This window comes from Sprattus sprattus (genome assembly GCF_963457725.1).
Source record: "Sprattus sprattus genome assembly, chromosome: 18".
In the NCBI taxonomy this organism is placed as follows: Eukaryota; Metazoa; Chordata; class Actinopteri; order Clupeiformes; family Clupeidae; genus Sprattus; species Sprattus sprattus.
Window position 1 is genome coordinate 18,425,756 of NC_137916.1, and position 112,169 is coordinate 18,537,924.

General features: G+C 40.9%; 9 protein-coding genes across 10 annotated transcripts; 4 read left to right on the forward strand and 5 right to left on the reverse strand.

Moving 5' to 3' along the window:
• Positions 1–10,679: 10,679 nt before the first annotated feature.
• LOC308379142 (E3 ISG15--protein ligase HERC5-like) lies at positions 10,680–31,555 on the reverse strand (the record flags this gene model as incomplete). The annotated part of the gene is made up of 24 exons (XM_080856197.1): positions 10,680–10,891; positions 11,057–11,159; positions 11,486–11,669; positions 11,813–11,883; positions 11,965–12,031; positions 12,154–12,320; positions 12,415–12,555; positions 12,672–12,848; positions 14,535–14,633; positions 14,720–14,851; positions 15,860–16,011; positions 18,653–18,845; positions 19,054–19,159; positions 20,325–20,455; positions 20,561–20,652; positions 21,085–21,306; positions 23,021–23,150; positions 24,254–24,457; positions 29,211–29,596; positions 29,828–29,936; positions 30,120–30,896; positions 31,090–31,126; positions 31,250–31,338; positions 31,508–31,555. 24 exons carry the CDS (start codon positions 31,553–31,555, stop codon positions 10,680–10,682), a joined length of 4,029 nt encoding a protein of 1,342 aa, XP_080712323.1.
• A 3,281-nt stretch (positions 31,556–34,836) lies between these two features.
• wipf2b (WAS/WASL interacting protein family, member 2b) lies at positions 34,837–50,246 on the forward strand. The gene is made up of 8 exons (XM_080856396.1): positions 34,837–34,894; positions 35,950–36,062; positions 44,565–44,697; positions 45,092–45,199; positions 45,581–46,309; positions 46,593–46,796; positions 47,687–47,788; positions 49,710–50,246. Exons 2-8 carry the CDS (start codon positions 36,000–36,002, stop codon positions 49,748–49,750), a joined length of 1,380 nt encoding a protein of 459 aa, XP_080712522.1. The 5' UTR covers positions 34,837–34,894; positions 35,950–35,999; the 3' UTR covers positions 49,751–50,246.
• A 3,936-nt stretch (positions 50,247–54,182) lies between these two features.
• On the reverse strand, positions 54,183–73,177 carry nprl3 (NPR3-like, GATOR1 complex subunit). Of its 2 annotated transcripts, none has more exons than XM_080855995.1 (13): positions 72,547–73,177; positions 72,281–72,350; positions 69,483–69,615; positions 64,721–64,795; positions 62,584–62,737; positions 62,232–62,313; positions 60,495–60,632; positions 60,040–60,196; positions 58,913–59,019; positions 57,935–58,064; positions 56,921–57,107; positions 56,154–56,346; positions 54,183–54,737 (listed from the first exon to the last, which is right to left on the reverse strand). In XM_080855995.1, the coding sequence occupies exons 1-13, from the start codon at positions 72,764–72,766 to the stop codon at positions 54,572–54,574; spliced, it is 1,812 nt and encodes a 603-aa protein (XP_080712121.1). In that variant the 5' UTR covers positions 72,767–73,177; the 3' UTR covers positions 54,183–54,571. The 2 variants fall into 2 exon arrangements, with proteins under 2 accessions (XP_080712121.1, XP_080712120.1); XM_080855994.1 differs by having other exon boundaries at positions 56,921–57,113.
• A 10,086-nt stretch (positions 73,178–83,263) lies between these two features.
• Positions 83,264–84,152, reverse strand: hbba2 (hemoglobin, beta adult 2). Its single transcript, XM_080857032.1, has 3 exons — positions 84,022–84,152; positions 83,682–83,904; positions 83,264–83,477 (listed from the first exon to the last, which is right to left on the reverse strand). The coding sequence occupies exons 1-3, from the start codon at positions 84,111–84,113 to the stop codon at positions 83,349–83,351; spliced, it is 444 nt and encodes a 147-aa protein (XP_080713158.1). The 5' UTR covers positions 84,114–84,152; the 3' UTR covers positions 83,264–83,348.
• Positions 84,153–86,315: 2,163 nt separating this feature from the next.
• On the forward strand, positions 86,316–87,140 carry LOC308379776 (hemoglobin subunit alpha-like). Its single transcript, XM_080857035.1, has 3 exons — positions 86,316–86,443; positions 86,626–86,833; positions 86,936–87,140. The coding sequence occupies exons 1-3, from the start codon at positions 86,349–86,351 to the stop codon at positions 87,062–87,064; spliced, it is 432 nt and encodes a 143-aa protein (XP_080713161.1). The 5' UTR covers positions 86,316–86,348; the 3' UTR covers positions 87,065–87,140.
• Positions 87,141–91,677: 4,537 nt separating this feature from the next.
• On the reverse strand, positions 91,678–92,496 carry LOC308379771 (hemoglobin subunit beta-like). Its single transcript, XM_080857030.1, has 3 exons — positions 92,337–92,496; positions 92,016–92,238; positions 91,678–91,911 (listed from the first exon to the last, which is right to left on the reverse strand). Exons 1-3 carry the CDS (start codon positions 92,426–92,428, stop codon positions 91,780–91,782), a joined length of 447 nt encoding a protein of 148 aa, XP_080713156.1. The 5' UTR covers positions 92,429–92,496; the 3' UTR covers positions 91,678–91,779.
• An 894-nt stretch (positions 92,497–93,390) lies between these two features.
• On the forward strand, positions 93,391–94,309 carry LOC308379774 (hemoglobin subunit alpha-like). Its single transcript, XM_080857033.1, has 3 exons — positions 93,391–93,525; positions 93,787–93,994; positions 94,085–94,309. The coding sequence occupies exons 1-3, from the start codon at positions 93,431–93,433 to the stop codon at positions 94,211–94,213; spliced, it is 432 nt and encodes a 143-aa protein (XP_080713159.1). The 5' UTR covers positions 93,391–93,430; the 3' UTR covers positions 94,214–94,309.
• A 6,484-nt stretch (positions 94,310–100,793) lies between these two features.
• LOC308379772 (hemoglobin subunit beta) lies at positions 100,794–101,634 on the reverse strand. Its single transcript, XM_080857031.1, has 3 exons — positions 101,475–101,634; positions 101,154–101,376; positions 100,794–101,049 (listed from the first exon to the last, which is right to left on the reverse strand). The coding sequence occupies exons 1-3, from the start codon at positions 101,564–101,566 to the stop codon at positions 100,918–100,920; spliced, it is 447 nt and encodes a 148-aa protein (XP_080713157.1). The 5' UTR covers positions 101,567–101,634; the 3' UTR covers positions 100,794–100,917.
• A 1,132-nt stretch (positions 101,635–102,766) lies between these two features.
• On the forward strand, positions 102,767–103,643 carry LOC308379775 (hemoglobin subunit alpha-like). The gene is made up of 3 exons (XM_080857034.1): positions 102,767–102,910; positions 103,103–103,310; positions 103,420–103,643. Exons 1-3 carry the CDS (start codon positions 102,816–102,818, stop codon positions 103,546–103,548), a joined length of 432 nt encoding a protein of 143 aa, XP_080713160.1. The 5' UTR covers positions 102,767–102,815; the 3' UTR covers positions 103,549–103,643.
• Positions 103,644–112,169: the final 8,526 nt, after the last annotated feature.

Here is a 112,169-nt window from a genome sequence, read left to right on the forward strand (position 1 = left end):
AATCACAAGCTCACGAGTTTGTGGATGTGTCTGGATTTGCTGAAAGAATGTCTCAAAAATACAAACGTGTGATTGTTGATCCACAAATGCTCACAAATGAGTCACGATTCACAAACAGAATTTTCAGTTTCACAAATGGCTTTTTGTTTTACAAATGTTAAATGATATATTTACAAATACATATATATTTGTAAAAACCCATACACAAGTTACAAATCGGAAATTTGTATTTGTGGATTGCAAAACACGTGTGCAACTCAAGGCATATTTGTAGATCACCCTCTGTGCATTTGCAGTTATTTTTGAGACAAATCTTAGCGCATATGGAACATCATCGAGCAAGAAAATGAGTGGCAAGCAACACTCCACCTGAACTTTGTGGATTTTGAAAAGGCTTTCGACTCTGTCCACCATAAAAGCCTTTGGCTAATTATGAAGTACGGAATCCCAAAGAAGATTATCAAGATAGTGAAAACCTTCTACAAAGACTTCCAGTGTGCAGTAGAAGACGGAGGAGAAATATGCAAGTGGTTTAACATTAACAGCTGTGTCAAACAAGGATGCAACATGTCAGGGTTTTTATTCTTGATAATCATGGATTGGAAAATGAGAAGAACACTCGGACAAGGTGAGAATGGAATCAGATGGAAGTTTACATAGAAACTCGACAACCTGGATTTTGCAGATGATGTAGCACTACTCTCATCTACCAAACACCACATCCAGGAAAAAACAACAAGAATGGAGGAAGAAGCTAGGTGAGTGGGACTCAAGATTAACGCCGGAAAGACAAAAACCATGAGAATTCATGCAAGAAACTATCAAAAGATCAACCTCAATGACCAAGAGATTGAGGATATAGACCAATTCACATACTTGGGAGCCACAGTCTGTAAAGAGGGAGGAGGTATGAAAGACCTGAAGAACAGACTCTCCAAAGCAAGAGGTGCATTCATCAAACTCAAAAAAGATCTGGTACTCCAACAGCATCTCAAGAAGAACGAGGCTTGGAACTACTTGTTACAGGACCTATTTTATGTGTAGTAATGCACTGCGTAAAATACCGTTTACAGTGATCCTGTGTATAACTAAAACTATCAGTAAAGAGTTTATATCTATATTCACCTGCGTGGTTATTCATCTTGTTATAAGTGTAGAAACATAACAATTGGCGACGAGACTGGACTGAATCCATATGTGCAGTGAAAGTATCACGAAGAAAGAAATTGTCGACATTTTTACCGTCTGTTTTTGCCTACCCTGTGGATGCTAAGCTGAATCAATGGACCAGCAAAGCTATCGTCAATCACGACCGGAGGAGGGAAACAGGACGCATGGAATGAACGAAACAGTGAGTGACAAAGTAAACTACTAAAAGAAGAAAACTTGGACATTGGCTACTGTAAGTTCAAAGAAAAAAAATTGTAACAAGATGGCTGGATGTGTAGGGCAAATGGACAGTTTTGATAGTACTGTGGAAGACTGGGCTTCATACATTGAACGACTTGAGCAGTATTGTGTTGCAAACAAAATAGAGAACGACAGAAAAGTAGCCGTGCTGTTGAGTGTCATGGGTGCAAAAACGTACAATTTGCTGCGCAACTTGTTGGCGACAGATAAACCAGCTTCAAAGGGTTCTTTGTAGGTCCTGCATTCTGAATCAATTTTTCTTTTCAAGGCTTTCGACAACGACATTTTGCATCGATAACTAGCATAGCAATGTTCAGCTAATCATTTTTACACGTCATCTATAAGAATATTTGTATACGGCAGGTTGCTAGGCAAGCGCCTGTTTCATGAGAGAAGACACGAGATGCAGCAGGCGGCATAAAAACAGCGAACATAAGCAAATAAACGTTTTATTGGAATTAAATTAAATGCGTTTTAAAAGTTAGATGATGTTTATTTTATTTTAATATAATAAAATAAATAATAATTTAAATAGTAGACCCCCCCCCCCCCCCCCCCAAAAAAAAAGCTATGGCCCGCGATGCCATTGTCTGAAACAAAATTGGCCCGTGTCCAAACGTAATAGGCTCTGTGCACAATGGTCATCACGAACGTTCGATTTCTAAGAAGTCGGCATAACGGTTTCCGGTCAGTTTGTTTACCATAGTAACTGAATGAAACAGTTTCAAGTCAAGTTTTTTAATGTAACAACATCGAAAAAACAAAACAAATCAAACATGAGTGTGCAAAAGACGTACAATGTACGCGGTACATTTACATTCATGAAAGCGGTGTCTGGCTCCAAGGAGCACTGCTGTGTGCCAAGTTGTTCAGCTTCGGGTAGATATAATAGCGTTATAAGCTTCCACCGATTTCCCACCGATGCTAGCCTACGTGCTAAGTGGGTACACACAATACGGAGGACGGAATTTACAATCACACAGCACACCAAAGTTTGCAGCCGTCACTTCGAACATAACTTAATTCGGACAACTGCGAAGGGTAGACGGGTTTTACGTCCAAATGCAGTCCCATCATTGTTCCACTGGAACAACTTCATGGTGAAGAGACGGACCCCTGTTTGGGAACGTCGGGATAGACCGGAGCCTGAACTGGAGGAGGATGAGGAAGCCGTTTCAGATGAGTTTGCCGTCTCGATGGACCACGAAGTCCGACCCACTGTTTGTGTTGACAGAGATGACTTTGAGAGGATGAAAGCCGAAATCGAGGCATTGAGAGGACAAGTTCAAGCTCTCCATCTGAACAGTTCGTTTGGACTACAGCGGTTTGCCTCGTCACCGGAAGACATCCGTTTTTACACCAGGTAACACACTGCCGCGGATACTTTCTCCATGAGGGAATTCAAAGAGAATTACATTATCGGGACACAAGTTTAGGTCATATTGACCCACATTATTGGCTGTCATATCATCCATAATGCAATGCTGTATAGTTGAGGGCACACCCATTTCATGTATTAACAGTGGTGGACAGTAATGTAATCCAGTAGGCTCAACCGTTCTTTCGGCTACTTGAGATTGAAAATATCCACTAGCTACATACTTTTTTTTTTTTTTTGGCCTATCAATTAGGCATCGATAGTGTATCATAGCCTGTGTGATTTCAATAGACACTGTTAACCTTATTGCCCCCTTATGTACACTATTGATGTTATCATAACCAACCCCAACATCATCAGTCTGAACATTTTCATATAGCCTACCTTGAAAGATAGAACCTAGCAACATTGAACACATTAAATGACAGACTATGTCTGAACCAAATAATTTCAACAGCAGTTATGCAACATTATGTTACAGTCACAGTAAATTATACCACTTTAAAGTTTGATACTTAGGTACAATTAACGTCTATGCTTATACTTAAACTCAACTGAAATTGTAAAGTCCATTGTCTGTTTCCCTGTGATACTGCCATTTTCTTTCTTTGTCTAATGATGATACTATATTTCAGATTCTCATCCTATAAGCACCTAATGGCTTTTTGGAGCCTCATTGAGAGTGCCACAACCAAAATGATCAGGGTGACAAGCAGAGCAAAGAGGGCATCTGTCACCAGCACAGTCACCGAAAGCCCTGTCACCAGACCAACTGTAAGTGTGCCCCCAACCCCCACAAACACATACCCGTAAAACTTAAAATAATAGCCCAGGCTTTTATTTTCCGAAATCATCTGTAGAAACACACACAATGTACAGTCATTTTGAAACTAAACCACTATACTTTTCTCCCCAACCCTTAGAAATTGCTGCCAATAGATGAGCTTTTTCTTTTTTTGACATACCTGTCCACTGGCTGTACCCAGAGGGAACTTGCTCATCGGTTCCACATTCATCGGACGACAGTGAGCCGCATTATTGTGACCTGGGCCAACTTTTTGTACAGCCTGCTGGGCTCTGTGTGTTTCTGGATGTCCCCTGCAGCGGTCAAGGCTAATCTTCCACCTGAGTTCAGTGCATACAGTGACACCCAAGTCATCCTTGACTGCACTGAACTCAAGTGTCAGACACCATCTTCCCTGGTCCTCCAGAGCGAAGTCTTTTCGCATTACAAGTCTAACTGTACTTTTAAGGCAATGGTCGGCATGTCCCCTCATGGAGCTCTCACATTTGTATCATCCCTCTTTGAGGGCTCCATGAGCGACAAAGAAGTTTTCCGCCAGTCCGGAATTACAAACCTCCTCACCCCTGACACAGCCATCATGGTAGACAAAGGCTTCTTGGTGGATGACCTGACCCCTGGGAAAATTTACCGTCCTCCCTTTGTCATCCAGAGGGCCCAAATGGCAGAGGCAGACGTACTGGAAACTCAATCAATTGCCCGCTTGAGGGTGCATGTGGAGAGGCTAATTCGTAGAGTGAAGGAGAACAAACTGTTTGAGACCACAATCCCACTTTCTATTGCAGGGAGCATCAACCAAATTTTTACAGTCGCCTGTCTTTTATCGAATTTCCAAAATGGCCCTCTGGTCAAGACCTGGGCAAAGGAATTTTGAAATGTTGGCACCAGCCCTTAAAATAAATATTTAATTATTGAATTATACTAAGTGTGTGGACTCCCCCTTTATGTGCGGTTTGTCTTAGTCAACATGCGTTAAAAATGAGATCAAGTTGATATGTTTATGTTCATTGTGTTTATGTTGGAACATTGATTGAGATATTACATGCATTTTTGCATGTAAACATTGAAAAAGAATCTGTCCACTTTCTCTCTGATTACATTTAAAACATCAATGTCTCTATAAATTCTGTTAATTAAAGTGTCTTCCTCTGCTGACACAACAAAGTCACACCAACCCATGCCACTTACTAAAAGCTGCCCCTGAACTTGGTAGTAGTATGCGTGTGCCTTCTTCAACTCCATCTTCCCTAAGTTCATTTTGAGGTAGGGACAGTCAACATAACTTTTTACATTCGGGCATTTGATTTCAAGCAGACCGAAGGGAGAGGTTTCAGAAGGGTCATAAATTAGTCCATCAGGAGATGCGCCCAGCCAAGGGGTGTCAGGGTGGATTATAAAACCGCACGGGTAATGGTTCACCCTCTTGATTTGGCAATACTCCCATATTGCATCAGCCTCCAACTCCAGTCCTCTTTTCATTGCCTTTGTCATGCAGGTGGTTCCTCTCAGGATTCTCTCCGCCAGACTGTCCTCACATTTTGCAGTAACGTGGCTAATCTCTCTGAAATGGGACGCAGTCAGTCTTGGCTTCCGAAGCTGGTGCCATTCCACACAGGAGCTTTGACTTCTTGTGGTGCTTTCCAGGGTATTTGCCATGTCCCACGTCACCTGTAGGCTCTGGAAGTGCCTACGCTCTGCCTCAGTGGTGAGAGACATGGAGACCGAGGGCTGCAGGTGGTAACCCTCCAAGGGTAGGGATGGACGAGGTGGGGCCATGTGAAACTCCATGCCTCTTTGTGCAGCTGCTGGCTTTTGGTAGGCGATGGGGCTTCCGGCTTGCACCATTCCAAGCGCTGAGTTTACCAACGGTACCTCACAGCTGATGTTCATGCTGCAGACCATTGGGCACTCATTATGGGTAAAACCAACATATGTCTCAGTCACCTGGAGATGGAATAGTATATAGTTTAGCAATATAACTCAACATCAACTAAGCACAATTATTCTATCATATTTTTAGTTCTACAGTATACACACAGTGTCTGGCACATTTTGTACAGCTCCACACAAGATAACAAATGGGTAAACTGGAAAAATAAGAGATTAAACTGCTTCTACATATCATCCTATGCATGTTGCCTTACCCTTACTACCCCTACTCACCCGAAGGACAGAAATATCTGGTAGATCGCCACTGAGGCCTTTGTAGAGAGTGCTCCTGTGAAGTGAAATGTAAAACTTGCTTAAGTGGAAATGGCAGATGGCTTATAGACCTGAAATCGAAATACTCATGTTGCATATCTTGAAAACATTTTTAACTTTTACCTTATACCCTCTGTTGTTGCTCTTGGACTGCTCTTTGGTTTAGCAGACAACACTACCATTTTGTCGACTGGGCCTGGTTTTATACCCTGTAGTGTATGCAACACATAGCACAAACACATTGACAGTAAAATAACACATAACAGCTATATTTAGGACAGTTAGGCCTATCAGTTATATGTTTGAGGTGGTTTTACCAAAGTCCTTGGTTTGTGCCACTGCTGTTCTCCCTCAGTACAGCTCAGCACAGGGGGGACTACAGGCACCTTCAGTTGGGAATAGTGGGCCGACTGGAAAAGAAGTGCAACGCAGTGGTTGCACAGCGCAGCACCAGCAACACACGAACATACGTGGTGAATCAGCTGCACAGGTTTGCTGTCTTTAAGTACCACCTACAAAGCAAAAATGTCATAGTAAGTCAGCATTTATCGTAGCTTGGTCAGTCATTCTTTTAGGATAATCATTGCTTACAGATTCTCTAATTTGAATGAGCAAATTAATGAGTAAGAAAACCTTAACCCAGTTGGGGCAATCTAGCTAGGCAATCTACTTACCTGCTTGAGCTAACATTCACTATTTTCTAGTCAATATCGTTAATTTACTAAACTTTTAACTAGCTGAGTCCCCAGAATGTCAGGAACACTGAGTTACAACTTAAAACGTAGCTGGCATAAACAACAATCATCAAGAACGCTTGGTTATTTGGATAAGCGAAGAACTATCTTATCTTATCTTATTCCTAACTAGCATCACCATACACTCAAGCTGTGAGGTTTCTCCGTTTTCCTCAGCGACCTGTAGCACAAAGCCCTGACGACAACCTCTCCTGTGTCCTGATCTTTTATGGAAACTGTCAGAAGCAGAACATTGATTGTAAATAATTTGTGTTGAATATGAAAACATACGTATAGTCTAACAAGCTCAAATCGACTGACAATAACACTGACCTGAGGACACTGTAACATTTTGTAATGTTAAACGTCACGTAGGCTGCAACATTTGTTTTAAACTGTAGCCAAGATCTGGTAGCCTACATCTAGATAGGTAGCTAGTAGCTAGCAGATACTTACCCTCGTAGTTGTGAATATACGAAGATATATACATCTTGAATCCTTTGTCTCTCTTACTACTTGGGGTGCGGGACATGGCACCGACGATCCGGTGGACGTCGCTGACACTCATTGCAGGTAAATCAGACAGACATCTGGAAAATCCGGTCGTTGACATTTTGGTAATTGTTATTCGCTGCTGGAAATCGTTGGATGAGAACCGGAAACCGTTATGCCGACTTCTTAGAAATCGAACGTTCGTGATGACCATTGTGCACAGAGCCTATAGCCGACCCCTGGTCTATGGTCTTATTAGTGATAAGCTATTGGCATGCACTGATGGGACTTCACCACCAGGTTACATATGCGTGTGTTTTTTCTTTTAATGTTCATGTTCAGGAAATATAACTAGGCTAATAACATATTTTCAGGGTGAACAGTGACCATGTTGGATAGTAATACAAACTGAATACATTGCCCTGTGAACCCTTGCCCATTCATTTTAACATTTTAACCTTTTTGGGTACCACCAATGTCTAAAGTTCTTCATTAATCACCATGAGTGAATCTGTTTGATACTGTGCAGTTTTAGTATTTACCCGATATAGGCTTCAAATGACAAACTACATCTACCCTTATCCCACAAGCAGAAGCCTCTCGTGGTGCAGCACTTCACAAAGCCTGGTCCGTACCATCTCCTTGCAGTGGTATGGGTGGAGCATCAGTAAGGAATGGCTTCTGGGAGATTATCTAGTGTGGAGTTTGGCAGGACTTAGGCCCAATCTCAATACTTCCTCTTACCCCTTACCCTCGAAGTTGCGCGCTCATGTGAGAGCTAGTGGTGTCTCAATACCCAATTTGTTCAAGATTAAGGGGTAATGTTGAGGGGTGTATGGCCCTTGTTTTTAAGATTATCGTTGAGATCACTTGCTCCTCCAAGGGCTATCCCAGAGCACACAGCGAACCCAGCTCGGGAATTTTCAAAAAAAAATGGCTGCTTGAAGCGAGGAATATTTTACATGAATAAAGCTATCTACACAACTTTTTATATGTTTATAATGACTCGGTTTGATCTGAAATGAACGACACGAACGATGCATAGTATAGTAGGTCTTAACTGAAGCTTTCAAACGGTAGTTTTAGGTTACAGCTAGCGCGTATGCCACCACTTCATTGGGTTATATGGTAGCGTGCTAGGACTAGCCTGACTCCATGCATGTGTACAGATAACTTTATTATCCACGAATTACGTTTGATATCTGTGAATGACAGCACTTGCTTTGGAGACATCGATCCGTGCTTTACATGTACCGTCCACAAAACAATTACGACAGTCTAGTTTTGGGCTCTATACAGTCGTATGTATTTGCAACCATAATTGAAACTTTTTTTTAATCGCTAGTTTCATAGCTCATACAGTCACGCATGTCTACAGATAACGAATTCCGTTTGATATCTGTGAATGACAGCACTTGTTTGAAGACATCGACCTGTGCTTTACATGTACCATCCTGTATTATCCAGGGACGCCAAGTGACGTACCCGAAACCGAGTGGCGTCTCATTTCATAGGGGAAAGTTTTCAGCCCTTGGCCCTTACACTTGCAAGTGCTAGGGTTAAGACAAAGACAAAGCAAAAGGGGCAAGGGGAAGAATCGAGATTCGGCCTTACTTGCATCTTGATCTGTTCCATCCCGATAGGCCCCCAGTCAAAGCCTGTCAAGAACACTAAGGAAGGGACGAAAGTGGTCTGCAAGAGTTCCTATTCACACCACACATTTAGTAGCAGCACACTGTGGGTAAATGCAGGTGAAGCCAGACATCATTACAAAGTGTAGTGTCTTGTTACAACCAATGTATCCCCCATATGCCACAGGTCTTCTTTCTGAAACAAATCTTATAATATGGAGAGTGCAATGTCTGTCAGAATTGTAGTACTGACATAATGTACACAGTAAACATCCCCAAAGAACACACTCAAATTGTACATGTGATATTTTACTAAATGAGTAAAACATTTGACCTTTAAACATGTTCAAGGAACATGATGGTAATAAAGAGATTGCTTAATTTAAAGTAATTCATGGCCATTACCAACTGCACAGTGGTTTTCAGAGGCTCACTATTGTACAAACTACATAAATTGTTCATCACTGATATACAGTATATGTATGTAAAGTATGTAATTAATGTATGAAGTATTTTTTGTTTGTTTGTTTGTTTGTTAGCAAAATTATGCAAAACCTACTTGCCAGATTTTCGAGAAAATCTGCAGAAAAATTTCCCCAACATTTGGGAACGTATGGAACTCACGGTTGGCCTATATAAATTTAGTTTCGCTTTCATTAATGTTGAAAAAGACAGCATTTGCCCTTGGTAGAGGAAAATGCTCCACTGTGTGCTATTGTAGTTATGTAATGAAATAAATCACGTGGCCATGAGGCAAATTGATATGAAAGACAGTGGGAATTCTGAGCCTGTGAGGATCACCTTTTTTGGTAAACTTCCATTGCTTTATCTGATTCTGAAAATTCATACTGATTAGTTTCATAAACATTGCATCATTTGTCTTATCAAGGAACCACCTGTGATGCAAGACTGGATTAACATGTTTTTGCTTAACCTGTTTGAGAGTCCCAGTCATAGTTTTTTTTTTACAGTGCACTGAACTCTCACAGAATCTCCTTAAATACCTCCTTACTAGATTCTTGGCTGTCAAGTTCCAAACTCTGGACTGGACTCTGCTTGTGTAATCAATAAATACATTTCACAGGTACGATGAGCATGAGTACCCTTACATATTATTGCGTGGTTGAAGGAAAACATAAGTAAACATAGGTCACATTTTAAGAGTATATCAGACCTTTATTGTAAGTCAAGATGATGACTGTCCTCTGTTGGTGCATTACATGCTGTTCCAGTGCTCTGCTAGCCTGGCCATTACCAGCCTGTGACTCCATTTCATTCAGTCTGGGCCAACGCAATGCATTTTGGTTTCCGAGGTGGGCGGGTGCTTATCTTGAGGTTTAAAATCATTGGAGTTCCCTTAACCAATCAGCAACGTTTAGTAAGCATTCGGTAGATTAAACTCTTCCCAAAGCCAGTTGGGAGAAGAGCTACGACGTCATTTCCAATCATAAAACTTACAAGAAAATACTCTTGTTCTCCTTTTAATTTTCTGATGTTCTCGAGAGTTGAGACAACTTTTCCGATAGCTTTTCGTGTCTTTTCCTCCAAGGCGAGTTTTGCGTCACAGCTCTGAACTGTTCGCTGATTGGTCCTACAAAATTTTGAGTCCTGGAGACGATTGTCAACGGGGTTAGGCCAGACTGAGTATGAGCTTGAAATCAATTCAGGCGGAAATACGTAGGCTGGTGTCACCAGGCTAGTGCTCTGCAGCCATACGTCAAAAATGCAACATACAGTGCTGTCAATCATAGTCGTGCATTGCTAAATAGTAACTTATCTGTAAATAATACACTTTATCAAAGAAACATTACCTTTTAGTGCACATGAGTAACATAATTAGATGATTTAAAAGTGAATCTTATATTTCTTTTAAGAGCCTACATAAACTGAATACTTTCATTAATATGACAAAATGAGTGATACAAACGTGATATGATATATCAAATGTGATATACGCAATGTGATAAGTGTGATACATGTGTGATTCAGGAGATATTTCTGTGACAGCATGTAAGAACTGTGAGGGTTCCTCATTCTTTCCAGAAGCCTCTGTTGTGGTTCAGAGCCTCAATGAGCAGAGTCTGGAGTCTCTCTTTGGACTGGTACATGGGAAGGTCCAGTATGGCATGACATGTGAGGGATTGTGGGAAATGATCCTGAGATGACTCATGCCAGGCACGTATGGTCATCCTAATCTGATCCATGCCCAAGATGGGCACACGACCACAGCCAGTCAGGAATACTAAAAGAAGACAGGGATGGGTAGAAGACAGAGGGAGAGTCACCCAGTGGCGAAGGAGAAAAAAGAAGAAGAAAAACAAATAGAATAGGATCAGACATCCATGCACCTGTTATGTCCTGAGATTGTCTACCAATACTATTTTCAGAATGTTAGTGCTGGACTTACAGAGGAAGGCTTTCTTTTGATCATGAGAAAGCTCGTCAAACACCTCCCAGAATATTTTAATCACAGGGTGGTTTCCATGGTATCCTCTCTCATACAATGTGTTCTACATGAGATTTACAATTTACAGTTTAGCAGTGTAATAACAAAACAAAACAACAATGAAATGATATTCAGAATGGCCTACATGGTAAGCAGCAATAGTGGTATAGATAATGTAGATACTGTTTTGAGCAGCAACAGTAATATAGATATTAAACTGATGATACACTAGGCACTGTTTCAATAAAAAACAGCTTTTCATCAGGGCCAAACATCACATATGCCCAGGGTTTCAAATTCATAGTGATATTTGAAAAGAATACTAACTATGAAGTAGCCCAGTGTATCATCTATGTAAGACTGCATAGTCACAATAGGTAGACTAATCACCTGTTTTAGTTTGTCCCAGTCGTAGTCCTCCCTCCCCACCATCATCCCCCTCAGCTCCTCCGGGTGGAACATTTCCACCACGTCTCTGGCACACACTTTGAAGAAGCCCCTCTTGAACTCCTCAAACACCCTCTCCACTGATTTGTTTAAGGCATAGTTCACATAGGCCTGCACAAACTCTTTCCTGTTGGCAAGGATAGGCAAACATGACAAAGAAACTTCCGTGTCTGTATCTGGATGGTTACACTGATGACATGGAGGCAAAAAGATCAACCACAGTCAGTGTCATTACATTTGGAGAAAAAAGGTAAATGTGAAGTGAAGTACTTGTTTTGGCTTGTCACAGGTTTTCCCATTTCTTTTGGATCCAGCTCAATTTCAGTGTCATCCCAGGTAATCTGTTAATATGATATACATGAATTTCTTTCATCTGACTGCTAATTATTGCAGTTAATTGTGCTTAACTTAAAATTGCTTACTGAATAGGTCATGTCTAGATTTTCAATGTCATCATCAGTATAGTCCAACAAGATGTACCGCAAGCTCCTTCAGAAACAAAACACATATGAAGACAATCCAAACACGTATGTTGCACTCGTACAGCATTAGTAATTAATAATAACTCCAACAACCGGTACATTTTTATCAAATCATGTGTGCATACTTACTCTCCAAGAACAGAACTGAACTCAGTCAGGTCTTCCAGTGTTACTTTGACACCCAGAAGTTTCTTGAACATAGCCAGAGGAAACGGCAGGTGTACAATGTTGTTGTTGTTCAAGGCTAGACCACAAAGTATTCCAAAAAGGAAGTACCTTTTGGTTTCATGTTTTGGCTGTTTGGGAAGAGAAAGGGTCAACAGATAAGGAAGAGTACAACAGAGTACAAGGTTGAAGACTCTCTGTGTTCCAAAAAGGGAAATCATTTACCTTAGATGGGAACCAGATAAGAGTCTTGGTGTCATTGTACATGAACATGCCAAAGTCAGGTGTAAACAAGTCATCAAACGTGTGAAGGAAAAAATCCTTTGCTTGCACAAGTGTCAGTTTTGTCTCGTCAACAAACTGGACCTAAAAACATGTAATTATTGGACACCTACCACAAATGCAGTAAACGCAAAATGACAATGAATATCAGAGATAAAGCTATCACCGTCCTTGTCATTCCTAACAACAGATGTGCTTACCTCCAGCTGTTTTTGGAAGTTTTCATGGTCAGTGGCGCCCAGTTGCCTAAATGTATCCTCCAGGAGATGGGTGCGTCTGATGTTAAGGTTGATCACAGGAGTAGGGACCTCCCCAGGGAAGACAATAGGACCTTCCCTCCCAGTGAACGCTGGGTGATGGAACAGTTGGTGGGATACCTGACATACAAATAACCCAGACAATGTCAGGATCATGAGATGCAAGTGTTGTGAATAGCTGTATGAGGTATTTTTTTTCTTATCCATCATATGCTTGGAAAGGCTGGTCATGAAACACATAAGAGGCATCACACCAGCTTCCTTTGATCAACACCAATTTGCCTACAAAGCGAACAGATCTACAGAGGATGCAGTAGCCCTGCTGCTTAACACTGCACTGGAGTTAAAGAACACTTACATCCGTATTCTCTTTATAGATTACAGTTCTGCATTCAATACAATCCTTCCAGGCAAACTCATCTCCAAACTTCAGGACTTAAACCTCAATTGTAACTGGGTATTGGACTTCCTGACCAATCGCACACAGAGTGTACAACTGGGGAAGCATCACTCTTCAAATCTGACCATCAGCACTGGCGCCCCACAAGGTTGCGTGCTCAGCCCACTTTTATACACCCTCTACACCCATGACTGTGCTCCCTCCTGCCCATCCAACTACATCTTCAAATTTGCAGATGATACAACAGTGCTTGGCCTCATCTCCAACAACGATGAGGCTGCCTACAGGCAAGAAGTGGGAAACCTGGCAGTCTGGTGTTCTGAGCACAACCTCAGTCTCAACATTAAGTAAACAAAAGAGATGATCATTGACTTCCGGAAGTCTTCCCAGCATAATCACCATCTCCCACTCTACATCAACGGTGAAGAGGTTGAGCGTGTCACCTCTCTAAAGTTTCTGGGTCTGACTCTGACGGGGGAGTTGTCCTGGGTCAAAAACACAGCTTCCGTTTTGGGGAAGGCCCAGCAACGCCTCTTTTACCTCAGGAAGTTGAGGAAAGAACACCTTCCTCAGAGGCTGCTGTATAATTTCTACCGCTGCGCTATAGAGAGTGTGCTTACATACTGCCTGAATGTATGGTCCTACAGCTGTACAAAGGCGGAGCAGGCAGCCATCCAGAGGCTGCTTAAAACAGCGGGAAGGATCATTGGAGTAGAGCTGCCCGACATCTTGCCCATCTCCTCCTCCCGTTGCCTGCAGCGCTCTAAACGAATCCTCACAGACCCTTCTCATCCTGCCCATCATCTGTTCCTGTTACTCCCGTCAGGGAAAAGGTTCAGATTAAAAAAGGCACGCACCTCCAGGATGGCAAAGAGCTTCTATCCCTGTGCAATAAGGCTCCTCAACAGCTTACCCACCCCACCCCCCTTCATCTCCCCCCGGCCCAGCCCGCCCCGCCCCCTATGGACTGCACTCTAACACTTGATGCACCTTAATATGGAAATATGGAGATATGGAAATATATTGCATTTATTATTTTTACTATTATTATTTTATGTATGATATTTATGAATCTATCTATTAATTGTTATTTATTATTATTTAGCTGTGTAAGAAGTCTGGTTGCCTCTACTGTCTCGTTGTCTTTGTGGCAATGACAAATAAAGTACTTTGAACTTTGATATGCGGACTCCCCTAGGTCCATGCTGTAACAAATTCTATCAAGCTATTTATTATTTCTTAATAGGTCAAGTAACTGCTGATATGTTATTCTGAGAAGGTGACATCATTTAGCTTTCATAGACAAGTTATAAGGTAGGGCGCTCTAATGTTTTATGATGAGTAATACGAATATTGAATAGCATAACAACATATTGAGAATAATAATTGAGGAGAAAGAAGTATACCTTTGTAACATGAGCATCATAATGGTAAATTAGCACCTTGCTCGATAGATCTAAAAGGAATGGAAAACGGCAGAAAATCGCAGGTGTCAGTTCCACTTCCTACAGGAAACAGACAATGAAAGCATTAGTATCCATGCAAATTCATCGAGATATGGGAATATAGTTAGAATATTTCGCACTGATACCTGCAGTTGTGACGACTTAATTTGTCTCCACAATGTCACATCCGTCTGAAGCATGATGGAGTTTTGGCTAAGTTCCTCTATGTAGAAATCAGTGAAATGAACTTGCTTAGACATCTCAGCTTTCCTGTTAGCCTTCAAAGAAAATTTGAGAAATTTCTCATCACCATGACACTCCTGTAGTTAAGAAAAAGCTGAGCAGGAAGATGTTCAAAGCTCAGTAAGTCTTAGTACAAGTACCTGATTTTATGGGTTTTTAATTACCAAGCCTCGATTCTGGCCAAATGAGAGGAGGTTTATTTTTGACAGTATGGATGGATAGACAACACTACTAATAAACCCAAATACACAGCAGACCTCACAGTTATAAAAATGTGTACTTTCTAATAGTGTTGCACCGATGCCATTTTTTGGCTCCGATACCGATACCGATACCTGGCTGTGCAGTATCGGCCGATACCGATACCATACCGATACCACTGTTTGAAATTTGAAAAATATATTTTTTTTAATCAATGGTTTGGTCCCATGTATAATACTAGTGTAACAGTAAGAAAGTCAAATTACATTTCTTGACAGTTTCAGCACGTCAGACATAACTGAGGACTAGTCCTCTATAATTGATGGTTTACCTTACTGAGCAGCACAGTGGCTTTTCTGATTTTGAACACAATAGAGTTAAAGTTTGGTCAGTTCTTTTTTTTTTTTCTTTCCCTGTATTGTTTCTTTGTGTGTTTGTTTTGTTTGTGGACCAAACCATTGATAAAAAAAAAAAAAAAAAAAAAAAAAGTATCTGCACTATTTGTTGGTACTCGCCGATACCGATACCACCATTTTAGTGCTGTATCGGGGCCCTATCCGATACTGGTATCGGTATCGGTGCAACACTACTTTCTAATGAAGGTGGCGTAAGGTCCCACAAATTATCTTTAATCTACCCCAAGTCTATGTGCACAAATGAAGTCACCATTCATGAATTAGTTGACCCTTTAATTGTGCACCGTGTATTTGAGCAGTGGTAAGAGGGGGACAGGGGATGCACCCCCGCATTAGCTTTTCCGTTCCTGCAATACTGCAGTAGTACCTCATCATTATGGTTCTTAGACTCATGAAATGCCATCAAATGGCTAAAGAAACACTCACTCTGTGAAGGCACTTGAGGACCTCAAGAGAAGCCTTCACACCAGGGTTGTAGTGCTGGAACAGGTTGGCTCTCAGGAGGAAGGACAGGGCGTTTTTCCACACCTTGATGTGCTTGGTCATCATTGTTTTTCCCATGGATCCCCACCAGCCCTCTGTGTGTCACAGACATCACTGTGACATGTACCATGTCCAACTGCTTTAAGGTACTCATTTTTCAGTTATTGACTTCACAATAAGACGAGAAGAGAGGAAGACAATAAGATAATTCAAACTCAAGAGCTGAAATAAAACTCAGCACCCTATCAGGTGAGAGAGAATTCAATCTAATTATAAAGTCACTGAATGTAATTGAGTTTCATGAGCTTTTGGTGGTCTGGTGCGACTTTATGAGTCAAAGCAATTATCACAGCAGATTTCTGAACGTTCAAACATTATTTGGTTCATTATCATGTCCACACAGCATATATGTATCAAATAATCTCAACATAATTGCAGTTATTACAGAGGTCACATGTGTTTTTCTCAGGTCACATGCAAATCAGATGGATGGCATCCAGATTAGGTTAAAGATAACGGGAAAGGCCAGGTATTTGGCAGATGCTTTTATCCAAAGCAACGGTTCAGTATACATTTTTGCATTCTACAGTATAGGGATGAGAACCTTTACGATTTTAACGATTCCGGTTCCTTATCGATTCCTGCTTATCGATTCGATTCGTTATCGATTCTCTTATCGATTCTTATTGGGTAAGGGGTGAAAAAAGAGCACAAACGGGTTTTTTACATTAATGTTCTTTTATATAAATTTCTAGAATGCTGCACACACCATAAACAGAATGTTTACATAAATAACCAAAAACTTTTATTAAAAAACAGACATTCTTGCCACTAAATATAAAACAACAATATTTAAATGCATATGTGGTGAGAGTGTCAACTCTAAAGCTATACATTGACATTGCAGAGCACTGTTGATTGCTATTTCACTCATCTATACTGTATAGATGAGTGAATGAGTGAAATAGCAAACAACCCCTATACAACCCTTCCTCTGCTACCTACTGATCTTTCTTTTCCAGAGCAGATATACCTCAGGAAATGTCTCATAATTGTTGGAACATTACAATGCATCCAGGTTTAGTTTAAGTTAGTCCAATCTAAACCCCTCCCTCATTGCACTCTTGAGATAAACTAAATCTGGCATTAAAATGGCACTAACAAAATCGTTGAATTGTCTGATCTGACATGAAGCCCTTGTTATTGAGTAAACTGAAGGACTGTATATTTTCTTGTAGGTTGCTTGGTTGTATGGCTAATTGCGAACTATTATGCTTAACTCTTCTAATAGCAATGTAGAACCCACTACAAACACAATAACGTACTGAAACATACTTACTTGTATCATGCACACAATGCCTCACATACGTATTTGAACAAAGATGATTCGCAAACTAGGCACTCAGTATATTTAAAACTTAACTATTGCTATGCCACTGAATTGAAAGAGAAACGTATCCATATCTAGGGAGCTGCACGCGTTGCTAGGCAACGCCATTATTAACGGAGTCTTTTGCGTTTCATCCCTGACTTACCAAGCCAAGGCAAAGTCCTCAAAATGTTTTATCATAACGGTGTTACTCCTGTGTTATCAGCAAACTTTCTAGAACCAACAGAGGGGAGGCAAGCACTGCCTCTGCCTCAAGCCAACGGCTGAAAATAGAAGATTCTACAGCTAAGCTAGCCTACGTTATATGACAATGTCCAACATCGCCCATTCTGTTAAGCAATTAAATGCTAAGTTTAGTTATGGTTAACACGACAACGCAAACGTTTGCTGATAACACACGAGTAACACCGTTATGATAAAACATTTTGAGGAGTTTACCTTGGTAAGTTAGGGATGAAGCGCCGTCGTTAGTTAGTCAAAAACATGACAATCTTGTAATTTAATACCATGTTGTGTGCTCAAGTGCTTATTCATAGTAGATGGCCCTCCCTTTGACGAAATACATGTTTTACAGACGTTACAAGTGACCATGTTTGCATTTGTTCGAGTGAAATAAAGCCACACTTTAGATCGCTTCTTTCTAGTTGCCATTTCTGCTGCGGTCTGATTTTTTAAAGGAAGCGTTCGCGGATGCGCAAACGGCACAGAGGTCCGTTTACAGACCCGGTTTTGAATTTGGCTAACGATTCCAAAGATTCGGCTCATTAGGAACCGGTTCTAAACAAGAACCGGGTTTCGGTTCCCATCCCTACAGTACATAGTCCTAAGGTTCTTTATAAAGTTTTTCATGTAGCTTGTATGACTCAAGAAACTTTGAACCCCTCATCGAAGGTCGTACTAGATAATTGTTGGTATATTTGTTAGTAGTGGATCACTACTAGATTGTATTTATTACTTTACTTTTACTTTACTTTACTTTAGTTTACTTGAACATCACTCCCAATTAAGTTACAAAATGAACTGCTTTCCTCCATAAATACTGCCTGCAAACATGTAGCAAAGACAAAAACTAATTGTATCTTTTTATAAATGTTGCTCAGCTGAATAGGACTAGCCCATATTATTAGGAATTAAAATATTGTGTTTATTGCTGTATGACATGTATAGAAGCTGAATTACAAGAAACCCAATGCATTCTTTGGGGGGTGACATGGAGGTACATTAAAAGTGTGAGGTCAAACAACTGTCATGTTGCATATTTATTCAAGAATGCTCCTTCTCAACCAACAAAATTACCATATTGTTAGAGTTTAGGGTTAAGGTATATAATATCAGTGGCTACTCACCAAGAACCTTCAACAAATCAGGACTCAGCTTGAGAATGGCCTCAGCCAATGAGACAGCGAGGTCTGTCCCCAGCTGCTGTTTGAGCAGCACCCTCAACAGCTCAGGCAGGATGAGGTAAACCCTGAGGGCCTCACCTCCAGCAGGGCAGTGGTTCAGGGAGGGGAGCAGATGCTTCTGCACCACACTCTCAACCTGAAACAAACACAGACAAGCAGAGTGGAGTAGCCACAGTCTTCACACTGCTAAAGAGGCTGCAGGTGTGATAACTCAGCAATATATTCTTATTTGTAAGACAATATTTAGCAGAAATCAATATAAAAAGTAAAACAAGATTTGCCATTACTTGTCACAAATTGCAACTTGTCGTAAATTGAGCAAAGAGAATACATTTGAATGCTACCTCTTTCAGAACCTTATCCTTCCGTGACAGCTTCTCAAAAAACTGGCGAGCCATGGACAAATCCAAACCGCACTGATGTTGTGAAGTCGTGTAATGTTTGTCAGAGCTGCACACAAGTATGGAAGTACTTAAAAGGGTGTATGGAAGAGAAATACTATGAAGAAATATAATGAGCAAATTACCTCTACCTTTTTTTAAGAAAACTTCCATTGATACATGAGACAGATGAGAAAATCATTGTGATGTTCCTAAAAGTATGAAGTGAAGCAGGAATCAATGTGTTGTAGTATTTTGTGTGTTATCGTATTTTTCTAAATTTTCTCAATGAGTTCATACAGTTAAAACCAAATGTTACCATAGTAACTGAGCAATAATTGGTTACCTCTTTGTCCTTATCCAATGTTTTGGGTTGCTAGAGATCCATCTGTCTGCTATCTCTAAATCTAACTCCCATATCTTCTTCAATTGATCACAATTAGGATGACTGGCAACCCAATTCTGTAGAATAATGTAACGTATCAAGTCTTGGAGTAGAGCATAAAACTGCAATAATGCAATTTTTCAATTGAAGGATATTTCAATTAACCTACCTCTCCAGACCTGCTAACAGCAAACGACTGGTTAGCCCCTGCAAAAATGATCTTAATGGTGTTGCCATTGTTTTGCTCTGTTTAGGGTTTAAAAAAGCACAAGACAGCCAGTTTAGCAATGCCACCACTTTTTTTTTATTGAATTCGCATTATATAGAGGACTCCTTTGACCATCTTGATTCAAATGCAATACCAAAGTAACAGCAATGTATAGTGTTACACAGGTCTACCATAAAAAGTGCTCATTGCCTTGAAATACTTATGTTCCGTCAAAAGTAAATCAATAATATATTAACACCACTGCCAAATCTTTGAGCAATATGCCCCAATAGACAAGAGAAAAGAATGGCTATATCAAGACTTGCATGTTTACCTAAGAAACAACTAAGAATAAAACTTTGTAAGGATGCACAGCTCAGGGTTAACTATGTGTGAAGTAAAAGGGATGTTTTACCTTGTGGTAGATCAACAGGTAGAGGAACAGTCTGATTGTTTGTCAGGCCACTCCCGAGCTGTCCTTGCTCTCCACATCCAAATGCATACATTATTCCTTGGGACTCAACAAGTCCCAATGTGTGATATCTTAGACAGAAACAAATGTGCACTGAGATACAGCTTTGATTTCCAAGTATTGCTTTTTAATTTTTTCTGTTCTAAATACATTTTACATATTAATGTTACCTCCCACAGGCTATCTGAGACACTTTTGACCCCCAGAATTCAGCCACCAGTCGTGGTCGTAGTTCATCTCGGATAGAGTTGTGCCCCAGCTGGCCATAGTGTCCTGATCCACATGTAAACACTAAACCACCCTAGACAAAGAAACACATGAAAGTATTTTCCTGTTCAGTATGTCAGGAGTACACACACATATATGCATATATCCAGCACACACAGACATAATGAGATACCTTTACCTTGGTTAACACAGCAGTATGTTCTGCTCCACAGGAAATGGAAATGGGTTTCTTCTCATTAAGGGAGACTACAGGGACAGGACTGAGTCTGTCTGCACATAGAGTCACATGAATACAGTCAGACATACATATAGACAACAAGTACCAGTACCACCCAAATGATGTAGCATCCAGTACCATCCCAATGATGTAGCATCCAGTACCATGATGTTCCATTCAGAGCACATTTCCTGAAAAGTTTGAATGCACCAATCCCGATGTGTCATGTTCAACTGGGTAAGCTTAAGCTGTAATACCTTTGCCTATCTAATTCTGTGTCTATAAACATGTAATACTTTTTCTCTCTCCTTTCTTCTGCACAATAGGATGGGCATATTTTGGTTACACAGTGACCCACCCCTACTTATTTTTGGATGTGATAGAGGGCAATAGTTAACATAGAATTTACTGATTGATTAAATTATACAGTATAAATGATGTTGATTCACTGTGAGGCAACAATCCTCTGCTTCCCCTGTACAAACCTGTATCGTCTCCAAGGCCCAGCTGGCCAGCACTGTTTTTGCCCCAGCCAAACACGGCGCCTGAGAGGGATAGGGCGAAGCTGTGGTCTCCTCCAGCACTGATCTGAGACAGGGGGATACCCACCAGAGACTTGAGGGGTCGGGGGGACGAGGTACTGGATTCCCCCTCCCCCAGACCTAGCTGACCGTTGGAGTTCTGGCCCCATGTAAATAACTGTCCGTCTGAAAGCAGAATACATCTTCACAGGGAAGGCTTCAGCAAACATCAAACAATACACAATAAATACAATTATCAATAAATTACACAAAATGATTTTTTTCTGCCACATCTTCCTTAATCCTCCATGGGTAATAAGAAAGGTAATTGATGCTCTCCAGAGGGCCATAGTATATCTCAATGACCATATGTTTACAGTATGGCATTACTAAACTAATTGTTTACGCACTGGGAATGTGTGTGTGCAAATAAAAGTTGATAATATGTGTAGTGTGCTGGGGGTGTTCCAACTATGCATTGAGCGTGTGTGTTTGTTGTGGTTATGTAGTTGTTATCGTTTGGGTTAGGTGTCCCTTTTGTGTCTAGTAGAGGTGTATATATAATGTCCATCATTTAGCCTGTGTCTTGTGTTGATTCATTTCTGTGTTAGTTTAGTCTAATTGCGGGTGCCTCTTCAAAAAGAAAGCTGCAGCCAAAACCAGAAGCAACACTGTTTGTTGCCTCTGCAAAGAACCATTTGAGTGACACAATATGCTTTACATTTTTATTAAATTGATAACATGAATACCTTTGGCAAGAGCTACTGTGTGATGGTCCCCACAAGCAATCTGTACAATTTGTCTGTTGTGGAAGGTTGCCGGGCCCCTGAGTATGAAAACCAAATAAACGTGATGAGCTTGGCAAAGTCCGTGATAGTAAACATAGCTGTGGAACTAAGAAGACACCTACTTTTGGAGGCTGGATACATCAGAGGAATCCCAATGAAGCAGTGTGCCCTGTTCAGTAAGCAATGCAACATGTGTTGCTCCAACGCAGACTGCTACAATCTTGCCATTCCTTCTTAGACTGACTGCAGAAATGGAAAGTGAAAGTACATTTTCTAAATTCAAAATAATGTTGACTGTTATTTATATTATAGATCAAGAATGGCATCTGCTTATAAATGTTTTGAGTATTCATATACATAATGCACATGCCATTCCCAAATGTATGGAATGTCAAGGTTGTAGGCCAACACAAATTCCTTCCACAAGTCAAACTGTAGAAATGTAGAACTGTACAAATGCCCTGCGAAAACAGGGGGGAGGTATACTGTAAAAAAAAAAAAAAAAAAAAAAAAAAAAGAGTAGTTCCTTGAATGACCTCTTGTTTGTGTAGCCTACGAATGTCCTTTCCCATTAGATTAATGAATATATAAACTGCTCGATAGAGGCCGGTATTTAATCAGATATTGTACTTCAAGTTCCTCGATAGTTATAATGCGCTTAATTTATGTTCGTGTTTAACATAATGCGATGAAACTCATATGAGAGATGGAATCAGCATGCCACATTAAGAATTTCAGTTTGAGTCTCTTATAAACAGAAGTCTGTGCTTTGTAGGGTAGATTAGTGAATTCAATTTCACGCAAGATGTTGACTGCACAATTGAAGATGGCCAAAACTGATAGGCCTATAGGCTACACTAGGCTGAATCATAAATTGCTTACCCTGTTTTACGTACAAAATATTTCTGACAGATAGACACCCCAAAGTAAAAATTGCTTTATGAAATGAAAACTATTCATTTGAATATTCACTGCTGGAAATTAATCCGATCTGAAAAATTGCTGATGAGAATACTTAAATAGCCTACACTTTGAAATAATAGGAAGCTACAACCTTGGTCTGTGTAATGCACTTTAAGAAACACCACCAATAAGTATCTGACGCAACTTACTTTGTTCCCACGCTGCTCCCTTTTGACTGTTTAATCTCACTGCAACTGATGCACTTCCATTTTCCCTCAGGATCGCGATCACTCGTTCTCCAATGGAGAGGTCGCAGATTGCTGCTGCGGGGACAGCCGCCTGTACCACATCGGATGTATGACAGTATGTATCCTTCTTGTTAAGAATATTAAGTTCTTGAAGTTTAACTTTCCCCCAACAATACATCTTAAACCGATAGGTCTAGTTTTACATGTAATAACGGCAATTAGCCTACTACTGGCAAGGACATCAAAAACATAGCAGTCAGTAATCTGAGAGTCATGAGTGTTCATGAGAAGGCAAGTCATTAGGTAGTGTTGGTGACGTCGAGAAGGAAAATGAAACTAATCGCCTAGGCTACAACAGAAATGAAACTTGCTGGTATGGAGACAGCTAGTGACTTCAAGCAATGTATTTACTTATGTCGTCCTTGTAATTCCACCTGCGTCATTGTGGCTAATCAAACAAAATGAAAATGAAAGTGTTGAAGGCTGCCTCACCTATTCTTCTCTCTCCTCTGGGCTTACGTCCTGTTATCTATGGATAACCTAATATAAATTCCACTGTAGACTACTAGGCTACTTAAAATGTATATGGTTGTGATAACAATGAAATGCACCTGCTCATTTATAGAGTGGGTCTTAAATAAGTTGCAGGTCCTATATGCGTGTTTTCTCTTTTCATTTTCATGTTCAGGAAATATGACTTGGCTAGTAACATATTTTCAGGGTGAACACAGTGACCATGTTGGACCATGTTGGATAGTAATACAAACTCAATACATAGCCCTGTGAACCCTTGCCCATTTATTTTAACATTGGTTTTAACATTTAACCTTTTTGGGTACCACCATGTCTAAAGTTCTTCATAAATCACCATGATTCGATCTCTGCACACCAAAACCACCAGACACAGGAACAGTTTTTCCCCCGTTATTGTCACTCTAATGAACAGTTGACAAATGATTTTATTATTATATTATATATTATATTTATTTAATTTATCTTAAACTGTTATATACTGTAAATTTTCAGTTAAGTACATTGAGAGCAACTAAACCCAGAACAAATTCCTTGTATATGAAAATGTACTTGGCCAATAAACATGATTCTGATTCTGATTCTGATGTTTAGTGAATCTGTTTGATACTGTGCAGTTTAGTATTTACCCGATATAGACTTCAAATGACAAATTACATTTACCCTCATCCCACAAGAAGCCTCTCTTGCGGTGCAGCACTTCACAAAGCCTGGTCCGTACCATCTCCTTGCAATGGCTTCTGGGAGATTATCTAGTGTGGAGTTGGCAGGACTTACTTGCATCTTGATCTGTTCCATCCCAATAGGCCCCCAGTCAAAGCCTGTCAAGAACACTAAGGGAGGGAGGAAAGTGGTCTGCAAGAGTTCCTATTCACACCACACATTTAGTAGCAGCACACTGTGGGTAAATGCAGGTGAAGCCAGACATCATTACAAAGTGTAGTGTCTTGTCTGTGTGTCTTGTTACAACTCATGTATCCCCCATATGCCACAGGCCTTCTTTCTGAAACAAATCTTATAATATGGAGAGTGAAATGTCTGTCAGAATTGTATTACTGTCATAATGTACACAGTACACTAAAACATCCCCAAAGAACATTTGGGAATGGATGGAACTCACGGTCAGCCTATATGAATTTAGTTTCGTTTTCGTGAACATTACACCTGGACAAATTCAGTTTCGCATTCATTAACGTTTAAAGAGACAGCCTTTGCCCTTGGCAGAGGAATATGCTCCACTGTGTGCTATTGTAGTTATGTAATGAAATAAAGCATGTGGCTATGAGGCAAATGGGTATGTAAGACAGGGGAAATTCTGAGCCTGTGAGGATCACCTTTTTTTACTTACTTCCATTGCTTTATCTGATTCTGAAAATTCATACTTATTAGTTTCATATACATTGCATCATTTGTCTTATCAAGGAACCGCCTGTGATCCAAGACTGGATTAACATGTTTTTGCTTAACCTGTTTGAGAGTCCCAGTCGTAGTCCCAATAAAGAAAACCTACAGTTCTGGCGTTGAATTGCTTTGCAACATGCACAATCCTTAGGGAACCTTAAGGAACCGTAAACCAAAACGAGTCCCTTGTGTATCTTACGTGCTTACAGTTCTGCGTTAAAAAACGACCATAAAACGGCCTTTAGCTGTTTCAAGGGCTAAACTTTTACTGCATGGGAAGATGTGTTAAGGTAAAAATGTTCAAGACAGCAGTTGTAGCCTACATAACTGCGAATACAAAAAACAAAACAGAAGAAACTGCTCTCTTTTGAGCCATGGTTGAATAGAATGTGTTGAAGTCGGCACAACTGGGAAAGGAAAAAGAGTCATGAGGCATTAGGAAATCCACAGCCTACGTCTATTTAGTGGTATAATGTCATGACACATCACAGTGGCCTATATAATATTTTGCCAAGTTGGTAAGGTTACAGGCAGTTATAGTTTTGACATTTACATCTCAAAACCTTTTGTTTTTAATTAGTCTTTCAGTTTTGTTTTTCAATTTCAGTTTAGTTAGTAGTTTTATGAGTATAGCACTAGCAATTAATAAAAATACATTTTGAGGAATTGACTCGTTTAGTTTTTTGTTCCTTTTTGTTCTTGAGGTATTATGAGGAAAGCCTTGATTTACTGTATATATAAAACGTAGAGAAACCACAATTTTGTGATTTCTTTTGTTTCTTAAAAAATTTTCTACATTTACATTTAGTCATTTAGCAGACGCTTTTGTCCAAAGCGATGTACAAGGGAGAGAACAATCAAGCTAAGAGCAATAAAACCTGGTGTAACAATAAATACTGCTTTTTTTTTTTTTCAAGAAATAGAAAACGACATAGAAAGAAAAAGAAAAGGAAGTGTGGGACTGTCACTGCTTAAGTGTAAGTTAAGCTTAGGTGCTAGTTAGGTGCTCTCTTGGGGATCATACAACCAAATTATTACATGTTCACTATGCATTATAAGTTGCCAGCAATTTGGTGGATATTTGCCTTGAATATCTTCTAGCCTTTACCAAGTTTTGCTGTTGTTGACCAATAAACAATTTTAGGAAAAACCTGGTCGAGAGTGCTTAGGACCTCAGACTGGGTCGAAGGATCATCTTCCAACAGGACAATGACCCCTTAGCACACAGCACTGGTAAAGTACAAGACCATTACTTCTGATTTGCCACACTAATGATGGGATTTTTAGTTTGACTGGAAAAACAGTAAATACATGCTTGTTAAAAGTGTACAATACAAACTGCTCTGATGATTGTCTCGTCAATGACAAAAACAGCCTGCATAGGTTTTTGTCTGTAAATAGTAATGTTCTACATAACGTTTCCAATAATTAACGTCAGTTAAAACATTAGTGTAAAGTAATACACAGTTGAATCTGAATGCATTGGCCTTAAAGGCATCCAGTGCAACTTTCGAGGCAAAAATAAACATTCAATTTCTAGTCTTTTTTACACGTAGTAAGTTTCAATAACTCCATACCATTACATATTGACATTCAAGGAGCAAAGATGAGACGTCGTTGTGTGGTGAGAACTGATAGAAAATCGTAAACAACAACAATCTTTTGGTGCCACCAATAAATAAAGCAGGATTCCCGTCGGCTATTCTCTGAGTTTTCCGATGAGTCCCGAACGCTTCCGGAGATTCTAACAGGCAAGGCAGTGCTGTCTGTTCTAAGGTATTTGAATGTTACACAATGATATTCCGCAAATGTGGCCCACGGATTGAATACAGTTGTTAGTACTTTCATGCCTGTAATTGAATACAGTTGTTAGTACTTACAAAATGAATTATTATTATTATTATTACCTTTCCAACAGCACACGTGCAAGTTCGCTGTCCCTCTGCAGCACGAGCTTCTTGCTTAGCTTCCTCCATTCGTCAAATGTATCGCCCAAGAGCACACGACACCCATATGCTTCTTATGAAACTTCAGTTTTTTCTGTGGTGTTGTGAAAACACGAGGTCGAACATGCTTTCTCTTCGTCTTCGTCTCGGAACAACTTAGATCCGCCATCATGAAATAGAACCATGCGCTCGCAAATAGTGAAGTCACGCATTCGGATCCTGCTTTATTTATTGGTGGCACCAATAAATAAAGATTGTTGTTGTTTACGATTTTCTATCAGTTCTCACCACACAACGACGTCTCATCTTTGCTCCTTGAATGTCGATATGTAATGGTATGGAGTTATTGAAACTTACTACGTGTAAAAAAGACTAGAAATTGAATGTTATTTTTGTTTATTTTTGCCTCGAAAGTTGCACAGTGATACATGTTGGAACTCATGGGTTGTTTAACATGTCCTACTCCTGAAGTCGTCCAACTTGTCAGCTTTTTATGTTCTGCTCCAGTGTGTGTTTGGCAGTTACATAGAAATACTCACAACACAGTTCAAGTGTCCAATGGAAAGGATTTTATTTTTAACTCCTTTCAGAGCATCATAACAATACTGGCGCACGTGGCTCCTGCCCTTTTGCAGCCCGTTATGATCTCACCCTCAGCCCACAGGGAAGGTCCTTTGAAAGTGGTCAGATCGGTACTTTAACAAGCCCCTGGGCCCAAAGCAAATGGGATTGTGGACCTTGAATCTTCAGGCCCAAAGCAAAACATTGAAATTAAAGGAGGTTCAACTCATATTCCTGCCACAAGAGGTCAATCCTGACCTTTACCACAGCAGAAGAGTCTGCAGATGCCAGAGGCTAAGCGTGATGACAGCGATAGCCTCCTGGTCCTCTCTGGGGAATGGGCAACAGGCTTCTCCACCACTGTAATACAGAGCACATCACTGCTTTATACCTCTCATGACAAAACCCTTATCTACCTTCAAGCTGTATAATAATGAATAATACTAGGTTAGGCACAGGAGAATACTGGACTCATACCTGGCAATGGAGCTATAGATCTCTATACGTTGAGAGGGTGGAAAGAAGATGGTATTTATTATGTGAATGCGGCAACATAATCCTAAATGTACAATATTAATATTTATAATCTTATGATGTGAAATTTCTATTAACTCTAGATTTCCAGTGGATTGTAAAGATCCTTTTTCTCCGCTGTTTATCCTCTCCTCTTAAGGACTTCACATTTGCTGAGTCCTGAAAGATCAACAACGATGAAAGAACACATTGTTTTATTACTTTACTATAATCACAACATGCGACAAGTTTAACTGAAAAAAAAGTGTCTTTCTATTTATAGGTCTATAGTAGTAATGTCTAGTACAACAAGTTACAAGTATTTTATTTGTCAGATGCACAAAATGACACAGGGTCAGACTGGGCACTGAAATTCTTATGACAAGGCGCCGCCAAAAAAACCTACCATTACATAACATCACATAATATTAACATAACACACCATGGTGTACACTCTGTACAAGTACTATGAACATAATTTACACATAATAAACATATAAAAACCTAAGTAACCCTACTAAATATACAAGATAAATATACAATAGGCAGTGCTAAACATATAACAGCCTATACATATAATACGAACATATATACATATAACATATAATACACATATAATAAACTATGCTAACCTATTGACCTTTACTAACCTACATACAACCCAGTGAGGGAGTTACAGGTAGTGCAGTTTTCCTTATGGTATTACTGCTAGTGCAAACAGTAGGATGGGAGTGAGTGTATATGTAAGTGTAGTGCAAACAGATATGAAAGTGACAATGACAGTGCATGTAAAGTGACGAGTGCAAAGTGGCGGTAGTGTATCAATGTCCATTTAGCAGCCTGATGGCCGTGGGGTAAAAACTGTTCTCCAGTCTGCGTGTACAAGACCTAGTTAGTATCTTAACTACTGTGAAGAGAATAAGCACTGCTGCTGAAATTTCAAGAATGACAATGACACACACACAGTTCACTGAATGATTACAGCAACAGAGATCTCCCATAGAGACTGGCCTGGAAAATACTACTGTTGACAGGTTGGTGCTTGAAGTTTTGCACATCAACACTGCAGGCTTAGTTTTATTTCTTAACTATTGTGGATGACTTAATCTATCACCGTATATGCTAATATCAGTTCATCTTTCACACCGTCACCTTTCCAAATTATCTGATTTAGTAGCTGGTTTGTGAATGTCCTTTACCTGGTGGGAGCTCATGGCTAGAGTTGCAACAGCCTCCTCTGGCCTGGTGGAAAGGCTGGAGGAGGACACATGTGGTCTCTCAGTAGGAAGATCTTTCACAGAGCAGGTGGAGGTACTGTGAGACCTACTCATCTCGCTAGTGATACTGCTGCAGCTACTGTTTCTGCTGCTGCTGCTGCTGGAGCTGATCAGGGTATTAGTGACTCCTCTGTCTGCCAGAACACTGCCCCCTTGTCCAGGGCACAGAGTTCCACTGTGTCCACCACAGTCCTGAGACCGGAGGTTCTCCTCAGGCAGGCGGGAAGTGGACACTGAGGAATCTGACTCTGAGATAGAGTACTCTGAGACTGAGACAGCCTCAGTTTCTGTGTCAGACTCTAACAAGGCTGTAACAGCAGGCCATGCAGAGGTTACTATCACCAGCTGATATTCAGCACTAAACATCAAATCTAGAAAACATAAACAAGGTTGCTTTTTTATGCTGGCTTCTAATGACTAAAGTAAATGACAGATTAACTATCTAACATAGCAAGAATGTATCTGTTTACATCTGGCTTAATGGAAAAAAATATATTGGCTCTATAATAATGTGAGGGCAACAAACAATCACAAATCACCTCTCTTTCTGGCCATCATGTCCACGGCGTCATGAAGGAAGTTAGTCACGTTCTTGGAGATGGCTGTGCTGAGCTTCTTCATGACTGGCCCTCTATTTAGCACAAACACCTGTGGCAACAGTTAAGTTAAGATTTCATGCATAGCTGATTGTATTTCTACACAGGTCTTTACAAAACTGTGTTTGATGTATAAATTTGAATAGTGAGGTGATCAACGTTTCAAACGATGCTAATTTCTTCTAATGGAATAATCTGTTGTGTAGACCTTCCTGCTGTGGGGACCTTGCAGTACCTGTGGAAGGAAGGGCATCTCTGCTGCTTGTGTCCTCACTCTGGATTCATATTGCAACCGTAAGCGACTTGGGGCATTTACGAGTCTCTCAAGTAGGTTTCTGGATGCCTCGAGTACAAAGTGTTCCATAATGAATATAACGAAGTCTTCAAATTGAAAGTAGTTGTCCTCCTGGGTGACACTTCCCTCTGCCCTGGTGGATTGCCCGCGTGAAATTAACTTCCTCAAGTCGATCAGTAGCATTGATGTTATGTGAATAAGGTCAATGAAGGCTTCTTTCGTTTGAGTTTGATTTCTATTTTTTTGTAAGAACTCCGAGATGTCCTGACAGCCCGCGTAGAACCCTGTCCTCCAGACAGCATACCCAGGAGTCAACGTCTCCAGGAGCAATGTTGGGATTTCCAGGGCCTTGGCAACAACGAACTTGAATTCTTTAGCCTGGGTCTGTCTGCCTTCTGATAATCTTTTGAAGTATAGGTGACTGAAGTCAGCACGTGACTGGCTGGCTGGCATGGGGCTCTCCATATAACCAATTTTGTGGGCCAGTTCATCGATGCCGGCTCCTTCTGTTTGGGGACCTTTGGGGACATCCTCACAGCCAGCTGCAGCCCGCACCAGGAGTACAGGGTGGCAGTTTAGAACAGCAGATTCCTCCTGGGTGGCACTTGGCTCCATTCGTTTGCACACCCGCAAGGCAGGCATCAAAATGTCCAGGGTGAGGAATCCTACGCATCTTATAATTTTCCTTATGGCCCAGTCCAGCTCCTCATCAGAGAACTAGAGCCAGATTATAAAAATCATAGATTGACTGACACATACTGGAGATATGCACCTGCTTGCACTCATGGAGAATATAGTGTTGATGTTGTGCAAGGTTGTATGTATTATTCAAATACACACACAAACAGGCTCATAAAAAGTCACACACTCAAAGCAGACATTAAAAGGCAAACATTAGAAACCAATTTACCGTGATAAGGAAAGCAGCCCTGATCATCTGCAATTCCCTGAAATACAAAGAGAGTATAAGCTTAAAACACTTGTTCATGGACACTGATGGTGACATAGATAAATATGAAGGGTTCACCAAGCAACTCCATGATGTGGGTGAACATCTAAAGGTGACCTACTCAGCAGAAAACTGCTCGGTGAAAGGTAGGACACTGATTTTACACAAGTCCACATCAAGGAGTTCGTCAAAATATTGACGCACAATCTTCTGCAAGAAAAAGACACAACAAAAAATACTGTCAAATGTAGTTTGCACTCACATTTGTGCAAACAAATGTTTATGGTATAAGTTCACCATTACTTTAACTGCCTGGAGTCTAAATTCATGGCCAATATGCTGTTTCCCCTCTCATTTTTACATCGACAAAACTACATACCCCAAGGTCTCGAGGTCCTGAGTTAAATCTTCCTGAAGTACTCGCCATCGTGTATTGTAAGAAGCTATACTAAAATGCATGCACTGGAGTAACACCTTACAAGTTAATTAATCAATGCTGTCACTTTGCTTTATAGAATTTTCAGGTTACCCTACGTCACAAAGCTGGAAAAGTGTTCTCATAAAGCATGACGTCTAAATGTCATGACAACGACTTTAGCTATAACATGTAGGCTACTGTAACTGAGGGAGACCGGGTACAGTTGTACCGGGAACAGTTGTAACATGCTTAATTTCTCAGCTCGTGTTTAACGTAATGCAATGAAACATAGACGACACGTATGGAGGCATCAGCATGTTACATTTATAAATTTGTGTAACAATTTCTGTCAAAAGTTATAGACAGACGTCGTTTCCGTGGGGCACATTTGTGACTTAAGTTGTGTGCAATATTATGACAGGACAGTTGATGTGCTTTGACCGTATCTAAAGTAACAGGTGGCTGTGTTCGGTGGCTACGGCCGAACACCACCCGTGGGATTATCCCTTACCTACTCCACTCCCACTCGTGCTATATTGCTTAATTATATTCCAATTATCTTATCAAATATAAGGAGAGGTGCACCCGGTTTTCCCTACCCCAATGGCCCATTTACAATAAATACACTATAAAACATATTTGACCACACGGTGGCAGCAGCATATCAGATATCACTGCATGTGATGTAATGCATTTAAGGAATTACATTTAAACAATGAAATCCAGGCGGCGTCTTCCCGCAAAAATAATTTGTTTTACCATAACATGATTAAAATGCACAATGGGCGAGTGGGCGACACTCCCCACTGATAATGTAGGCTATTTGTATGACGAACTAGAGAGGAAAACTTGATTCAGATCTTGATTCTTGTGGGGTTTTCTAATTAAGTGGTGTTAAATATGAAAACAAAAAGTGGCAAAGAATAAATACATAAGAACACCAGTCGACCCCAACAATAGGGCAAATAATTCACAAATGCACACAACACTGACAGGATATTACCATTGACCACAGGCAAGTTGACACTCAAAGGCTGCAACTGACACATGTCAATAACTCCAAAACTGTTTTTAAAAAGTGCATTATCCTAGCTCATTACTAATAATGTGTGGGGTAGTGCACCTATAATAATATTCAATGCAAAAATCTACTGCTTCACTAGCTAAAGTCTTTATAACTAAAATTGACAAGCTGAAGCTAAGTGACTTGCTTTGTAACTAAATCTGTAACATTTCACTGTTAGCAGAGGGATAGTAACAGACGTATTTCAGGAGGACCAGAGGGAGAGACAATACAGGATGGGGTCCGCTATACAATATTAGGTTGAGAGAATGTGTATGTGTTGATGTGCTGTGAGTCATCTTGCAATTTGGGTCAAGTGATGACAGACAACAGAAACTAGCAACTAGTTTTGGTATCATTTTTAAATTAATTTTGCTAGTATAAGATAAGTGAAGGATAGATAAACACACGTTGTTCCCACTAGCCATCCAGACTCTGCACTATGTATTTCTGTGGTACAGGTTTGAGCACCTTGCAGCTTCAAGTTCCTGGGTGTCCACATCTCTGAGGACCTCTTGGACCCTTAACACCTCATCCATAGTCAAGAAGGCACACCAGCTTCTCTTTTTTTGAAGAAGAAGAAGTAGGTCCATCTGTCTCCTCAGATTCTGGAGAATTTCTACCGCTGTACCATTGAGAGCATTCTTACAAACTGCATCTCAGTATGGTATAGCAGCTGCTCTGTTGCCGACCGTAAAAGACTGCAGAGGGTGGTGAAAACTGCCCAACGCATCACCGGCTCCACTCTCCCCACCATTGAGGCTGTCCAGAGCAAGAGATGTCTGCGGAGGGAATGCAGCATCGTTATGGACCGCTCACACCCCAGCCACAGACGGTTTGCCCTCCTCCCCTCTGGGAGGCGCTACAGGGTCCTCTGTTCCCGTACCAGCAGGTTCAAGAACAGCTTCATCCCTGCGGCTTTCACCCTACTGAACTCTGCTCCATGGGGATAGCCGTCCCACCCCTCCACACACCTCCCCCTATGACTGTTTTCCTCCCTCCACCCTGGCATCCACTGAACATTTGCACTACACATGTATTTCACTTCACCCCCGCTCCACCCTGGCTTGACTGCCACACTGCCTCCTCCAGCCACTGAACATTTGCACTATACTTCACTACAATTAACTTTGAACTTAATACTTTGAATTCTGTCATATTCTACTTCTTACTGTACATATCATATTTATCCACTTATTCCACTTTACATTTGCACATACTCTGCACTTTTATTGCTACTTTTATGCTAAACTATATTTCATTGTCTCAGTACTTGTACTCTGTGCAATGACAATACAATTTAATCTAATCTAAAAACTTTATTGCCAACAATTTTGCCAAAAGACCCCAGTTACGTTGTTAGCCAGCTTTTGTGAGATGGGAGTGTCTGCAAGGCTTTTGCAGGCTAAATATGGAAGTAGCTTGCTAGTTTTGAACCAAAACGCCATAATGCTGCTTTAAATATTTTACAAAACTGACCATTCCACTGCCCACCCCAATCCACTCCTTATTCTTAACTGGGTCTGTTGCCAAATACAGCAATCTTTAACAGTTAGAATTATGTTTGGTTAAAGTTGTTGCAGCCAAGGGGGATTTCACACCCCATGTCATATCCCTGTGGTATCCCTTTGTAAGATATGTTCTGTGGCTAGAGTGGAAGGTAGCTGTCTTTTTTTAGATTAAGGTGTAAACATGAGGTTGAGAGAGCTAGCCCCTTAAGATTGTTTCCTGCGTTTTTTTTTTTAACGGATTTTTAAATGTAATAATCCTAGGTTCCACAAGCGACATGGAGGCCTATAATTGCACTGCAGTTAACAGCAGTGCACAAGCTACATGCAGGCCTATAACTGCAATTTTGCTTTAAGTGGCCTATTTTTTACAAACATATCCTGCCTCCTTTATGGCAGTAGGCCTAACCATTATTGAAACAGAATTTGTTTAATTAAAAGTCTTTATAAATGCTATCATGTGGACAATACAATTAGTTCTAGATGTTTCCATTCGCCATTTATCATCATTGATTTAACTTACGATGTCATGCATTACATTAGAGGTCCTCGTGCAGCTGGGAAAACGTGCAGAAATGGCATATATTTTTAAACCTTACATGGCTAACCCACAGCAACTTTTAATTTACCATATGTGAATGACGCGACCCGGAAACAAATACTTGCGAACTCTAGTGATGTTCGAAATCGAGGCTTCTAGCTTCATCTGAAGTCGTGATACGATGCCTGGGTGAAATCTCGGTTGTCAGTAGCATGATCGATATCTGAAATAGTCAGGTAATGTCATTCACACGTCAAATTCATCCACGCCATGCCATCAAAGGCTATTTGTTATACACATGTAACAACCGAGATTGCATTCTCACAGGCTGAGTACTTTATGTTAGTTTACCATAACGTCAGCTAGCTATCGTTAGCGAGCTAAATATGTTTGCTTGTAATGTAAGATGAGCAGCTGGAGACATTTGTTTATATGACAAGTCGGCCAACTAGTTTGTTTTATACGGAAGGTATACATATTATCTGATCACTTGGCCTCGGTACTTCTGCTAGGCTTACATGGTTGATTACTGATTACTTGTTTGACTTGAGTTTCTTCCGTCAGTTTGGCCCAACATCGCAAGCTAGATTGTTAGCTTTGATATTAGCCAGCAAATCTTTTGCCAAAATTCTGGCGCTAACATCAACCAGCCCTCAATCGTTAATTACAAGATGACAAAGGCCGATAAAGATATTTTATTTCTAGATGTTGTGGATTGTTCCCCCCTCCCGCTCATAATTTTCTTGTATGTGTTGCTCGGTTAGTGAACGTTTGTTTTGCTAGCCGTCACGAGAGAAGCTTAGTAATTTAGACAGCTAACCCGAGAGGTAGTAGTCGTATTCAGCAACAGACACAGTAACGTTAGAAAATAATATTTAATGGTATGGTCCCTCGAGCCATAGCTAGCCATATGATATATGTCAAAGACCGTGACCAGTAAGAGCGCAACATTAGCAGTAAGCATCGCTTCTCAATAGCGTAATGCAGTCGGCTAGTATTGTTGGTACTCCGTGGATTGTATTTGCACTAGACAGATTAGTTTAAACGACTGAGTGGGAGAGTGCAAATAAACTATATTTTCAGTTTTAAGGTAGATACTAACTATTAGCTAGGGAAGCCTTGGGTGTGGTGTTGTGAATAATGCGGCACGATGCGTAAAGGAAGCATCAGTATGTCAGTAGAAACGGATACCGAATTACCAGATTGAATCCAATTAATTAATTTATGACCTGGGTGACATTTGTTGTTTACGGATAGACACGGCTAATTCTATTTTGTTGTGTGGTTACAGGTGAGTCCTTCTTAATGTGTATCTAAGAGAGTGCCGCTGTGAGGGCTAAGATGCCGATCCCTCCCCCTCCCCCTCCACCACCTGGTGGACCACCTCCTCCCACCTTCAGCCAGGTAAGCATAAACGCTAGGTTACGTATGTAACCATGGTTCTATGAGTTTCGGATGACCGCCAGAGGCGGTGCTTTAAGCACTGGATGTCATTCACGTTTACGCGTAGTTCGAGTATTTGTATCAACAAAATCACCTGTGACCTGGGTGACGTATGCCTTCGCCCCTGTACTAAAGGCATGCTCCCCCAGGTCACGACCCTTGACAATCTTCTCGCGAATATTCCGAGTGACTGCCAAGCTCTGGCGGTCATCCGAAACTCATAGAACCATGGTTACATACGTAACCTAGCGTTCTATTTCGTTTCTACTGACCGCCAGAGGCGGTGCTTTAAGCACTGGATGACTAATACCAACCAAGTCACGAGGAAGTCTTACCTTACTCCAGCTGTAAGGAAGTAGGAAGAACACCAGCTGCCACTGGGTTATGAGGGACCACGTTAACCCTATAAAACCTCACAAATGTGTAGGTTGATGCCCATAACGCAGCTGTTCAGATATCTGAAGGGGGACACCTCTTAGGGCCGCCCGCGATGTACATACACTCCTAGTTGAGTGACCTCGGACCTGAGGGACCGGGAGACTACTGCTCCTATAGGCACAAATAATAGCGTCCACAATCCAACGTGATAGCCGTTGTTTGGATAAGCTGTGCCCTCTCCTCTGTCCAACATGACAGAGAAACAGTGAATCAGACTGGCGGAATTCCAGTCATATCAATATAAGCCCTAAGTGCTCTCACTGGGCACAACAGGTAGGGCTCTGTCCCTGCTCGTCATCCTGAGCTGGGGCTCAAGGCAGCCAGCCTGAGCGGCTGGTTTCAGTAGGATGATAATTCGCCTTTGGAAGAAAGGCCGGATTCACCCACAACGTTATCCCTGGGCCTCCAGGGTTCCAATATAGACATTCTTGGCTTGGCTTTCGTTTAGCCGATGCCATGGCCAAGAGAAAAGCGGTCTTCATAGACCGTTATTTCAATCCCACCCTCTCTAGAGGTTCAAATGTGGACTGCCAGAGTGCCCTTAGGACTATAGGCAAGTCTCAAAAGGGCACTGAGCTTCGCCGAAGCGGCCTTAGTTGTTGAGAACCCATTAGGAAGCGGGTCGCCAGCATATGGGACCCAACTGTCACACCATTTGCGCTACTGTGTATGGCTGAGATGGTGGCTGCATATACTTTCATGGTGAAGGCTACAAGGCTGCCGGGATAGCACATCCACAGCTGTGTTCCGAATGCCTGTTAAATGCATTGCCCCCAGGCTCAGGAAGAGTAGATAGGCCCACAGCCACCGCTGTTGGGGCAGCCTCAAGGATTGTCTGGCCTTGTGCTACCCTGGTGGTTTATCTGGTAGACCACTGACGTGTTGTCTGCTCTTACCAGGACAGCTTTTCTACCACTACTGGAAGAAAATGTTTGAGCGTCAGCAGGACAACCTGCAGCTCCAATACATATATGTGGTGTCTGTCAAACGGCACTGTGGCCGGGGCAGCGAGTATCAGGCCGGAGTGCTTAACCAGGTGTCAGCACCCGGGCAGCAACGGCTGGTTCAATATTGGGCATGCTAGCAAGGCCCTGGGCAGATGCATCTTGCATTATGGCTAGGGCTCTAGTCTCCTGGGAGATGAGAGAACCGTCTGGGATCTGCCCAGCATCTCTGCCGCTCCTCGATATATGGGGGCGAGGGCGGAACATTAAAAACCGAAGATGGAGATGCCTTTTTTAAAGGCACTCTGAGGAGAGGTCTGTATGGGTATAATATCCAACCCTAGACGTGTCATTGCCATCTTAAATGTGGGTCTAACTGATGTTTTGGCTTCTTTCGGAGCCCTTCAGTGAAGTGTCTCTCGTACCCAGGGAACTGGGATGAGAGTAATAGGGGCCTCTCTGAAGCCCTGGTGGAGAGAATATCCTCCTTGAGGATCTCAAAGCTGGTGACCGTTGTAGAGGGAGCACCTCCGAAGGAGACTGTAAAGCCGCTGTAGTGAAAGCACTAGCACGCTGTGCAGCAGGTTGTTGTAGCTTGATAGAAATTAGTTTCCTACTATATATTGGAAAACACAGTCATGGATTTTGTCAGTCATGTTTCAGGTTTATTCTTGAACGATGGCGGTTTCCATCGTGAGACAGAGGCTTGAAGTCACACACTCACTCACAGCGCTTCACCTTCAGCTTATCTAACCTACTCCTTGAAGAACAGGCTGTTATATACATAATGTTTAAGGGGTGTTACCAGCTATTCAAAATAGGCCATGGCTGCAGACACTTTTGTCTAAACCTGGGGGGGAAGGGAGTTCTCACCTCCATCCCCAGGTCTGAACAAAGAGCCCTCACCAAGAAATGTTTAAATGCCAATAAAAGTAATATATTTATACTAGGTATAAATAAGGTGGAATTATTGCAAATAACCGGTCCCTTCAAGCTTTAGAAGCAGAGTCTTATTTCTGCGAACTCCTAAGTCGAAGTGTCTACCTTCTGGGCAAGCGGATACCCTTTCCTGCATTTGCCCCTACCAGAGGTATCCCGGGAATCAGGCCTCTGGCGTTTGCATTGCTTAGGAGACCTAGCGCCGGAGGCGGTTCTGGCTCGTCCTCTGGCCCAAGAGGGGCCTGGCAACAGTGCATGTAATGAACATGTTGCAATATCTATACATAGATGTATTTATTTATATATATATATATATATATATATATACTAGTGATGCTCCGATCGATCGGGAACCGATCATGATCGGCAGATATTGGTAAAAATTGCTTGATCTGTGATCGGTGAAAAGCACTGATCAAAAATCCGATCACGTGACGTAAATTAATTGCGCGACTTTTCAACCTGCGTGCGCGGCAAACGGTCACTCAACAGCAGAGCAGAGCTTGGCAATGGCAAGCAAAATGAGTTCTCCCATCTGGAATTTTTTTAAGTTTAATTTCTACAAATTGTGCACATAAAATAGGGGGATGTTGCGCTGAACAGATCCCAAAGGGATCCGTATGAAAGCTATAATAGCCAATCGTTACAGATTGTCCGGTAAGAACAAATAATGTCAAAGTTCCAATGATGAAAAGAAGAACGGTATTTATTTTCGACACACACACTCGCAAGACATGAATTGGTAGGATGAATATGAATGACTGATGACTGTGGTTTCTACAGGAATGATAAATAACAAGACATATAGATATGAATCTGAATATATTACGGCTGTAACATGAAGGTGGATCTGTCCCTTTAACTCCGTGCTGCGTTACGGTGAACATTCCATTTGAGCGTTAACACCGGTAACCATTTGAAATAGCGGAATAACTAAATTATCTAAACAATAATAATCATGAAACAGTGAATGATTAAACCCTACATGAACTACTATCTATAGTGTACCTACTGTTGACATGAAACGGACTAACCGCTGGTTGATAGCAGCAGCCTTTATAACACCGTGCGAAATCTGCTAGATTATAGATAAGAACAACATTCCATTTGTTCACTTGCTTTAATGAATAACGGCAGTGAAATGACAATAATCCAACATGTCATGGGCAGCTAGAAGTGCCGGTAAGTTTACATCTAAGTGGAGTCGTTTACTTCCTGTTTCACTAGTTTCACTGTTTCAGAATAAAGGACCCTAGTGCAATATTCCCTAGATTATAGATAAAAGATTACCATTAGCCTACCCTGCCATTCTGTGATCGGCAGTGATCGGCAATCGGCAGATCATGATTTTGGTGATCGGTAATCGGTGATCGGCCCCAAAAATGCTGATCGGAGCATCTCTAATATATACACAGTATATGAGCAGTGGTGGAATGTAACGAAGTATTTTTATTTCGTTACTGTACTTCGTTACATTTTTACGTATCTATACTTTACTTAAGTAAAAATAATAGTGCATACTTTTTACTTTTACTTCGTTACATTTTGCAGCTATTATCTATACTTTTACTCCGCTACATTTCTACAATATGCGTCGTTATTCGTTACATTTTATGAACACAGTTTCGCCAAAATGTTGCCTACACAAAAATATGGATTGCGTTGCTTTAGGACGTTTCAGCCAATCAGGTGGCTCTATCAGCTCCAATGACAGCAGAGTGTGTATTTGGCACTGGCAGCACTACGGTAGCCTTGCCTGTTTTGCTTAAACATTCGACAAACAGCCTGACTAACAAACAACTTTTCAGCATGGATTGAGAGTCAGCCTCATCTGAGGACATGTTCAAGTTCAGAGGCCACAAGAACAACTCGTGGAGGTTTCAGTGCGTTTCCTGTCTACCTCAAAAAAGGAGTTGCTACCCTTCAAAAATTCGCCTTCAAATTTGGAGAAACAGGTCGAGTTATGCGGAGTTCTTGCTATGCTAAGTTAATGTCTATGACTTTTGCATATCGTATGTGGTTACTGACATGATTTTATACTGTTATCTAGCAAAATACATGTGGACAAACAGCAATAGCATCAAAATTACACGATTGTACCTTGATTATTTATTTAACGTAGCGGTAAGATAAAGCTGGAAGTTTAGCAATGTCAAGCTAACGTGAAGATTTGCCTTTTTTATTGACTGGTTATTGCCTGGCATGCAAACTTAATGCCTAGTCTTGGGTTACTCAATATGTTTTTTTCCTTCCTTTTCTGCAATCAATAGAGCATAAAACTCTGCATTGACCAGTTTAACAACTCCATTTGTTTTTCATATTTCCATTTTTTTACACGTTTACAATTAAATAAAAGATTAAAAGATACAAAATTGTGTCTTTATTGGTTTGGCTTAATGGTATTAACTTTACAAATAATCCCTGGTAGATAACTTGTCATCTGCAGAATTATAAAATAGAGTGTGAACAGTTTTACAGACAATAGGCCCAATAAGTACACCAACCTTTCCAATTAACAAATGTTGTTGCTTATAATTATTACTAGTAGTGACATCTGTAGAGGCATTTATTACCAGTCGCTATTTCTTTATCAAAATGGCACAGCCTAGACATTGAGAGACAACCTATTGCGTGAGTACGTTTACTTTTACTTTTAAAGTAAATTTAAAACTGAGTACTTTTTACTTTTTACTTAATTAGGATTGTTGATGTAGTACTTTTACTTTTACTTTCATTTTCCTGGGTACTTGTACTTTTACTTAAGTACTAAACTTCAGTACTTCTTCCACCACTGTATATGAGTGATATTTTACCAGCAACCTTAGCGAAAAACACCAGGCCCTGTTCAGATAGGCTACTGTTTAAGTGTGAACCCACTCCTCTACAGCCAGCTGAACCAAATAATAAATGCTAAACAACTGAGGTTTGCAGTCTATTATGGACCAAGCCTCAATATTAACCAAGCGCATTACACCTGATTGCGGCAATGATTCCTCTTACGTTACGTAAGGTAGGCTTCCATTTAAAAGCGGACCCAACGGTTAACAATTACCAAATTTGGATGCTTTAGAACTGAAAATGCGGGCATAGCCCATTTAGTCCCTGATCAGTGGGTAAACGTAGCCTGCTTATAGTGTTTAACACAAAGCCGATTGGCGTAAATCATATAGCCTACTGCTTTAGAGCGAACCCACTCTACAGTCATCTGAACCAAATAATAAATGCTGAACAACTGAAGTTTGCGGGGCGGAGAACACTCACCCACTCAAACTAGGCAGTTTATTATGGACCAAGCCTCATATTTACCACGCGAATTAAACTTGATCGCGGCAATGATTCCTCCTACGTTATGTAAGGTAGGCTTCCATGTAAGAGCGGACACACTCGTTAATAGTTATCCAAATTAGATGCTTTTAGAGCTGAAATTGCGGGCGTAACCCGTCAACACCAAACAGTAGGTAGACGTAGCCTGCTTATAGCATTTACCACACGCCAACAGGAGTAAAAACCCTGTCCTGTTTAAGAGCGGACACACGCTTTTAACACCATAGCTAACAGTTCCGCAAACATAGAACTGACATTTCGGGGCGTAGTACGTAGCTTTAACAGTTACCCAAACAGTAGGTAGCGACAGGAGTAAATCCTGTTCATTTAGCCTACTTAATTGAATGCTTATGGCGAGAACGCCGCTTGCATCTTCATCATAACAACGGTACAAAACCAACTATGCGATGATTTCCATCTCGCTTAACAAGTAGTTTTAATTATCAGCTATAAGGCGAGACACACCTTCTGATAGCGTGACACAATCAGCTATAAGGCGAGAAAACCCCTTCTGATAGCGTGACACGAAGCCGACAGGGGCAGGTAGGCTAGAACGCCGCTTGCATCTTCAAAACAACAACGGTACAAACCAAACTATACGAGGGCTCCAGCTCGCTTAACAAGTAGTTTTAATTATCAGCTATAAGGCGAGAAACATCTGTAGCCTGCAGATAGTGTGACATGAAGCCGACAGGGGCCGAGGGTTTCCATCTCGCTTAACAAGTGGTTCTAATTATCAGTCGTGAGGCGAGAACACCTATACTGACTGCCGTATCTCATCGTGACCGATAATCATATACCTCGTTTCCACCGGGGCCGGGCCGGTGCCCAATCTGGCACCAGTTCTTTTGTGTCCACCGGGGCCGGGCTGGTGCCGGAGCTGAAAATCGGGCACCGGCCCGGCTCCCTGGAGGAGCTGGGGCCAGATCGGGCACCAACTACGTCACAGAGGTGGGCGGAGTTAACCCACCAGAAACAGAAATTTACGCCGCCATTTTTTTTTTGCCATCAACCAAGATGATGAGTGAAAACGATGAAATCATACATGGAACATCGATCCAGTAGTGGACCATGGATTAAATAAATACCTCGATAGCAATTTATCCATCAACAGAAATGCAAGACAAAATTGAAAAGTCAGTAAGGAAAGCTAAAATATCTGAGGTAATACAAGGAGAGTCTGAGATAGCAGGGTTCAAAAGGACAACACACCTAATAACAAACACATTAAAACTAATAAAGAAAGCTTTCATCCATCAAAATGTGTTGGTTTGTCTGTCTTGTATACATTAAGTCTTTCAATCTGGTCTGTTGTTTTTGTGTGATATTACACTTGAAAAGTTCTTGTAGCAGCTAGCTAACTAGCACTCGCTGCTTGCTGTCGTGGGGTACTACTACAGTTGTTATGCTAATCAACTAACTCCCATCATGAGCTGCATTGCCTGCTCGTAGAAAACCCGTAATTGCATCATAAACTGAGACCGTGATGTAGTGCTGGTTTTGTATTGTGTGTACTGTAGGAGACGTGCCACTTGAAAACGAATAAAAAAAAATAGCTCTCGACTAAGCAAGTTTGTGTAGTAGCTAGCTAACTAGCTGCTGTAAGGTACTGCTAAGGTTGTTATGGCAACTGGTTAGTATATCAGTGTTGTAGCTAGTCAACTCCGGTCATGAACTGCATTGCCACTCGTCTGATCTACGTGAGAAAATATTGTGGCCAAGTAAACAGAACTTTAACTTTAGGTCGTATGGTACTACATGGTATTAAAAAGTTAAATATAATTTAAGTTTTTGTCAAAATGAATTTGCCTTCTCGCTGGAAGAAGACCACTCGTGAATAACTCACAACTGTAACATAAGAGCATGTCATAACATTCCATGAGGTTTCATTTTGGTGCTGGAACCGGCTCCGGCGGTGGAAACGCAGGCCGGTGCTGAAAGGAACCAGCTCCGGCTCCGGCTCTGGCACCGGCTCCGGCTCCGGCACCGGGCCGGCCCCGGTGGAAACGAGATAATAGGGAACTATTATGCGAGGAACTCACTCGTGCAACCAGTGGGTTTAATTATCAGTTGTAAGGCAAGAAACACCTGTACTGTAGCCCACTGCAAATGTTGATTTTTGATGCTAATCATAGTCTTAAGAGGGCGAGAATTCGCAGCTCTACCCGAAGGTTGCAAGACTACCAACGATTAGCATGATTACACTCACCTGTGGAGTGAACATACTCACCTACTCACCTGACGCGAGAAGAATTAAGGGTCGTGACCTGGGGGAGCATGCCTTTAGTACAGGGGCGAAGGCATACGTCACCCAGGTCACAGGTGATTTTGTTGATACAAATACTCGAACTACACGTAAACGTGAATGACATCCAGTGCTTAAAGCACCGCCTCTGGTGGTCAGTAGAAACGAAATAGAACTACACCCTTGCCATCAGCTTTGGGAGTGTTTTTTAATCACCTCTATAAGCTGTTCTTGTGCCTACTATATCTCCTTGCCGGTTCTTCTCTGCATAGGCATTTAACAGCTATTTGTATTGAAAGCATTAGTTATGTACCGTCTGCATATCCTTTCAGGATTTTCTGACAAACGCAGAAATGTATTGTTGTGAGATACATGCTCTGTGGTCTCTATAAATAATGTGTGCATTGTAGCTCAGAAAAGCAACCCAATGCATGGCCCGTAAAACTGGACAGTGTAGAGATGACATAAGCTATGTTGTTTACACACTGTGTCTACCGGTAGTGCCAGGGGCTGTGGTCTTCACCAGTGTATTTTACCCATGCCTAAGAAAAACCTTGCGCTCTGTTTTACCAGGCCAACACGACCCCACCCAAACTGAACAAAGATGAGGCTAAGGGACGCAACGCGCTTTTGACCGACATCTGCAAAGGGTCCAAGCTGAAGAAGGCTGCTGTTGTGAATGATCGGAGTGCACCCATCATCGAGAGTAAGCTGCTGATATAAACTCATATTGAGGATCTGCAAATGTACTTACGGAAAACATACGGAAAAAGTGGAAAAAAATATTTATCTAAAAAAACAAGTACATTTATTATGTGCATTGATTTTATGTTCCTTTTACCAAGCTAATAAGCATTTCATTTTTGAAGTTGCAACCCCCAGGTAACTAATATGTGGATGATATAATACATGTATACTAGGTCTCTACTGCTCACATGTTATAAAACTGAAAGCATACCATCACATACACGAAATCCACTGGCAGTTTGAAGATATTAATAAAAGAAAGGTTTTTCACAAGCCCCCATCCCCTTTGGAGAGATGGAGCAGAGAGGTGCAGCCGTTCCCTGATGTTTTGTTGATGTGTCCGCCCTCCGTAGAGCCCAAAGGAAGTAGTGGCAGTGCCAGTCCAGGGGCTGTGTCGGGTGCCATGCAGCCAGTGGGTGGGCTTTTCCAAGGAGGCGTGCCAAAGCTGCGACCAGTCGGAGGCAAGTTCCCTTTAGATGTCTACGTTTGTGGTGTTCTTAACTGATTCATTTTCCTACCTTAAATTAGTCTACCTGTTTGAATTACCCGGCTGGCGGGGGGGGGGGGATAATTGAAAAAACTAATAGAGATTTATACTTTAGATGGCATCATATTGCATTAAAATTTGTACCCACATGAATGGTTTTAAAGTATCACTCAAAGTATTCATCAAGTTGGTTTAATATGCCTTTTATTGATAATGGGTAAGTCATGAGATCGAAGACAGTTATTAGTCTTAAGATATTGATGGGTAAATGTTGGGTAAAGTGGTGGCATCTTTTGAAGAATGCGGTGGCTCGTTTAGTTTCTTAGGTCATATTAATGTATCCTGTGCTTTACAGATGGTTCTGTCGGGCGGTCAGCAATGCAACCGCCTGGCTCTCGTCCCGTGGCGCCCCGCCCTCCTGGTCGCCAAGATGAAGGCGACAGTCCCTCCCAGCAACAGTCGCCAGGGTCAACATCGCCCACCGAGCAGGGTCGCTCCCAGCGACCCTCCCTGCCGGACCTGTCCCGCCCCGCTAGTGGTGGTAGCCCCTCCTCCTCCTCCTCCTCTGCGGGGATGAAGCACAGCTGCTCGGCCCCCCCGCCGCCCCCACCGATGTCTCGCCGTGGAAACGCGCCACCCCCGCCCAAAGCTGCCACCCCTACCTCCTCTCCCTCCTCCTACAACCGCGAGAAGCCTCTGCCCCCCACGCCGGGGCAGAGGGGTTCCTCACCTGCCCCCGTGCGCGAAAATGCCCCCCTGCCACCTCTAGCCAAGCCCCCGCCCTCCCCGGTCAACAACCGCCGTCCTCCCACGGGTGGCTCTTCCTCTTCCTCTTGCTCCTCCTCCACCTCCTCGCTGGCGCCCCCACCTCCTCCATACCGCCAGGGTGTAGCTAATGGGCCCTCGAGCCCAGGCAGCGAGCCAGCCCCAGAGCTGCCCCAAAGGCAAAACTCCCTCAGCAAGAAGCCATCCTCTGCCGGCCACACCCCCACGCGTGCTCATGCACCCCCGCCACCCCCCTCCCCGACTCCGCCGGGAGGACGACCCCCACCTCCTGTACGCGACCCCCCAGGACGAGGAGCAGGTAATACCCCTCTTGAGACGGGCTCCTTCTTTTCTTCAACCGTCTCTCACTTTCTTTATTGCTTTCTTTCTCTTTCTCTGTTCTATGCTAGCATAATGTATTCCTTGATATGACAGCTGGTGTGTGTGTGTATGAGCTTCTCACTGATGTTTTTGCTTGTTCTTATGTGTGTGTGTATACGTGTATCCCCTTTGTGTGTGTGTGTGTCTGTGTGTCTGTGTGTCTGTGTGTCTGTGTGTCTGTGTGTGTGTGTGTGTGTGTGTGTGTGTCTGTGTGTGTATAGCTCCTCCCGTGCCCGGGCAGCCATCGCGGAATGGCAGGGAAGCCCCTCCTCCTCCGCCGCCCCCCTACCGGACGCACGGCAGCACCTCTGAAGCTCCCGGTCGAGGCAAGCCTCCCCCTCCCCCCTCCCGCACCCCTGCCGGGCCCCCGCCACCTCCCCCGCCCATCCGAAATGGACACACCTCCACTCCCCGCTCCTTCGTAGGTGAGTTCGTGCTCACGCCCTCCTGTCATCACCCGCATCTCAGTCTCTCTCATTCACTCATTCATCTCATCTGTGTGCCCTCTCTCCAGCCAACCCAAAACACTCCAAGGGACTGTAAACCGATCTGAAAGTGTGTGTGTGTGTGCGTGCGTGCGTGCGTGCGTGCGTGCGTGCGTGCGTAGGCATTTGGAGATGAAAGATATGGGTGTTTTTCAGTGAGTTAGTTGTCTTGTGAGGACTTCACTTTTGGATATCACAGCCTGTTGGACATCATGAGAACATTGAGCAGTTGACCAGTTACCACTAACCACTGAGGGTTTTATGTGTAGACTCTGAAACTCAGTATTTGCCACCATCTTAAAAAGCAAATTCAGCTTGTGGCAGCAGCGGTTCAAACTGTTGATTTTTCTGTCAAGAGAGAAGGAGATTTTCTGTCCCGGTGTGGCTTAAAAATCTCTCCCTGCGTTAGCAGTCCTGTTGGTACAGTACACAATGGCCAGCAGGCAGACTGATCCTTTTGTTGGTTGGCTTTCTGTGGGAGGAGCGATCCAGCCAAGCCAGAGCTTGAGCCCCTTCCAGCTTTTCCAGCGTCTGAATGGGGGGGAGCACTGGTCTGCAGCCAGATCAGGCTCAAGGCATGTGCAGGGAGTCTTTATGGGGCTGTGTCCCAAACAGGCCTCTGTGCTCACGCTTCCTCACGTTTCCTCACCCCGTGTCCTTGTCTCCTCCTGAGTGGCTATGAGCAAAAGTAATCTAGGGAGATTGGGTGATGTAGGGGATTTTGATACTGATTTAATGAATGTTTTGCCACTTTTCCTGTTTCTTTTACTCTACCTTCTTTCTGTCTGTCTTTCTTTCTTTCTTTCTTTCTTTCATTATTTCTCTCTCAGATGACTTTGAGTCCAAGTATTCCTTCCACCCTCTGGACGACTTCCCCCCTCCAGATGAGTACAGGCACTTCACTAAGATCTACCCCAGCAAAGCCAACAGAGGTGAGCCTCCTCGGCACCTGGAATTTTGTGTGTGTGTGTGTGTGTGTGTGTGTGTGTGTCTGTGTCTGTGTCTGTGTCTGTGTCTGTGTCTTTGTCTGTCTGTCTGTCTGTCTGTCTGTCTGTCTGACGTTAGTGTTTATATTGGATATACAGCCGCGGAAAAAATTAAGAGACCACTTCAAAATTATCAGTTTCTCTGGTTTTACTATTTATTGGTATGTGTTAAAGTAAAATGTACATTTTTGTTTTATTCTATAACCTACTGCCAACATTCCTACCAAATTTCAAATAAAAATATTGTCATTTAGATCATTTATTTGCAGAAAAATGACAATTGGTCAAAATAGCAAAAAAGATGCACTGTCTTCAGATCTCGAATAATGCAAAGAAAACAAGCTCATATTCATTTTTAAACTACACAATACTAATGCTTACACTTAGGAAGAGTTCAGAAATCAATATTTGGTGGAATAACCTTGATTTAAAATCACAACTTTCATGTGTCTTGGCATGCTCTCCACCAGTCTTTCACATTGCCGTTGGGTGACTTTATGCTACTCCTGGCGCAAGAATTCAAGCAGCTCGGCTTCTTTTCATGGCTTGTGACCATCCATCTTCCTCTTGATCACATTTCAGAGGTTTTTTATGGGATTCAGGTCTCGAAATTGGGCTGGCCATGACAGGGTCCTGATCTGGTGGAACTCCATCCACACCTTTCCTGGCCTGGCTGTGTGGCATGGAGCATTGCCCTGCTGGAAAAAACACTTTTCAGAGTTGGGGAACATTGTCAGAGCAAAAGGAAGCAAGTTTTTCTTCCGGGACAACGTTGTACTTTGCCTGGCTGAGGTTTGTAAAAGACCATAAGGATTGAAAAAAGCGGACTGGAGGGTCTTCTAGTTCGTCTTCTCTGATGAGTCCAATTTTCAGCTTTGCCCAACACATGGTCGTCTGATGGTTAGACGGGGACCTGGAGAGGCCTACAAGCCAGAGAGTCTTGCACCTACTGTGAAATCGGACTCATCAGAGAAGACGAACTTAGAAGAACCTCCAGTCCGCTTTTTCAATCCTTATGGTCTTTTACAAACCTCAGCCAGGCAAAGCACAACGTTGTCCCGGAAGAAAAACTTGCTTCCTTTTGCTCTGACAATGTTCCCCAACTCTGAGAAGTGTTTTTTCCAGCAGGGCAATGCTCCATGCCACACAGCCAGGCCAGTAAAGGTGTGGATGGAGTACCACCAGATCAGGACCCTGTCATGGCCAGCCCAATTTCGAGACCTGAATCCCATAAAAAACCTCTGAAATGTGATCAAGACGAAGATGGATGGTCACAAGCCATGAAAAGAAGCCGAGCTGCTTGAATTCTTGCGCCAGGAGTATCATAAAGTCACCCAACGGCAATGTGAAAGACTGGTGGAGAGCATGCCAAGACACATGAAAGTTGTGATTTTAAATCAAGGTTATTCCACCAAATATTGATTTCTGAACTCTTCCTAAGTGTAAGCATTAGTATTGTGTAGTTTAAAAATGGATATGAGCCTGTTTTCTTTGCATAATTCGAGATCTGAAGACACTGCATCTTTTTTGCTATTTTGACCAATTGTAATTTTTCTGCAAATAAATGATCTAAATGACAATATTTTTATTTGAAATTTGGTAGGAATGTTGCCAGTAGGTTATAGAATAAAACAAAAATGTACATTTTACTTTAACACATACCAATAAATAGTAAAACCAGAGAAACTGATAATTTTGAAGTGGTCTCTTAATTTTTTCCGCGGCTGTATATTGTGTGTGATTGGCATGTCATGTCAGCGTGTGAGTGTCCATTAGTGTGAGTACAAGAGAATGTGTGTTTCTGTGAGATATTGTGTGTGTGTGTGTGATGAGTGATTAACGTGTGTGTTTCCTTTGCCCTTGACAGTGATGAGAGGGGCCCCTCCTCTTCCCCCTGTGGGGAGGTGAACACTGTGAACAGTTGCCTGCTGACCAGGAGACAACAGTCTCTCGTTCTCTCGCTCGCTCACACACACACACACACACACACACACACACACACATATATATATAACTACACAGTCATAGAGATAACTAATCTGCGAATCACACACATTACTCACTCATGGCTGTGTCTTATTAACATACTTGTCCTAACCAGACAGCATCTCATGCAAACGCTCCCAGAATGCACTGGTCTCCATCCCCTTTAACCACATCAGCCCACTTGAGCACCAGCCATGGCTGAGGACCTCAGCAGGGAGACACAAAGATGATACAGACAGACAGATGCACAACTCTTATCTGCTCATGGGATTTTGAAGATGTAAGATGTATGTTTTTGAAGAGAGGGAGAGACAAAGGCCAATTATTCCTTTCTGTTTTTCTTAATGTGTTGTGTTGCCCTTTTTGACATTGCTGTCTTACCTGATGTTGGTGCATCCTTCAAAAGAGATGCTTACAAAGGAACACTATTCCTAGCCTGAGCTGCAGGCTAGTTTTGTTAGTTAGCTACCTTCCCTAGCCTTTAAAAGGCGTAAGTTGGCAGCAGCACCATTCCAAGCCATGGGTTATAATTTTGTCTCTTTTCGTTTAAGTTGTTATGATGATGTTTAGTGAAAGATTTTGAAGATTAAGCACTGTGAATGCGTCAGTCATCAGGGAAATGGAGGAACTTAAAGACTCTCCTGCTGAGAAGCTGACAGACTCATTAATGCTGCCACCAGGTGGCAGAATTTTGGAAGGACAGGGGAGAGGAGCACTCCCTGGTGGACAGAGAGGGCATTATCATTCCTTTATTATTGCTCGAAGAAGGACCGCTGAAAATATACCTGCTCACTCCCTCGCACACTTAGAAGTTTCAACAAGAGAGGGGACACGTTTTGATAAGGTACTCTCTTTGAAGACTAAGGGAAAAAAAGAAGTGCCAACGGAAGCAAAAACCCAACTGGAACATGTTATTTTCCTACTCAACCGGCCACTCACGAAACGCCAGACCATGCCAGTACCCATGAACTATGCATGCATGTCTGTAGAAAATGGAGGTCATCTAAGCAAAGGTGTCAAAAGTTGACCGTGTCATGGTATGTTGAACAGAGACTCAGAAAACGGGCCAGTGTTTGGGATGCACGGCAATAAGGCATAGGTCCCTCAACTGCTATTAGTATTTCCGTATTATGTGTCCAAACTAATACTTGTCAATCGGTAGATTACTCTAAACCATCTGCATGTGCTTCCAACGCCCCTTTGTACATGTACTGTGTATCTCTTTATATTTCTTTTTTTCATTTTCTGTTTTTTTTAATTTTTTTCCAAAATGAGGCAGGTTTGCATGATCCCAGTTATGCCAGACAGGCCTAAAATGGAGACTCTTGGATTACCTGTCCAATATCGGCAATGCTTTGTGAGTGTGTGTAGAAAGAACACTACTGTTACTACTGCTGCTCCTGCTAGTGCTACCAGACTATAGCTACTGCACATACTGTAAATGCTTGGGATGGAGCTAGTATAGAGGCAGCACAAGAAGTCCAAGTGTATTATTGTATTGGTGAATAATGGACAGACCCCAGGCTGTTTGGCTGTTTGGCCTGACCGTATGGGGAAGGGGCATGTGAGTTGAGCTGCTGCTGATGGGCAGTGTTGTGCTAAAGTGTAGTGGAGTCACTGCTTAAGGGAGAAGCACTCGTCTGTTATCTTTTGACCACTGTTGAAACTGCAGGCCAACACAGTGGTGCATTTGGGCAGGAAATTCCCTCACAGTATTTAGTTGTTGATGTTGTCATCTCAGTAACACAAAGAATACAGGCTTCATCACATCATGTGAAATATGAAGGAGCAGCAATTTTTGTTCCCAGCACTGAGAATCTTGCCAATTTGATAGATTTTCTTTACTCTACTCTTGTTTGTTTTTTTAATGGCAGAATGGAGATGTTTATTGATTCCATATGGTTTAAATTGATGCAGACAAATGCTGTTGATTTGCTGTTCATGTGACCAATTACTGGCATGCATGATCCAGATGAGTTTCCTCTTCTCTGCATATTCCGCCGTCTAGCCCACTCCTATTCAGTTGCATTCACTTCCTGGTTCTCAGAAGTGAATTGATCGCATCAGTGTTAGCTGCAGTGAAGTGTTCTGACCTGTGAGCCAGTATCCCAGCACACACCGGTGTAGACATGCTCGTAGGAGAAAGAGGATTTGTAGGCATGATTGGGAACCGTTCCACGACGCAGGTTGCTGTGCCTATGGTTCCTGGCCTGTGATCAAGTGTGCGATTGCCCTGTAATCTATTCCGCATACCATAATAATTAACCCTGTGTCCACCACCATCATCCTCCCCCACCCCTGCCAAAAAAAAACAAAAAACAAAACAAAAATATGCTTATCAGCTTTGCACCGTCTGTCACTTCCTCCCACCTCCCTGTTTGTGGTGGTAGGCTATGCCTTATACAGATCTACTGTAACTTGTCGGTACGTGATTTGTAAGAAAATAAACACTAATAATCAGACGAAACAAAAAAAAGTATATTTACACTAGGCCTACATGTAGGGCAAGATGGTAGTAATAGCTATTGATCTATTTTGAAGTGGTAAAAAGCTTGTAATATAGTGACTAAACAGACTTTTTTGGGGGACCAGAATTGATGGGAAGGCACAGGCTTTGTAGCAAGCCGGCCGCTAATCGTTAGCTAGCTGCACTCTGTCCTTTCTTCCTTCTCTCTTCTGTCTTAAATCTCGCTTGCTTTTTGCTGTCCTCTTGGCGGTCCCTCTCTGCGGGACACAGAGGGGTGGCTGTACTGTAGATATGTCTGCGGGAGCATTAACTTACTCACATTGAGAGCCTCCATTACTTTTCATCCTTTTTTTCCCAATTCACTCTTATTCCAGGCTTTTAAAAGTAAACAAAAGCCCTTGTCTTCTCTGTCAGTTGTCGCACTTCTCTCTGCCAGTTGTGTTGTACAAGGTGAAAATAAAACCCTAAGAGAAAAAATTCTGATTTCTGATTTCTATTTTTGCCTTCTGTTGAGGTGTTGCTTTCAAATTGAAAAATGATCTGCAGGTGTCCGCTTTTCAAAACCTTAAAATTTGGAACATAATGAGATCCCCATTATGACAGAGGAATGTGCAGTTAATCAACAGTTTTTTGTATGGCTGGATGTTGGAGGCAAAGTGATCAGCACTTGGTATTAATGTTTGTAATGCTCTAGTATGTGACTGACTTCATTTCTCTGACATATAGTCATGTTATAGTCATGTTAATTCAGGAAACAAACAAAGGAACGTTTTAGGATAATTTTGATTCATGCACATTCCTGAACTACATTCAAAGGGAGGACACAGTGTGGACTTTATTTCAATAAACTAAAATCATTTAAAATGCAAAGATTATTTTAATCTGTTATAAAATGCAATCCTAATCTCCAGACTTCAATTAAAACCATTGAATGTGAAATGTAAAACCTGGTCCCATGGCCAATTCTACAATACTGTTAATTATGGTACTGAAATACATTTAGTGGATTTGGTTATTCAGGTATTCATGTTACTGATGAATAAACCTGGCAAACTGTCCTAAAGCTACTCACCCAGGAAACCCTCAGCATCAGGTCCCCCTCCATCTGCCTACCAGGCTATTTGCATAGCCAATCAGAGGTGACCTAGGGCTGGGCCACAGCCAGTGCCAGCACAGGAAGAAGCACTGGGAGGATTTCAGGTAGAGAGATAGTTCCCCACAAACCATGACTTTATTAAAATGACATTTACGAATAGAGAACCTTAGACCCATAGCCTGTCAAATCACTTATGAAAACTTAACTTGTAATAATCAGGTTATGATTACGCCATAGACAGATATCATTTTTTTTAACATATATAAAAAAACCTCACGTCTGTACCACCGTTTACCACTTGCAAGCTTTGTTGGATGCACAACACTGCATGAGAAATTCCAACTTGTGACCATGAGGTTTGATGGCTTGTCAACAACTAGGCAAACACACTAACAGGCAAGCCTTTTCTGTTATTAGCCGTTGCTTCTTTGAAGCTCATTAAAAAAAATCAAAAGTGAAACTGAATTTCTCAGCGCTTGACTAGAATGCTGGTGCCAGGTATTACCTGCTGAGGAGTACAGGCCTTTGGGCAGAAGGGGGGGCCATCTGTTCCTCTACCACGCTCAGAGGACAGAGATTAAGACGTTCCTCCACAATATCTTCAAATTGCACTCAAGAGGCAGCGTGTGGTCATCATGTATGCGATCAGCGTGCTACAGTGCAGCCAATACTGGGGATGGGGGTTGGTTATATGGCCTGTGATGTTTTCTGACACGTCAGAGGTACCGCCTCTGCCCCATAACAGGAAATGACCGACATACAACAACAAAGTGCACCATAAGAGCCATTTAATCATTTATTAATGAAGAGTTTGTGGTGCATGTTTAGCAATGGGGGGGATATTGAATTCAGGGCCATAGTCTTTATACAGTAGATCATACACACACCCCTGACCAAGGCACCATTTTCTGGGCTTCATATATGAAGCACCTTCAGTCACAACATAATACTCATTTTACCTGATTCATAAGGCAAGGCGTAGAGCGTTGAGTAAACCAACAGAAGTAAGAGTTAGCAGCATTCAGGAAAACTGAAATTGTTCATTGCAGAATGAAGTTTGTATGTGTGGGGGGGGGTTGGGAGCTAGTATGCTTGAGAAATGAAACATTGTGCCACGGTGATACACATTCCACTGTGCGTGTGTGTGTGTGTGTGCGTGTGCGTGTGCGTGTGGGTGTCTTCATTCCGGAGGAGACTGAAAGATTGAGATGACTGGATCCTCATGGTTGGTGACCACCAGTACGCTGCGGAACTTGTCAAACAGAGTCTTGAGCTGCGAGCGGCGCATGTTCTCATTGTACATGATCTCCTCCAGGTGGTGGTGCCCCCGGAAGTAGTGCAGCATCCTGTCAGACAGATTACACCAGAGGAGGTGTGAAATCAGCACTATGAGAGCTGAGAGGAGAAAGACTGAGGCTCCTGAACAGATCAATCACATAATTTGAAACCCTAAGAAAAGAAAAGATTTATCTGTCGATGTTCTCATAATATGTAGTCTAGCATTAAACCTAACTTCAATGGCAATAACAATGGGCCTCATTCTCGACAGCAGTTGGGAAGACTTTCCGAAGGATTTCAGAAGGAACTCCACTTCGGAAACATTTATGAAAACATTTGCATTCTCGTTATTTTTTTCTTCTGTGCTTTCTTCTGAACTTCAGACAACTTTCAGAACTCGGAATAGCAGTCGTAACTCTACCGGAATCTTCTCAAATGGGATTCCACGGGCCATCTTGTGGTTATTTGAGGAATCGCGTTGAGGAATGACATTTGAAAAAACTCCATATTACAGTAAAAGGGTTAACGGTTGAATTTGTGAGAACCCGTTGGTGATTGCTTTCACGTCAGCTCTACAGACATCCTCGGATTAAAATAATTATGATAATAATAAATACGAAAATATTTGTATCATTAACAATTACTTTTCACATTTATAGTCATAATTATACGAGGTAGTGTTTATTGTTACACTTGGTCTATATGGCTCGTAGCTTGACTGTTCTCTCCCTTGAACGTCACTTTGGACAAAGGCCGCGTCTGCTAAGAGACTGATTGTGAATGACATGAACACTGCAAATGTAAGTGAATAAATAAATAAACACTAAGCTCAATCTCTAAGAACTAAGGCATGAATTTATTGCAATTTATACTACTACTGGTGACCAGTCTTCACCCCTATGGTGGCCATTTCGAACGACAGGACGGACTACAATTTATACTCGTACTTGGGACCGGTCTTCACACCTATGGTGCCTATTTTTCGATTAAAAAAAAAAAAAAGTGACTACTTAAATGTGTTTTACGGACTTCGGACGTTCAACGTTATACAATATCTCCACCTTATTAATGAACACCTGTTACGAGGTGGATTCGGGAGATTGCGACAGCACACGTTTCTAAAATTGCGTCTCCTAATAAGGAGCTGGCAGGGCGTGTATGTATGCAAATCCACTTTCACGAGAACGCGCATCAATCTAAGAACCTAATCGGAAGGAACCCAGCTGAGAAGACTTCGGCTGCTTATGAAAACATTTTCAAGCGTGCGGGAATGCAGCGGAAGCGTTTCTCTTACGTTGTTTTTGCGAAGTCGTGTAAGAAACATTTCTGAAGAATTACAGAAAAAGGTCGAGAATGAGGCCCAATATTCTTTGCCTCTTTACGAGGTGAAATCTATGGATAAAATGGTTTCTTCACATTCAGTCAGCTTCTTGAGTCTCTATATCTTGAATCCCTCTGATAAAGCAGCGAGTCTGAGGCGTTACCTAGCAAACATGCGCAGGTCCTCGGGGCTCTGGGCGGCGGGCACGCCAAGGATGCCCTGGCGCTCCTGCTCCGTCAGGCTAGCCAGCAGCGTCTCCGTCACGCGCTTGTTGAGCGGCGAGTCGCTGCCTGGCAGCAGCTCCGAGCTGGAGTTGTCCATGCTGGGACTGGTCAGGGTCATGTCATCACTGCTGGCTATGGGAGGAGAGGAGAGGAGAGGAGAGGAGAGAAACATCAGCCAAAGACAGACCTATGCTCACTCACTTCTCTCTCTCTGTGATGGACAGTGTTTCAAATATACTCACTGCCTGTTTATTTACAACAGGCTTTACAGGGCTGCTTAACATGGATATTTGTCCAAAGACTTGCAGCAGAACACAAGCCAGATGCTTAATCCAATTATCCAAAACAAAATACCTTTTTATAAATCAGTAGTACATTCAAGTGCTTGACTTGAAAGTCCCTGCAACCAAACTTAGAACCTTGAAGTTGGGGCACACCCATGTGTTTTATGTGTTGTGTGTTTCATCATTGGATTATGGTGCAACCTTGTGGTAAAATAGTTTGAATTAAATCTACACTCAATATCCCATAATTGACTAAACTGTTTGCAAAGTCATTAAAAGGAAATTCTGAAATATTTTATTGTATTGTGTCGGTGCCCCAAGTAGGGCTACACAGGTAACAACGACACACCCATCCTCCTTTCCCTTAATTAATTAGCAATCTAGGTAGTTCCGTAATTAGTCAGTCAGTGATGGAGCCGTACTCGGAGAGCCGAAGCTGAGGGCATTGGGCGTGCTAAGGCTGCGTCCCCCAACACGAGCGGCCAAGGGGGGCTCCTCCTCTTTTAAGCGGTCGTCCTCGTCCTCGCTGGGGGGCACCAGCAGGCAGGCGTACGTGTGCAACTGGATGAGCAGCCGCCGCTGCAGCATCCACACCACCATCTGGATCAGCTGGGCCTGGGAGTGTGTGGGGGGGCAGAGAGGGACCACAGACAGATGAAGATGATGGAGACATGTTCAACAGAACAGTCAGGCCTTTGGCACTTCATCAGGAGTGTAAACCTGGAGACAACTTGTTAAACAAGTTGGAATCGAGTACATCTAGAGTCAACGGAAATGAGGCTTGCCTTCCGTCCTGATGAACCACTTGACAAAAGCATCACTCACCTTTGCTTTTCAAGAATCTTTAACACTAAACTAACATGAAGATTTACACTTAATCCCATCTTGGTTGTCTCCAGACATATTTTCAAAGATCTGGCTCTTTAAGACCCCTTACCAATAACCACTCCAATTATTTCTTCCCTTCAAGTGATTCTGAATGCTTCCGGGAGACCAGCATAAAGAAAACTGCCCTCATAACACTTCTCTTATGTAAACAAAGCAGAGTATCAGCTTCTCCACACTCTGTTTTCTTGTCTTGAGTGTGTGAGCAGGCGCAAGACTGTGAAAGATCAGTCACTTCACAGCCAAGGCACAGAATAGCCACAACTCAAATTTGGAATCAGGTTTCCGTACAACAAATAAACAGACAGAAGATCCACACAAAATAAAGCCCAAACTCAAAGTTTACTAATGACAGTAATAACTTGTGTAATTGATAGGACCCTAAGGACTATGGATCATATATGCCCCTTCATTAAAACACTTAAGAGAATATATTGGCCTGAAATGTGATTTTTTTTGTTGGTGAAGTATATATGCATGTTTATACCCAAGGCCTGTACATCAGAGAAGTTGTGACACTGTCAGCTTCATTCTAGGGTTCCTGAACTCACCTCATGCATGGGAGCATCCAGAGGGTTCCTGAACTCAGACAGGGAGATGGGCAGGGAGAATTTGGCCAGCATGGAGGGCAAGTCATGGCCAGGGAACTGCTGTACAAACTGCTCAGCCAGAGGAGAGTAGCTGTGAGACCAGGAGAGAGCGAGAGAGAGAGAGAGAGAGAGAGAGAGAGAGAGAGAGAGAGAGAGAGAGAGAGAGAAAGACCGTCTCACTTTAAAATTAACTCAGCATTGTGTTTCAAAAGCCTGGTCACATTTACTTCTGAAGAAACGGTTAGCTCCTTCATCCTTCCTATAATGCTATCTCCTCTAACAAGTACTTCACTCGCACTTACAGTAGTTACATTCCTGCACTTTTTTTTATTTCTTATGTAAAGTAGTATTTATGTATTGTTACACTAGGTCTCTATTGCTCGTAGCTTGATTGTTCTCTCCTTTGTTATAGCTTTGGATAAAAGCGTCTGCTAAATGTAAATGTAAATGTCAGACCAGAGGCCTATACTACGAAACATGGTAAAAATACCCAGGGTATCTTTTCGTTAGCTGGCTTGACGAAGCCAAACAACCACAGTCAAGCATGAGAAACTCGTTCAGTCATCCCAGTTTTTCCCAATTTCCCAATGAGGACGGTGACATAAAAGGGGCCGTGTCGGCACAATTGCAAATGTGGAGAGGTCTAGAGCTGCACATTTAACACAATAATCCTTCACGAATACAGGCTAAAAGCAACTCTGCAGCAAAACATTGGCTGTGAAAGCTTATCAATACCACTGCCCTGTAATTTAAGTATTCCAAAGCTAAACTACTATGTAAATTTGAGATTATGCAACCAGTCTACAAAAGTTTTTAATTCACGTTCTGAGAAAAATAAAATCAGCTGTGACAATGTTTATGCCATTGTCTCATTGACATGAGTACCTGACAGCTAGATCAGAATGTAAGGTCTTTCAGCCGGTAGAAGGACACACTCACAGGCGAATGTTGGCATGTGGAGACAGCATGTAGACGTTGTTTTCACAGAGAGGATACACAATGATGGCCTTGCCCCAATACACAAGGTGAGCAGCAATCTGGAAGATCTGCAATTAAATTACATTCCATTAGGTGATATATTCGCATGTCTACTGAAGAATACTGTTTCCCCCTCACTACCCTGGAAGTCTACATGTAATCTCTTCATGAGAAAATCTGTGAAGGCGTGCTTTTGGGAAGAGCTCAAATATGTGCACATGCATATATTTGCACACTAGGTGGCAGTATAAGACCAATCAATGAGGACTACAGCGTTCAAAAACTCTGATCCAGTAGATTACATTAAAATGTATTAAACAGGTAGATAAACATAAAATTAAAGTTAATTTGTTTTAAGTTTATTTTGGGGCTGTTTGCCTTTGTTTGTAAAGGACATTGAAGAGCGGCAGGAAATTAGTGGGACAGAAAGAGTGGCAGTGGGATCGGGGAAATAAAGGCGGGTCTGATTCAAACCCAGGGTGTTCACCAATGTGTTTGCCAGTAAGTAACATCTTAGTAAAAAGGGTGCCATTTCTACAACCTCTAGATGTCAGTGCAATCCACAGATATTCTGAAAAGTCCCCATATTACATGTACTGTACACAAGAGCGTAACCCGATTGACCGAGTCCTTGGTTGCTAGTGGGCTTTCCAGGCAGAAGTGTACTGCTAGATGCCCTGCTAATGTAACTAATTGAGAAGGCAAGATTACTCCAGTGAAACGTCTGCTCCCCATTTGCCCTCACTCCCACTGGATACCAGTTCACACTGTCAGCACTGTATTCCAACTGCCAACTCTTATATCAATAGTGAGCTGTCTACACTTATTGAAAAGGATTTTGCCTCGCACATCCGCCCTTCAGATTCCGATTTTGAGTTAAGGATCATCATGCATACAGGTCTCCTTCATTTACTGTATCTTGATTTGTATTGTACTTCACCTGTAAGATTTTTTTTTATGTATAAAATAATATAATAAATATATAATAAACAATACATAAAAAATATAATCTGTAAAGAAAATGTCTGTCAAATGAATGTAACGCTTGGTCGTTCTCAGCCTGCACTGGCGGTGGGAGCTCTGTGTACCTGCAGGAGGGCCAGGTCGGCGTCCTGAGCGAGCTGCTGGAGGTTCTTGACGGCGGAGCAGGTCTTGATGAGTCGGACCAGCGCTGGGGAGCAGTCCAGAGGAAGCTGGGCTAGGAGGGCCTTCTCACTGTCCAGCAGCAGTAGAGCATGGTACGGCCTGCAGCACAAAAAAACACGTGCACAGACGCTTAATATAGGACACACCAAGCTTCTATGTGAAGTTTCTTTTTTTATCATGATACATCCTCAGGCAAATACCACAGGCCCTCATGCCAGCCACTAGGTGGCACTGTGGACTGGCAGAACCCAGAGTCACACACACACACACAGACACACACACACACACGTTGAGCTACATTGATCTAAACTTGATCTCACACACACACACACAGGCACACGCACAGGCACACACACTCACTCACACACACACACACACACACACACACACAGCTGACCTGATGGCCTTGAGGGTGCTCTCCAGGGCCTCGGGTGGGATGTGGTTGCCTCCGACTCTGTGAATTTTGTGAGGTAGACAGAAGCTCACCTCCAGCCAGTTATTGATATGCAGCCGGACCACTCCTGTCGTACAGAGACTGACAACACAAACACAAATTTAAGCTCTTTAAGCTAGCTAAAGTAAGGGTAAATGTAATGTTCAATGTTCTTTACAGAGCCATAAAACAGCTTTAACAGAAACAAATTAAGAGAACAAAAACTTTATTCAAGTAATAGATTAATTCATGAAAACCAAGATTAAAAACATGCAATGCAATTACAGTCGTGGCCATACGTTTTGAGAATGACACAAATATGCATTTTCACAAAGTTTGCTGCTTCAGTGTCTTTAGATATTTTTGTCAGATGTTACTATGGAAGACTGAAGTATAATTACAAACATTTTAGCAAGTGTCACTGGCTTTTATTGGCAATTACATGAAGTTAATGCAAAAAGTCAATATTTGCAATGGGATTAAGGTCTGGGGAGTTTCCTGGCCAATGGACTCAAAATATCAATGTTTTGTTCCCCGAGCCACTTAGTTATCACTTTTGCCTTATGGCAAGGTGCTCCATCATGCTGGAAAAGGCATTGTTCATCACCAAACTGTTCCTGGATGGTTGGGAGAAGATGCTCTCGGAGGATGTTTTGGTACCATTCTTTATTCATGGCTGTGTTCTTAGGCAAAATTGTGAGCGAGCCCACTCCCTTGGCTGAGGAGCAACCCCACACATGAATGGTCTAAGGATGCTTTACTGTTGGCTTGACACAGGACTGATGGTAGCGCTCACCGTATCTTCTCCGGACAAGCTTATTTGCAGATGCCCCAAACTATCGGACAGGGGATTCATCAGAGAAAATGACCCCAGTCCTCAGCAGTCCAATCCCTGTACCTTTTGCAGAATATTAGTCTGTCCCTGATGTTTTTTCCTGGAGAGAATGGCTTCTTTGCTGCCCTTCTTGACACCAGGCCATCCTCCAAAAGGCTTCGCCTCACTGGGCGCGCAGATGCACTCACACCAGCCTGCTGCCATTCCTGAGCAAGCTCTGTGCTGGAGGTGACCCGATCCCGCAGCTGAATCATGTTTAGGAGACGGTCCTGGAGCTTGCTGGACCAAAACATCCTCCGAGAGCCACTTCTCCCAACCATCCAGGAACAGTTTGGTGTTGAACAATGCCTTTTCCAGCAAGATGGAGCACCTTGCCATAAGGAAAAAGTGATAACTAAGTGGCTCGGGGAACAAAACATCGATATTTTGGGTCCATTGGCCAGGAAACTCCCCAGACCTTAATCCCATTGAGAACTTGTGGTCAATCCTCAAGAGGCGGGTGGACAAACAAAAAAAACTATTTCTGACAAACTCCAAGCATTGATTATGCAAGAATGGGTTGCTATCAGTCAGGATGTGGCCCAGAAGTTAATTGACAGCATGCCATGGCGGATTGCAGAGGTCTTGAAAAATATTGACTTTTTGCATTAACTTCATGTAATTGCCAATAAAAGCCAAAAACACTTATTAAATGTTTGTTATTATACTTCAGTCTTCCATAGTAACATCTGACACAAATATGTTAAGACACTGAAGCAGCAAACTTTGTGAAAATGCATATTTGTGTCATTCTCAAAACTTTTGACCACGACTGTACACATAGCAGTGTGATTATAAAGTATGTGACAACCACAACCCAATCATACCCATCATATGCCTCCTTCAGGTCTCTGGCTAGTTTGCACTTGGGAAGGATTTGCCTGAAGGGGGACTGAGGGGTCCCATCCGCTAGGCACAATTGAACATAAATAAATGAGTAGACAGAAACTAGCCATTACAGATATCATACAACAATTTTCTCCCCATTTCTTAAAACAAGTGCATCTGTGCTTTTGATCACTTCAAGAGTCTCCTAGAATGACTGTGAGCGAGTAAGCGAGTGAGCGTGTGAGCGTGTGAGCGAGTGAGCGAGTGAGTGTGTGTGTGTGTGAGTTTGTACCAACATGGCGTGTGTGTTTGTAGCAGCGTGACGTGTGTGAGTGACACGATGGCACTCACTCTCAGTCAGGGTAGTGACCTCGTCCTGCACGGCCAGCATGAGCTTGGCCTCGCGGGTCAGGTACTGGCAGCGTCGCTCCTCGTGCTGCAGGGCAATGGCAATGCGTCGCGACAGGTTGTGCATGCAGCTGATGACCGACGGGTCGGCGTTGGCCTGCAGGGGGCAGCAAACACTGACTGTCACAGACCAATCCCTATATTGTATCATAATATTACATACCTAAGACATGTTCAATGAATCATGTCTTTGTTCTTAAAGTGTACTCAAGGGCACTTTCAGTAAAATGGAAATAATACCAAGGGAGTACTAGCCTTCAGATAACTTGTACTTTTATTTAATAGGTCAGAGATTTTATTTTTACTCGCACTTACTTCAGACTTAGAATGTACCTGTTTCTATTTCTCAATGTTGAATATTTTAATAGCAGACTTGTTACCCCTCAAGTACGTTCACAAGACATAATGTATTATTTCTACTTTGACACACATTCAATACATTTTTACGCAATACATTACAGCTTTCTCACATTGTGTTGTAAAAACCTAACTTGCATCTGAGGTCTGAAAGAATAAAGAATAAACGCAAACTATTTCAAATGCACACACAGATTGGATTGTTATTCTTTAAAGAGGTTTGAAAGTGTTGACAATTTTCCAAGGAAACACTATCTTTTCATAATGAAATGTGTCTTTTCATAATTGCACCATTAGTATAAGTAACAAGGTGTATAGTTTCCTAGGGATCTGGAAATGCTCCAAGTAACTTTTTGAGAAAATAGCAGGCTATCTAATATATTTAGACACATTGACAAGACTTCAACTAAGGACTAAACATGAACAGGTACAGAAAAGTTGGCCATTTTGAATTAATTAATTGTTGCAGAATTATACCTATGTTACTGCATATGTTAATAGAGGAGGGGGGGGGGGGGGGGGGGGGTATTGAAAAAAGGTATTTTTAATTATATTCCTTGTATAGGGTTTTTATTGTATAGAGGAATTTTGTTGCATATGGTTATACAATGCAGACTACATATGTGAGAAATTGATGGTTTAAAACATGTTCTTCTGTTAAATCATGTGGTAATACAAAAATGTCAACCTTTGGGGCATTCAAGAACACTTTCATATAATTTGGAATACAAACTTTTTTCCATCAAGATGAAAGTAAGTCTAAAGGCATTACGCCCTCCTGTCCACACTTTTCTGCTGAGTCAAGCTGGGGCTATTTGCCAGTGGTTAAGGCAGGGCAGCAGGTGTGGTAGGAATGGCAGACTGAACATGACTCTGCACTCTGGGCTGCCAAGGCATGAATCAGCATCTTGGGAAAGATTGGGGTGGGTGGCAACATGGGACAGCATGATTAAACAGAGCCCAAAGCCCTCACCCCTCCCAGCCCCCCCCACCCCCATACCAGAGTGACTGGCACAGACCTGATAGCCTTGACACACCAACTCCATTTCTACGGAAATGCTCCTGTGCTGTCCTTATGCCACCCCAAAAACAGCTGATCATTGGAACCCACCCAAGCTGCGTCACTGTTTAGTGTCAGTAAAATGCTTATTCGGTAAATCTGTATGATGCATGATCACATATTTTCTACTCATCACAGTTTAGCAATGCTCATCTTAAGTGTTACTATCAAATAATGTTGACATTATCCCTCGTTATCTACACTAATGATCTTACTTACTATGCATGATTTAAAGACTAACAATACATTATTTCAAATGAAGAATTTCTAAAGATTTGGGCACTCTTCATAAGCCATGGCTCCTGCATTTCTTAGTTTTAAAAAGTTTGAAAGATTTCTTTCCATCCTTGGGGAATGTCTCTTAACAGCGAGGGAGTCTTTTGTATGAAAAACATTCTACAAATGTTCTACATAACCATTATATATTTATTTGGTTTAATGTGTAATGTGAAGACAACAGATGAGAGGATTCTGAAGGTGTTTAGGTTAACAACATATGTAACCATCAAGGACACTTTAAAAGGGTATTTTTTCAGTAATGAGGTCCATTATTATGAGAGAACACAAATACCAATAATTGTCCTGAGCACAACAAAAACACCAGCCATCTATTCAACAGTCCATTATTCATTTAGGTGATGAGGATCAAAGATGGTTTCATACCCTCAATGCAAACACCACACTAAAGAGGATCATAGTGGGCAGCTCCCTCTTTGGTGATGGGTCAGTCTTAGACACCTGGGGACATGAGACATAAAATCACATTGTTTGTGTTTGTTGCATATTTAAGGTAAGGTATGGTAAACTTTGTATCCCATGGGAAAACCTGTCTTGGGCTACAAGCAACTGCATGACAGATCACACTTTATCAACATTATCACAATTCACATGCAATTCAATTCAATTCAATTTTACTTATATAGGGCCAAAACAATAACATATCTCAAGGCACTTTACAGAGCCCAGTGTCTGGACCCCCTTAGAGCAAGCACAATGGCAACAGGGGCAAGGATAAACTCCATGTTAAACACAAATGCATAGATCATACAAACCTATAGAATAGACTTTTAAATGTTTCAACTGAAATAAAGTCATAACTCTTAATATAGGTAGGTGTTGAAGAATGCCTGCTTATTCATTTGCAGTGAAAATATATTAACAGCAGCAATGTTTTAATACTGTCAACAATAAAAGTGATTACAATTTTATAATGCCAAGACAATACTGAGGTAGGGTATAAAAACCACACAGATGTGGTAGAGACATGAAAACATTTCACCATGCTTTATGGTTTCTATGTTAATATTATACAATATTAGTATTTGCTCTTATTTTCTTTATAATATTTATCGTCATTTCGGGGGCCAGTGATGGGACAATCAGCTCTCTGCATAATGTCTATCAAGGCGCTGCTTTGGTCAACCTGTGGTGCATATGCTATCTTTAATAGGCATGCCAACATTTTATTGCTCATTCAGTTGGGAACAAAATCTTTGGTTGTAATCATTATTGTCTCATGCATTATTGTCATATGCATTATTGGGAACTTCAGTGGTTTACTGTTTAAAGCGGGATGCAAACGTGGGCCCGCATTCACAGCGAATTTTCTCTTAGGCCCAAATTAATAAATAAAGATGACAATAATTTACAAAATTAAATATTTTCGGAATACGCTACCCATAGACCGAGTATCATCGCAAAGTTTTCAAAATGCATCTGTATGATGACAGGATTGTGTACTAGACTATTGTGTACAGGAACTAGTTTAATTTAATGAACTATACAACGTTACATTAAATTCCATTTCAAAATGAATGGGTTCTTTCGGTTGGTTGCACCCCTTAAGATCCACAATTATTTCTTTTGCGACTGAGATGTCTTTTAAGTAATTCTGCAACTGCATTCTAAAACAGTGTGACGTTGAATGATACAAACTGTTTCCCGATCGTTTCTGAATTGGTCTTAATGAGTGCTCCATTTAGCGCTAAGGGCCTTTGTAATTACTCATAGTAGTGAATTATTATTAGTGAATAAATAGTCCCAAAGTAAGGACTGACAGGCTTAGGAGTTTCTCCTAAATGGGCGAGTTAAGAGCCATGTCCCTACTTGTTCTCTTCTCCACTAGATGGCAATAAAAACCTTCACAGTTTCCTCTCCTATCAACACCAGTCAGCACAGCCTCTCAGGAGACACATCCCTCCATGGTAGCTTAATGGGCTACAAAAAGCTAAACGTCACCACAAAGAGTAGACACTGAGGAGTTGTTTAGCTCCTTCAAACTTTCAAAAGGATTTCACATCCATCCATAAAATGCTGGCTAAGACTTATCTCTGGAAATCTGTGTCTCATTCAGTGCCACTTGAAAGTATGTGAACCCCTTGAGCAGGTAAGAGTTTTCTGTTGTTTTAGCATGATCACCAATTTTCCATAGATGAAATGTCAGGTTTATGTTTATCAATTGCATGTACTTGTTTGGAGAGAATTGTGAGAGTAGCCAAAAACCTACATGAAACATGGAATTAGTGTATATACAAAAGTAAGTTAACCCCCAGCTGCATTGGTGAAGTCAAGTAGGTAATAGATTCGGTGAAACTTATTTGGGTGCTTAATAAGTCAATTAAGCAAACCAATCAAATGAGACACCCTTAGAAAAAGTGAGGAAAGGAGATATCCAGAGAGGTCCACAACTCTTTAGAGGTGATGTTTGGGTTGGCTTTTACCTAATTTATTATTCTTCTGGTGCTTCTTGGTGATGGTCTTGATGGGCGTCCACTTATAGTCATAGATGCGGTCATGTTGAATGCCCTCCATTTCTACATTATTTGTCTGGAGATGGTCTTATAGCTTTCCCAACACTGATGGGCTGTCAGTACCGTCTTCCTGATGTCCACGGATATCTCCTGGCCTCTGGGCATTGTTGATCTGTGTGGGTACACCTTGGCACTACAGTAGTTTGGTTGGTTTCCTCTCTCTTTTAATCTGTGTTGCCCAACCCTTTTCCTAAGGATGTCTCATTTGATTGGTTTGCTTAATTGACTAATTAAGCACCCAAATATGTTTCAACGAATCTATTACCTAATTGACTTCACCAATGCAGCTGGGGGTTCACTTACTTTTGCACATACACTAATTCCATGTTTCATGTAGTTTTTTGGCTACTTACACAATTCCCTCCAAACAAATACATGCAATTGATAAACATAAACCTGACATTTCATCTATGGAGAATTGGTGATGAAAAAATTAAAAAAATCATGCTAAAACAACAGAAAACTCTTAACTTCTCAAGGGGTTCACATACTTTCAAGTGGCACTGTATATAGGAAGCAGGCATAGGGAGCAGATCGCCTTCCATAGAGGCAACCATGTTGTGCCGCCATGTTTCTACAGTAGCTCAGAACAGACAGAACTGGCTCTAGAAGGGCCTTTCACATTTTTAGGATGAAGTGGTAGCTTGAATTTGGTGACACCGGTTGTAAGAGGAAGAAGAAAAAGAAGAACGCAGAAGAAGAATCAGTGGTTGCTGGTGCTTGGATAATCATTTTGTGTTGTGAGAAGTTTGACAACCCAAATTTTGACAAATGATGGATCATACAGTGGGGAAAATAAGTATTTGAACCCCTGGCGATTTCACAAGTTTGGCCACTTGCAAAGAAATGTGTGATCTATAATTGTAATGGTAGGTGTATATTAACAGTGAGAAACAGAATATCAACAAAAAAATGCATTTTATAACATTTATGACTTTATTTGCATTTGATGCAAAAAATAAGTATTTGAACCCCTAGCAAAACTGACTTACAAAAATGACTTAGTACTTGGTGGTAACCCTTGTTGGCAAGCACAGACGTCAGACGTTTCTTGTAGTTGGTCACCAGGTTTACACACATCTCAGGAGGGATTTTGGTCCACTCCTCTTTGCAGATCCTCTCCAAATCTTTAAGGTTGCGTTTTCAATGGGAGTGAATGAGGGAATGAGGTTCAAGCCCAATATTCCACGTTACATGGCCCCATCCATAGTTCCCTTGATGCGGTGGAGTCGTCCTGTACCCTTGGCAGAGAAACAGCCCCAAAGCATAATGTTTCCACCTCCATGCTTGATGGTGGGTATGATGTACTCTTGGGGTCATATTCAGCATTCACCCCCCTGTCAAACACGGAAAGTAGAGTTGATGCCAAAGAGCTTGATTTTGGTATCATCTGACCACATTCTGCCTCCCAATCCTCCTTAGAATCATTCAAGTGTGCAATGGCAAACTTCAGATGGCCCTGTACATGCGCTTCCTTGAGCAGGGGGACCTTGCGAGTGCTGCAGTACTTCAAAAAATTACGGCGTGGTGTGTTGCCAATGGTTTTCTTGGTGACTGTGGTCCCAGCTGCCTTGAGATCATTCACAAGCTCCCCCTGTGTAGTTCATGGGTTATTCTGCACCTTTCGAATGATCACTGATACCGCACGAGGGGATATCTTGCATGGAACCCCAGACCTAGAGCGATTAACATTTGTTTGGTGTTGCTTCCATTTACAAATAATCGCACAAATAGTTGTCTGCTTCTCACCAAGCTGCTTGCCAATGGTTTTGTAGCCCATTCCAGCCTTGTGCAGGTCTACAATCTTATCTCTGACGTCCTTGGACAACTCTTTGGTCTTGCCCATGGTGGTGAGGTTGAAGATGTGAAGTATGATTCTTTGGACAGGTTTCTTTTATGAACGTCACCAGTTGAGATTAGGTGTACCTTGTTAGACCTATTGAGGACTAATCTGTGTGCTTCTTAGGCACATAACTGGTCATTGTGAGCCAGAATTCTTGCTGTTTGCTTGCAAATAAAGTCATAAATGTTATAAAATGCAGTTTTCTGAATTTTTTCGCACTGTTAAAATACACCTACCACCACAATTCTAGATCACACATTTCTTTGCAAGTGGCCAAACTTGCGAAATCGGTAGGGGTTCAAATACTTATTTTCCCCACTGTACCTATTATTTACCACAAGAGCAAGCAAGGGAGCGTGAATCTTCGATGCCAAAGAAGCAAAAACGGCAGACGGCAGGCAACGGCAGAAAAATTGGTGGGGTCTTGGAATTAATGGAAATCGATAATAAGGAAGAAAAAGTTTTCAAAGTGATGCCAAAGTTGTGAGACTGTTGAGCTCAAATATCAACAACCTTTTGCGGCACCGAATTGCGGACCAACCTTTAAATGACTAGCCTAAGACAGTTTCATAATGAGAATGTGCTTAAATTAAACCACCTTGTGTACCATAGGTAAACATGACAAAATAGTTACATAATAAACCCAAGTCTTTTTTTGTTTGTTTAATTAAACACTGTGTCAAGTATACAATGTTGGTATAGTAGTAATAAATGGGAAGTTTTTGTTTAGCGCCAAAGTAGAGAAAAAAATGGAGGCACGTGAGGTTCTTACCTGAATGGTGTGTGGAGACTGCAGCAGGGTTGGGTGCCCCACAAAGCGTACATTGTCTATCTTCAGCTCAAACTTCTTTCCACACATATCAGACTTGGTAGCCAAGACGGTGGCGAGAATAATATCAGAGAACCTACCCAGGTGAAAAATGACAACAATTACTAATACACAAAAAGCATCCAACGTGGGGAGGGGAGATTACTGGGTTTTGGTTGGTGATCATTTCTTGGGGAATCTGGGATTGGTTTACAGGTATCTACACTACTCAGTCACATGAGAGGTCAAAGGGGATTTGAAGAGTCGGGTTGTCAGGAAGGTTGAAAGGTTTGGGACAGGTCTGCCTACGGAGAGAGGTCTGAATTTGGGGAGGAATTAAGAGTTTGGATTTAGAGAGGAGAGAGACCACCGCCATTGTTTGGCAGAAAGAGCAGAGACCTTTGGTTGGGCAGGAAGTGACAAACTCATGCTGAAACTCATGCTTAAACACCACGTTTACCGTCCAATGACAAGCCAGTATTCAAATTAATATGTGCCATCCTCCCAAAAAAGGCCCAGAAGTGGCAAGGTTAGCAGTCCAATTTGGACAGCATTAGCCTCAATCAGTTATGGGTCTGAGGGATTTTGCCGTGAGAAATTAAACAGGGAGGAAAAGAAAAGCCAAGAAATGTGTTTGGTGGAAGTGACATTTATAAACAGTTTCGGACATGTTTTAGCAGCCTTGGACAGGTCATATTTTAGAAAACTGAACAGGATATACAGCAGACCTCATCAGAATGTAATTTGTAAAAAACCCTCTTGATTGGACAGCAATGTAGAAATCATCCCAGGCCGTGGATATAAGAGCACAATTAACAGAGCCGTCTTCATCATACTGATAATACTGCAAGCATTAACATACAGTTTGATGCAGCATTTACCCTCAAGTGTGATTCATACAAACAAACGTGATTCACCAGGGAAACTTTAGGACTGAGGTTGGCGTGCGCATATATATATATTCAACCAAGATATATATGCAAGAGTAAGAGGGAAGAGAGGAATATGAAGGTGGGGTGTTCTAGAAAAAAAGGAGACGTGGTTTAGAATGAGTTTTGGTCTTACCCTGCTACCAACTGTTCATCAGTTAGAGGAGTTTGTTCTCTGAAATGGGGGTTGGGCCATAAAACAGAAACAAAGGCAAACAAAAGGAAAATATGCAGACACGTTTGACAAAAATGCACGACAAAACACAAAACAAGCAAATTAGAGGTCCACTCAAGAGTGACTTGAATGAATGGGGGAGGTAAACAGAACCAACATTCGTGGGTTATTTCTGTTAGTACTTATGGTTAATGTACACATCTCCATTCATTATTGTTCTTCGAACATATGTCAAATGTTGACTTGCCATTCATCAACAGATGACATGGCCCAACACTTCTACTGTGTGTCACAAACAAACTATGTACACGTGATAATAATGACAATATTTAATATCTATAATCTAGATCCTGAACTCAGCCATACACTACACACTATATTCTTTTAGATGGAATGTAAACAATGCACGTTTTTACATGACTTCAGAATAATAGTTTCTATAATGACACTGGTAGAACTAATCTGATTACATTCAAACATCCATGGTTGAAAACATAGTTTTTGTAAGTAGATGACATAAAGAACAGTAAAAGCAAAGTATGTAAATGAAAAGCACAAATACTAAACAAAAGAGATGCAACAGACTTGGCTGCACACACACTCCTGAGGTTTCTGCTCAAGGAGGTCACACAGCGCCAAACCCTTCCACACTGATGAAAATGAGGGAGGGGACATCATCAGTATCAACATCATATGCATTAAATAGACTGCTAATGAAGAAGTAGTACCCTCAACAAAGGCATCACTGATATTTACTAAATGCATTGAAGTCCAAATTCTCCTCATGCTTATCTCTACTCGTCTTCCTCTCCTCTGGAGGAGAAGAGAAGCAGGATGGGAGAGAGAGACAGAGAGAGAGAGAGAGAGAGAGAGATAGAGAAGATGTAACTAGAGTTTCTGTCCAAAGTCAGATTTGCAGAGACTAGACCATATGACACTGTGTTTGGGTAGATGGAGCAATGCCCTTATCTTAATTTTCCACTCCCTAGCGTTGATGGCCTACATTGGAAATCCCCCCAAAAAAGGTGACAAATGATGTTTCATTATCAAGAAAGTCTTATTGGATTATCTGTTGAATTTCTCACTAACCTAGGTTCCCACTAACTGCGCTTGAAAGCTTGGCTTCGGGCTAAGGGTGGATTTTTCTTCAGATCCAATGAGAAAATGTAAGGTAGCACAGGACATGAAAAATCAACTTCCCTTCCCCAGACAATGCAGAATCGAATTCAGTCGCACTGTTTTAACACTTGTTATTAGGCCTTGTTATTATCTCTAGCAGGTTCTGCTATAGTTTATTTATGATAAAATACTAATAGATATTGCCTGTCATTGTTTGTGTTTATAATTCGATTATAATTTCCCATTTCAGCTCCTGAAATACTTTGGGGTAAAGATGACAGTAATTCAAAACATTATAAAGAGGATTTATTTGCTCTATAAGTTATTGTATGTCATCTGCATTGTCTTTGTATATGAATTTAAAGTTATTCAGAATTCATAACATATCCACATTACAGTACACTACACGTCTCAGCCTACTTAGGTAATGTAGGTTAAACACAAATGCTAAAAATCATCACATTTATGATTAACCGGATGCATAACTGGTCAGTGATCAATTACATTATATAATGCATCATTCATTGGTAGAAAAATACCTTGAATCACCATCTTGATCATCTACCGCGTCGCCTGCTGTGTTAAGGGCGTATGGACTTCGCTGTTTATCTTCAGGCAATACACAAAGTACAATAACCAGTAAATAATTACTCCATTCACAAACCTCAACATTATGAAAAATGAGCAGCATCACATTAGGATAAAAATATTACATTTGCTTACCTATAATGCCCCACTACGTTTGCTAACCGTAGGCCAAAATAACGACGGCTATATAAAAGAAAGTGGTAAGAGACACACTTACTTGCTGAAGAAGATGTATTTTCGGACACTCTCTGGAATGGAAATCGAAACAGCAATTTGTTTCCACGGCTGCCAGAACTGACTAGAATGACACTTATGGGACTTGTACTGTCGCCACTTATTACATGTCCTGTTGCAACGTTGGATTCTGACTGTATAACGTTAAAGGCAAATTTGCGATCTGCTGTATAATCCACTGATGGTGACGCTGGTTTGTACATGATGTCACTTGACTTACACTGGGGAAATTGTGTGTGCAAGTTGATTTCTTCTGGGCTGCAGTCACATTGTCCAAACACAACAGATTATGTTAACTTGTGAGATTGCAGTTGATCCAATCCTCAGAAATGCTTGGGACCTTCGATTTACATTGATATAAACGAGTTGAGCGGGGCGATATTTCTTTTGATTACATGCCTGATTAAACTCTGTTAGCTATCTAACTTTAGCCATCAAACGTTCCTGGACGGCAAAAGCTTGCTTCTGCATAAATATAAATGCGTTTAGGTAACAGTTGCTTTACAACATTAAAATACACTTTCAGTAAACGAACGAATCATGATCAGCATGCAAATAAATGCATTTGAACTTTAAGTCACTATACTACCGAAACACATCTGATGCCCTCTCACACTGTTTTGAGCTACACAGTGTGGCAACCGGAAATATTAAGGAAACATTGAATGCTTTGCAAGGTTCCGCACAACTTGAACTATGCTCCAGAGAATAAATACCTTTACCCTCCTCGTTTACCAGCAAACCACAAAAACGTGTTATTCAAAGAATTTAGGGAAACCATACAATATTTTCTTTTAGTGCAAACATTTACGTTGATTGTAGAATAACTCGGTCCGTTCACTAAATAGACTCGTAGAGATGCATGTCTGAAAGGACTCTGGTTCCACTATGGGTAAATAACGGGAACACATATACACACTGTCAGAAAAAAAACTGTAGTAGAAGATTTAAGACAAACAAAAAAAATACATGTATGTAGAATAATGTATGATAATAACCCAGGGTTCTCCTCAACGCGCATACATTCCTAATCTATCCAATGTTATCTTGAGACAGATACAATATCTCTCGTCATGAACACCAGCTAGACATGCTGTAAGTGTTTCATAATTGAATTATAAAAAATATATACTTTTAGACCTAGGGTCTTTGGTGCCCTGTTCTGTTGGGTTAAACCTACAAAAGGAAGTCTGCTGTCACCAAACGTGATATCCCTAAGAAGAAGTGGCTTTGTTATGTTAGAAAGAAATAGAATTACCCAAAATAGACCTTTTGAAGGTATTAGGTGAATATATGAAATGAATAGATGATGCAACAGTCTATATCATCAGAAGTTATTTTTGTTATTTTTCTGTATAATTTCAACTTGACCTTTTCATGGAAATCTCTGATATGACATTCTGAGCCTTAGGGGAGCTTGAATGGAAGGACTCAAAAGCAGTGATATCTGATTATTTGACTGTGTGATTATTACAATATATCTAATGCTATATCTTTCTGTATGATTAGATAAACCAGATGCTGAAGAGGCAAGACCCTTGATGGACATCATGGAAGGTGGGAGGATAAGCATGTAGAAATTTAGTTTTCTCACAAACAAAGTTCCAGCTTCCTCTAGGTTTTGCATTGCCGTCTGATGTATGGATGGTACCATGACTTTTCTCAGAGGTGTGTTGGATGGTTTTGAGTGTAAGTTTCACATTCACACATTTCTTCTTGTTTCTATGCCTTACCTAATGCATCCTAAGTGCCTACTTGTCTTTACATGGCGTTGTAAAACTCAAATTGCAGGATAGGTCCCAGTTGCAGCTGTTGATAAGGATGTAGAGGCCTTTGTTTGTGGATGCGCTGAGACAGATGCAGAGGAGTTTGACAAAGTAATGACCTTTAGGTAATCGTTCAACCAACAAAGCCTGAATTTGCTTTCTGTAAAAAATTACTAAGTAACTTCATCTGTCCGAGTGTGTGACAACACAGAGGCCCAGTAGTGGCAGAAGGCAACATATCAGAGGAGGATACCTACACAACGAACAACAATGTAATTCTAAAGGGATGATAAATAGAGTTTCTCAAGGATTCAGACACCTTACATCTGAGGCTTCAAGTTTGTTTACATTTCTTTAATCCTGATTAACCTGAATAAATGCAGAAAAGCTTGAGTCAATGAACCAAGATGCTTTACCTTCCTCGTAGCATGGCCTTATCATATTCAGTCTTGCAACAAAGACAACATAGTTAATTTCATGTCAGTGTAAAAGCAATATGTGCAGAAAAAATATATGTTTTTAGATCATTTGGGGCAACTCAAGTTGCAGGGCAGCTTGATGCAGGGTTTAAGGTTTGGGCAGACAAGGGTATCAAGACAATTGCAGATTTATACTCCTCCAATTAACTCATGCCCTTTGAGGAAAATAGCTCAATCTTTTGATATTTCTAGAAGACACTTATTTAAATACATACAAATAAGACATTTTATCTCTACCTCTCAACAGAACTCATTCAATATATACCCCTCTATCTATTTTAGAGAGGGAAGTGATAAAAAAAAATATATATATTAGATTTTAATCACAAGAATCTTCATCATTCATCAGAATCATAAACTAAAATCTTGGAGTAAGGACTTAAAAGAGGAGATAGATGTGAATGAATGGATTGAGGCGCGTTAGGAGGCTCAAACGCAAACAGTAAATGTTAGACTGAAATTGCTACAATATAAATGGTTAATGGGAATTTGTCACTCCAGCTACATTACATAAATACAATGAAGACATCCCTGACACTCCCTGGGAATTGTTACAAATGTAAAAGCACTCTGTATCACTGCATTTGGGAATGTGAACACATTACATTCTGGAAAGAGGTTAATGATATAATAAAAACAATTTTAAATATCAGTTTACCATTATCTGCTAAATCTTTCCTATTACACTTATATCCTCTTGACATCTCACTAAGAAGGGGATTATATTTTCATAGGGATGAGTCTGTTACAAGCAAAACACCTAATTGCCCAACAATGGAAGAACATTAAAGAACCTAGTGTCACAGCACAATACTCCTTCTTGTCTATAAATCACTTAACGGCCTTGCCCCACCCTATATTTCCGATTGTATTTATTTTTATGATCCATCGCATTGCCTAAGGTCCTCCAATAAATGTCTTCTCACAACCCCAAGAATATACACTAATTAGATTAGATTAGATTAGATTAATGTATTGTCATTGCACAGAGTACAAGTACTGAGACAACAAAATACAGTTTAGCATCCAACCAGAAGTGCAAAATAGCAATAAAAGTGCAGAGTGTGTGAAATGTAAAGTGAAATAAGTGAATAAATATGATATGTACAGTAAGAAGTAGAATATGACACATCATTGTAATATAAAAAAATTGGGACTGGCAGCAATTGAGGTAGAAGTGAGGTATGATATACAGTGCAGGTGTAAGTATAGTGGTGGTAATAAGTGAAATGAAGTGAATAAGGTAGAAGTACAGTTAATACAGGTAATGCAGTAATAAGTGGATACAGTATTTAAAAAAGACATTCTGGTGCAAATGTTCAGTGGCTGGAGGAGGGTGTGTGGCAGTCAAGCCAGGGTGGGGGGGGGGGGGGGGGGGGGGGAGTGAAGTATAGTGCAAATGTTCAATGGCTGGAGGAGGGTGTGTGGCAGTCAAGCCAGGGTGGAGGGGGGGAGAACAGTCACAGTTTTCACCACCCTCTGCAGTCTTTTTCGGTCTGCAACAGAAGTATGGACCTTTTTCAGTCTCCACAGGAAAAGAGACGCTGGTGTGCCTTCTTGACTATGGATGTGGTGTTAAGGGTCCAAGAGAGGACCTCAGAGATGTGGACACCCAGGAACTTGAAGCTGCACACGGTGCCTTTAGTTACTGCCCCAACCCTCTGGAATAGCCTACCTCTGAAGTTAATACTGAAGGTATTCACACTCACAGTGCTCACTTTTAAAAAGGGAATTAAAACTTTTTTATTTTCTTCAGCTTTTATTTCATGACTATAGGTCTTTGTTTTTAACACTTAATTGTATTGTTTTTATTTTAATTGTATTTATTTTATTGTTTTTATTTCATGAATATACATACATAGGATATATTTTTCCATTTTACTTTTTATTTTGCTAAGTGTGTTTGTTTATTTTGTTTGTTTGCTAATTTTAGATAATTTAATGTGTTCTCTGCACTCAAAGCACATTGGGCCTCATTCTCAAACGCAGTTGAGAAGAATTTAAGAAGGACTTTCTTCTGAACTCCACTTCTGTGGATTTAGGACAATAGGCTATTTGCCATTCTCCAACGTTTTCTCATCTGGGATTTCTTCTGAACTTCAGAAGACTTTCAGAACGCGAAATAGCAGTCGTAAATCTGCCAGAGTCTTCTCAAATGCGATTCCTTAAAATCGCATTTAAGAAACCTGTCCATGTTAAAAGGGCTGAATTTGTGAGAAACTGCTGGTGATTGCGTTCACGTCAACTCTACAGACATCCTCGGATTAAAATAATTATAATAATAATAATTACGAGAATATTTGTATCGATAACAATTACATTTCACATTTATAGTCATGATTCCACGAGGCATCGTGATGTCATAAAATAAATAAAAGGACTTCACCAGGATACTAATCCAGACTAATCTCATTTGTAGATCCACGTTGTTGGAACGAACTGCCTAGCTAGCACTACCAGAGCAGGCGCGTCCCTCTCTTTGAAGACCCAACTCTTCAGAGAGCACCTCCCTTCCTAACTGACACTTCGACTAGTGCTTAACTTAACACTACAGCAGTTGCATGCCTGCACTTATTTTTTCTTTTCTACCTCGTTTTTCTATTTCTTATGTAAAGTAGTATTTATTGTTACACTAGGTCTCTATTGGTCGTAGCTTGACTGTTCTCTCCCTTGTACGTCGCTTTGGACAAAGGTGTCTACTAAATGACTAACTGTGAATGTAAATGTACACGAACACTGCAAACAGGGCCAGAGTGGGGTCACTTTTCAGCCCGGGAATTTCAGGCCCAAGACCGGCCCACTTTTTCCATGGTAGTGGAAATTGGATAAATGAAGCAGTAGTTCAGCTCTTACTATCCTGTAGTTTTTTTTTAAAATTAATACCATGGTTCAACAAATAATGTAAAGGTTAAATAATAATCCACTTAAGCTAAGAAGTTAACAAAAAATATTTCAATATTCCACAAGGATAGGTTGATACATTAACAAAAGCAGAAATAAATAAATAAAGCATTTGAAACGTATCCCACTCTTCAACAAGGAGGCATATTGAACTAATGTTTCAACTCACAGTACAGTATACAGTTACATTGTGAATAGCAACCACAGCATATACACTACAGCATCAGTAACCACCAGTGCACTGGTTTCAGCCACTTTATCTACTGTATAACTGTGTCGTTGCTTAAAGACATGAGGATTTCCTTCTCTGTGCACATTAACATGAAAGCCTCCAAGTTGTCCTGACTCAATGAGCTTCGTAGCCTATTCTTCACAAATGTTAAGGTTGAGAAGCTTCTCTCACATACAATCTGTGTGATAGACAAAGTCAACAGAAACTTTGTCCAAAGCTAACCCAATGACATGATAAGCATCTGTGAGGAGGTTATACTGTGAGAGTATTAAATGGACACAAATGGCACAGTTTAGCAGGAGGAATAGGTCCTGCTTTCAAGCTCCATCTCTGGTTGTTCCATATATGGAAGTCCGCAACTATCCTCCTGACCTTCCTGTGCCACCTCACTATTATTATGCCCTGACAGTATAACCTTCAAGAGAGGACTTTTTCAGTCTCTCCCACTGGTATGCCTCAGTAGCTCAGTTTGTAATGTGCTAACAGTAGCTCTGTCATCTAACGTAAGCAGACATTTGCTGCTTTCCTGGAGTGCTGAGTTAGGGAGCCCATTTATCTTTATTTCAGGAAAGTTTTTAGGGTCAAGACAAGCGAAATGAGGCAAGTTTTGCATTTGCTGAAAACCATCCATGCTACCTGCCACAGTGTACAGAACGACATTATGGACATTCACCTCAAAGGCAGCATCAGATGCAGTTCATCACCTAAAATCTCCCCTGGCATTCTTTTCATTCATCAAGTACTGTCATATACTGCTCTTTCTTACATTAAATAACTTGAATTCATATTGTTTACTCGGTTATCCTCTCTACCTGTACGTGTAGTCATGGCCTTCTCATTGTAAATGTCGGGCTCATAATTTTCAGCAGGAGTCATTTTACTGCATACACAGATCAAGTTTGAGTTTTGTTATCAATTTTTGCATAATATGTGCGAAGTCTATGGATCGCCATCTATTGGGTGTAAAAAATCTAATATTTTACTTTAATTTAATATTTTGTTTGCGAATAGGTTGACAACGCTGCAACGAAATTAACCAACGATACAAAGTTAGTTACGTTGCTTATCATTTAACCTATATGTCTCTCTTTACCAGTTGCCACTTGTGTTTGTCCTCTTGAAAATAAATAGGTAAGCTTGGCACATTTGGCAGCATCCTCCTCAAAAGCCTTATTTTTTTTCGACCTGGCTTTTTCAGCCCCTCCTGGCCTTTTCCTCCCATCCGTCCTCCCTGCCTCGTATCGTTGCGGTAGGGCCGGCCCATCGGTAGCCTATCTGAGAAAACTTTTTGGAAAAGACGGGCTATGGGAGGGGAGAACTTCCTCGCATGGTACAACCCATGCAGAGGCTGCGGTGTCAGAATGCAGAACGTGTGTAGCCTACTTTAAGAGAAGATGGACTAAGGTGACAAATGTAAAAAAAAAAAAATTCTCGACCGGCCCAGAAGTGAAGCGGTCCACCGGGAACTCTCCCGATTACCCACATCGGGCCTGACTGCAAGTGTGTAAATGAATAAATAAATAAGCACTAAGGGTATGTAGTTGGTTAAAAGAAATGGCTATGAACATGTCTACGGAAAAAAATGAAATTTGAGGAAATATGGAATCCATTCCTTTCCTTCCTTGAGCATGGTGGAGTTGACGGGATGATACAAAATAGAGAAGGCGTGTGAAGTTTGGTCTTGCGAGAAGTTTATGTGTGTGTGTATTTTTCCTTTTTATTCCTTTTCATTTCTAATTTTATGTTAAATAATTCATTCAGTCTGTTCCTGTTTTTATTCGCATGCAATAAACATGTAATTCTGGTACATGCTTGTAGCTCCATTGTCTAAATCTTTACAGTACTTTTATTATGCTAGAAATCAATACAAATATTGGTGGAAAAAAAGGCTCTGGGGCAGGTGATGGTGACATGGCAGCAGCTTTCCCCCACACTCTTAGAAAAAAGGGTTCATGAGGGTGCTATATAGAACCATGGGGGTTCTTAGCCAGAAAAATAGAACCTTTTGCCTAAAAAGGGTGCTATTTCATTCACGTGAGGATTATTTGAACTTCAACGAAAGTTTATAGAACCTTTCTGAAGACGTTAATTTTTCACTGGATTTAACGGTAAGTGACACAACTTTCATCGCCTTCATTTCATTCATAAGTATTACCCCTGTTGTCTGCAAATCAAAACATGAAGTGATAGGCCTACTCCTTTTAGTAAAAAAACAATGGGCGTTCCTCGTAAACGTCTGAAGGCGTTAACCGGTCAGTCTGTCGTCTGAATCATAGACATGTATACCATTCTATGGTCTGAATGATGTTAGCATCCGCTAGCTAGCCTAGCCTGTCACTCTAGTGGATCCATCATTAAGATACATTTACCCTACGTCCGGCTGAAAATAAAATCAACGATCGATTATGTGTTTTAATTGAAGCGGGACAATACAAAAAACTTAAGTTTAGTTAGGGCTGGGTACAGTTCTCGCTAGTGTTTTACACGTTCAGTGTGTTGACAGTGTATGTTCATCAGCCAAACAAGAGCCAGGTAGCCTTGCTGCTTTATTATTGATGTCAGGTGAACACTTAAGAGTGAAACAATAATACACAAGAAAAAGAAAATAGTTAGAAGGTATCTTAACACCACAAGTTACTATTAGATTCATTACACCAAGAATCAGAGCAACAACAGATTACAGCACAGCTGACTAAGTGCTAATGTTAGCCACCAACGGAGTTATGAATGAATTGTGTGCTAACGTTCACATATTAGAACGCAACGTATCCAAATGACTAACAATTCAATTTTACGTTTCAACCAACATAACACAGTTCATATAATTCAAACATAGGTCACCTAAACATATTTATGTGAGACAGTGGGGAAAAAAACGTAGTCATCGCTTTGGAGGGTGCGAGGAAAAGCATAATTGCATGGGTTTACTAGATATGTGCGTTGCTAAGTTATCCCACGAGACGAGTATGATGTCAAAGTAAAAGTCTATCAACAGGCCTACTAAATAAATGTTTTTCTTCTTAACTTCTCTTATTCCAGATTATAATGGTGGATAAATGGACTGGGTAAGTATGTTCAAAACATAAAAAAAGGAATCTTTAACCCATAACTTAACCCATCCTATATGACATGAAATACTGTCCATTTCAGCTGGCAACAAGAAGAAAAGAATGAATGGATTATTCAGCAACACACTCCCATTTCCTTGGACAAGGTATTTTTTGTTTTCCTTTTCATACTTCCTTATTATTGTTGTATTGTGGAGAAGTGCCTCATGCAAAAGAGTAACAAAGACTTCTGTGGTGAATAAGCCTGACTCTTTGATAACACTTATCACATTTTTTACAACTGGGTTGTGTTCTCAGGTTTTAGAACTGGAAGTTGTTGGAGAGGATGACACCAGTTATCAAGAGCACATTAATTACATGGCAAGGGAGTCAGCCAAGAAACAACCAAATATTGCAGAAATAAAAATCAGGATGAGGAGGACGCTTTTTAAGCGCATTCAATCAATGACCCTTTCAACAGGAAATGTCATGGAAATGTCTCCCTTTCTTAGTAGCCTATCCCACAACTAGTAAGTAAATTCTACACAAGACAGTCATCACAATACTAACAGCAGTTATATTCTTTTTATTATTCACTGCATTTTTTTTTCACCTTAAAGATGCGTCATGAAATGCAAATGAGGTTTGGCATTCAAACGGACGGAAACCTTCAAACTGCAATTCATGAGTTGGCCCCCAGAGTACTCAGGGTGGTGAAGGAGAGCAGCCATTAAAGATTTTCACCCACCCTCATTGAGCCAACAAGTGAGAGATTAAACGGTAAGTGGTTGTGGTTCGGCTGCATAATATTCAAACATAAACATATTTGAGTTTCAAGAATCACTGACAAAGAGAATGACTTAAAAGGATGGAAAAATATTACATGTTGTATTTTTCCTCTTGTTGGAATGTTCAGCAATGTTTATGCTACATTTAGTTTTTGCAATGATATCCTTGATAATCCTAAGCATGAAGATTCATTTGGGTAAATTTCTCTTTACAGATGCTGCACTGCTGTTGCTGCCGGAACTTTTCAAGGAGAAAACAGAGTTCTTATACTGTGTTGAAAACGTAAGTGTGGTCTGTTCCTTTTCCATAATTTTAATCCACACTAAAGTTTAAAATGACATGATGTTTCCCCTATTTTTTTCCTCTACAGGAAGTCCACCCCTGTCCAACTGTTGTTTTCCATGGCTCCCTCAATGTTTTTAAGGCAGACACCATCAGCATCAGGCTCGATGGACTTACATTGACCACATTGACCACTGGGGAAATGGCCATAGCTGAGGCCCTCGAGTTCCTCCTCAGCACATATTTCTTGTTCAACATATCATACCCCGCCCCTCTTGTTAATACTTTATCATTCATTCAAATGTTCCTATTCCGTCTCTCTCCTAAAAAATAAAAAAATCCCTATCCCTGTTCTCAAAATGTACAATCAATTTATGTCATTTGATTAAATACCTCTGTTTTTATCTTTCTTTTTCTTATAGCCTGTTACAATAAATGCATTGTTACCTTTTAAAACCTTCTCTTGTTTCATCACTTTCATGGTGCTAATCAGCATTACAGTCAGAGTTGCTAATAGAGCTCACCATAAGGCTATACTTTAAAATATCATTTCTAAAATATGAATTTAGTCATTGATTAACCTAATAATTAATTTACTATTTTAATTTACTGAAACGGTTAATTCATTTATTCAAATAACCATTTCGGTTCCATATAGAACCATTTTATTTAGGCTTTAAAGAACCCTTAAGGGTTCCTTTAATGAACCCTTCAAAAGGGTTCTATATGGAACCATTTAGGGGTGCCATATATGAAGCATGCAATAGAACCCTTTTCGGTTCTATATAGCACCTTTTTTTCTAAGAGTGCACTTGCGATAAGCGCAGCGGCAAATTGACCCCCGGGTGCCGTCGAATGTGCTGTGCTCACTGTACTGGGTTGTGAAAATTATAAAATATATCCCTATGTCGTATCTATACATTGAATCATATTTGTTTCAAGATGCATATGACAAGTCTGTTTTTTTTTCTTCAGCAATCTTTAATGCGAATGGTCTTCAGTTTAACCTTAATCTTTCCTCAAAGGCACCTGTAGGCTATAGTGAATAGAGAAAGATCAACAGATAGCCTATGCCTATATAACAGGTGTAATATAATGGGCTTCTGGTGAAGAAATGAATAGAGGTGGTATTCATCACGAAGATGCATCCCTTAACTGCGTTTTTTTCCTTGATTCAAACTAATGTGAAATAAATCAAACCAACCAACGTCTCAACATTTTAATTTATTGATTTAATGCTGGGTTCTCCACACTGTCTTGAGAGCGGTCTACATCCCCTTATGCCTCCTTCAGAAGTACTGACTTCCAAGGGCAATGACGACAACTGACAAGAATTTCTGCCAGGTGGCTTGAATTTCAGGTGTGAAAGCAGAGCCGAATTTTGTGGCAATGACGACGGTGAGACAGTCAGCCAACAGCTAAAAACAAAAAAAAAACAAAGAGATTATTACCAAATTACGTCTACCGCACAATATTAAAAACAATATGTTTTCATACGCAGAGCCCCACAGGTCTGGTGCTGATGCAGGTCGTGATAAAATAATGGTAATATGATAAAGTGTATTATTTGGTGTGTATATAGCTGAGACGGTGTGCTATAGACAGAGAACCTAGACGTTTACCTTAAAGTTATCAGGGTCGACGTTCAGCTTCAAGCAGTGCAGCTGACTGAGCTTGGTGTAGGTGGCTTTCACATTATCCACGTTCTTCACCCCCACATCCAATGCGCCTAGCACGACCTTACCATGAGCGGCCACTTTGGCATTTCCCAGGATTGCTGCGGCGTTGGATAAGTCTCCGAAAGTCCCAAAGTACCTCTGAGTCCAGGGATACACAATCAGCACCCTGACAATACATAATACAAACACAAAATAGTTTGTTAGATCATCCGCTACACAAAATGTACACAATTAAATGCACACGATGAAGGTTATGAAAACTTGTAGTAGGCTACTACCATACCTGGCAAGAGCCTGCGGTCCTATTTCGTTGACATCGATTTTGCCCCAGACACTGGCAACAGTGGCGCGCTCTTTATCTGTCCAGTCTGACATAATGTATGATTCTTTGGTTGAGCAAAAACTATTTCGTCTATTGCCTGAAAATTCTAGTATGTGTTCAGCTTTTATGTGGCCTTATACCCCGCCCCGAGCGGCTCTGGCATTTGATTGGATGCTTCTGGCAAAGGTTTTTAGACTAACTGGAAATGATCCAAATATTCATCCAAAATGAAAACGTACTTGCAAAATACACAACATTTCTACAAAATAAAAGTTTATTTCGAAAAATCTACTGAAATGGAACAACAGTTTTTATAAAAACATCACTATTAAATATATTTTCAGACACCACTTAATGACACATCAATTATTTCAATAAGCCAATTGATTGTGCTTTGTGTACATAATAAGTTGATGTATTTGCAATTGTATTATAGAGAAAATATAAGAAAACTCAACGGTGAATTGGTGCCGAGTAAACGTAACTCCAAGTGACTCGGCGGTAAGCCTTTTGAGCAACTTCTTTTGGTATCATTCTCGAGTTAATTTTGATAGTAAATGTCATGGTGGAGTACAGATTAACACTGGTTCCCACTAGCCGTCCAGACTATGCACTATGTAGTTTTGTTGTTCTGGTATGAACTCTTAACTTACACAGTTAATTTTGTTCATAACGCAATGTTCACAATAGCCAACAATATCGCCAAAGATGCCAATTAGCGTGTCAGCAGTTTTTTTATCACTGCCAACTGGCCTGTTGGTGGTGTGTGCTGCAAGGTCTACATGCTTTTTATTATAGTTAGGCCTATCTCTCTCAGTTTTAGAACTCTATATAAAAAACGAATGCAAGATACAAGATAACAAGGTGTTGTATTAGGCCTACATAATATCGAACATCAATGCAATCCAAAATAAGCCTAGTGAAGCAAATACTTTTAATATATTTGGGTGTAAGTGGAATATAATATTGCCAACATTGACGGTGTATTTTTTTAAACGTGGAGTCTATATCAGCATATCAACAGCATTTGGCTCAAGTTTATCCAAACGCTCAGAATCGTTCCACCCACAAAATGTTCTTAATTTGGCCCCGAATTCATTTGATAAGGAAAAATCTCCCATTTTTAATTTGGCACGAACTGTGCAACGACCCTAGTTGACCCCTTAGCATCCTCCTTAGCCTGGCCTGTTGGTGGTGTGTGCTGCAAGGTCTACATGCTTTTTTATTATAGTTAGGCCTATCTCTCTCAGTTTTAGACCTAAACTCTATAATGCATGCTTTTAAACGAATGCAATTCAAGATGCAAGATAACAAGGTGTGGTATTAGGCCTACATAATATCGAACATCAATACAATCCACAATACATATACGCCTATTGAAGCAAATCATTTTGATATATTTGGGTGTAAGTGGAATATAATATTGTAAACATTGACGGTGTATTTTTTAAATGTGGAGTCTATATCAGCATATCAACAGCATTTGGCTCAAGTCTTAATGAACTGTTATCTGAGAAACACTTTTTTATCCAAACGCTCAGAGTCGTTCCACCCACAAAATGTTCTTAATTTGGCCCCGAATTTATTTGATAAGAAAAAATCTCCAATTTTGAATTTGGCACGAACTGTGCAACGACCCAAGTTGACCCCTTAGCATCCTCCTTAGCCTCGCCCTTTTTCAGCCTCACTATGATACCTTAACTACATTTTTAACAGTAAAATGACTTGAAAGTAACTTTATAAAATAGCCTCAATAAGAAGGAAAGAATCCAAACATACACATTCAAAAATATATCATGAAAAAATTAAATAGCCTATTTATTTAAAAAAAAAACGTATTCTGACTTATATTTATGTAGCTACCTGATGTGTCAGGCTTAATTACCTAATTCAACATTTCCCATTATTATTCACAATGCAAATAAGTAATCTTACATGAATGATTAGAAGGTCCATTTCAATCATCATGTCTGTGTGATATGTGACCACATGACACTTTCGTGCAGTTGTTTTCACAGTTGTTATAGGCAGTCTATGGGTTCAGATTTGAGATCGGATTCATGATATTAAAAAAATCATTGTTTTATGCATAAGGCTGTCTGTTTATCCCAAACAAATAACCATTGAAAATGGTTTTGAATTTTCTACAGCTTTGAGGACGGGTAGTAAGGTCAGTGGGCCGTGGGAGGAGTTGATGGGTGTGCCCACTGCGGATTGATATAAAGAGGACTCTCTGTCATCTTCTGTTAGTTTCTCCTTCCTAATAGTTTTCAGGAAAAGAAATCATAATGAGTCTTACAGCAAAGGACAAATCTCTGGTCAAGGCTTTCTGGGGCAAGATCGCCAGCAAGTCTGACGCTATAGGAGCGGAGGCCCTTGGCAGGTAAGACAATTTTATCGCAGCAAAGACTCGGCGTCAGACCATGATTTCATTTTATGCATTTCATGTTTAGCTTAACATATCTGCAGCAGTCAGATAGTTTCTCTCTTGAAGTATATCTTGCAGCGACCTGATCTTAAATAAAAAATAAATTAGGCTAATGTTTGCGGCTCTCTTCTTCGCAGGATGCTTGTTGTGTATCCCCAGACAAAAACATACTTCTCCCATTGGCCTGACACCAGTCCCGGCTCCGCCCCAGTTAAGAAGCATGGTAAAACTGTGATGGGAGCCCTAGGGGAGGCTGTCGGCAAAATTGACGATCTTGTTGGTGGTTTGAGTGCCCTCAGTGATTTGCATGCTTTCAAGCTTCGTGTCGACCCAGGAAACTTCAAGGTTTGGCCATTTTATAGGACTTAGATCTTGGTAAACGTTTTTTTGTGCGATAAGCTTCATTATAAGGTACTTAAACATACATTCTCAATGTGTCTTTCCCAGATTCTGTCCCACAACATCCTGGTTACTCTTGGCGTGAATTTTCCAGGTGACTTCACAGCCGAAGTGCACGTCGCTGTGGACAAATTCCTCGCTGCCGTGGCAGCAGCTTTGGCTGACAAGTACAGATAAAACTGAGAGCTCGTCGGGAGTCAAGCTGAACCTGTGTTCATAAATAACAACAATAAAATGAATTACGGATAGTAAACGCCTTTGTGTTTTATGGCTCACCTGACAGCATATTGTCGGCTATTATAGCCTTTAATAAAGCTAGGATATTTTAATAATGATGTCCTGTACCTTGATATCTTGGTGCCACTGTCAACCACCACAGGCTTTTTGTCCTGTTGTTCAACTAGAAAAACATATAGCCTACCACGTCAGTTTACAAAATGCCAATTGGTGCTTCCAACCGTATAGCTCTGCCTCATTTCTGGAGAGGCAATTGTCCCCTATAGGCCTATCTGTTCTGTTCTTTCGGAAATGATGCCAAATTCAATATCTTAGCAAGATGCAATAATCATGTAGCCTACAGATTAGGACATGAGAGGTTGCATCTCGTCTCCTGAGAGCTTGCAATGTTAAATTATGTTATCTAACCAAGTTCAAGAGGAGCCCATAGGGATAACTGACAGCAGTCACTCCCACCACTTCCGCTCTACGAGATTCCTCGCACTCCACTTTCTCTATACAACCTTCTTAATATAGCCTACTATTAGCACAACACACGCATGCTATTAACGTAAATCAATTTTATTTTTTATTGTTGAACAATCATGATCCCCCCTATGCCTCAAATGCTTTGGTCAAGTGCGAGGCTACCTCTGATCTAAAAAAAAAAAAAAAAACTGGATAGCGCATCCCATGGTGTCTGACAGTTTCAAACATAGACATGTATACGTAGACGCCGCCTCCACTGCTTCAGCCCGTTGCCTCGGCGAAACGCGTCGCCGCCATATTGTTACAGGAGCGCTCTGACGCCAGAGGTCTGTCAAACGTGTTAAACAACCGCAAGTTGCCAGGAGCTGCGGTTTATCTGGATACAAATCACAATAACCTTTTACATTTCGCAACCAATTTCATGGAGTATTCAAGGGTTTATGCTCTACGTGAAGTGTGTGAAAAAGATTTGCCTCTACATTACTTTGAATCTCGCTAGTTAAATCGCCAGTCATTCATGCGCATGGGTCTATGATAAACGCGCACCTGTCTTGCACAGCTCGTGCACTTTGAAAATACTGAGAAGCTCTATAAACTATCGAAATAGTGCTTCTTTAGTTACTACGTATTGACCATCATTAAGAGAAAGAGCATACATCAAATAGTGAAATACTGGCAGTCAGTGTGTTTTTCATAGTTTAATAGTTCCTTTTCAAGTATGTGCATTAAGAAATGAATGACTGTGCATTAAGAAATTAATGACTCAGTATAATGTGCAATGGAATAACATATATATGATATATATAATATGTGATACAATATAATATAATATATTTTAAGTATAGGTATATATTCATATTCCACAAAATCAGGCTGCACCACATTGCAAAACTGAGCACGCTGCAATTACAGACTGGCAACAGTCGAAAAAATACGATACTTTTTAAAGGGTTCTAGCCTAGATTAAATTATTATATTATATCATATATTGTGTGAAATTCTATATTGTGTCAATTGCACTGCATAGATCTGAAAATGTTATGAGCATGATTGTATATGTCAAATTGTACAAATGTACAAATATATATATATATATATATATATATATTATATAATATGAATATATACCTATACTTAAAATATATTACATTATATTATATTGTATCACATATTATATATATCATATGTTATTCCATTGCACATTATACTGAGTCATTATATTATATTGTATTATATATATGCTATGTTATTTATATTACAGTTCAACTATTGAGATGTGTATGTATATATTGAGATGTGTATATTTTTACTGCTATAGAAATATATAGCTTTTTTTGTAATGTTGATTTGTGAAATAACTGTGTATTGCCAATTGCACTGTTCAAGGTTTCTTAATGCACATACTTGAAAAGGAACTATTAAACTATGAAAAACACACTGACTGCCAGTTTCTCACTATTTGATGTATGCTCTTTCTCTTAATGATGGTCAATAGGCTACCTAGTAACTAAAGAAGCACTATTTCGATAGTTTATCGATCTTCTCAGTATTTTCAAAGTGCACGAGCTGTGCAAGACAGGTGCGTTTATCATAGACCCATGCACATGAATGACTGGCGATTTAACTAGCGAGATTCAAAGTAATGTAGAGGCAAATCTTTTTCACACACTTCACGTAGAGCATAAACCCTTGAATACTCCATGAAATTGGTTGCGAAATGTAAAAGGTTATCGTGATTTGTATCCAGACAAACCGCAGCTCCTGGCAACTTGCGGTTGTTTGACACGTTTGACAGACCTCTGACGTCAGAGAGCTCCTGTAACAATATGGCGGCGACGCGTTTCGCCGAGAAGCAGTGGAGGCGGCGTCTACGTATACATGTCTATGGTTTCAAAGTGAGGCCACACGCAGATCGTGGCGGCCATTTTGTTGGGACCACTTTCCTGCAAGTGGAACAAATACATTCCCACAGTGTGTATTTTCATGTTCTAGCTTGCAAATATCCATTAAACTTGTGTTTATACATACAGATATTGAAAGCTACCAATTGGCCAGGTTCTAATCATCAACACTAATAAAATAGGCTATGATAGAGGAAGTTTCAATATGTTTATTCACGCAAACACAAGCTCTATAACAAGGTTTATGAAAACTTGAAATCCCAAAAGGCTTAATATGCAAATTCATTAAATGTCTTATACAGGCTATAATATTCATCGCCCGTCATAATCATTGGTCTCAAGCAGGAAAGTGGTCCCAACAAAATGGCCGCCACGATTTGCGTGTGGCCTCACTTTGAAACCATGGGATGCGCTATCCAGATTTTCTTTTTAGATCAGTGGAGGCTACCAGCAGCTACGTTTTTCAGTCAATTAGTAGTCAATCGGTCTACCAATACACGGTCAGATTGTGAGGAAACCAACCACCTCTAGGCTACAAGTAAACGTAATGTATCACACCACTTGTTCAACAAGCACAAGCTTGTAAAATGAAAGGTTACATTTATCCTCCTGCTTTGTCCAAAGTAGCCTAATTTTATTATCAGCACGCTGGTCTCTAATTCTCAAAGCCTCCGCCGACGTCCTGTTAGAATTCTACTAAAGCAGCCGCTTAATATAAAGTAGGATATTAGCATCCTCCTGTTTGTTCTGGCAAGGTAACTCTCCCGTAACGGCTTCGCATGACTGTTTGATTTATAACTAGCACCAGCCTCATCGCTCTCTAAATTGATGAGACTGATGGACCGTAAACCCATGACACTTTATTTGCATAGATAAATAATAGCCTACTTTATAATTGGTCATAGTGGGACGTTCAACGTTACCTCACTTAGTTACCTTGACTGAGGTCTCTGTGACTCCCTGACAGGATAATGTTAAGCATTCAATGTGTATACACGCATAGAGGGGTGTGTGTCAGATGATCTTGGATACAAGGTAGTCGGCCAAATGGATTTAATGTCAGACTGCCTATACAAACACCACCACTTGTATAGGCCTATAGACAATTTTTTTCTTCAATTCTGTAAGTGAGAAACCTGCTGAGGCAAAAAAAATAACTTAATGTTTTTGAATAATCCTTGAAGGTATCTCCTCTAGTTTTAAAACGTATTTTGAGCTTCAAGTTCTTGTAAAGCTACTTTGATGGACTGTTGAATTTGAACAGGGAGCAAAGAAATTATGTTAGATGTGGTCATATCATTGCTACCTAATACCATTGTTGGTATTGCTGCATACAAAAACTTGTAGGCTTTACACAAATGGACAAATACGGAACAATACTATTATTACTTTTAATACCATTTTTTTTTAAACAATTGAACATGCTGAGTGCTCAACACTGCAAGGCAAGTTGCAAAGGAGCTTAAGGGAGAGACAGCATTTTTCTCATCCATGGTTTGATGCGAATCTTTTAAAACAATAGGCTATTGACGAATGACTTATTTTTCCTTTGAAAAAGATAGCAGAACATTAATGTTCACAATAGAAATACTGATTGGAAAATTATGTGCAAAAGGCTATCTTTTGCAATGTGAAATGATGACTTTAAGGGGGAATAAATATTTTTACAAACCACTATGTGTAGCCTATTTAGACAAGTCTCAGTTTATAGTCCAAGTTAATGCACATTTAATGTATTTGTAAAAAAAAAAAAAAAAAAAAAAAATACATCTATAGGCTATACATATAAATAGAAATTACTCTAATGTCTTTGCATACGAAGATGCTATAGGCTGAACGTTGGTACAGAAGCCTTTCTGCAGCTGAGGACTCATCTCCCCCAATTTTTGTCCTTCTGTCATCATCTGAAAATGACTTATTGCAGACGGTCTGCACTGGTCTTTCTTCAGTTATAATTTGATAGCAACCATTCAACGGCTTCTTTGGAGTTTATTCAGACATGTGCCAAGTAGTAGATATTTAATTAGAGGATTATCACTCCATTCACACTGACTACACCCATACATATTTGTCCCCCTGCCCAGAGACGATGCAGTCATTTTGATAAGGAGTTCTTACACCGCTTTTTTCTTGGTTGTTTTGTACAAGATTTACCTTCTAAACACATTGACAAGACACAACATCTGCTTTTAACTGCTTTTTATTTATTTATCTTGGGAAAACATTCTCCTATAGCGTTGCGCTGTGATGTCATTCTAGGTTTCTCTCAAGAAGCTTGGTGTAGATCTAGTGGTACTGTCTGCCGAGAGCAGAGACAACAACAGACAGGAACTTCTGCCAGGCCTCTTGGGCATCGGGGGTGAAGACAGAGGGGCCGAATTTCATGGCCACACACACGGTGATGCATTCAGCCAGGCCCTGTGAAAACAAACAAAATGAACAATTGATGATTCAACGAAGTAAAGTGACATGTCACCGTTACCAAAATAAGTCGTTTTGAAGAATTCTTTATGTAGACTTACCCTGAAGTTATCGGGATCCACGTGCAGTTTCTCGGAGTGCATCACACTCAGTGCACTGTAGACGTTCTTGATGTCATCCAGGTTCTTCACGGCTCTGTCCAGCCCACCCATCACGGTCTTCCCGTGCTGGGCCACCTTGGCGTTACCCATGATGGCGGCGGAATTTGACAGGTTACCAAAGGTACTGAAATGTCTCTGAGTCCAAGGGGACACGATCAGGAGCCTGAGTGAAGAGAAAAATACACGGGTTGAGAATATTATACCATTTTAACGAAAAACAAATACAAATTATGCAGGGCGAGAAGAGGATACATAATCTACCTGGCCAGGGCTTGGGGTCCGATCTCATCGACGTTGATCTTTCCCCACAGGCCCTGAATGGCACTGCGCTCAGCATCTGTCCAGTCAACCATACTGACGTCTTTGGGTTTCTTAAGGTTCGTGCGTAAAGCAGTTCAATAGGAATACTTTCAGAATCAGAATGCGGGGTCTGAATTTATTGACCATCACTGACCACGCCCCTATAAGAGACAGATCATTTTATTGGGTGACCGTTGCATCCAGAAATGTCATAGGTTAAAGGACTTAAGATATTAAGATAAATGACTACAGCTTTGGCAAAGTTTCAACCATGAATTTGCGTTTTTTCCAAGTCACAACATCACAACACATAAACATTAAAACATATAAAATCAACGTATTACAGCAAACCTTACAAATCTGAAATGAAAACGATGAGGTCTTTTTTTGTGACTGATAATAGACGATGCAACCTCAACCGGGGGTTAGATATCCTAAGTGAGTTCACAAATTAGACTTTAAATTAGTCACTAATTTTATATCGGTAATTACACTTTCGGATCAGCCTTCTTTCCGACATTCTACAATGCACGCATGGGTTGACTGCCTATAATCACATCAATACCGTCTAGGGAATACGTTCATTTAAAATAATAATGTATTTATACAAAGTTAAATAAACGTGTCCTTCTGTATATATATATTAATTTCTTGCACAGACGATATGACATATATTCTTAACTGAATCAAATTATAATTGAACACGGCCAGAACTATAATTTTGAGTCACCATAAACAAGGTAGGCCTATAAGCTAAGAGTGAGTGATCTCTAAAGATGTATTTATTCATTCAATAACTTATCAGAAAGTCAGATATAGGCCTACTGGAGAGGTAGGCTACACATTTCTTTATCGTGAGGTAAGCAGAAATTTGGTACAGTCCCAAATATTTTTGGAAAAGGGTGTGTGCTATGTCAGAGGAGTGGTCTGGATTTGATTATTGGGTGTGCCCTCTTCTACATGCATATAAATATGGATACATTTCCCCTGACGTGTAGCATCTTTTTTTCCGACAGTCATTCAAAGCCTCTCGGAAAGATCAACAAAGCGTAAACATGAGTCTCTCAGGAAAGGACAAGGCAGTGGTGAAGGCCATTTGGGCTAAAATCTCCAGCAAGTCTGATGAAATTGGAGCCGAAGCCCTCGGCAGGTAAGTCGGAACATTAAGGTTTAAGATGTAGCCTTTTCATTGAATATTAAAAATAAATGTACATTACTAGGGAAAATAATTAAATATGTATCATTATGAAATCATAATGTTAACATGTTTGTGACAGGTGCACAAAAGATACATACAAGTTATGGTCATTATTTCTGCTGATGTAAATGGAAAATCATACTACATTTGCCACATTAAATGACGTTTGAGGTGTGACTGTAGCCTAATATCTGTGCTACTTTTTCTATACAGAATGCTGGTTGTCTACCCTCAGACTAAGACCTACTTCTCCCACTGGGCTGATGTGAGCCCTGGCTCTGCCCCAGTTAAGAAGCATGGAAAGACCATCATGACAGCTGTCGGTGAGGCTGTCGGCATGATGGATGATCTTATCGGAGGTCTTGGTTCTCTCAGCGAACTGCATGCTTTCAAGCTTAGGGTCGATCCTTCTAACTTCAAGGTATGCAGCAGTTATACAGTATTTAGAGCAGTGCCTATCCACTTCCTAACGTAAAACAACTTAACCGTTGTCATTGTCTGTTTTTTGCAGATCTTCGGTCACTGCGTCATCGTTGTCATTGGCATGCTGTTCCCAGCAGACTTCACCCCTGATGTTCAGGTGTCTGTGGAAAAGTTCTTCCAGAACCTGGTTCTGGCTCTGTCTGAGAAGTACCGCTAAATTGCGGTGGTGTGCGCACCAATAAGTACGCTGAGATACTTTCTCTAAACACACAAGACAGAATGTAATAAATACTAAATAAAAAAAAGGATTACATCATCGTCATTCTTTTGTCATCAAGGAAACGTGAAAAGCAAAGGCTAGCAGCTGAAAAATCCTCCAACAGGCTATAATTTGCAAAGTGGACAAGCTGAGTGAGCTGAGTGACATGACTGGACGAAAATAAATTAATATCACATTTCTCGCTTCTGAATAAACCTAGGGAAATCAAATTGGTCATGGTCTAAGAGTAAAACATGTATGAGTTCTTAAGGGTCTATAAACACATTTAGGCCATCATGACAGAATAACACATGTTCTGATGTGTTCCGTATTTCCCAAGTTTGTGAACTTCGCAGAAGACGCTAAGGGTTCTGTGAAATTGAAATGAGCCACAAGATAAAAGCAGGGGATTATCTGCAGTCACAGTCTCACATTGTACCAACAATTTTAGGTTTCATTTTAGTGTAATGTTTCAACCACATCTGAAACTAATTGATAATGGCGCATGAAAAAAATAATTGTGTTTCGCGACGGGTCATCACAGTGCCTTAAAAAAAATATCAGCTCCACCCTATTCCAGCAGTGTCAACATTTTATAAAGTTTTCACACGATCTAAGCGGGTAATAAGCGGGTAATAAGCGGGTGTTCAGGTCTACAGTGGGATCATCATTTATTTCTCTTTATAATCAGGAAGCTTGTCATTAAGTTGACGGCCAGACCTGGGTTTACTGGTGCATGTCATTCTCGCCATATGCACGCCGAACTGCAGCAGGCGTCAGGGCCCCTATTACGTAGGCTAACCAAGCATTTGATCTTACCACTAAAGAAGAGTAGCCTATTACTTCACCACACCACTAAGTCGCAATTAACGTTTTTTCTAACATCCTATTCACAAAGCTACTGAGACTAATTTATACTACGGAAAAGCAAGAACAAGTTGAGTTGATATTGCTTACAACAATTTTCTAAAAATGTTCGGTGACGGTGAACCCCCCTATATTTTAAAGCACCAGTATGTAATCAATATACTGTACTAAATGATAGCCTACATTGACCATGAGATAAAGGACACTTATAATAATAATAATGATAATAATAATAATACATACAACAGATTCAGAAACGCTGCACATGTATAAGTCAGATAGATTAGCTGATCTATAGCCGCTTGCCATAGTCAAAATGTAATGTTAAGCTCATCTTGCGCTCGTTCGTGTATAGGAGTGTACTTAACCCCGAGGCTGAAGGGGGGAGACAATTAACGCTCTGCAATATTTGGAATTTGGAATGCAGTATCAAGTTTAAACACTCGGTTTCCGCAATGCAAAGTGCTCCCTTAAGCAGGTAAGTCACCTTGTAAATGTTGACCCCTCAAATGTCATTTAGTCTCACGATTAATTTGCACAACCATATGTGCATAGACTTTTGAAACACAAATATTATGAACCAACAGTTTTTGTATGTTTAATGTTCAGCTATTTGTCCAACTTTGTCCAACTTTACATGTGCATAGACTTTTGAAACACAAATATTATGAACCAACAGTTTTTGTATGTTTAATGTTCAGCTATTTGTCCAACTTTACATTTAAATCAATTACTACTTGTTAATGCAACCAGGGATGGGCAGCATTTCTGATACATGTAGTATTTAAAAGTTCAATTCAGTTCAATTCAATTTTATTTATATAGCGCTAGAACAATACAATTATATCAAGGCGCTTTACTGGGCCCAGAGCCTGGACCCCCTTAGTGCATCACAATGGCAACAGGGGCAAGGAAAAACTCCCTGTTTCCCTGTTAGTCAGTAAGAAACCCTCAGCACAACCACAGCACATAAGGGGGACCCATCTGCCATCTGCAGACAATACAGACATCAGGTGGTTCATGATACATACAAAAACAGCTTAGTGGGTATACACTGTGCTCATAGGGTTACTGTTAAGGAGAGTAGGAACAGAAAAACATGCCGGTGGTGGCAATAATATATATTGCATTTTAATGCTTGCATAGTAATTAAGTGTACGGCAGTACGGTGGTGATGGGTGCAGTGGGCCGAGGGTTTTTACAGGTAGAACGGGTAGAGAGACTACAGCAACATCCCATAGCAAAGATAGTCTAGACTATCAAGCTATAAGGGAGAGAGAACATTTTAGTTAGTAGACAGCAATTTGGGAAACAGATATGAAGATACTTGTAGGTAGTCAATTAACAGTTGCAACAATATGGCCATTTTATCAGTATTAATACAGGCATTAAGCCTGACGTTGTCATACTCAGAATTCTAGTCAGAATATGAGTCTGATACTGCTCCATTGGGCTGTGATTATGGGGCATGTTTCAACCGAACCAGGAAAAACAATGCCTCTTCGCTCAATTGTATAGACCTACAACCAATCAGAGCAATCAGAGCGATCACCGGGGCCAGCTGATAAATTAAACTTTTACTGAATCCCGTAGGAAGGACGGCCAGAACGTATTTTCGATTGACAAATGCCTTGATCACGTTTCTCTGTTCCTCTTTCAAAATGAATGCGCTGATGTCTTTTAACACAGACTTGATGGCAGAATCTACACATCTCAGCTCTCCAGCGGCAGCCATGTTTGTTGAAAACGAATTCAACCCCAGCCCTCTTTGGTGACGTGGTTGATTACGTTACTGTTGATCATCTGTCCATCATAGTATTAAGCCCGCCCTGACAAGTTGAACAGCTCTGGTGCGGGCATAGTTCCGACCCAACGGAGCAATGCCAGACCGAACCTCCTGACCTCAAATGTTGTGGGCGGGCCTAAATTCGGCTGGCACCCAGGCTAACAGGCATTAGCAATGTGATATAAAAGGAGAGGGAGAGAGAGAGGCTGCATGGGTAGGTGTATGGGAATATTATTTAGCATTCATTTTTGTTATGTTTAGTTATGGTTGGCTGACATGGTGCATGCGGATTTTAGTTAGGATAGCAGGATACACAACAGTGCCTAAGTGGCGGGAGACAGCCACAACACACGCTGTTTGCTGTACCCAGGATCCGTAAAGGCCCTCCTTCACAATACAACATACGCTGTCTGTAGCCCAGTTTTAAAGATTAGATTTTTTTTGTATGTGTTTAGTTATGCTGGCTGGCTGTCTGGCTTGCCCAACAGGTGATGGGTTTTTGACACAATTTCTTGTGGCTTTAGGATGAACTAAAAGGGAATGTCTTAAGTCTTTGAATATAGAAAGGGTGTCTGCATCTCGGATGGAGGCAGGGAGATTACTCCAGAGAAGGGGGGCTCGGTAGCTAAAGGCTCTGCCTCCAATTGTGTTTTTTTTTAATATTCTTGGAATTACTGCAAGAGGCCTCCCTTCTCTGAACGGTCTTGGAGGGGACAACTAATTCATTAAGGTAGTTTGGAGCCAAGTCGTTTAGGGCTTTGTATGTTAGAAGGAGTACTTTGAAATCAATTCTGCTTTTGACAGGGAGCCAATGCAGAGAGGCAAGTACAGGTGATATATGTCCATATTTCTTTAGTTCTAGTGAGTGTACGAGCAGCAGCGTTCTGTATAAGCTGGAGGCTCTTCATTGAGTTGAGGAATGTCTTAAGTCTCGATTTGAATATAGAAAGGGTGTCTGCATCTCGGATGGAGGCAGGGAGATTACTCCAGAGAAGGGGGGCTCAGTAGCTGAAGGCTCTGCCTCCAATTGTGTTTTTTTTTATATTCTTGGAATTACTGCAAGAGGCCTGCCTTCTCGGAACGGTCTTGGAGGGCAATAGGGGAAAACTAATTCATTAAGGTTTGGAGCCAAGTAGTTTAGGGCTTTGTATGTTAGAAGGAGTACTTTGAAATAAATTCTGCTTTTGACAGGGAGCCAATGCAGAGAGGCAGGTACAGGTGATATATGTTCATATTTTTTTTTAGCTCTAGTGAGTGTACGAGCAGCAGCGTTCTGTATAAGATGGAGGCTTGTTGCTGCATACGGAAAGGAGAGCATTGCAGTAATCTAGTCGCAACGTAATAAATGCGTGGATTCGTTCTTCTGCATCTTGGAGGGTTAGGCCTTTTCTAATTTTGGCAATATTGCGTAAATGAAAAAAATTATGTCTTTGAGATCTGTTTTATGTGTGAATCAAGTAGGAAGTCTTAGGCTGAATCCCATTTCTCCCCCTACCCCTTCGTCTTTCCCCTTCCCCTCCGTTTTGCGCGCTCATGTGGAGGGGTAGGGCTGTCCCAATTCACGTTAAGACAGAGGGGTAGGGGAGAGGGGAAGGGCTTTCTACCCCTCCAAACGGAGATTTTCCGAGGGCACACTTCAAACGGAGGGGCAGACTGATTTCCCTCAATGCATTGCGAACCCGTGATCATTAAAGAAGAAACATTGCGCGAGTCCATTTAAAAATGTCGGAAACAGCAGGGAAAGCATCACACAAATGAAAGTGTTTTCTTTGTAACTCATGATTTTTAAACTTGTTTGATGAAATGTTGCATTGTGTAAATAACAGCTGCAGGCGCCATGTTTGTTTATGTCTGGTGAGTGACAGCTGTCGCTCTCCGGTAACGTAACAGCTGACGCAGCGTACTGATGACGTACGTAAGTGTTGAAGGGCTATCCTAATTCGTAGGGCTAGAGTTTAAACCCCTTCGACTACCCCTCCGTTTGAAAAAGCGAGGGCAAAGGGGTAGGGGTAAGGGTAGGGGTGGAGATTAGAAATGGGATTGGGCCTTAGTTGATAGTCACACCAAAGTTTTTGATGCTATTGGGTGTTGGGATGCCATCGAGTGTGGGTAGATGGCTAGGGTTATTTTCAGTTGATCAGGGCCTACAAGCATAACCTCCGTTTTATCAGAGTTAAGGAGCAGGAAGTTATAGAAGATTTTACATCTTGTAGGCAGGTTTCTGTCTCGGGTATATGTACAATTTCATCGGGTTTCATGGATAGGTAGAGTTGGGTGTCAAATGCATAGCAATGGAAGTTAATGACATGTATCCTTATGATAAGGGTAGCATGTACAGGGAGAAGAGCACTGGTCCAAGGACAGAGCCTTGGGGAAAGTTGTATTTTGTCATTTGTATTTGATATGCCTTTTAAAATGGTTATATAATTTGTATAATCATAGTTTAGTGCTCAGTATTTTTGTATTTTAAAAATACAGAAAATATTTTCCCTAAAATGTATACATGGTTACATGCATGCATCATGCGAGATAGAACGGTGTGCTTAGCGCTTTGCCCTTGCTTGAGTTAGACACATGGCAAGTGAAAGATTGATGTCTCATTCGTCTTCTCTGATTCAGTGGAAAGGCAAATTTATAGTCCAGGCAACAAGTCCTTCACAACAAAAAATGACAAACAGTGCCTTCCATAAGTATTCACCCCTTTGGATGTTTTTCCCTTTTATTGCTTTTATAAATCTATCATGGTCAATATAAGTTGGCTTTTTTGACAAAAAATAAATAAAAAAAGCCCTCTTTATGTCACAGTGACAACAGATTTCTACAGTTATGTCAATTAAATAAAAATATGTAATGTAAAATAAGTGATAGCATAAGTATTCATCCCCTTTAAATTGACTCACCTAATTCAACAGAGGTCCAGCCAATTGGTGCTAGAAGTCTCACAATTAGTGGAATGGGGATCAGTGTGCAGTGAATGTGTCTCAAGTCATTGTAGTATAATGACACCTGTGTCTGGAAGGTCCATTCGCTGGCTACTGTTACACCATGAAAACCAAAGATCACTCCAAGCAACTCAGAGAAAAGGTTATTGAAAAGTACAAGTCAGGGGAAGGATACAAACATATGTCCAAGGCACTAAACATCCCCTGGAATTCTGTTAAATCCATCATCAAGAAAAGGAAGGAATATGGCACATGTCTAAATCAAGAAGGAGACTAAAGCCTGCGATTGTCTTTGCGCAACGAACACATGGCAGAGACAGCGTCCTGGGCTACTCAGTTTTCCACTACGTTGTCCACAACTTTTGAAGTAGCCTTAAATATCTAACTTGGCATATCTTTAAACATCCCAACAGCGGGCATGAAAACTCTCCCTCTTTGTCGTCATTGGATAGCCTACAAGGCCCTCAGCCCACTGTTCTGATATATTTAGGCACTCTGAGATTCCTTTGAATGAAAAGTGCGTTAAAAATAAAATTAATTATTATTATTATTATTATTATCTGTTCAAACACGCCTTTCTCGACTGAGCATTTCCAGGTCATAATGCATAATAGAGAGACACTTATATTCCTACTTGATAGTTAAATCTACGTAGCGAGACGAAACTAGCAAAGGTTTATCCAGGAGTATGATTTTTTTTAAGCTGTTGTGGTATTAACACGACCGCGGTAGGCTAGAGTACAATAATTAGTATAACAATTGATAATATTATAAATCAGACGGATTTCCCTTTTTGCCTCACATCTCTTGGAGTTCCAACGACTCATTTGGAAATATTTCAGTAAAGGAGCCTTAAGGCAGGGGATATTTGATTGCCCCTTTCTCGCTGCTTTCAGACTTGAGAACAAAACCCTATACGACATGAAAAACACGACACCAAATCTGCTTTTTAAATTAATTTCAATGTTTTATTGACTTCCCTTGACAGAAGATCCTTTGTACACGAATGGTCTGTGCTGTGAAATCCTGTTCATGTTGAATTGCTCTTCGGCTGGTTGGGAGTTTATCTAGTGGTACTGTCTGCCGAGAGCAGAGACAACAACAGACAGGAACTTCTGCCAGGCCTCTTGGGCATCGGGGGTGAAGACAGAGGGGCCGAATTTCATGGCCACACACACGGTGATGCATTCAGCCAGGCCCTGTGAAAACAAACAAAATGAACAATTGATGATTCAACGAAGTAAAGTTACATGTTACCGATACCAAAATAAGTCGTTTTGAAGAATTCTTCATGTAGACTTACCCTGAAGTTATCGGGATCCACGTGCAGTTTCTCGGAGTGCATCACACTCAGTGCACTGTAGACGTTCTTGATGTCATCCAGGTTCTTCACGGCTCTGTCCAGCCCACCCATCACGGTCTTCCCGTGCTGGGCCACCTTGGCGTTACCCATGATGGCGGCGGAACTTGACAGGTTACCAAAGGTACTGAAATGTCTCTGAGTCCAAGGGGACACGATCAGGAGCCTGAGGGAAGAGAAAAATACAGGCGTTGAGAATATTATACAATTTTAACGAAAACTAATACAAATTATGCAGAGACGAGAAGAGAATAAATAATCTACCTGGCCAGGGCTTGGGGTCCGATCTCATCGACGTTGATCTTTCCCCACAGGCCCTGAATGGCACTGCGCTCAGCATCTGTCCAGTCAACCATACTGACGTCTTTGGGTTTCTTAAGGTTCGTGCGTTAAGCTCTCAGACGAAGAACACTTGTGAGGTAGAATGTTTGAGGTGCGCATTTAATAATATCTCTGACTCCGCCTCAAACGCTAAAATGAATTTGATTGGTTTTCTGTTGGGGGAAAACTGACCGACGTGACCTTAAACTAGTTGGGATGATGTGGGCCAAATATCCTTGTCTTGGAAAGATATCAAACATGAATAAGCTTTTTTCACCCACGAACCTACATAACAAAAACATGTTTATCCACACGAGTAAGAAATTCATGAAAGCAAGCACCCAAAAGCAGAATGAAAGCTCCATATAACCCATTATCCCATACAGGAAGAATTAACCTGACACTCACGTCCTTCATGTGTGCAATACATTTTGTCATACACATATACATTCCAATGTTAATTGTCATCAGAACCTTAATACAGGACATGATGAATATGAAGCCACTATCATAAGCACTTTATACTTGTATCACCCCTACATATATATCGCATATGCCAAAGGCCTAACCTGATCACATTTTTCAATGCAGGCTAATTGTTACATAAATATTCACCATGTATTGGCCAATTGTTTAAGTGCTCCAAAGAACGACCGAGAACATGTTCATTATTGCACTGTAATTGGTCTATCTAAACATGACAACGTATTGATTTACTAGACGATTTCAAATCCAACCGTTTTAAAGTAAGATGCTGATCAGCCTGAATTATATAGGGTTCAGGCCCTCTGTAACGTGCCTTGACATAATTGTATTGTTTTTGCGCTATATAAATACAAATTATAGAATAAAGCATGGTTATAGCCTACCTAATAATCATGATTCTGAAAATGAAATACAGAAAGGGTGGGAAATAAGGGTGATTATTGTTATACATAATCTCACTAAAACAATATCTGCTGAAGAGTATGAGTGTAACGATATCTGTTTTATATGTTTAGGTGCAGAATTGACTGCTTGGTACATTGCACAGAATACCACACTCTGGAAACTTATCGAAAAACCAAAACGTATAATTTTGTTATCAGAAAATTAAAGCAGCAATACATCGGCCGAATGCCACATAAAGTGACGCAAAACAAATAGGTGTGTCCAGGCACTTTGGATTTGGGTGTGCCCAATATATGCCGGTATAAATACAACCTAACGTTTTCATTTTCGTGCAGGATCTTTTTTTCCGAATAGGCTTAACTGAAAGCAGAGAAACATTAACAAGACGCAATCATGAGTCTCAATGCAAAGGACAAGGCCGCCGTGAAGGCCCTCTGGGGTAAGATCTCAGGAGAGGCGGATCAGATCGGAGCAGAAGCCCTTGGCAGGTAAATAACTGGCTTAAAGAAAAAGCTGACATTTTAAAAACATGCATCTGAACGCAAACCGAGAAATGATTCGTTCAGCATAACAAATCAATTAAGATGGTTGTTAATATAAGCTATATCTATTCATCAGTGTTTAAAATACAAAATGCATTATATTGCTGCAAATTCATAATAGATCTTTATTTTCTCCAGAATGCTTGTTGTCTACCCTCAGACTAAGACCTACTTCTCCCACTGGGCTGATGTGAGCCCTGGCTCTGCCCCAGTTAAGAAGCATGGAAAGACCATTATGGGAGCTGTCGGTAAAGCCGTGGGCATGATGGACGATCTTGTCGGAGGTCTCGGTCCTCTCAGCGAACTGCATGCTTTCAAGCTCCGGATTGATCCCTCCAACTTCAAGGTATGCAACATAAGTAAAAACCACCACAGCTATCAATAGCGATTACTTTGTCTGAATATATATATTGTTCCATCCATCTGCATTAAAATGCTGTCATTATCTTTTGCAGATCTTCGCTCACTGCCTCGTCGTTGTCATTGGCATGCTGTACCCAGCAGACTTCACCCCTGATGCTCAGGTGTCTGTGGAGAAGTTCTTGGCGAACATGATTCTGGCTATGGCTGAGAAGTACCGCTAAAATGCATTTGTGTGCGCACCAATTAATGCACAGAGATACTTTCTAAGCACACAAGACACAAGAGTGTAATGCATATTAAATAAACAAAAACACAATCACTGTGTCACTTTTCGTCTATACCTGATGAATATATCAGAACACTTTTCAATCACTTATTTCAAATTACGTCTAAAAAGGAGATTCTATTTTAATGCAAACAAAAGTGATCAGATGTGTCTGTGCCTTGCCCGGAGATCCGGGGGGGGGGGGGGGGGGGGGGGGGGGGGGGGGGCGTGTGTTCTACACGGAGATGTTCTCTTTTCGAGACTTAAAAAAATGCGTACGGCAGGGATTCCAAAATCGGACGGGGATTTTGCCTTGCCGAACATTTGTGTTCCTCTGTGTTATTATGTCCCTGCATGTGAAAAAGATGGCAAAACTTCGTCGCGGGGGGAGGAGGCGGGGTCATCCGCATGTGAAAAAGATGGCCAAACTTTGACGCCCCCCCCCCCCCCCCAGGAATTACTCTCTGAAATGTTACCGTGTATTGTGTATTGTCCCCCCTACAACGATCTGGGATCTCCGCCCCGGATCCTCTTCGAGCAGTCAAATTGGCATGTAAAAGTCTTGTTTGGAGTCTTGTTTTTTTCTAAGTTTTTCAATAAAAAACACATAGGCCTACATGCTTTCCAGACTCAGCTAATTGTGCATTTAAATGAACATTTATTGGACGTTTTTATTTTAGTCCACGCAACTTTTTCAAAAGGGAAATGGCCTACATGGCCTATTTCGAGATCCTCATAGTTGGGATCAAAATGGCCACTCTTTCCTTCACGGAAAATTATATTAAGTTACGTCATCTATAATATAATATTTTTTTTAAATAACATGACGCATCAAATTCCAGTGACTACCCCTGTCCACCACTGGGGGAGAGTGGGGTGAATTGTGCCAGCGGGGAAGTTGTGCCACCCCCTGTTTCTAGGGAACCAGACGATACTGGCAAATTACCACACATATTGGCAGAGTCAGCTATTTTACTCGTCCTGCAAAGAAGAGAGCCTCATTGCATGAGAGATAAGCACATTTAAGTTCAAAAAACTTTTTTTTTCCCTTCCAAAGTAAAATTTTTATGATCAAGGTTTTTTGATTGTTGTGTCTGAACAGTTATATACAAGTTTGAAAACATTTCACACATGTTTTAGTGCTTTGGTAAGCTACACTATGAGTCTATATAGCTAGCATGATTTTACAGTTTTTTTACGATTTCTAAAACACTAAAACCTATTGGCTGAACAAAGTTATCAGTTGCCTGAACTCATGTAGCTAATTGTGCAGTCTGTTACCTTAAACTATTTCACATGGTAAAACACAATTTGCAGACCTCACTTAGACTTTTCAGCAAAACTCTAAACACATTCTCAGTCTCAAAACACATTCTGCACTCTAATGCACATGTCATCCATACTGGTAAACACAAGTGGCAAAAATAAAATACAAATAGAGAACACACGTCATTGATTAAACACAGCCACTCATAACTGATTTCACTTGTATCAAATGATGTGACACAACCAATATAAGCCAGTTTAGAGAGCAAACAGGTTGTTGAAGGTGGGAAGGAGAAAGTCTGAGAATGGATAGAAGAAACAATGTGAGAGGATGAGTGCGTATGCGAGGTGGGCGAAGAGGAGGAGGGCAAAAAGGAGGAATAGGAAGACAAAGAGTGGAAATATCTGATGACATTAGAGCAACAGTCATAGACCATGTTATTGTAATTTCTGATACATTTGTAAATGCAGTATCAAGTTTACAGTTTTTCACTGTTGCTAAAACCCGTTTTTCAAAACAGTAACGTCTTTCTCAAAACTGCACACAGAAAATTGAAAACCTCACACACAAAATGCTAAACCTGACACTCCCTTTGCAAGATGACTCTTTGCTATCAAATCTCTTAACTGTTCACAAAATGGAACTCGTGTTTTCATTTGGTACACACAGCCATATTTTCAAAACACACACACATACATTAATTTAGTACACTCAACTAAGCATTAGCTGCACACTACCAAGCATTTACAGCACACAGAAGTGCAAAATTGAAAACACAATCATCGAAACACACCATATGAATGACAATGACTCATTGAGCCCTTTCTCCTTTTGTAAAATGTATCAGTGTAGGCCTACATTTTTCATAGTCAAACATAAAACAGCAATACCGTTGTTCTCACAAACCATATTTACAATTTCAGTCTCCTGTTCCACCAGATTGTATTGACATAAAATTGTATACAAAATGCTTATAGTTTTTCTCAATTGCTTACACACATTTTTTTACAGTTTTTCACTGTTGCTAAAACCCGTTTTTCAAAACAGTAACGTCTTTATCAAAACTGCACACAGAAAATTGAAAACCTCACACACAAAATGCTAAACCTGACACTCCCTTTGCAAGATGACTCTTTGCTATCAAATCTCTTAACTGTTCACAAAATGGAACTCGTGTTTTCATTTGGTACACACAGCCATATTTTCAAAACACACACACATACATTCATTTAGTACACACAACTAAGCATTAGCTGCACACTACCAAGCATTTACAGCACACAGAAGTGCAAAATTGAAAACACAATCATCGAAACACACCATATGAATGACAATGACTCATTGAGCCCTTTCTCCTTTTGTAAAATGTATCAGTGTAGGCCTACATTTTTCATAGTCAAACATAAAACAGCAATACCGTTGTTCTCACAAACCATATTTACAATTTTAGTCTCCTGTTCCACCAGATTGTATTGACATAAAATTGTATACAAAATGCTTATAGTTTTTCTCAATTGCTTACACACATTTTTTGAAAGCATGCCTCGTTCTCAAAACTCTAACCACAAATTCCAAAGCAACTAACTGAAAATGCAAAACCCTTTATATCTCCTGGAAAATGCTACTTTGCTTTCAAAAAATATTGAAAGTGTGTTTTCTTCCTCCACAGTGTGGTTCTCTTTCAGTCCTGCAAAATACAAATACTGTGAGCACACTACGTATATTATATTGATATGCAGTATTACAGTACACAAGGCAAAGATTTCGTACTTGTTCTCCATCCTGAAGGTTCTAATGAAAAACCATGAAAACATGGTCTACCACAGCGGCCCAAATCTCATTAGAGATGACCATTCTCCTTCTTCTTTCTCCTGATCCTCCTCCTCCTTCACCTTGTCCTCATTCTGTTCCTCCTCCGTGTCCTCCTCTTCCTTCTCTCTGTCCTCCTACTCTTCAACCTCCTACTCCTCCTCCTTCTTGTCCTCCTCTTCTTCCTCCTCTCACTCTTACCCCTCTCCTTCTCTGGTTGTGGATCTTTTCAAAGTTTTCAATAGTTTATCCAACAAAACAGAGGCTCAAGACACTTTAATGGTGCAGTCCTCACTGCAAATTGGTCAAAAGACCTGAAAGTTTAGAGATTTGACTATTTGTGGTTTCCAGGTTGATGCTTTGAGATTTTACTTGAAAATTGTGTGCAACAACAGAACTTTGTGTACACTGTTTTGACAACAATGTGATGTGTAATTGACATCAGTGTGTTCACAAGGAAAATCGGACTCTAATGTAGATAAGGGAATCTTAAGTATTTCCCACATGGGGCGAGCGATTGATACATGACGTGAAGGTTGTGCAGATTGTGCCGAATTTTCGCTTTATACTTTTTAACAATAGTGAAAAACTGTAAACACTCGGTTTCCGCAATGCAAAGTGCTCCCTTAAGCAGGTAAGTCACCTTGTAAATGTTGACCCCTCAAATGTCATTTAGTCTCACGATTAATTTGCATAAGCATATGTGCATAGACTTTTGAAACACAAATATTATGAACCAACAGTTTTTGTATGTTTAATGTTCAGCTATTTGTCCAACTTTGTCCAACTTTACATGTGCATAGACTTTTGAAACACAAATATTATGAACCAACAGTTTTTGTATGTTTAATGTTCAGCTATTTGTCCAACTTTACATTTAAATCAATTACTACTTGTTAATGCAACCAGGGATGGGCAGCATTTCTGATACATGTAGTATTTAAAAGTTCAATTCAGTTCAATTCAATTTTATTTATATAGCGCTAGAACAATACACTTATATCAAGGCGCTTTACTGGGCCCAGAGCCTGGACCCCCTTAGTGCATCACAATGGCAACAGGGGCAAGGAAAAACTCCCTGTTTCCCTGTTAGTCAGTAAGAAACCCTCAGCACAACCACAGCACATAAGGGGGACCCATCTGCCATCTGCAGACAATACAGACATCAGGTGGTTCATGATACATACAAAAACAGCTTAGTGGGTATACACTGTGCTCATAGGGTTACTGTTAAGGAGAGTAGGAACAGAAAAACATGCCGGTGGTGGCAATAATATATATTGCATTTTAATGCTTGCATAGTAATTAAGTGTACGGCAGTACGGTGGTGATGGGTGCAGTGGGCCGAGGGTTTTTACAGGTAGAACGGGTAGAGAGACTACAGCAACATCCCATAGCAAAGATAGTCTAGACTATCAAGCTATAAGGGAGAGAGAACATTTTAGTTAGTAGACAGCAATTTGGGAAACAGATATGAAGATACTTGTAGGTAGTCAATTAACAGTTGCAACAATATGGCCATTTTATCAGTATTAATACAGGCATTAAGCCTGACGTTGTCATACTCAGAATTCTAGTCAGAATATGAGTCTGATACTGCTCCATTGGGCTGTGATTATGGGGCATGTTTCAACCGAACCAGGAAAAACAATGCCTCTTCGCTCAATTGTATAGACCTACAACCAATCAGAGCAATCAGAGCGATCACCGGGGCCAGCTGATAAATTAAACTTTTACTGAATCCCGTAGGAAGGACGGCCAGAACGTATTTTCGATTGACAAATGCCTTGATCACGTTTCTCTGTTCCTCTTTCAAAATGAATGCGCTGATGTCTTCTAACACAGACTTGATGGCAGAATCTACACATCTCAGCTCTCCAGCGGCAGCCATGTTTGTTGAAAACGAATTCAACCCCAGCCCTCTTTGGTGACGTGGTTGATTACGTTACTGTTGATCATCTGTCCATCATAGTATTAAGCCCGCCCTGACAAGCTGAACAGCTCTGGTGCGGGCATAGTTCCGACCCAACGGAGCAATGCCAGACCGAACCTCCTGACCTCAAATGTTGTGGGCGGGCCTAAATTCGGCTGGCACCCAGGCTAACAGGCATTAGCAATGTGATATAAAAGGAGAGGGAGAGAGAGAGGCTGCATGGGTAGGTGTATGGGAATATTATTTAGCATTCATTTTTGTTATGTTTAGTTATGGTTGGCTGACATGGTGCATGCGGATTTTAGTTAGGATAGCAGGATACACAACAGTGCCTAAGTGGCGGGAGACAGCCACAACACACGCTGTTTGCTGTACCCAGGATCCGTAAAGGCCCTCCTTCACAATACAACATACGCTGTCTGTAGCCCAGTTTTAAAGATTAGATTTTTTTTGTATGTGTTTAGTTATGCTGGCTGGCTGTCTGGCTTGCCCAACAGGTGATGGGTTTGTTGACACAATTTCTTGTGGCTTTAGGATGAACTAAAAGGGAATGTCTTAAGTCTTTGAATATAGAAAGGGTGTCTGCATCTCGGATGGAGGCAGGGAGATTACTCCAGAGAAGGGGGGCTCGGTAGCTAAAGGCTCTGCCTCCAATTGTGTTTTTTTTTTAATATTCTTGGAATTACTGCAAGAGGCCTCCCTTCTCTGAACGGTCTTGGAGGGCAATAGGGGACAACTAATTCATTAAGGTAGTTTGGAGCCAAGTCGTTTAGGGCTTTGTATGTTAGAAGGAGTACTTTGAAATCAATTCTGCTTTTGACAGGGAGCCAATGCAGAGAGGCAAGTACAGGTGATATATGTCCATATTTCTTTAGTTCTAGTGAGTGTACGAGCAGCAGCGTTCTGTATAAGCTGGAGGCTCTTCATTGAGTTGAGGAATGTCTTAAGTCTCGATTTGAATATAGAAAGGGTGTCTGCATCTCGGATGGAGGCAGGGAGATTACTCCAGAGAAGGGGGGCTCAGTAGCTGAAGGCTCTGCCTCCAATTGTGTTTTTTTTTATATTCTTGGAATTACTGCAAGAGGCCTGCCTTCTCTGAACGGTCTTGGAGGGCAATAGGGGACAACTAATTCATTAAGGTTTGGAGCCAAGTAGTTTAGGGCTTTGTATGTCAGAAGGAGTACGTGATATATGTTCATATTTTTTTTTTAGCTCTAGTGAGTGTACGAGCAGCAGCGTTCTGTATAAGATGGAGGCTTGTTGCTGCATACGGAAAGGAGAGCATTGCAGTAATCTAGTCGCAACGTGGATTCGTTCTTCTGCATCTTGGAGGGTTAGGCCTTTTCTAATTTTGGCAATATTGCGTAAATGAAAAAAATTATGTCTTTGAGATCTGTTTTATGTGTGAATCAAGTAGGAAGTCTTAGGCTGAATCCCATTTCTCCCCCTACCCCTTCGTCTTTCCCCTTCCCCTCCGTTTTGCGCGCTCATGTGGAGGGGTAGGGCTGTCCCAATTCACGTTAAGACAGAGGGGTAGGGGAGAGGGGAAGGGCTTTCTACCCCTCCAAACGGAGATTTTCCGAGGGCACACTTCAAACGGAGGGGCAGACTGATTTCCCTCAATGCATTGCGAACCCGTGATCATTAAAGAAGAAACATTGCGCGAGTCCATTTAAAAATGTCGGAAACAGCAGGGAAAGCATCACACAAATGAAAGTGTTTTCTTTGTAATTCATGATTTTTAAACTTGTTTGATGAAATGTTGCATTGTGTAAATAACAGCTGCAGGCGCCATGTTTGTTTATGTCTGGTGAGTGACAGCTGTCGCTCTCCGGTAACGTAACAGCTGACGCAGCGTACTGATGACGTACGTAAGTGTTGAAGGGCTATCCCAATTCGTAGGGCTAGAGTTTAAACCCCTTCGACTACCCCTCCGTTTGAAAAAGCGAGGGCAAAGGGGTAGGGGTAAGGGTAGGGGTGGAGATTAGAAATGGGATTGGGCCTTAGTTGATAGTCACACCAAAGTTTTTGATGCTATTGGGTGTTGGGATGCCATCGAGTGTGGGTAGATGGCTAGGGTTATTTTCAGTTGATCAGGGCCTACAAGCATAACCTCCGTTTTATCAGAGTTAAGGAGCAGGAAGTTATAGAAGATTTTACATCTTGTAGGCAGGTTTCTGTCTCGGGTATATGTACAATTTCATCGGGTTTCATGGATAGGTAGAGTTGGGTGTCAAATGCATAGCAATGGAGGTTAATGACATGTATCCTTATGATAAGGGTAGCATGTACAGGGAGAAGAGCACTGGTCCAAGGACAGAGCCTTGGGGAAAGTTGTATTTTGTCATTTGTATTTGATATGCCTTTTAAAATGGTTATATAATTTGTATAATCATAGTTTAGTGCTCAGTATTTTTGTATTTTAAAAATACAGAAAATATTTTCCCTAAAATGTATACATGGTTACATGCATGCATCATGCGAGATAGAACGGTGTGCTTAGCGCTTTGCCCTTGCTTGAGTTAGACACATGGCAAGTGAAAGATTGATGTCTCATTCGTCTTCTCTGATTCAGTGGAAAGGCAAATTTATAGTCCAGGCAACAAGTCCTTCACAACAAAAAATGACAAACAGTGCCTTCCATAAGTATTCACCCCTTTGGATGTTTTTCCCTTTTATTGCTTTTATAAATCTATCATGGTCAATATAAGTTGGCTTTTTTGACAAAAAATAAATAAAAAAAGCCCTCTTTATGTCACAGTGACAACAGATTTCTACAGTTATGTCAATTAAATAAAAATATGTAATGTAAAATAAGTGATAGCATAAGTATTCATCCCCTTTAAATTGACTCACCTAATTCAACAGAGGTCCAGCCAATTGGTGCTAGAAGTCTCACAATTAGTGGAATGGGGATCAGTGTGCAGTGAATGTGTCTCAAGTCATTGTAGTATAATGACACCTGTGTCTGGAAGGTCCATTCGCTGGCTACTGTTACACCATGAAAACCAAAGATCACTCCAAGCAACTCAGAGAAAAGGTTATTGAAAAGTACAAGTCAGGGGAAGGATACAAACATATGTCCAAGGCACTAAACATCCCCTGGAATTCTGTTAAATCCATCATCAAGAAAAGGAAGGAATATGGCACATGTCTAAATCAAGAAGGAGACTAAAGCCTGCGATTGTCTTTGCGCAACGAACACATGGCAGAGACAGCGTCCTGGGCTACTCAGTTTTCCACTACGTTGTCCACAACTTTTGAAGTAGCCTTAAATATCTAACTTGGCATATCTTTAAACATCCCAACAGCGGGCATGAAAACTCTCCCTCTTTGTCGTCATTGGATAGCCTACAAGGCCCTCAGCCCACTGTTCTGATATATTTAGGCACTCTGCGATTCCTTTGAATGAAAAGTGCGTTAAAAATAAAATTAATTATTATTATTATTATTATCTGTTCAAACACGCCTTTCTCGACTGAGCATTTCCAGGTCATAATGCATAATAGAGAGACACTTATATTCCTACTTGATAGTTAAATCTACGTAGCGAGACGAAACTAGCAAA

Excerpts from the sequence above, each read along its gene's own strand:
- wipf2b (XM_080856396.1), top strand. The coding sequence starts at position 36,000 with ATGCCGATCCCTCCCCCTCCCCCTCCACCACCTGGTGGACCACCTCCT. Across the intron at positions 44,698-45,091 it reads GAGTGCACCCATCATCGAGA|AGCCCAAAGGAAGTAGTGGC; the intron begins GTAAGCTGCTGA and ends CGCCCTCCGTAG. Across the intron at positions 47,789-49,709 it reads CCCCAGCAAAGCCAACAGAG|TGATGAGAGGGGCCCCTCCT; the intron begins GTGAGCCTCCTC and ends TGCCCTTGACAG.
- nprl3 (XM_080855994.1), bottom strand. The coding sequence starts at position 72,766 with ATGTACAAACCAGCGTCACCATCAGTGGATTATACAGCAGATCGCAAA. Across the intron at positions 72,351-72,546 it reads AAATACATCTTCTTCAGCAA|ATAAACAGCGAAGTCCATAC; the intron begins GTAAGTGTGTCT and ends TATTGCCTGAAG. Across the intron at positions 69,616-72,280 it reads GATCAAGATGGTGATTCAAG|GTTCTCTGATATTATTCTCG; the intron begins GTATTTTTCTAC and ends TCACCTGGGTAG.
- hbba2 (XM_080857032.1), bottom strand. The coding sequence starts at position 84,113 with ATGTCAGACTGGACAGATAAAGAGCGCGCCACTGTTGCCAGTGTCTGG. Across the intron at positions 83,905-84,021 it reads GGACCGCAGGCTCTTGCCAG|GGTGCTGATTGTGTATCCCT; the intron begins GTATGGTAGTAG and ends ATGTATTGTCAG. Across the intron at positions 83,478-83,681 it reads TCGACCCTGATAACTTTAAG|CTGTTGGCTGACTGTCTCAC; the intron begins GTAAACGTCTAG and ends TTTTGTTTTTAG.
- LOC308379776 (XM_080857035.1), top strand. The coding sequence starts at position 86,349 with ATGAGTCTTACAGCAAAGGACAAATCTCTGGTCAAGGCTTTCTGGGGC. Across the intron at positions 86,444-86,625 it reads GGAGCGGAGGCCCTTGGCAG|GATGCTTGTTGTGTATCCCC; the intron begins GTAAGACAATTT and ends TCTTCTTCGCAG. Across the intron at positions 86,834-86,935 it reads TCGACCCAGGAAACTTCAAG|ATTCTGTCCCACAACATCCT; the intron begins GTTTGGCCATTT and ends TGTCTTTCCCAG.
- LOC308379771 (XM_080857030.1), bottom strand. The coding sequence starts at position 92,428 with ATGGTTGACTGGACAGATGCTGAGCGCAGTGCCATTCAGGGCCTGTGG. Across the intron at positions 92,239-92,336 it reads GGACCCCAAGCCCTGGCCAG|GCTCCTGATCGTGTCCCCTT; the intron begins GTAGATTATGTA and ends CTCTTCACTCAG. Across the intron at positions 91,912-92,015 it reads TGGATCCCGATAACTTCAGG|GGCCTGGCTGAATGCATCAC; the intron begins GTAAGTCTACAT and ends TTGTTTTCACAG.
- LOC308379774 (XM_080857033.1), top strand. The coding sequence starts at position 93,431 with ATGAGTCTCTCAGGAAAGGACAAGGCAGTGGTGAAGGCCATTTGGGCT. Across the intron at positions 93,526-93,786 it reads GGAGCCGAAGCCCTCGGCAG|AATGCTGGTTGTCTACCCTC; the intron begins GTAAGTCGGAAC and ends TTTTCTATACAG. Across the intron at positions 93,995-94,084 it reads TCGATCCTTCTAACTTCAAG|ATCTTCGGTCACTGCGTCAT; the intron begins GTATGCAGCAGT and ends TGTTTTTTGCAG.
- LOC308379772 (XM_080857031.1), bottom strand. The coding sequence starts at position 101,566 with ATGGTTGACTGGACAGATGCTGAGCGCAGTGCCATTCAGGGCCTGTGG. Across the intron at positions 101,377-101,474 it reads GGACCCCAAGCCCTGGCCAG|GCTCCTGATCGTGTCCCCTT; the intron begins GTAGATTATTTA and ends CTCTTCCCTCAG. Across the intron at positions 101,050-101,153 it reads TGGATCCCGATAACTTCAGG|GGCCTGGCTGAATGCATCAC; the intron begins GTAAGTCTACAT and ends TTGTTTTCACAG.
- LOC308379775 (XM_080857034.1), top strand. The coding sequence starts at position 102,816 with ATGAGTCTCAATGCAAAGGACAAGGCCGCCGTGAAGGCCCTCTGGGGT. Across the intron at positions 102,911-103,102 it reads GGAGCAGAAGCCCTTGGCAG|AATGCTTGTTGTCTACCCTC; the intron begins GTAAATAACTGG and ends TATTTTCTCCAG. Across the intron at positions 103,311-103,419 it reads TTGATCCCTCCAACTTCAAG|ATCTTCGCTCACTGCCTCGT; the intron begins GTATGCAACATA and ends TATCTTTTGCAG.